Genomic DNA, 144,179 nt, shown 5'->3' with positions numbered 1-144,179 from the left:
CTGTTTTGCCCACCCCACCACCTCCCTCCCAGCATTGACTTGTCTGGAAGTTATTGGCAGGCTGCTGGCATGTGGCCTACACCACTCACCACTTGCAGCAGCAGCCTGGCGATACTGAATTCCTTGCCGCCTTTTACGACAGCCATAAAACATTCTGCGCTGCCAGAACATGAGTTTTGGCAATGCGGTAGCCCAATAGGATTAGGCCAGTGTTATTCAAACTGTGCTGCGCGGCTCGTTAGGGAGGCGCCAGGAACTCAAAGGGGAGGCACAGAATGTCCTCTCGCAGCGACACAGTCCCACCCCTGGGCAGAATACGAGCCCGTTTTCTGCCTGTCGTCTGTGCCTTTTTTTTTAAGCAGAAGAAATGGGAGTTGCTCAGCTGCAAGAGTGGCTGATGCCGACCCACCCTCTTCTCCCTCCACTCCGAGGCTGCCGCCTTCTGTGTTTGCTGCATGTTGTTTCCAAAGCTCTTCGACTCCAACCCCCATCTGGCAAGTACCGAGCATGCTCAGCTTGCGGTCCTTAACCCTCGCTGATCCTTGTCTGGTTGGTTCCTAGTTCCCAGCCTGGAATCGCTTCTCATCAAAGTGAAATCTCTCTTTTCAACCCCCTCCCTCTTCCACTCCCCCCTTTCGATCTCCAAACCTTCCTGCTTTCCTCCCCCTCCCCAAATAAAACGCTTCCCATTTTACCAGTCACCAGGGGTCTTAAAGTTGTTTCCATGCAGTTGGCAAAGGGGGGAGGGGGGAGAGAAGCACACACTTTACTTTGCCAGGAAAAGGGTACTGTTTTTAAAGTGATTTATTAATCTTGTTGTTTGACTGAAGAGGAAAGGCTGTATTTTTAAAGTGATGAATCTTGCTATTTGAAGGGAATATTTATCAGCCATTGATGAAGTGATTGCCAGCCCAGTCCTAGCCACACTTTCCTGGGAGTAAGCCCCATTGACTCTAATGGGACTTACTTCTGAGTAGAAATGCATAGGCTTGAGCTGTGCATCTCCTAGTATAAGAGACAAATCAGCTTCCTAACCAAACCCTTATCAGCTCTGATATATTTTCTTGGTCTATTTTTGTTTTCTCCACCAGCTGCTGGAAAAATTTGATTTCATTCAATTAATAAAGGGTTCAATCCTATCCAAGGAGAATGGGAGAAATGACTAGTTGGCTTGGGGTCCACAGGGGTGTGTGTATGTAATGTTGGTCAGACTGGTTGTTCACAAAGTTCATTTGATACAACAATTCTATTGGTATGCTTACAAAGTTTAAAAAAATGAGTCCTCCTGGACCAGACAAAATCTACCTACTCCAGCATCCTGTCTCCAACAGTGATCAGCAGCTGATCATTTATAAAGCATATATATTGCTGTGTATTAATAATATATTTTTAAGATCTGCATTTAATTAATGATATTATTAATATAATTAATATTAATATAGTTAATATATATTTAATATTTAATATTATATTATAATAAATATAATATAACATTATATTTAATATATTTAATATAGTTAATATTTCTGGCCACTTCCTGTTTAATGATGTCACTTCCAACCCTCAGGAACATGATGGGGAGTAATGGCCAACAGCCACGGGGGTCAAGGGAGCCACTGGCCGGAAAAGTTTGAGTACCACTGGATTAGACCATCAATCTCTTGGCCATTATAAGATAGCTATATGCATAAAACAGCATAGCCAAATTTAAATTTAAACCTGGTAATGGACTGCTAAAAATCATTTAGCAACAGAATAAGAGCCACAATGTAACCAAGGGAATGAAGTCAAATAATTACAGTTAATCATTAAATTTAATGCTCTTATAATGGCTCTTCCTTCCCATGAGTGTATTTTTTTTCTCTCAGCTGAGTACTCAACTTTGAGTACTGAAGCTTATAAGGAGAAAAGAGATGGGGGTGGGGAGGCAGGTTATGGGAAGGTATAGAAACCCCATCTGTGCATGCTTTTTGCTCTAAAATTGAATTCCCAATGATAGAAGTGATTGTAAACGGGCAGATCTGGTTTTGAACACATAGCTTCTATGTTGTCATATATCTAGCTTGACCCTCATAGAAACGATGAATCTGTGGCAACCTTATACACCGCCATCAACAGATTGACATGACGGACAGTTTTATATGCATGGCTAAAAACAGATGGACACTGTTGAAGAGCTGTAAATCCAACTCCCTTTATAGCCTCATAAATGTATTTTCTCTGTAAGAGAAGAACACAGGACATACTGACAAATTGTGGATATCTCTGTAAGTCGGTTACAGGAGACAGTGAACATTCACGAATTTATAGGGGAGAGCAACACTGTATGTCAACAAACCACTCAATGAAAGAGCAGAACCGTGTGAAGCTAGGAGGGTTCTGTGAATGAAAAAGAGCGTCATTCACTCTCCTTGGCAGTGAGATCATTGACTTCTAAATTTACTAGCTTTAATTTGAAGCTGGATTTAGTTCATGAGTTGGGATGCCGGGGACTAAGGCCGCCCGGGTTGGGTTTCAGTAAAGAGGACTTGGAAGGCTCTTGGGTATCCTCCTGTCAATGATTAGGCTGATGATACAGCACGTCTCCAAGAAAAGAACACTTGGGGAACAGGAAGTTCTTAACATCCAGACTCATGACAGTCTGCTGAGGGAAATGCCAAGTGCACTCGACTCCAGGCTAAAAGTCTGCCGAAGGGCGGAAGGGCTTGGAATCTTTCTTTCACAACCCCCATGATATTTAAAATGATTGCTGGTCTGGGACTAGCCCTTCTTTGTAAGACCCTCTGCAACCACCACCAAAAATACCCTCAGAGATGGCCAGAGATATTCGTGGACTTCTGAGCTAAGATTTAGGGACCTGTCCCAGAATGCAAATCATGCTTTTGCCATAGGCTGCAATTCGACCCACACTTACCTGGCATTAAACCCATTGACTAGAATGGGACTTACATCTGAGTAGACATGCATAGGATTGAGCTATTAGCCGCTCTTCCTTATCCTCCTTGAATTTATTTAGCTATGATGACATAGAACAGGGGTGCCCAAACCCCGGCCCTGGGGCCACTTGCGGTCCTCAAGGCCTCTCAATGTGGCCCTAAGGGAGCCCCCAGTCTCCAATGAGCCTCTGGCCCTCCGGAGATTTGTTGGAGCCCACACTGGCCCAACGCAACTGCTCTCAGGGTGAGGGTGACTGTTTGACCTCTTGCGTGAGCTGTGGGATGAGGGCTCCCTCCAATGCTTGTTGTTTCATGTCTGTGATGCAGTAGCGGCAGCAAAGGAAAGGCCAGTCTTGTTTTGTACAAGGCCTTTTATAGGCCTTGAGCTATTGCAAGACCTTCATTCATTCATATAAGTTCATCTTTAATATATTCATTTAAGTAAACTTATGTAAATTTATTCAAATTTTAAATGTAAATTAATTCTTTCCCCCCCCGGCCCCCGACACAGTGTCAGAGAGATGTTGTGGCCCTCCTGCCAAAAACTTTGGACACCCCTGACATAGAACATCCATCTCACACTTCCACCATAGGAGTGTTCTTTGATGGGGTAGTAGGGCAACATGATGGCCCCCGCTATGCCCCTGTGAGTTCCACTAAATGATATCACTGGGGTATGGGAACCAAGGCCCAAAGATACTGGTCCCCAAAGCAAGTGTTAGATCCATTCACAGTTGTATTCATGCTGTGAAGCCGAAGCAGCAGAAGCAGTGAAAGAAGGGCTCCGCTGGATGGGCTCAAGCATTCATCCATCCAGTTTGCAAGAATAGCCAGCTCAACCTTATTCTTCTAGAAGTCCACAAGCAGGGTCTGAAGGCAACTGTTCTTGCACATTGCTTGCCCAGGCCCCAGCTGGCTTCCAGCATGTGGAAAAGGAAAGCAGATGTTTCAATGTAAAAGGACACAAGCTTCTCATGATCTCCGTTCTTCCACAGAGAGTGCTTGATCTATACATGGAAATGGAATTCTAGGGGGAAGAAAACATGAGTATAAACAGGCGACAAAAGTCATTTTTTCTATGAGGCCATCAGACCCCCTGGGGCTTGCAAGGAGGACAGGCTGCAGCATTTCAGTCATAAGCATGTTTTGTTTGGGGCATCCATGACGCCAGCCATCACACCAAACCAAACCAATGAGCGTGTTGTTTATTTTCAACCGTACGTTGACTCAGCACGATACAGCGCAAATATTTTTCTTGGCGAGCTGAATGTACAATTAAGCAGTTGATTCAAAACAATCTTGCTTTTTGAGCCAAACCAGGCTGATGAGCCTGACAGTTTACTTGTCTGAAAGCAATATTTCAAGTGTTTTGGATAAAATATTAAGTATTCTGGAGAGTTTGGAGAGACCAGGATATTTCCAAAACGAAGGCAAGAGCAGATAGAGCAAATGACTATTCAGTAAAGGTTGATGATTTCTGAGGCAGTGGTAGGAGTTTGTGGAAACAACTTTCTGGGCTGTCATATTTCAGATTGCAAAAGCCAGCCAGTCTAATTTCCATGTCCATGCAAATCAGTTGCTAATTATGCCAATTGCATGGTGGAGGGAGGTCTTAAGCATCATTGATATATTTCTATATGAAATTGCCCCCTCTCATTGCTGCTTGGCAGCAAGTCAATGCTCCATCAGGCTTTTCTAGCACACTCTTGCAACTAAACAAGTATCTAAATACATGTTTAACAGATATATTTATCTATTATCAGACTTCTACCCTGCCTTTGGCCTTAAAATGCCTCCCAAGTGGGTCAGAAGGGGTGGATCTTGGCAGCAAAGCACATGCCAGGTCCTGTTGTTCCAACCTGCACTACCCCTTACTCTCCTCAGACTTATGCCAGCTGTTAACTGGTGTAGGTTTGAGAAAACCCACAGGCCATCAGGGGACTTACATGGAGTTCTCTTGCCTCAAGGAGGCCTCTTGATTCCCCCCCCCCATTTGATGGAGCATGTACCTCCATGGTGCAACTGCATCGCACCATGGTGGAGGATAGGATTGGGGCATTCTCACCATTGAATTTAATGGGAATTACTTCTGAGTAGCCATGCACAGGACTGTGTTCAAGACAACCTTCAATTTACTGTATAGGCTGCAGTATCCTTTGTAAACTGTTCTCTTCTTCTTTGCCAAAGCAATTTCTTACTATATTATTATTATTATTATTATTATTATTATTATTATTATTATTATTATTATTATTATTATTATTAACAGTATTTATATACCACTTTTCAACTAAAAGTTCAGAAAGCGGTTTACAGTGATGTAGGCAGTTTGGTGCATACACTTTCTGGTGGCACTTATATCTCTGATTCTATTATACTCAACACCATTTCACATATCATAAAATCCGAATTGAAAGGGACCTACAAGATCATTAAGTCAAACCAGCTGCCAATTCATACCTATCTACCTCTATCCAGCTCTCTTCCCTGCCTGGTGCAAATACACCCCAGTCCTCGTAAGAGCACAGCATGCCGCATGCACACATGTTGGAGGCAAGAGATGAGAACGTAACACAATCTCTTTGTTTTTAGACACTGCACCTATGTTAAGTTGGATGAACATATGGATTTGGGTCAGACCTGGTTCATCCACCACAGTGGTTCTCCAACTATTTAGCACCAAGGCCCAATTTTTGAATGACAGTCTGTCGAGACTCACCAGAAGTGATGTCATTAACCTGGAAGTGATGTCATGGCAGGAAGTGACATCATCAATTCAGGCTTCAAACCTAAGCCGCAAACAGCGAAAGGTCCCATTACACAGCATGCTTGTGCTGTTATTTTGCACATTCAAACATTCCAGCTTGGAGGTCAAAACAAAATTCAAACTTGGATCCTTCTCCAAACACAGAGCCCTCACCCCTTTCTAGCATCCCATCCTCCCACCTATTCAGTGCATCTGAGACTCTCTCCCACCAGGAGCCCACCGTGCCCAGCAGCTCTGGATCCTGCATTTTCAGCTCTGTATGTTCAACGGAGGTTGAGTTGGGTGCTACACAAACCACCCGAAATTGGCTCATGACCCGTAGTTTGAGAAATGCTGATCCAGCTCATTATCATCTTCACAAATGAACAGAATTTCAAGAATTTCCAGCAAGGGTCCTTCCCAGCCCTTCCTCAAGCTGCCAAAGGCTAAAATAGGAACCATCAGCATGCAAAGCACGGATGCCAGAACAGCTTGCTAATGAAGCTGGGTGAAGCAAAGGAGAAAGCCCTGGTCCAAAGCAATTCAGAGAGCTACATGGCTGAACACAGATTTGAAACCTGACATTCTGTACAATGCAGCGATCTGACTTTCAGTCTCAGATAATCTCCAGTGCTTTTCCATTCCACAAGTGTATATGTTAGCATTCAGCCTGGGGATGACCCAAATCCTCTCCTCCAATATAAAATCAGAGCCAGTAATCCATGCCACTGGCTTTCTGACTTCTCCTGGGAGCAAGTTCTTTGCTCCGTGATTCATCCACAGATGGCTGTTTGAATGGGAAGGCAGTTTGGCTTTCAACCAGAGTATAGCTAATCCTCACGCAACTAGGCCCTCAAAGGAGCTGATGCTCCAACACCTACGCCATCCTCTACTTAATGCCCACTTTATTTCTAGAATAAAGTGTTTTTTAAATCTTTATTCCTGAATGATTTCTTATGATTGGGTATTGATTTCAGAAAGACTTCTGGCTTCCTTTGTTTGTTTATCTTTTATTCTGGACCAGATCCAAAGCTGTTATGAATCTTTCCAGAGACTTCAATCAAATCTAAAGGGGTATTTAACTGAAATCTATTTGGAGTCAGACCACTGGATTAGTCTAGAACAGGGGGTGTCCAAAGTTTTTAGCAGGTGGGCCACATCATCTCTCTGTCACTGTGTTGGGTGCAGGGGAAAAAAAAAAAAGAATTAATTTACATTTCAAATTTGAATCAATTTACATAAATGACTATATTAGAGATGGAACTTATATGAATGAATGAAAGTCTTGCAAGAGCTCAAGGCCTATAAAAGGTCTTGCACAAAGCAAGGCTGGCCTTTCCTTTGCTGCATCACACACAAACAGCAAACAGTGGAGGGAGCCCTCAGCCCACAGCTCATGCAAGAGGTCGAACAGTCACCCTCACACTGAGAGCAGTTGTGTTGGGCCAGTGTAGGCTGCAGTGTGGGCTGCAGAGGCTCACTGGAGACTGGGGGCTCCCGGTGGACTGGAATCCACAAGGGTCGCAAGTGGGCAGGGGTTTGGGCACCCCTGGTCTAGAATAAATGACCACACCAATGTGATTAGGCTTATTGATTTGCAATCCCAGGAATCTCTCCTCGTAACTGTGTTTATTTCTTACATCTTTATCCCACCTTTTTGCCAAGGAACTCAGGATGATGTTCTCATCCCCAATTTTATCCTGACAACAACTCCGTGAGGTTGGATAGGTTGAGAGATAGTAACTGGTCCAAGATCATCTAATGAGCTTCACGGTTGGAGATTTGACCCTGGTTCTAATCTGATACTCCAACCACAATACTACGCTCTCTGTGTGTGTGTTTAGATATGCAGCTGATTCAAGAGGCAAGGCAGACACACTCTTCCTATCTATTCCCTTCCCCAGGTCTTTCACCCATTCCCATGCTTCTACCTGCTTTGCATGACCTATAGCCCAATCCTATCTGGGTCTTATGGTGGTGGATCTCATTTATGACCCACTACCATAAGTCCTAGGCTGGTGGAAGGAAAGCTGTTCTGCTGTTTGGTGGGCTGCAGCCACCAATGCAAATGGCCAAAGGCTGAACGTGGGTGACGGGCACCCACAAAACCTCCACTGTCTTCCACTTGCAATCCTGGCCCATGTACCGTCCAAGGCCAGGACTGCAGAATGCCACATCCCAAGAAGACTGCCATTTCCCCTACTTTCTGAATAGTCTGGAGCAAGGGTCTCCAAAATCCAGCCCGGGGGCTAGATGTGGCCCGCAGTGAGCCTCTATGCGGCCTGTGGCCAGCCTCTTGTCTCCTGAAAGCCTCTGGCCCACTCAAATGAACATGACCAGAACTGTGCTCTGGTTGCATCTGGAGGGTGTTCTGAGGACCAGAGAGGTTGTGCAGGGGATGGACAGAGTGGATAGGGAGATGCTCTTTACACTCTCACATAATACCAGAACCAGGGGACATCCACTAAAATTGAGTGTTGGGAGAGTTAGGACAGACAAAAGAAAATATTTCTCTACTCAGCGCGTGGTCGGTCTGTGGAACTCCTTGCCACAGGATGTGGTGCTGGCGTCTAGCCTAGACGCCTTTAAAAGGGGATTGGACGAGTTTCTGGAGGAAAAATCCATTATGGGGTACAAGCCATGATGTGTATGCGCAACCTCCTGATTTTAGGAATGGGTTAAGTCAGAATGCCAGATGTAGGGGAGGGCACCAGGATGAGGTCTCTTGTTATCTGGTGTGCTCCCTGGGGCATTTGGTGGGCCGCTGTGAGATACAGGAAGCTGGACTAGATGGGCCTATGGCCTGATCCAGTGGGGCTGTTCTTATGTTCTTATGAATGAGCCCACTCATTCTTTTATTCAGTCTTCTAAGTTCCATCTCTAACTTATTTATTAAAACTTCATATTTAAACTTTGTTTCCGGCCCTCAACACCACACCAGATATTTGAAGCAGCCCTCTAGCCAAAAAGTTTGGTGACCCCTGGTCTGGAGCATTGTGCCACATCCTCTGGTCCTCTGAAAGTCTTCTGAGGCCTCCAGAGGGCCTTTTAAGCATTACTTCTGGTTTTGTCAGAAAACTGGAAGTAATGTTTAACAGTCCTCTGGAGACCTCAAAAGGCTTTCAGAGGGCCAGAGGACACTATGTGAGGTCTCCCTGGACTTCAGAAGGGCTCTGGAGGGCAGATGGAAGTGCTGCGACAGTGGGGGGCATGGATGATGGTGCTGCCCCACAGATCTCACAGGAATTGTGCCCTGGGGGATGTGCCCACCTGACCCCCCCCCCCAGGAATGCCAGTGTTGTCTTCTGCTGTCACTGGTAAGTCAGTGGCAAGGACAGTTTGGAGGAGGATTGTGGGCACATTGGGTTGGAAAGTGGACTGGGCTGTGGATGGTTTGGGGCAGGAGGGGGAGAATCTCAGTGGCAAACTTCACTGTTTGTTTCCCTTTGTTTTGACTAAGCATACTTTGGCTAACCTACCTGTAACATCTGCTGTATGTCCCATGTTGGAAATAGTTCTGTGACACTATGCGATTATCTATGTGCCTTAAAGGGCCAAGTTTTAACAAATAGCTTCACCCTAATGGTTCTCCATTGCATTACTGGCTTCATGGTAAGTAGAAATGGTATAACATGGAATTTTTTTTTTCCAATTCCCACTGGGGACTCCAAATTGAGGCTTTTATAACATCAGCGGTTCTGCAAGATTAAGATTTATGGCTCCAAAGGCAAGGTGAGAGAGGAGCTCTTCCTGTGCACTTGCAGGCTGTTAACATAGATTTATGAATTGTTTCATGCTCTTGCTAAAGTTACATAAATGTGGCCTGTGGCTGACCTTCCTTGGCAGTTTTCCGGGTTTGTGACACGGGATCCGTTCATTACAAAAGTGTGTTGGGATCCAAACCATTTGACTGATTCTAGACACTCGTTTTCAGCAAGCTGGATATGAAAACACCCTGAAGCTCTTCTATGTAGAATGTCACCCCTTCAGAGGCACATAATTTCACTGGCAGATGTGTGGAAGAGTCATGCACAGTGAATTAATTGTGTACTGTCCCCTTTAAACTCTTTCTCTCTCTCCCCCCCCCCTCTCTCTCTCTCTCTGCCACTAGGACTCCTTCCCCATCACTGGTTTGCAGCAATTATAACAAAACATGACATACTTACAGGGACTATTGGGGTGGGGCGGTACAGGGGGTACATTTTAACTGGGTCCGGGGTCAAAAAGGGGATCTGGGAGCCAGAGGAAAGGAACTGGAAATTTCCTGGGATCTCAGAAAATGTTTGCATATATTGTGTGAAGACAAGCAGGCCCATTTGGTATAAGCCTACATAGTTTTATATACAGTATCATAATTCATATACATTATGATCTAATGGAGCAGGGCCCAAAAAAACTTTGTATCCCAAAAGGGACCCAAACAAGATGTCATATCCCCTGATAAAATACGTCTCAGAGGCCCTGCACTCAGCTCCCATTGAGAAAAGAAGTAATATTTCAATTTATAGTCAACAGTCAACAAAACCTTTATTAGGCATAAACATTTGATAGGTGAGGACTCTGTACTATTTCAATTTATAGAGCACTTATAGTAACTACTAACATGATACCCATGCTTCTACTATGGTACTGCTTTAAGTGTATTTTAACTCCAATAAACTTTCCTTTGAATGCAATGAACAACTGAAATTTAGTACACCTATCCCATGTCAGGCATCACCCTGTAATTACTGAAAGTCATGGTTCCATTGAAATTTTTTGTTTAATAAAATGTTATTTTTTTGTATTTTGAATTAGTTTTGTGCTATAAAAGCATAGTACCTGTGCTTCACACAGGTATTCAGAAAAGTAAAGGAAAACAAATTAAGAAAAAGCATATGTAGTTTGAATAAAGCAAAGCGTGTTGATGCAGAAAAATGATGTAGCGAAATTCAAAATATAACATTTGGTCAAGAAATAACAAAGAGGTTATAGAGAAAAAGAATATTGCTAAAAATACCTACAACTTTTGGTTCTCTACTTAAGGACCTCTCTGTAAACCTCACTGCTGGTTCTCCCCACAGGTGCTAGGATCACCAGACCGCTGGGTGTGCTCACTCTGGAGCAGGCCACATAGAACTGCCCACTTAAGAAGCACTCCTCCCTCAAGTCAATCCCTTTCACCTTCAGCGCCTGCCCCTGGGACTTGCTGATGGTCATAGAAAAGCAGACCTTGAGGGGCAACTGCAGCTTCGTGAACTCAAAGGGGTACTCTGATGATATGCGTGGTATGAACACTGACTCCCCCTGAGCACAGCCAGTGAACACTGTGGCCTCAATGACATTCCTGTGGAGGGCCTTCACTTGCAGCCTGGTTTGGAGAGTTTGGATGGGTTGAGGTTCCAAAGCAACATTACTGGAGCCCCTACTTTGAGGAGAAGCTTGTGGAGTGGGAAGCCAGGAGGGATGAGGGTGTTGAGGAACTTCACAGCATAATGGATCAGATCATTAGTTCACAACACAAAGTCCACAGAAGTTTCAAGCAGGAAAATTTTTTTAACAGCCCCATATGACAAAATCAAATTAAGTAAATTAAAAATTTACAATAGGTTAAAAAATATTTAAAATAAAGAGGAACCCTCCTAACCCTCCCAAGCAGTTGCTGATCTGTTTAAAAAAAATTTCCCCAACATCCCAAAGGCTGCAATCCTATCCACACTTACCCAGGAGTAAGCCCCACTGACTATCATTGTTAAATGCTTATACATAATAGCCTGTTAAAAGTACAGATCTATAATATTTCCCCAAATGCAGTCACATTTGGTAGCATCATGTCTAATTTATTAAAAATAAAATACACGTTGAAATGAATGGCGACCCATGTGAAATGCTCACAATCCACCTAGTGGGTCCTAACCCACAGTTTAAGATACAACAAGAAACAATCTAGGTCAGAGATTCAGTTTCAGGCATCTGCAGGTAGGGCTGAGAAAGATCCCTTTATGAATTCCTGGATTGCTGATGCAGGTCAGTGTTGAGAATAGACCAAGCTCAGTAGGCAGCATCTTATAAAAAAAGAGGCAGTTATGCTCTTGTTTTCAAAATCCTTTCCACATACTGAACTTCTGAAAACTTTTTCATGGTGTCAGTTGACAAAAAATTTTTTTTTTTTAAATTAAGAACAGCTCCCTTGGCTGGAGACTGACAGCAGCACCTCAGGGTGGGATGACCTCATATTGAGACCAAATGATTTCCAAGAAAAAGCAATAATTTATAGTTCTTTTCTATAGAAAAGAAACATTCCACACAGCTTATCCACTATTATTATTTCTTGCTTGCATACTTTCCAGGAGTTTCTAAATGGAGTTTTGCAGTTTAAAGATGACCAGAGTTCAAAAGAGCTCCATCAGAAGTAGGCACTCAGTGATCCTCGCCCAGCTTTTTGGACCACACACAAGCTTATTTTATTGCAGTTGGCCAAGAAGCAATTGAGACACAAACTTCTTTGTTTTTTTGTACCATTTTTAAACTTTTTACCTCATCATCAGCCCACCAAATGACTATGCAGTATCTTTGGTTTCTGGATCCTGACACCTCTTTCAAGTCAAATGAGAAATGCTTGATTTGCTGGCAAATGACAGTAGATGTTTTGGGGCAGGGAAATGAAGCTGCCATGTTGGAGTCTACTGGAGGCTTTCATCTCTTGCTCTTAACAGAGACTTGGGTTACCTAAGTCACCATAAAAAGTTGACACTGTTCTTGTATGAGATATTACACTGATAGGAAACCAGCTTGCCAGGTTATGTCAGGTTATGAGTTTTCTCAGGAAGGGCCTCCCTGTCCTCTCCCTTTCCTGTGCCAATGAGCATTCTGGGTCTGCTTTCAGCCTCTCATTTGGTATTGGGGTACTTAGCTGCTTTATTGTTTCACTGCTTAATACAGTGACTCTCAAACTTTTAGCACTGGGACCTACTTTTTACAAGTGAGAATCTGGCGGGACCCACCAGAAGTGATGTCATGACTGAAAATGACATCATCAAGCAGGAAAATTTTTAGGAATCCTAGGCTGCAATCCTACCCACATTTACCCATGAGTAAGTCCCATTGACAGTCATTGGTAAAAGCATCTACATAGTAGCCTGTTAAAAGTAAGGATCTGCCACATTTCCCCAAATGCAGTCGCATACCATGGTACCATCAAGTCTAATATATAAAAAATTAAATATTGAAATGAATGGGGACCCACCTGAAATTCGTTCACGACCCACCTAGTGGGTCCCAACCCACAGTTTCAGAAACAGGGGCTTAATAGACTGCTTTTGAGTGACTCAATTGTTTTAGCTGCAATTTGTTCGTTAGAGCAGGGGTGCCCAAACCCTGGCCCTGGGGTCACTTGTGGCCTCGAGGACTCCCAATCCGGCTCACAGAGAGCCCCCAGTCTCCAATGAGCTCTGGCCCTCCAGAGACTTGCTGGAGCCTGCGTTGACCTGACGCAGCAATGGCAGCAAAGGAAAGGCCGGCCTTGCTTTGTGCAAGGCCTTTTATAGGCCACAAGCTATTGCAAGACCTTCATTCATTCATATAAGTTCCATCTTTAATGTATTCATTTATGTAAATTTATTCAAATTTGAAATGTAAATTAACTCTTCTTTTCCCAGCCCCCGACACAGAGAGGTGATGTTGCCCTTCTGCCAAAAAGTTTGGATGACCCTGCGTTAGAGTCAAACCGAACACACACACAATTTTGCTTTTTGTGGAAAACATCAGGCTCTGTGGGGACACGATTCTGATTAGAACCAAGGTGCAGAAGGAAGGGGAGGTTCACGCTTTTGTCCCTTGCGCATTTCCCCACCAAAAATTGGTTCCTGAAATGGCAATTTTCCTCTGAAGTAGTGCTTCAAAATAAACATAAGTATCTTTATCAACATGTAAATAGAGGATAAAGTGTGTTTATTTCAATTCACTGGGTGGGCTTGGCATTCTTGGGTGAAAACCATGCCCCCAAATACCAGTAAGTGTCCCTGAGGTAACAGAGGTGCCCAGTGGGACTGGTGGCTGTGGCAACCGAACTTGCCGGCAAATGATCCAGATAAATGGTGCTTGACCTGCTACAACCCCTCTTCAAAATGCCCCTCCTAAAAAACTAGTTGCTGACCAGGGAGCAGGATACCTTCAGTTTCTACATACAGGATTTGGGCCTCTATCCTTTAATCTCATGTTGTAAAACAGATACTTCCTGCCAGACAATGAGTGTTGCTAACCAACCAAGAAAAAAAAAAAATTTGTCCATGTTTTTTTAACCTCTTGGCCAGATGCCAGAATTCCAAAAATTTGCCAATTGTCAGAGTGCTTTCAGCAGCGTTGGGAACGTTCTGATGAAACACTGTTCTTTTCACTTTGCACACATGCTTAAATGGTGTAGCCTATGCATGAGCAGTAGAATGTCAGCTAGGGGTAGTCTATCACACCATTTTGCATGCTGCCATGTGGGAAATGTTTAGGGTTGTTTCATAGTGTGGGGACATCCTGTGCAATCTGTCCCTTCCACATGATTCCATAGCCAAAGCAAGGTGAAATCAAGTAATTGCCATGCTATCCTAGTAACTTATGTTCAAGGTCTAAGTGAGCCGAAGAAGAAACTAACCAAACTGGGCAACAGGCAATGCTGAGATCCTGTCATAAGAATATAGCTCTCTTCTCATATTAGCAGTGTATGAGTTAACTTTTCTCCTCTAAAGCTCCTTTAATTTTCCTCCTTTAATTCCTCTGACACAGTGGAGTAAATCAGTGTTTGATGAGTGTGTTTTCTCACAGTTTACTAGCTTACTGTCAGGAATGGATCACATGAAAGAGCAAGGCACAGATACTAAGAAATGAACCCTAGAATGTTTAAAACAAGACATTGTACAGCCAGCATGATGACATATTGGAAATAATGCGTCATTTAGTCCTGAGAGTTGAGACAGTGAGCCACGGAACGTTCAGGCACTATGTAATGACACCATGATGTGCTGATGTCTTGGCTGACTCTGGATATCTCATACTTTTTATTTGCCTCTTAGTTTTCTCAGGAAGGGTCTCCCTGTCCTCTCCCTTTCTTGCGCCAATGAGTATTGCAGCCCTGAATTGTAATAGCCCACATGTATCCTACATTCAATGCTCTAGAACAGGGGTGCCCAAACCCCAGCCCTGGGGCCACTTGCAACCCTCAAGGCCTCTCAATGTGGCCCTCAGGGAGCCCCCAGTCTCCAATGAACCTCTGGCCCTCTGGAGATTTGTGGGAGCCCACACTGGCCTGACGCAACCGCTTTCAGTGTGAGGGTGACTGTTTGACCTCTCGCACGAGCTGTGGGATGAGGGCTCCCTCCACTGCTTGTTGTTTCACATCTGTGATGCAGCAGTGGCAGCAAAGGAAAGGCCAGCCTTGCTTTGTGCAAAGCCTTTTACAGGCCTTGAGCTATTGCAAGACCTTCATTCGTTCATATAAGTTCATCGTTAATATATTCATTTATGTAAACATGTAAATTTATTCAAATTTTAAATGTAAATTAATTCCTTTCTTCTCTGGCCCCCCACACAATGAGAGACGATGTGGCCCTCCTGCCAAAAACTTTGGACACCCCTGCTTTAGAATAAGGGAGAGCAACATCTTTTTTCTTGTAATTATTTAGGGCATATTCCCAAATTAATAAATATAGGCGTGTGCCACTTAACAACTGTTCACTTGATGATGGACCGCATATACGATGGTGGTCAAAGCACAACAAAGAAGCTCTTAATGAGGTAATCATGTCTCCCATAGCCTGCAGCAGTGTCGGTTTACACAACAAAGAGGCGCTTAATGCAAAGAAGAGGCCATTTATCTCCAGTAGCCTGTGTAGTCACCTAGTGTCTGGCAGGGAGTGTCTGTTTACACAACAAAGGCACTAGATTGGGCTGAATGTTCACTTAATGACCGAATCACATAACAACAGGGATAGGAGAACGTATCCCTGTCGTTAAGTGGCACACACCTGTACGTTTGTCCTGAACATATGGCAGGGCAATAGATTGCATGCCTTCGGATGCGCGTATTAGATTGTATCCTCATTACATACACACAGTGCATCAGATGTACTGTGGAGATGAAGTGTGTCTGAAGGCAGAGGTGGGGCAGCTTAGGGCAAGCCCATTACTCTCCATGTGTTTCGTACAAACACATTCATGAATGTGGAAAAAGCCTCTAGTTCTAAGAAATGATCATATTTCAAAGGATACACAAGAGGGATGAATTCTGATGTGTGATGTTCGCAGTCAACTGGTTTTTTCATCTTGACATTTGATAAAACCATTTGTTGAAGGTCCGCTACACTTGGCCTTTCTATTTCAGCCCAACCCATCAGATTGTTTATTTCTTCAGGGGTCATGCTGGGTGAAAGATCAAAGAATAGCTTTGGAATCTGCACTTCTGCTACTGAGAGAGGAGTCAAATTAAGAGCTGTGCCTTGGGTGGGCCTTCTCCTGGGATGGCCCTCCTCAGACGTGCTTGGGTCAACAACACTACCTGCATGCTGAGGTGTGGGCCTGCCTTGGGGAACGGAGTTTTGAAAATCTCCAAGCCACTCATGCTTGCCTAGCAAAACATAAGCACTGAACATAGGCACAAACACTGACAAACAAGGAACATGGTTCACATTCTTTACAGTTGCCCAACCTGTGCTGTATAATGAGCAAGTGACCAGGCTAGCAAATGTGGCTGCAGACAGCTGCAGATGACCGAGAATCCAGCAGCTCATAGGACAGAAGGCAAAGAAAAGCAGGTGCAGAGTGACACATGCAAGTGTGACCATCAACCATCCAAACAGTTGTCGTGCACTTGGGAAGACTGACTGCTAAGCCATGAGCTCTGTGAATATCATGGACATGTAGGTGAAAAGGAGAATGAGAAAGAGAAACATCTGTAATGGAATATCAGAAGATCATCAGGTGGATGACGTGGTGTTGACGGCGATTTCATCTTTTGACAGCTGTTTGACAGTTCTGGGAAGGGCAGGGCTGGCTCCACTGCTGTAATCAATCAAGGCCAAAGGAGACCTGGATGGACACCTGAGCTTCATTTGACCTTGATGGGACTTTGAATGAGCTAATGAGGTAGCTCACAGCTGAGCTGCATTTGAACTTAACAATGGGACATACAAGGATAAAAGCCAGCTTCAGAAGGAGCAAGGCTACCTGATGAGAGGGAACCTGACTCAGAGCTACCCTGACCCTGAGAGAGATGCTACCTGACCAAGAGGCTACCTGACCCCAGACCTACAGGACAGACACACGGGACAAGGGGACTGCCAGGACTCTGCTGGAGGACACAGAAGAGAGGACTGCCAAGACACTGCTGGAGAGGAGGGACTCTGCTGCAGAAGACTGGATTGGAAAGACTGGACTGTGCTTTGGAGATTAGACCGGATTGGCCTTGGACTGGAGGCTTCAGACCTTTACTCACTGAGTTAAGTGGAGTTTTGGGGAGGGAAAGCCTCTAGACAAGAGGACTTGCAGGGAGTGTATGTGTTTATAGCAATAAATTTTGTTAATTGCACAAACTGATAAGGAGTTCTGTTCATTTCTTTGCACACCACAGCTGTTGTTCTTGGAAAAGGAGGGTGTTAATTAGCCAAAAAGTGGGCGAAGGGAGTTGGAATATTTGGACGGGACAAATTGGCGTAGTTGGCAGGATAGGGAAAATTGGGATAGGACAGCATCCCACTGTAATATTCTCTTGGATTTAATATGGAACTAGTAGTTTGAATAAATGGGTGTTTTTACATAGATTAAAAAAACTGATCTTTATAAAACTGCTCCTCAAAAATCAGTTCTGTGCCCCTCTGAGGTCTGCACTCTAGGCAGCTGCCTAGTTGACCTAATGATAGCACTGGCCCTGGGTGCATCTGTGCACATCCTTCCTCAGTTGTGATGGGTGCAGTTCGTTTGTAGTGATTTTCAACCTGTTTCATCTCACAGCACATTGACAAAAGTAGTTGTCAAGGCACACCATCAGTTTTTTGACAACTGATAAGGCATACTGCACTACGGTGGGGGCTCACATCCCCAATGGCCCTAGTAATAAATGCCCCTTTCCCAAACTCACATGGCACCCTGTGGACCATTTGTGGCACATCAATGTGCCATGGCACACAGGTTGAAAATGGCTTAACTAGAGAGTCCCTGACAAGGGACAAGGAAGCAAAGAAGAGAAGGACACTCTGCAATCCACGGCTTTTGTCAGAGTGAAAGCCACCCTAGTCCCTTCTCCTGCGTTGCCAGTCTTTGTCAGGCAGACTTTCTAACTCTGTAGGAATCCTAGGCGGAAGCTTCCCCTGAGGCTTTGCCTCTCTGAGGACCGGAAACTTACTGGTGTGCCCATTTATGATTCCCAACTCCAACTTTCAATGTTCTTCCCCATGTCTGCACTTCTGATCTTCAACCAAGGAAGTGGGTTCCTCCAACACAAAACACTTTTTGATAGGATGTACTTCCCCAACCCTGATTTCGTGCAAGAATATTTTCCAAGAATTAAGTGAAGTGAGGTCTCACTGCTGCTAACCACTGACCAAATCAATCACTGTGCACAATATATCAGACAGCACTCAATACGTGCCTCTGCTTTTCTCCCTATTTCTGAAGTTTTAGAGGAGTGTAAGACAAACACGGGGTGAGTGGTAGGTGGGTGAGATCTTCGTTGGTGGACTAGAGGGGGGAGAAGAACCTCTTCTTCTGCTACAAGCTTCAGGGCAGGCTATAATACACTACACAATAACAACCCAATCTCTACTGGGCTTTAATGCCAGCAGAACAAGCAAACATTCCTTTACTTTAAGGAGGCCTCCATGACTGCCTCTCCATATAGTGTACACCCTGTTGACTTGGCTGCATCAACACCGGAAAGTTAGTTAGGACTGGGCTGTAATTCATGTCACTTCTCTCCGTCCCTGAGGAATCTGCAGTTTTGTGATGATGAATGAGAAAAAATTTCCCTTGAGCAAAAATAATGTTTTAGGGATGATGGCATTCATAGATATGCTACTGGCACAAGAATTTTAAACAAAATTAAGTGCTGCTTGCTAACATTTAGCAGTTGCTCAATTCATTCTTGCTAATCGCTAGGAATGAGAAGCAGCTCTAGTTTTGAATAGATAAAATCCAGTCTGCCTCCCCCTACGCATGTGTTTGTAGGTGAGCATAATCTCTGGAATCACAGGCTTCTTAAAATTCCAGAAAAAACTTATTCTGCTAGTGATCAGCTGACCTTTACCCACTCCTGCTGAGTATCCTATCGATTCTACCAACCCCCTTTACAACAGCTGGAGGAACTGAAAAGCAGGCCCTTGTCTTAAGCAACTTGTAGCACAACCCTAAGCAGGGTTACACAGAATTTAACCCCATTAGCTTAAATGTATCTTCTTCCCTAGTTACTGTGCCTTGGGACTGTAAACTAGCTTAGCGTCTATTAAAATTTGACAGACATAGAGCAAGGCCAGTCACTGGAGCACAAAAAGAAATAAAAAAAACTGATTGAAGAACAGAACCATTGTCTACATTCACCTCTGGTGAAGCAACTGGATAAAGAGATGGTTTGGGTTAAACTGGCAACCCGAGCTCCTAATAAAATGAAAGGCACTTAACATAACACAAAACGCACCGGTCTGGAAAAAAAGTTTTCAGTCTGGGAACATCAGTCCTCTTTAGTAAAAATATATTGTGGCCTGTGGAAGGTTTGGAAAAAGTGAGCACTTCCATCAGGGGCAGAATGAAGGAAAGGGTTAATACCTAATCTCCCCCCCCCCCCAGCCTGGGGAACTGTTTGTTCTCTAGAGCTAGGGCTATTCCCCTCCTTTTTAAATGGAGAAGCTCTCAAGTCTTTCAGAGCTAATGAAAGCCAGAAATCCCTTCCAGAAGGAATTTAAATTAGGGAATTTAAATTAGGTTAACTCTTTCTTTCCCTGATGCACACTGGAGTCTCTACAGCTTTTGGAAAAAGGAAAAGGTATTGAGATTCCAGCTGTGAAGCGCCTAACATCAGGTCTTGTCTGGCTCAGGGCTATTAATAAAAAAAGGCCCTAATCCAAATTTCACCTCCATGAACTCAGCAGGTGTTTTTGTTGTTGTTTTGGTTTTGTTTTTTCAAGCCTCAGCCACCTCCCCCCAATCTGCAACATGAGGATAAGAATACCAACATATCTCAGTGGAATTATATCATATATTATAACGTTAGAATTATAATGCTCATGAAGCACATTTGAAAATGTTTCAAATGTAACATTTGAAAATGTGAACTATGTTTATGCTAAGGGCACCATGCAGGCCAGTCGAGTGAGAGCTGGGATGGTGCAGTTTGGGAGTTGAGCCTGGGAAGATCCAGGTTCAAATCCCCTCTCAGCCATGAAACTTCCTGGTGACCTTGAGCCAGTCGCTATCTCTCAGCCTCACCTACCTCACAGGGTTGTTGTGAGGACAAAGGGAGGGGAGGAACTATGTACACCACCCTGAGTGGTATAAAAAATGTGAAATAAATAAAATAGTGACCCTAGTGACCCCAGCTAGCTACAGAGCCACTTTCTTAGGGCTGCTGGGATACACCTGCCTTTCAGATGTGAAGCACTATACTCAAAAGCATTTGCCTTTGAAGTGTTTTGCCTCAGTTCTACCACATGTGGTAAATTATATAGAATAGATATCAATATAAGATTAACCAGATGTTTATTGGGATTCTAAAATGGGTAGAAGTCTGTAACTTGCCTAGAATGAACCTCGGGTTCATTCTCCAAATCCCTGCTTGCTTTTGCAGTGCAGAGCTCAACAGCACACACTCAAATCTCACTGAAAATGTTGTTTGTTCACTGTTAATAGAGAACAGCTGAACGTCCACAGCAAATGGCTAGGCAGACTTTAACAAAACCTAGGAAGTATTCAAAGGGCCAGCAGAAGGCATTCTGCTGCCTGAAACAAAGGGTATGATAGCTTCCCCAATATAACAAAGTTAAGTAACAAAATATCAAACCACAAGCTTTTTAGTGCTGCAGAACTCAGACAGGCAAGATGGTAAGTAAAAGGGAAGGGGAGGAGAGCATTTAGTAGGAGAACCAGCAGCCTGCAATGTGTAAAATCAAAATGGAATTTAGGGGTTTTCTTGCAGACTTGGGTAAGCTTCTGAAAAATACTAGATAGTTGTGGCTGGTCTTATGACCGTAATAAAGATTTACTACTACTACTACTACTACTACTAGATAGTTTCAGTAACCACACTGGGCTGCTTAGGGAAAGGAAAGGAGCAAAAACTAGTTCACCCCCACCATGTTCCAGGAAAACAAAGCCTGTAAGTTAACTCAATTCAATCTCCAGTGCTAACTTGCAACACATGCAAGAAAGAGATCAGAAGAAAGGGTGGAGTTAATATTCTCAAAACCGGCAACAAACTTAAGGAGACAGACACATCACATTTCTGATTTAAAAGTGCAATCAACCAGTTCTGCTCCCCAGGTCTTCCTCTCCAATAGCAATCAGTCAATCCTGTCCTCCACCCCATACAAAGAATACACAGGCACTTGTCACATTTCTGTGTTACCAAATCATATCTCTACAGTTCCATCTCCCCACCCCATAACAATCAACCTAGGACATATTTTCCAAATAGCCTTAACATTTTCATTTCTATTTCTCTCCCCTTCAGAGATTTCCTCTAGTAGTCATACAACCAGCCCCTTACTCAGGGGAGGGAGAAAATAAAAATCCCACCCACTCATCCACAAAAAGCACAATCTCTTTGGTAGGCAACGCTGTTGCCTGTTGGCATCCCATCCTAGTCCTGGTAAGCTGGCACCATGCTGGGAGACTTCAGTCTGGCAAAAACACTGGGGCTGGGCCACTGGCTTGTGAAACACAGGGGTCACTCAACGGGGGAAGGGGATGAAGGAGAGGAAACAGGGCCAGAGAGAAAGAAGGATGCTGCTGAATGTGATGTAGAGCAGGGTCTCATCTTACTACCCACATCATCCCCGTGTGGGAGAAAGGGAACTCTCAGAGCCCAAGATACTTGTTTGGCCTGTCATCTAGGGAGAAGAGGAAGAGATGAAGCTGGCCAAAACTGAGAGTGCTCAGTAGCAAGATGGAGGGGCTACTCTCCTGTGCGGCCACAAGTGAGCTGGCTTTGGAAATATGGACAGAACTGCACATAAGAACATAAGAACAGCCCCACTGGATCAGGCCATAGGCCCATCTAGTCCAGCTTCCTGTATCTCACAGCGGCCCACCAAATGCCCCAGGGAGCTCACCAGATAACAAGAGACCTCATCCTGGTACCCTCCCCTACACCTGGCATTCTGACTTAACCCATTTCTAAAATCAGGAGGTTGCGCATACACATCATGGCTTGTACCCCATAATGGATTTTTCCTCCAGAAACTTGTCTAATCCCCTTTTAAAGGCGTCTAGGCTAGACACCAGCACCACATCCTGTGGCAAGGAGTTCCACAGACCGACCACACGCTGAGTAAAGAAATATTTTCTTTTGTCTGTCCTAACCCGCCCAACACTCAATTTTAGTGGATGTCCCCTGGTTTTGGTGTTATGTGAGAGTGTAAAGAGCATCTCTCTATCCACTTTATCCTTCCCATGCATAATTTTGTGTGTCTCAATCATGTCCCCCCTCAGGCGCCTCTTTTCTAGGCTGAAGAGGCCCAAACGCCGTAGCCTTTCCTCATAAGGAAGGTGCCCCTGCCCCGTAATCATCTTAGTCGCTCTCATTTGCACCTTTTCCATTTCCACTATGTCGCTGTCTGCGGCGACCAGAACTGGACACAATACTCCAGGTGTGGCCTAACCATAGATTTGTACAACGGCATTATAATACTAGCCATTTTGTTCTCAATACCCTTCCTAATGATCCCAAGCATAGAATTGGCCTTCTTCACTGCCGCCGCACATTGGGTCGACACTTTCATCGACCTGTCCACCACCACCCCAAGATCTCTCTCCTGATCTGTCACAGACAGCTCAGAACCCATCAGCCTATATCTAAAGTTTTGATTTTTTGCCCCAATGTGCATGACTTTACACTTACTGACACTGAAGCGCATCTGCCATTTTGCTGCCCATTCTGCCAGTCTGGAGAGATCCTTCTGGAGCTCCTCACAATCACTTCTGGTCTTTACCACTCGGAAAAGTTTGGTGTCGTCTGCAAACTTAGCCACCTCACTGCTCAACCCTGTCTCCAGGTCATTTATGAAGAGGTTGAAAAGCACCGGTCCCAGGACAGATCCTTGGGGCACACCGCTTTTCACCTCTCTCCACTGTGAAAATTGCCCACTGACACCCACTCTCTGCTTCCTGGCCTCCAACCAGTTCTCAATCCACGAGAGGACCTGTCCTCTAATTCCCTGACTGTGGAGTTTTTTCAGTAGCCTTTGGTGAGGGACCGTGTCAAATGCCTTCTGAAAGTCCAGATATATAATGTCCACGGGTTCTCCCACATCCACATGCCTGTTGACCTTTTCAAAGAATTCTATAAGGTTAGTGAGGCAAGACTTACCCTTACAGAAGCCATGCTGACTCTCCCTCAGCAAGGCCTGTTCGTCTATGTGTTTTGAGATCCTATCTGTGATGAGGCATTCCACCATCTTACCCGGTATGGATGTTAGGCTGACCGGCCTATAGTTTCCCGGGTCCCCCCTCTTTCCCTTTTTAAAAATAGGCGTGACATTTGCTATCCTCCAATCTTCTGACACCGTGGCCGTTTTGAGGGACAAGTTGCATACCTTAGTCAAGAGATCTGCAACTTCATTCTTCAATTCCTTAATAACCCTTGGGTGGATGCCATCAGGGCCCGGTGACTTATTGATCTTTAATTTATCAATGAGGTCTGAAACATCTTCTCTTTTAACCTCTATCTGACTTAACTCCTCGGTCAGGAGGGGCCGTTCGGGCAGCGGTATCTGCCCGAGGTCTTCTGCCGTGAAGACAGATGCAAAGAACTCATTTAATTTCTCTGCCATCTCTAAGTCTCCTTTTATCTCCCCTTTCCCTCCCTCACCATCCAGAGGGCCAACCACTTCTCTGGCGGGTTTCCTGCTTCTAACATATTTGAAGAAGCTTTTATTATTCCCCTTAATGTTGCCGGCCATGCGTTCCTCATAGTCTCGCTTGGCCTCCAGTATCACCTTCTTATATTTCTTTTGCCACAGTTTATGTTCCTTTTTATTCTCCTCATTAGAGCAAGACTTCCATTTACGGAAGGAAGCTTCCTTGCCCTTCACAGCCTCTCTAACTTGGCTGGTTAGCCATGTGGGCACCCTCCTGGATTTAGTGGAACCCTTCTTTCTTTGCGGTATACACCTCTGCTGGGCCTCTATTACTGTTGTTTTAAGCAGCCTCCATGCACTCTGGAGAGATTGGACTCTTTTTACCCTCCCTTTCAACCTCCTTCTAACCAGCCTCCTCATTTGTGGGAAGTCCGCCCGTTGGAAGTCAAGGGTTTTTGTTAGAGATTTGCCTGGTATTCTTCCCCCAAAGTGCACGTCAAAATGGATCGCAGCATGATCACTGTTCCCCAATGGCTCAGTAACGTTTACATCTCTAACCAGGTCCTGTGTACCGCACAAAATTAAATCCAGAGTCACCTGTCCTCTGGTGGGCTCCGTGACTAGCTGATCTAAGCCACAGTCATTTAGCACGTCAAGAAATCCGGTTTCCTTATCGTGACCAGAACACAAATTGACCCAGTCAATATGAGGATAATTGAAGTCCCCCATGATTACAACCCTGTCCCTCCTTGTCACCTCCCTGATCTGTTTCCTCATTTCAAGGTCCCACATCCGACCACATGTGCAGCAAGCTCTGAAACTTTGGAAAGTGGGAGCAGGACCGCATCAGAGATTTACTATTGCTCTTAACCAGCTGCTGCGCTATGAGTAGTAGAACTGAGTGATGGATTTTGCAAAATCCACTAGTTTAGTGTTTCCAAAACATTTTAGCACCAGGATCCACTTTTTAAAACGACACTATTGGGACCCACCTGGCGTTATGAGATTTAAAAAAGAAGAAAAGTTTCACTTTACCAGCGCTCAAGCCTGTTTTTATCCTTTTTTACTATGGTAGTGGTAGGGGCCCACCTTCTGGAGCATATGTTGAGCTCCACGTTCATCACATGTTCCCCTTCATCTGGCCTTCAATAAGAGCCAAGGCAATCACCTACTTGTGAGTAAATACATATGCGGATCATTTTTTATTTCCACTGGGCTCAATACAGTTTTCTTGTCAACTTGGAGGGAAGGACTTCCTTCTTGAGAGTTTCTTGGGCCTGTATTCATCAGGAGGACCATTCTTACAGTGTTATGTTCATCTCAGCTTGCCCTTTAAAGTCAATTGAGGTACGTTTGCCTCCTTGTGAGTATACATGACCTGCTGTTCCACTTCAGTTTCCATAGTGCTCAATACATTTTCCTTGCAGACTATTGGATTGTAAGTTTCACAACCTAAAAACTGGGTCGCAACCCACAGTTTGGGAACCACTGCACTAGTTTGAACCAAGCACTTCATCCTGCCTCATCATAGGGCTCACTTCCTTGAGGAAGTACAGTACAGTAATTGTGCATTTTGGCTTCTTATATTCTAAGTCAAGGCAAATTAACCTTATGATGCAATTTTGATTCTACATTTGGCACATCTTGGTTTAGAAATGTGTTAATGTTAACCTAGAAAGCATGTGCTCATTATTTTTTTAAAGGTGTATCCACAAAAAACTAGAAATGATTATATACAACTTTTTCTTTGTTTTGGGAGGAGATTATAGTGGTGCAAACGGATCACCACCGCAAGAGGTAAACATAAAACACAGCTCGGCTATGTGGTACTCAGTGGTGACATCACTAAGCAGCCCAGAGAGATGTGGCGGCAGGTGCTTTGCTACCGTAGGTGGGGACCTGAGAGTGGGTGGGGTTTGGAGGGGCAGGGAGGGATCTGAAAGTGAAAGAGGGAGCTCTGTCAGCCCTTCCAACCCAGAAGTACTTGCAGTGACATGATGACATCACTGAAATTACTTCCAGATTGCTGCAGAAGCAGCAGGCAGGACTTCCTACTCCCCACTGCCCTTGCAGCTATACCCATCATGGTTGCTGGGAAAGAGGCCAGCCAGCTGGCTTCCTTCCCCCTGCGAGTGTGCTGAGAATGACGGATGGTCCTACTGCCTGGCACCCCTGCAGTGATTCTTGGTGCGATTGCTGGAAGTCAGCTGGCTTTACTTCCGGTGGGTGCACTGGGAATGCCACCCTCCCATGGGGATACATAGAGTGCCACCTGGTACCACGTAGTACCAGTGGAGTTGCTAGGAGGGTGCGGGGGGTGCGGGCCATACCGGGTGACGTGCAAGGGGGGGGTGATGCGCCAAAATTGCTGTTTTAGGAGCAACCCTGTCAAGCCATATACCGTTGGATGTGGAATTCCCAGCGGAATGCAATGCAAAAACCAGAGTGAAATAGCTCCTTTCCTTCAAAAGTTATGACCAAAAAACGGAAACAAAAAAAATGCATGAAGCCCTATGGAAAGTGAAACCGAGCCTTATCTCGCGTTTACTCGTGTGTAGGTGGACATGCCTTAGTGTGTCGGAAAGGGTACACTGAGAGGAATCCAACGACACCAGAGTGGTCCCTATCCAATGAATGCAGCCCAAAAATTCCCCAAGAAGTCCCTCCCTCCCAGCTGCGAGTGTATTGAGCCCTATGGAAAGCGAAACTAAGCCACATGGCCGTGTTTACTTGTGAGTAGGCGGACTTGTCTTAGTCTGTTGGAAAGGGCAGGCTGAGAGGAATTCAACAACATCAGAATGGTCCTGATCCAATGAATGCAGCCCCCCCAAAACTTCCAAGAAGGCCCTCCCTCCCAGCTGCGAATGTATTGAGCCCTACGGAAAGCTAAACTAAGCCACACGGTTGCGTTTACTTGCAAGTAGGCAGACATGCCTTGGCTTGTGATCAGGCCAGGCAAAGGGGAATGTGAGGACACCAGAATGGTCTCGATTCGATGGAACTGGAGTGCAACAAATGCTCTAGAAGGCAGCCTCCCCCCCCCTAAAAAGGACAAAAAAAAAAAGAGGCTTGAACTGGTAAGGGGAATATTTTCTATTTTGCACTTGTAAAGCCAGGAGGGTCTTTTTCTTGATATGTTTGAAATAGAAGAACTTTAAACTGGGCACTGGGGAGGGCTGAAAATCTCACTCTTTTTGGGGTGGAGGTGTTATTGCAGGCAGACTACAGAGAAAATTCACTTGGTGGAACAGGGCTGTCTCCCCCTTATTTAACTATTTCATTTATTTTAATTTAATTGTTTATAATTATTTATTTTAATTTGCTTGATGATGTCACTTCTGGCCATGACATCACTTCCAATGGGTCTTGGACAGATTGTCATTCTAAAAAGTGAGTCCCGGTGCAAAACATTTGAGAACTGCTGCAATAAGGTGTGTGTTAGTTGACATGGGGTGTGTGTGTGAGACTCTACAAGTTTTCAAAATCACTAAAATCAGAGTTTGGAGGAATATTACCATCATGTTATATCTCAATCAATGTGTAATTTCATGCAGAATGCAATGAAACAAACCATATTGAAATATCTGTGTTCTATCTAAAGGTACAGCCAAAAAACCAGTGGGGGCGGGGCAGTGGTACATCACTATGCCCACCACCTGGGGTGTTGCCCCACCCACTGCATTGGGTGAGGCGCAGGCCTCCCGCACCGGGTGATCCGAATCCTAGTGACGCCACTGCGTAGTACCATTCAGCCTGCCTCAACTATGGCACTTTTATGTGGGAAGCACATGGAGAGTAAGAAGGGTGGAGAGTAAGAAGGGAGGGGACCTAGGGTGGGTGACAACATCAGAAAGAGATGGGTTAGGGTTAGATGAGAAACAAGAACAAAGGGGGAGAGAGATGAATGGGACCCTGGGGCAGAAAGTAGAAACCAGTGCAGAATAGAAACACAAGGAGGGGGCTGAGGGGGAAGAAGAAAGTGTAAGGTGACAAGAGATTCAGAAGGGACCAGGCTGAACCTTGAGGACAGGATGAAGAAGAAGGGGACCAAATTAATGGGGGGGATAGACCCATGCCAAGGAAGGTAAGGGAAAGAGTAGATGGGTCAAGGAGGGGATTACATCAACTCCAGGGCAGCAGTGGCAATCAGTGTGCCTGCTCAGTAGTAAAACAAAGACTGAGGATACTCTCCATATGAGGGGCATTCCAGAGAGCCAGTAATGTGTGGGTGGCAAGGTACTCTGTATATGAATCTGCAAGAAACAGTAAACCCTTAATTGACTCATATCCAGATGTGTTGGTGATATTCTGGAAAACTCTGTGTGTGTGTGTGTGTGTGTGAGGATGTCCTTTTTGGATCCCTATAATGCTGACTTACCTTCCTGGGACGAAGTAGAGTGGGGTAGAGTGATGACAGGGACATTTTGAAGGTATCAGAAAGATAATTTCTTAGTTCAGTGTTCCCAACATTATACAGTACATACTAACAAATTTCAAACATGCCCCATTTTGAATTGTAAATGCAGTAGGATATAGAAGTGGGATAGTTCTGAAATGATAGCATGGTGGACACATTTTACACTGAGTATACAATGAATTTCTTGCTTGGGTGGGGCCTTAAGGCAATCTAACCACACTTTCCTGAGAGTAAGCCTCATTGAACAAACTAGGACTTACTTCTGAGTAGACCTGGTTAGGATTGTGCCCAGAGTGACTTTAAACATTACATTTTCATATGCAAATTGTTTAGTCATGCAACCAAATTCATCCTAAAAACGCTGTTCTGTGCTTCCAATACAGTGAAATGTATTACTGACACACAGACATGCAAATTAGAGGCGGGGTGATTGGAGGTGGTACACATTTATTGCATCTGGAATTGAACAATTTGCTACTTTAACACTTGGAGTTTTATGGAAGTTTTTTTTTTGGGGGGGGGGAGTTTAGTAAGAAACTTGTAGTGAAAGAAAACTAGAAATTTTCAGTTTATTACAGTAAGGAGACTGTAATAGAGACAGGTGTGCTGACTAGGAATTCAACTGAGGTCTCCACTTGTTTAACACCCTCACATTTTAAAGAACCATAAATAAGACTATTGCTTATTCTTGGACAAAATGTGACTGCACCAATGAGCCTAGAAAGTGAAGAATGAGATGTTTTCATTTAGCAAGCTCTGGAAATGCCAATAAGTATAGTGAAAGCAGAATGTCAAGTCAGTCAAGATATAGGAAGTCTACCCAATTTCTGCAGTGGAAACCTCCTACAGAATGTCACAGATCTACTAAAATCAGACAGGCATATGTACGCTAAATGTTATATACTCACTGAGAAAACTTTATTAGTGGCTTAGCATGTAGGCTATTTTGTAAAGTTCTAACAGTCCGGCTTCTGTTTTCATTAGGCAAATTACATAGGTAAAGAACAATGGGTCCATTTCTTTTCATTTCTGTAAGGAATTCTTATAATATCTGTCATCATATCAACTCCTAAGTGGTATGTGATCTACAGAGAACTTCTGGTAGGATTAGCCATGCTTTTCTTTTACTTTCATTTAGCACTTTGAATATAACCAAATATTCTGTCCTTATACATACTCTTTACCTTTTTGATATTTCTACACATGGTTCTTAGAAATCTACACACTGTACCCATACAAACATGGTACTATCTCAACTCTTGTTACCATCGTTCCAGAGCATTAGAATGATGGATGGATTTTGAAGAAGTGTTCTTTTCCAGGCAGATAATCAGGAGAGGAGGGGAAGACTATTCCTAATTTGTTGTTGATGTGGCATGCTACATAATTACTATTATGGTCCCAAGTTCCTCGGTACAGAGGTCTTTATATTTAATGTCAATCAGGAAAGAGTTTAGAGTTACAAAGATGAAGGCTTTACTTTAAAGCCACTTTTCTTCAAGTTAGATCTATTTGTAGGAATAGTATACAAACAAATATATTTTAAGTCTGAAAATTGTTTACCTGCTTGTCTAGAAAAAACAGAAATTGTACCTTGGGTCAAGGAAGTAGACGGATACTACTGAAATGAAGGGTGAGAAATTAAAAAGAAAAATCTCCCACTCAGTGCAAAACAGCTGAGAAAAATTCCTTCTTAAAAAAAAATTAAAATGTTTTACTTTTAAAAAGTACACTTTTCCAAAAAGTAAAATTCCTTTGCATTCCACAATTCATTACAATACTCTTCACAACAAACACATTATTCTGCTTCACCTCAACCAATCTGAAGGCATCTCTCTTGGAATATATATGCAAGAGAAACTTGGGACTTTCTGCATAGATTAGTTTACTTCATTCTTTACTAAAGGATGTTTAATATCCAGGGCAATGAAGCCAAAGTTAAGCATTTTTAAATTCCACTGATTCAAATGTGAGAGTTAAGCACATCTGCATAAACACAACAGGCATGCTTCCAAATCTAAACACAGTCATTTTTCACCAATATCTTGCCATCTGCACTGTGAAAAAAAAAGGTTTTCCCCCCATTGTTATTCGTAGTGTAAATAAAAATGATGGCTCAGCACAGTTCCTCTTCTTGTCCAAAAAATGTCCATCATGAAACATGCTGATGGGGATAATTATTAAATGAAATGCATTTTAAAAAGAAGTCAAATGTCTAAATGATAAGGCAATAAAGCAGTCATTACGCTTAATTAATTGGAGGTGATTTCCATTAGGACCATCAAAAAAGTGTCATCTGAAGTGTAGTTAAAGTAGCTTAAAATGGTTTTTCCCAAAGGTATGTGAGCTTCCCAGTGTGAGCAGCTTACTTCCTACTTTTATCAAACTGAAGAAAAAAAGAGGGACAGCTGGAACAGTTTTGTGGACTGGGTATTGGTGAATAAGTACTGCCATCCATTAGTCATTAAGAAGAGCTTGTAAGTTTGTTATTTTCTCCTCTGGAAAGACGGGCAACAATGTTGTCAATAGTTTCATAACCAGATTTTCACCCAGCACTAAAAATTCTCCTGGTTGGACTTAAAAATAAAACCAAACCCTCCTTCAGTTCCTTTTTCAAACCACAGAATGATCTTTACTGTGTACTCCAGCCAAGATGGTGTGATTGAGCGACGAGGCAGACCGGTCAGATCCTTCTGTCGGGCCATTGGCACTGTCACTGCGCTGACAGCAAAGAATTTGTTTGAAGGTGGCACTCATTTCCTTGTCCCGGTAAGAATAGATGATGGGGTTCATGGCAGAGTTGAATTCGGCAAGTAACAAGAAGAATTTTTCATAGGCTAGGACGTTACACTGTGGGCAGCAAACATCAAGGAGCAGTAAGACTAATCCTGGGGTCCAACAGATGATAAAAGCACCTAAAAAGATGGAAAGAGAATACATATTTACTTGATTTTTCTATCACATTTGGATCCTGCCCTTCTTCCAAGAAGTTCAGGGTAGTACACGTATGTTCCCAATATCTATTTTATCCTTACAACAACTGCATGAGTAGGCTAGGCTGAGAGATTAATAATGTCACATTAACTTCATGACTAATTGAGGATTTGACCCCAGGCTTCCCTGGTCAAAGTTCAGTAAAGAATCACTGCAGCACTGCAATAAAATAGCAGCACTGACGAACATGAAACATAGATAAAATCTAGCATGGACAACTAGTTGCCTCTAAAAGCTCTTGGAATTAGGAAAAAAAAAGTTTGCCATCCTTCTAAAGTCCATGAATGAACAGACCTGGTGAGTGGTGCTAGGCAAGAAATTTCAAAGTGGGCACCAGCACTGAAAAGATCCTGCTCCTTGCACTTGCTAGCCTCACCTTTGTATGTATAACCCAAATAGTGCCACATAATATTAATCTAAGTGCTTTGGAAGAATCTTATAAAGAAAAGTGCAATTTCCTACCAAGCCACCTAGATTAATATTAATATGGCATAGCTCTGACTCAGGTGATAAATGTTCTACTGAATGTAAAGCCCCCAGCAAAATGTAAAGCCCCCAGGGGGAAGGAGTATAGTATATCAAAAAGAAGGAAAAAAGCAGAAGCTAAACTATATATCATACATTTTCCCTAAACGTGTGACTGGTTGTTTTCACTGCAACAGCAATACTAGCTTGGAGGAGCTTTTCCCATTTTCATTAGAAATATGAATCACTCTGTTTACTGAACCATCAGATGCAATATCTCTTTCCCGCCCTTCTCTCATACTTAAATAATGAACAGTGCAATGTTTACTCAGAAATAAGTCTCACTGTACAACTAGACTTATTCCAGTACAGAGGAATTCAGCTAAGAGCAGAACACTTCAGGCAAATGGTTTGTTTAGGTTTCACTAATTGATTTCAGGTCAATTTCCATTGTTTAAAAGAAAAGTACCAGTCATAGTTGTTAATGCACTAAACGCATTTCAGATTCTGCATTTCATTGTTCAAAGTCCTATTCAGTAGAAACTTGAGTCATTGAGGGTTGAGAACTGGAGTCACGTGACTAGAGTTCAAGTCGCACTGACCCGTGTACACTCAAGTCACCTGTGTCAATGACTCCAGCACTGACTTGAGTATGAAGCCAAACTCAGTACTTGGTCCCCACACATGCAGACTTAATCTGTCCGTGTCTGGTGTGCTTGTTTACTTTTTTTGTGGCATGAAAGACCTCATGGGGCCATTACTCAGACTGGGCAAGCAGCAGGGAAGTTCTAGCCAGGAGGCAGGGATGGAGGTTCTTATTTTAGAATTGGCTGGAGAAGCCCACGGAGGGGAGAAAGGAGGCAGAGAAGTTGGAGGGGGGGAGGTTCATAGCAATCATGCTTTCCAGCCTCATGGCTCCTTTGGGCTCAGTTGTTACTTGGGAGGAGGCAGGACTCATTGAATGACCAGTACAAATGGGACTACTTCTGAGTACAGCTGCAAAGGATTGGGTTATACTGGTAAGCCTCACAGCTGTTGCACCATTTTGACTCAAATCGCAGGGAACAGAGACTTGGGCCTCAATTCAAGTCAAGATGAGGTGGACTCGTCCATCCCTGCTTATGGTGTACTTTGCCCTTTCTGTGCCCCTCCCTGCTGCTTTTTTTTTTCTGGTGCTGCTACCAGGCCTAATTTGAATGTGAAGCCAGACATGTAAGAAAAATATATCTTTGTGGCATTCCTTGTGGTCAGTCTCTCATTTAAACCTCATCAATGTTGCATCATCAGTGGACAGAGTTTGCACACAGCATTATTTTTGGCCCGGGTGGGTGCTGCAGTGTCATACTAACTCTGCATACATAGTATCTCTGCTGAGGGCTCTGTCTAAACACAAAGCCAACAATGAGGCACATAACATAGATACATTTTTCTTACAACACACACAGTCACTTTTAAGTCAATCCTGAGACTAGAACACATCTCAGAAAATTCTACTAAGTGCATGGATTCCATAGCAGACATCAGAGGTTCTTTTGAAGAAAATGGATATGAAAAGATTCCCTAAGAATGGAAAGTTTGATATCTGGTGCCTGAGAGCATTATAACAATTGTGCTTTTAAACCTATCTATCAGTGGTATATTCTCATTTTATATTACCAGAGTATATAGAAGTCTGGCTGAAAAGTTCTCTAGTGAACAGATGCATTTCTCAAGCAGGACCTCTTTTTCCTTCAGCTTACTGGGAAATATGTGGTGGAAGAGGAATGCACTTGCCTCTTTCATATCACACACCACTGGAAGCCACTACCCTAAAGCTTTCCATGCTCCAAAATATTTCCTACCTTCCTCCTGAATATGAAAAGAAGGATCAACAACTTTTAGGAATAAGGGGAAAATGTCTGCTTCACTTGGACACAGAATCAGTGGGGTTAAGGAATGAACTGGAGATGCCAAGGTAATAAAAATTCCAAAAGCTGAGCATGGCAGAAGGTAAAGGAAGTTATTTCAGGGCTTTGATAGGAAGTGAAGCATTTGAAATGGGTAAGTTATTCCTGCATACTTTATATGCCCTGGCTTTTAGGTTTGCATTATCCTTGTAATCCAACGTCTCTTGTGTTCGTCATCCCAATACTCAGGTACATAAACAATAGAGAATAAGGGCCATGGCAAGTGCGTTTTTGTGCAACACACGTTGTAGGCTGAGTGGTTTCAGCACTGCAGCGAATCCCTGGTGAAGCAACATGGTGTGGTGGGGAAAGATGGAACTTTAGCTACATGCAGGCTCAAATCCCCAGTTAGCCATAAAGCTCACTGTGTGGTCTTGGCAAAGGCATTAATCCATCACTCAGTTTTGTTGTAAGGATAAAGTGGGATAACCTCATGCAAGTAATTCTGAGCTCCTTGGGGGAAGGGTGGGCTATGAATGTGATTTATAAATACAACTGAAGTATGTTCTCTGACTACTTTACCCCATGCTCAGATTGCCCGTCAACTGGCTATAGATGACAGCTGGCGAGTGGGTTATGAGATATAAGGAGATGTGATTTTAATCACTTTGTTTGGACCTGCATGTTTTTTTGTTCTTGTTTTTTTTTTACTAAGAAAACAGCCATGGAGAGGAAAAGATATGGATTGGATTCATGATGTGAGGGACCATGATCCCAATGGCATCATCTTGGAAAAAACAACTGGGGGAGGGGCACGGACAGATCAGGATTGTGACACAGTGAGGCCAGATAAAATTTACTCCTTAGCTTGCACCTCAGTCCTTATCCTTATCAAGCCCTTCCTCCACCCCACCCCCCCAAGTGCTTTCTGCAGAAAACAAACATGTACACTGGGTCAAAGGATATATTTCATGACTAATCTGGCTGACCACAGGGCATAGGGTGAAGCAATCTTCAGAGAAGTGCTTCTTCATATACTTAACTGCAATTTGGGTAGGGTTTGACTCACATCTCAGTGCAAAGTCGTTTGAACTGACCCTAATTGCTCATTCAACAGGGAAGAAACATAATTAAAGTTTTTAGTTCTTCCAGGAATTCCATTTGGAGTTTCTGTATATTAGAAACCACATTTATTTCTCTCATTCTTTTGCCACTGGAACAAGTAAATGAACTTACACTCTCTCAGCATGTTTAATCGAAAAGAGTCATTCAGTACTCATCAGTAAGGAACACAGCAATCATTTGGATGAAGAGGGAGGTCATACTACCAAGCGTGCTTCATTTAAAGTAGCCTTGTTCCTACCATGTTCTGAAAAGCTTACTGTTTTCAACTAATAAGCTGAATTGCTTAGACAAGCAGAGAACGTTAAAGATGACAGAAAGTCTTTAAATGAGGCTGGCCAGGATTTTCAGTGACTCTAAAAGCAGAAAGATATGTGAAGCTAATGTTATGAATGAGACCAGCTGTTGTCAAGACAATTTGGAATATTTATCCCCTACAAAAGATATATGGCAGTCAGTATGGAACTGCATTCTTTCCAAACATAAACAGGAAGTGTCTTTGTCTTTATCATCTTGTATCAGTTATAATGACTCCATGCAAAGAGTGTTTTTTAAAAAAATCAGAGATACAGAATTGCATCATAAGAGACATTTGGCTAACATTGGTGCCTAAAACTGAGCTGGAAAAAATTACTCAGAATATTACACAATTGATGCAATATGATGCTTTAGGATAGCATACTGGGGATCAGAAACTGGGAATGATTTTGTTTTCCCTTCCAATCAAGCTATGACTGCCTTGTTCAAATACTCCAAAATGGGCGGTACAGAGTTATATAAGGAAGGAAAACAGCAGTAGTATTACTGTACTGGGTTAGAAGGGAAAGGAGCAAGTTTTACAAATGTTTTTATATCTGACAATATTTTTATATTTGAAAATATAAAATTCCACCCCTACAGGTTATGGTTCCTAAGAAGTGAGGGAGGAATACACTGGCCCACTGGCAAAGCAACTAGGTGAATGCTTCCTGACTTCCCATGCTGGGAATCCTAGGCAATCCTAAGGGCTGCAGTCCTAAGCAAAACTTCTGGGAGTAAGCCTTGAACACAGTGAGACTTACTTCTGAGTAGTCATGCATAAGATTGTGCTGTAGGTGCATCAGCAGTGGGCCAGTACATCTCTCCCTCACAAAAACATTCCCCCCCTCTTTTTCCTTTTGGGTTAACACTGAGGGCAAACAAAGCCCTGGCACTGCCCTCACTCTGCAGAGCAGAGAGGGGAAAACACAATCTTTCTTCCCTTCTCTATTCAGAGTGAAGACAATGGAAGGTTTTCTACGTTCAGTGATGTCACCATGAAATGAAACCTGACTGGCTATTTGTGCTATGTCATTGTCATATTAGCAAAGTAATATCTGATCAGCTGAGATCATATCATGAAGAAAAATGGTATCTGGAGCAACAAAGAGGGGGAACACAGTGCCTAGAGGCATGGAAAAAAAACCTTTCAGATTAAATCCCAGCTCCCAACAAACTCAGTGGTATTACCTCTGAATAATTATACTGTGACTGCTGTAAGCAGAGTTTTAATCTAGTGTCTCATCTATGGCCCTGTAGGAGGGAATAATTGATTGCCATTCCTTCCAAACCTCAATTCCTTTATCCCCTGATAAATTGTTCTTGGGTAAATGGAGAATGGTGCAGACCAGGGAAGACTGATGATTCTAGGGTTTATTATTCAAGGAAAGATATTGTAAGTCTTTTCTACCCATATGCAACATGGATAAAATCTGTAAACCTGTGGGCTGGGCAGAAATGGGTTAACCACATGTTCATGTTTTACTAACTATATTCCTTGCCCTACAAGCGTCCTACTTGGTCACTTGCTGACTTTAACAACATCTGGGTATGTGACTGTCACCTGGATCCAGCCCAGGCAGCTGGGAGCTCCCCAGGAACAGGGGTCTCCTCTGGGGTAGAGGCCTACTCGGGAGTAAAACCAGAGTAATCGCACGACTGGGGTCGCATACAGAGCACTTACCTGGGAGGAGGAATAAGGACCAGCTGGGAACACCAGGCAGGCACGTGGTTAGGAGGGGTGGGGCCGGCCCAAGAGGGAAGAGGCCTCATAAGGAGCCTGGAGAGGGAAGAGGGAAGTTGCTCCTCTTCAGAGGGGAGTAAGGCCCGAGGAAAGCAAGAGGGAAAGCAGCATCCCTGCCTAAGGGAAAGGAGAGAGGCAGGCCGGGGCCGGGGCCGGGGCCGGGGCCGGGGCCGGGGATCTGCCCTGGAAAGAGGAGGCTGGGGGAAGACTTCCCAGACCCAGGACCTTCCGGGACCCAGAGGGTGACCCCTAGAGAGATGGGGCATTGAAGCCCACTATACCCCGTGGGGGCCAGCTGGCTGGGGAACCAGCACAGAGACAACAGGGACCCTCCCAAGGCCAGGCAGCCTGACCCCGACCAGCAGGGGTATATCCTCCAAGCGCACAGACCTCGGGCCAAGGGATGCGGAGCTGAAGGCTGGTGCTGAGAATGCCCAGAAACGGGGAGGGTCAGGTCCAGAGACCATCCGACGTCGGCGCCACAAGTCGGCATGATGCATGTAGGTCTGTGAAGTAACAGTCCTCATGAATGTGAAACGGCTGACACTATTAAACCGCCTGTGTCAAACAGCTGTACCTGCCTCCCGTCTGTTAATCTGTCGCTGACCATCCTTTAAGGAATGGGTAAGCCCCTCGCGCTTGCCTACAACCCCAGGGAAGGGGCCATCTCCCGCTATGGATGTTACAGTGACAAATCTTACTGTTCTTAGATGCGACCACTTGAAGAATTCAGTTGATGAAAGGCTAAAAATAAGCAGATCTTTGCAGCATTTTCTGCCACTAGCATGAATCAAACACCATATTTCCCTTGGGAGTAGCTATATTAATGTGTTGCAGCAACTTGGCGTGGCATCCTTATAAGGGCACAATCCTACCCTGCACTGGAACAGGTAAGCCAAGAGGTTTGCACTGTATCCTCAGTTGGCAGATTGTGCCCTAACAAATGTATCTTAGCATAAGCTTTAGTGGGCTAAAGTCCACTTCATCTGTTGCATTAAATATTATGCTCAGCTGGCAGGTATTTTTTCTATTTTTTCTACAGTACACCCATGTATATTTATCTGCCTACTGAGGATAATAAGTTCATGCATGTGATGAAGTGGACTGTAGTCAACAATAACCTTTTTTTTTTTAATCTTTCAGGTGCTAGAAGACACTGTTGTGTTTTTCAAACAACATGCTGTCACTCAGCAGGCAGGCAGAATAAAGTCAGGATAATTAAAGGATTCAGATTAAAGCAGGGCTGGCTGGGAACAGGAGAATAAATTTAGGGGCCATTCATCCAAGCTCAAGATTTCAGGGTTGAATTGGGCTCATTAATTTAGCAATAGCTGAATAAAAACTGGCTGATCCCAGCTCCCAACTGGCTGATTTCTGATGTCTCCCACACTCTGAGCATTGTTTTGGAAAGCACGGAGTTTCTGAAAGAGCACAACATTGAAAAACATGGCCAATGAAGGCAGCTCCTTAACATGTTGACAGAGCTGAGATTTTCCCACAGCAAACAATGACACTCAAAAGGGGCTTTTTAGTTTCAGAAAACCATCATTTGAAAACATGTCCTTCATCATCGCTAGACAGAATACACAAATGTAGGCAAGTCCAATCGATTTGACACCTGTCGAGATCCTTCCCAATTATAACTAAACCAAAAGCACTTGCCAAGTTTGTTTTTAAAGTATTAAATTACAGACTACTTCTGAATGCCTAGAAAATGGGGCCACACTGTTGAAATATTCATTTGGGCAAAAACCTTTGCCTGGAAAGAACCCTGATAATTTTTCCTGGCAAGCCACAAAGCAGCAAGGCAATTCACATAGTTGTAATCTCTCTGTCTCACCACAAGAGGTCACCTGAAGTATGACATAACCAGCAGGCAGGCATGCACTGAAGTCCAGTAATCAGCTCACAAAACAAATAGTCATGAAGACTAATTTTTCAGGGAATGCTTAATGAATTTATGAGCTTTAGGGCACAATCCTGAACAAGTCTACTCAGAAGTAAGTCCTATTATGTTCAGGAACCTCCCAGGAAAGTGAGATTAGGATTGCAGCCTTAGAATGTTTCTAGTGATCATGGCACTATTTTTGCTTAGAAAAATGCTTAGAAAAATCATGCCCTCTAATTTTGCTACACTTTATTTGTGTACAACATGAAGTTCAGCAATATTACTGGGGTTATTTTTTGTTTTTCACAAATTCCTTATTTGCACTGCTTATGATCTTAGATGCCCAAGGGCACAGGCCACCAAGAAGACACTTGTGTAAGCTCCATGGAAATGAATGGGATGCTCTTGTGCAAACCCCATTCATTTCAAGTGGTGTGTGGGCACACACACACACACACACAGACAAGAACCTTCTAGTGGATTCTTTCTCCAGTGACAAATCACAAAGGCAGCTAGTGCTCTGGAACAAATTTAAGCCATTTTCTCGCTTTATGCTTTTAAAAATATAGTTTCACATGTTGTTAAAATATTGTATTCCACCAATGATTTATTTACACTTTCTCCTAAGGCATATACTGACTTATGCTTACAGGCAGCTCTGTCTCAGTTTTACCATTAGGAACCATTAAAACTGAACTATATTACCAGACACAGGCTCCAATTCTATTGACTGCTGGCTGTCCTCTTCTACCACCACCCCAACACTGGATGCAGTGAGGCTGCATTGGCGCCAATGGTAGGCAGACAAAATGCTACACAAGAACTAAGGCAGCACAGTGATTAAAAGAAATTAACTATAAACCATGGAGTTCCATTAAAACCTTATCTCAGCTGTAAATCACGGGGCGATTTTGTCAAGCCACCTCAGCATTAAGAATTAGCATTAAGGGCCCAATCCAGCATTATTGGGCCCTTAATGCTCAACATGAATGCTTAATGTGCCTCAGCATTAAGGGCCCAATCCAGACCCGTGTGCACCAGCTCACTGCCAGTGTGCACTGTTGCAAACGTGCCGTAAGACATGTTTGAGAGCCCTTACTGTGGGCCCGGCACCACAGCTAGCACAGCACGAGCCCGCAGTGGGCCCATGTTCTGCTACCAGGTGGTCTCCTCGACCGCCTGGTGACGGAAAGGTGAGCAGAGGGTGTGGGGGAAGCAGGGAGGTGTTGTTCCGGGGCAGTGGGAGGTGGGCAGAGGGTAGGAGGCGGTGTGGTGGAAGAGGGAAAGGGTAGAAGGAGGGCAGGACCTTTGGAGAACTCTATATTTTTTAAAATGTATTCATAGTAGCTTGACAAATAACTCTTTACGGGACATTTATCGACCCAGCCCTATTCTTCTCACCTGTAATGCTGATGCTTCTTTCCCCACATCTCTTTCTTTGCCCTATTCTGTTCAATAGGGAGGAAAAGCTTAGGCCACAGCTGCCAGTGGTTCAGTGTTGCACAGTTCAGACATAGTATACGGAATTAGCCTCAACTCTGCACATGCTTGACAAACAGGCAGCCCAATCCTAATTTGCACTGGAACAGGCAGGACAAGTGGCCTGCACTGTATTCAGGGCAAGGTAAGTATTCGTTGTAGCGCAACTTGGGGTAAGGGGATATTTTTCATGTCTCAGTCACCCCTATGGTGCTAAGATGTGCACCAGTGAAATCGCTGGCACAAATCCAAGCAGCCTGGTGTAGTGCCAGGTTGGCTGAGAGGGGGATTAGGATTTCACCTGCAGTGCTGTGGCTGGTCCCACCATCTCCCAAGCCCAGTCTACCCAGCATCCCACCCTTCCCTGCCCAAAAATATCCCTTCTCCACCCCCAGAACATTTCCCAGCACCCTCTTCCACCCCCTGCTCTGCCTGGCACTAACTCACCTTCTCCAGCCAGCACAAGGTCTGGATGCAGCTTTGCCAAGCCAGCATGAGCCTCCATTCTGGCCTAGCCTATTAGTGCAAATGTGCTTGCTGGCAACACCCAGGAGCTGGTGCAGGGGGCCTAAGGTGACTCAAGTCATCTTTAGGACTGGGTTGTTACTTTTTTTCTCTCCTTGCTCCTCTTGCCTTAAATTTACGGATTAAATGCTAGGACTGGGATGCTGGTCAAATATTATCTATGTCAACTGTCAGTGAAACTGACAGCATATGACTTCACCATTCAAATATGAAATCAAGTATGCCCTTTTATAGTTGGTGGCCTGTCTTATCGTACTATATGAGAGCAAAGCAGAATGATTTTATTTTTTTTCATGGACACTTGAGAATATTTCTACATAAACTCCAAATGAGGATGCTTGGTTTGATTCAATTCCCACCCCTCCCCTCCTTCAATGCTTCTGCAAGGATGAAAGATATACAGCCCAGTTCCATCCCCCATCATTCCAGCTGTGGCGAAAGAATATGCAATGGTCACTGCTAGAATGGCGTCCCACGCAAATCAAGTAGGGCAGAGTTACATTTGTTCTACTGGCATGCACCACTCTTTTAATTTCACTTCTCTTTTCAATTCATGACATTTGCTTCACCCCTCTTTGTCCTCAAACAAGCTTAGACTATTTCCCTTTGCACAGGCTTCCTGGTTCAATGACTGTACAGTATATGCAGTGTGTTTTTTGAATTTTATTTTAGAAGGGCTAGGTTTCTATGATTGCACATGTTCAAATAGCTCAGTGGCTTTCAAATTATGTTCACAGGAACTCAGAGTTCCTCAGAAGTTTGGTAGAGGTTTTTCAATCAGATGTTTAGCTGGCATTGCAAAAAACAAACAAAAAAGCTGTTCCACAGAAATTGCATCTGAGGTACTAATCTTTTGCACTACATCACGGGAGTGTTGAGTACATTCCAGAGCAGATCTAAAGAAGCCACCCCAAAACTTTTAAAATACTACTCCTAGTGAGCACCCTTTATCCAGAATTCCGAAATACAGAATATTCTGATATATGGAATTTTTTTGAGCATCAAAATGACTTTTTAAAATTTTTGTCCAAAGAAATAAAATCACACACTGTTTCGTGTACAAACCGTGTTTCACACACAGAATTATTAAAAATACTATATAAAATTCTCTTTGGGCTGTGAAGGGGTATATAAAACATAAATGAATTTTGTGTTTAGGCTTGGGCCCTAACCTCAAGATCTCTCATTATGTATATGCAAGTATTCAGAAATATGGAAAAATTAAAAGCACTTCTGGACCAAACACTTCAGATAAGGGATGCCCAACCTGTACTACTACTACCTCTACGACCACCACCATGGTACTCCATACACTACATTGCGGTAGCACCATGAGAATCAAGCTGCTCCCTTGGCCCTTAAGGATGTGGTGCCAGATATCATGGGAAGCAGATCAACTTTTGTGGTCTTTTGAAACTGGGCAAAACACTTTTCCTGCCATAAAGGAGTGGTGTTTACCTGCCACAGAGCCTGGATCCAACATCCAGCACAGGTGCAAAGAAATGAGGAGGTAAAGACACACTGCAGACTCAAATGCTATTTGAATGATTGTAATAAACAATATTCAGTGGAATGGGATTCAGAAGTAAGCAGTGCTCTCCTTTATTAAATGATACCTGACTAAATAAATTGGAGTATTCAAAAATATCCCTTGTGCCTGTAAGTTTTCTCCTGAACAGCTTTAGTGGCATGTGTGGAAGATGTTGTGTTACAAAGCTATGGAAGACAAGGCAAAAGTTGGTGTTTGAAAACCTGCAACCCTTACTGTGGGACAGAAATCTTGAGTTCCCCTTTCTTCTAGGCTCTGCACATGAGAAATAGCACTGCCTTCCTGTTTTTAGAAAACCACCAATGCCTGTGTGACAACAACAGCTCTTACAACAATCCCCATCCTTATCTCAAAACTATTTGCATGCTGAACAACCAACATATCTCACACTAAGGGTAAAATATCATATGACATTCAGTATGCCAGTGTAGTAGTAATGGCACCAGATTGTTGGGGGCAATGGGAAAAAGCAACACACTTGGGCTTCCAACTGCCTCTTTATGGGCACTACCATAGGTTCAGATATTGGCCCAGGCAGGGCAGTTCTCAGATGGGCATAGGCTCCTGGCTGATGCATGACCTGGCTGACCCCTGATGCCACCCACTGAAAACAGTTTCAGTTTTGCCATGCAACCCACTATGTAACTTTAGGAAAATCATTCCCTCTCAGTCTCAGCTACAGTACGAAGGTAATAATATACCATATAGGATTATTGTAATGACTACATCAAAATAATGCATGTGAGGCACTTTACATGTGTACTATAAAAAATTATTATGGGAATTTCAGTCCAGATCAAGACTAAAATGGGCAGAGAAAGGGTTAAGCCCCCCCTTTACACACCACAAGTCCAATCTGAATTGGGATTCACTGCAGCTAGTATTTAAAAAAAAAAAAAAAAGCCCACTTAAAATTGGAGTTACACTGTCATTTCTAATGTCATGTGCAGTTTGATTTTAATGAAAAAAAGCAAAGACTGCTGTGCTTAACAGGCTTGGAACCAAAAGATAAATGAAAATAAGGATGCAGAGGTGAGCAGGAGCCTGCACAACTGGCAGGGCCTCCAAGAGGAATTATATCAGGGGGCACAATGTTTCTTTTGAGATCTTTCCCAAATGTGGGGTGAAACAGAGTGGGGGGGGGAGCGTGGCAACAGCCAGAAAGGTCTTTGGAACCCAGGTCTACCAGGTGTCCCGATGCAGAGCCCAGGTCTACCCACTTGTGTAACACTGGCTGCTAGATACAGTATTATGGAAAACAAACACACTCTAAGCCTCTCTAAAATCTTTTAAATATAGAAAATTATTGCAGAAAATTAGCAGCATTGTATTTAGGCTCACTCTAGAATGGAAAGCGTCCTGTGTGTACCAAAACTCACTTCTGCAGCAGCTGTAGTCCCATAGCTGTGTCCCTAAGCTCTTATACACTTCTTATGATAAGCAGATGCACAAGCCGAAGAGCTACTGTTGCAGACCAGTTTTCTCCCAGATTTGACACTTTGTTAAGAAGTGTCATTTATGTATTCCTCAACCCAGTGCATATGGCTTATGTCAGCAGCCACGTGCCCACTGGAGCACCCCCAACATCTCATGTGGGTAGAAAGTTTGGATGATATAAGAAAATGTAAGATCCCAGGAAATTTCTGGGCCCCCTCCTTTAGCTCTTGGGTCTAATTTTGGGCCCTTGGCCTGAGTAAAAATTACCCCCTGAACCCTGCTCTCATGGGCCCTGACAACCAGGCCAATGTCAACATTTGCTGGACATTTTGCTAAGTTTTTTTAAAGGTCTGACCCGGCAGCAATTAAGAAATATATTGAAGCTGTACACAAATCTTTTTTTTATTTAATAATGGTAGGAAAAATGACTATTTAAGACATTATCAGCACCAGGGCACTTCTGCTGCATTTTATTTCAGTTTTTCCATCCATTAGTGGTGCTAAGTTTTATGTACATTCTTCAGATAGTTGTTCTAATATAATGCTGAATGTATGCAGTTATACTTACGCGTCTCTGTGCATACTGACTACTACTTAATGAAAGAAATGTATGGGATGGGACACTTTCAGGATGGATGATAGAGGCTGTGCAAGGTTAGAAGAAACCTCCTACCACGTCTTCCCCCCCTCCCCCAAAATCTTCACTGGACAAAAGAGTAGTGTCAAGGATGATTTTGTGTTGCCTGATATCCCTGAAAACTGAGGTAGCAATTGGAAGGATTTGTGTAGTTGTATAAAACCAGATTTAAAAGAACTGAAAGAAGGGGGAAGCTATGCAGCAGTACAAAAGCCAGGAAAATAAAACTGTGGTAAGGTTTGTTCCTTTAGAATGAGGTAGGAGAGATCACAGGATAAAGTGTCAACTGCACTCATTTCTTGAATCATTTTCAATGACAGTCTGTGTGAAAATGAGCTAATGGAGATATCCAAAGATTACTGTACTGCTTCCTTTGGCTCTTTGTTTTTATTTTGTCACCACATTTTCTTTTTCTCCTTTTAATGACAGTTGACCCTGCATGGCCTTCATCACCCCAGCAGGATGGCTTCCCTCCTGTGCTGAGATTAGCATTCAGTTTTATCACTGTTTTTAATGCTGACAAAGCATCGTCCTATCAGGAAACATAATGCATGATCCCCCTCAAACATGGACTTTAACAATCTTTCTGGGACATGCTAGGTTGTGTGTGTTAAAACACAAGAGAGGGAGAGACAGAGAGAGCGAGTGTGCTGCAAAACATTGCTGAGGGCAAGAAAAACCAAGCAGGAATTGAGCCGGTTTTGTTGGTGTCTCCTACGACGGTGTGTTAGCTCTGAAAAATCTAAGTGGCAGGAAAAAGTTAATTGTGGAGAAAGTGCCACACACGAAGGAGTGAGAAAGAGGAGGGGAGGGGTTTTGATAAACCTATGCTAACAAGACACTCTTTTACTTAGGTTTTGACACTAAAGAGATGCCCAAATTGGAGGCAGGCAAAAGAGGGTAGTGAACAAGGCAAACGGATGACAGGCACAAGAAAATGATATTTCTTGAGAGGAGAAAAATTTACAAGTCTAATTTTTTTTTAAAATTACAATCATAAGCAGGTTTTAGTGTAAAAACCTAGGAGGAGGCAGGAGGTCTGGTCTAGAGGGTAGAGCCTCCGTCTGCCTGAAGATAACATCCACAAGGTCGCCAGTTCGAGGCCACCGGCACCGTGCGACCTTGACGCAGCTGACAAGCTGAGCCGAGCTATTTCCATTTGCTCTGAGCGTGGGAGGATGGAGGCCAGGATGGAGGCCAGATCAAAATGAAACAACTGAATTGTTGTGGCTCTTGAGAAATAGAGCCTTCTTTCAATTGTAAAAATCCCTACGGGGATTTAAATTAGCCTGCCTATGTAAACCACCTTGAATGAAGTCTTGAATAAAGACCAAGAAAGGCGGTATATAAATACCTGTTATTATTATTATTAAAAATTCCTCTCCACTACAATGCAAGAAAAAACTAGAACTTTTAGGTATTTAAATCAAAACAATATGTTTAGGGTTAAACTGGGCTTTGATGTGTATTTGATCTGTGTGGGGGAGCGAAATGAAGGAAAGTTGCATGTTACCTACAAGATCTTTTTTCCGTAAGAATTCAATGTGCAGACCAGTTAGTTACACAATTATGTGGCACTTTCTCCCCCAGCATTTTAAAATAATGTATGCTTAGTCTAGATGAAGCCAAGTACTGTCTGGATGATTTACTAATTTCAAATCACAGTAGGTATTCTAGAGACAATTACTCACTTGGGAGAGTTTTTCACAACTAAACTGAATTTATGACTGGGTTAAATTAGATTTGCCAGTTGTCCTTGCAATGCTCCACAATGCTACCCTGACTTCTACAGTGTAATCAGATTCTACCCAAGAACAATGATATCAGTTCAGTCTATTCTGTCTGACACAAGAAATATATATTTATTCTTTGGCAAAAACAATGCTATACATGTTTTTGTTTTCCAAGCAAAAAGCATGCACATGCACACACACAATGGTAAAGAGCTTTCGAATATTCTCTTTTTCATGATATTTATTCAGAGGGGAGCCCTTTCAGGGTGGTAAAGATAATTTACTGCAGCTTTAAACAATTCTAAACTAATTGCTGACCACTTAACCATTTATAGAGATAATTTATAATTGGCTGAACATCAAAAGGGAGTAAAGGAAGGAAGGCCAAGAGTGGGGGCTACAATTCAAAGAAAGGCACCGAAGCCAGTCACTATCAGCCCAATGCTATTCCTCACCATGATGTAGCATGCAAGCATGCCATAGACATGAGTGCTGCATGCTGTGGCGGAGGGGGGTGGATCAGGAGGCCAGCAAGAGCTAACTCTGCAGAGGCTCCTTGATGACCTATGCATCTTCTCAGACTTTCACCAGCTATATAGCTGTTTAAGTCCAAGAACGTCAGGGAGCAGGACAGGCAGAAAAATAGAGGATAGGTTCTGACAGGTGCAACAGCTCCCAGATCCATCCTCTCCCTTCCCCAACACACCCTCTCCCCGGTTCCTTCCACAAAATGTTCTGTTACTTCTTCCTCTCTGCCCACTACGCAATATACCTCCTCCAGCAGAGTCTGAGTGCTCTGATGTTGCGCACTTGGGTCACTGACCATTCATGCTTGTAGTCCCATCTGTTCTGCAGGCCAACAGAGAGGGCCTTCTCCTGACAGAACGTTAGTTCCATCAGTGGAATGCGCCCATAGGATTGGGTTGTTACATTACATGGTTGGAGTAGGTGTGTGTTGAGTTGGTGTGTGCAATCCTCTCCTAAATGCTTAATGTTTCTTACAACAAATAGACTGCCCAACATTTCCAGACCTGAATCTGTACTCTAAATTTGCATTGGACTCAAGATAGGAATGTTGTTAATGTGGGGGAAAGGGTTTTTATTTTCATTTTTAAAAGATAGCAATACACCACTGCTAGCAATTACAAAAACTATACCACTTTAGTCTAGATATGTAGACTTGGAATAGCATAAGAAAAGGGCTTCTATTGCTTTTCCACATGCATGGCTACTGGTACATTTAAATTCCTCTCTTTAGTGGAAAAAATGCTAACTTCCTGAATCCTAAAGGGAGTAATTAGCCTGTATTTAGGACACATAAAAATAAAATGTTAAAAACCTGTTCTACATTCAGTCCCCCCAAAGCTTCTTATGAACCTAAGAACGTAAGAAGAGCCCTGCTGGATCAGGCCCAGATCCAGCTTCCTGCATCTCACAGTGGCCCACCAGCTGCCTCAGGGAGCACACACAAGATACTTGCATCTTGCTGCCACTTCCCTACATCTAGCATTCTATTTATGCTCACACCCCAGCAAACATACCAGATTGCAGTTGGGTTGAGTTCATTAAACAGTGACCAGTTTTTAATGCCTGAAACCTACAAAATATACCTTCCTTCCCTCACCAGTCTGGTGTAGGCAAAAAAACCTGCCATCCATGGCCAATTTGGATGACAGAAAAACACTCCCACCCGGCCTTCATAATGAGCAACCAGCTAATCTCAGACTGTACATACCCACCATGGCTTGTAACCTGTGATGGAGTTTTCCTCCAGAAATCTGTTCAATCCCCTTTTAAAGCATCTAGGCTGGATGAAACCAGAACCTTTTTTGTTAGGAATACTGGATGATTCGATTCAGAAAGACTGTGCAATTATGTTTTTACATATGACAACTGCTGCAAGACTATTGTATGCTGAATACTAGAAGGTTCCAAAGATACCTTTAGTGGAAGAATAGTGGTTAAAGATACCTTGCAGAAATGGATAAACTTACAATTCTTCTTAAAGACAAGTCAGCACAAACCTTTATGTACATTTGGAAACCTCTCATGAACTTCCTGCACGCGAAAGGGAAAATGGGTCAAATGAATTATGGATTTGATGAGTAGACAATCGTTATGTAACTTTTTTCTCTTTTCTTGTTATTGAAAATGTACTTGAGAATAACTATAAGACTGTTTAAGAGGTGAAACCCAATATGTTATATGATTTTGTAGAAGAACAAAGAAACGTAGATTGAGAACTCCACATCTGGTACACAACTTTTAATCTCTTTTTTCCTTTTTAAATTTTTATTTGCACCTACTTCTAATTTACTGAGTTTCTTTACTTCTAATTTACTTCTACTTCTAATTTACTGAGTTTTAATCTTTGATCTTTCAAAATAAACAATAACTTAAAAAAAAAGTCCAAATCGTTAGGATCATCACATTCCATGACTAAATGTTCAGTTGTAGTATACATTAGCTCAAATAAGGGCTGCCCAAACTCCAGCCCATGGGCCATTTGCAGCCCCCGGGGGCCCCCAATCTAGCCCCCCATCTCCAATGGGCATTCGGCCCGCTGGAGACCTGCCGGAGCCCTCTCTGGCCCAACGCAACTGCTCATCACAGCAGCAGCGAGTGGATGGCTGGCTCTGCAGAGCTCTTACACTCTTCCTGAGAATTCTGAGGAAGCCCCGCCCATCTGGCAAGCAGGAGGAGTTTGGGGAGACCACAGCTGAGGACACATGTTGGATGGGGGTGAGAAAGCGCAGGTCCATTTGAACGTACTGCTTGAGTTTGCATGGGGGCGGAGGGCGCTGAGAGACAGATGTTTGAATGTGCTGCTTTGATGTTTGTGAATTGGGAGAAATGTGCGCTGGGCAAGTGAGTGAGGGTGCACGTGTGTACGTGAGAGAGGAAGAGGGATGGGTTGGGGAAGCGGAGTTGTATGGGAGAAATATTGGGACCTCCTCTGTGGTGTGTCTTCCCTTTCAGATTTTTTTTCCCCTACCCACACCTGCCCTGGTCTGAGACTTTGCAGGTTTCTTTGCTACCTGCAACCTCCTTCACCCAGGTGCTGTTTCTCCCCATGTGCATCACTGCCTTTTCCTGCTGTTATTTCCTCCCATTCCTGGCTTGGTTCTGTTTCTGTTTAAAAAGTGGTGCCTTGTGCCTCCCATTTCATTGCTTGGTGCTGCTCATTTCATCCCAGATGTGTCTGCTTTCACTTTTTTAAAATTCTGCTCTCTCTGGTGTGGTGGCAGTTTTGGCACCATGGCTTCTTTCTGGGTCTCCCTTTTCTGTTTGGAAAATACTAGAAATCCTTGGTGTTTTCCCACTTCATCCCTCAAATATATCTTTTTTTTTTAAATGTTTCCATGTTTTTCTTTGCCTCTGATAGTTATGTCTCAGTCTACCGTACTTTATATTAAGGGGGGAAGAGTGTGGCCATCAGATCCATGGGCTAAGTTTGCCCAATCACATTCCCAATATAGCCACACCCCTTGGCATTTATAAATCAGGCAGCAACCTCTAGGGCCTCTAAAAAGTTTAAGAACCACTGCTGTAAGGTAATTAAATACCATTATCCCCATATTGCAGACTTGCTTATGGAGAGAGAGCGACTTGCTTAAGACCACCTAGCAAGATCATAGGAGAGGCCAGATTCAAAGCAGAAAAATCAAGTCACTGCTCTGTCTCTTGGCCACTGAGCTATAGCAGCTTTCTGGGGGGAAAAAATGCAACAGAAATTACCAGTAACAGTAATAAGAGGTGACTGATTTAGACAGTTTAAGAGCAGTAACTAATCTTTATTTGCTTAAAACCCTCGGCCTATAGATTTTAAACATATACTTATCTCAAAAACACCTGAAGACTGACATACTACTTCTCTTGTCTCAGAACTGAAAGCCATTGATGTAATGACTCTTGCTGCCAATGCCGATGCCCGAGTTTGTAGCCTTGATTTTTTTCTATCCTGAATCAATATACAAACATCATTACTGTTACTCAGGAGTCCAGTAGGGTTGGCAAAAAAGGAATAGGCTCCCATACTTGACACTGCTGTAGTGCTTTCCAGTCTGTAACACTACTCCTTGAACTGCACCACTCAGCTTTTCAAAGCAATTTCATGAACAGCTTTCCATGATCTCCAAGAGCGACAGCCTCTTATCATTAACTGAAGTAGTACATATTGTCTGCTTTCCTCTTATGTCATTAATTTTCACTTAAGCTCTGAGAACGAAACATTTGCTCCCAAAAAGTCAACAGAAAATGACAATAAAATCTGTTTTCTTCACACTAACATCAATCTGCATGGAAAAGGCAAAGAGTAGAAAACCATGGGTGGGGGGAAGGATAGTGTGCAAATGGTATCATTTCCAGTGAAGCTCTTTATTCAGATAACCCATAATTGATGTTTGCCTCTCCCAGTCATGAGATCATTAAAAAATAAAGCTTTCTGTTGGCAAGTCTGCCAAAGTTTGAGAAAAGTACAACCGGGTTTTACCTACACTTATGACAGCAAGACACTCATGATCTGGTGAAACCTACTGTAATTGTTAGGAATATGGTTCATGTGCTGACTATGGGCCAGTGAAGAAGTTTTAAAAGCTTTGAGCTGGAAAAGGTAATAATAATAGTGATCATAAAACCAAGGAATATAAAATGAATGTCTAGACAAGGATACAAGTTGCAATTAGAGGATTTTAGCATACGCTAAAGCTATTGCACAGAAATCGGCCTTCCCTCTCTTCACACCATTGCAAACTCCTTGGATTTACTCATTTTAAGAGGCATTTGTTGTTACAGCTGTGCAAACAAACACTGGCCATCCAAAACCCTTAAAACCAACCTATCTTCCAAAATCTCTGGGCATACCAATATTGGTGTGCAAGGGCTCTTCTCAGGGTCCTTAAACACCCATTTAATGTGTTCTTGGCAGCTTCTTGGCATTTTCCTTTGTCTTTGTCAAAGCCTCTTGATTAGGCAGTTAATGATCACAGTGATGGTTTCAGGATGCCCCTCCCCCCCCACAGCTTGTGAGAACTGAGCTTATGTCACCACAGTAGCTGATACAAACAGGTCATAAAACATCATGACCTGGTATTAACACTGATGCTACCCCTGCTCACCTGGCAAAGAGGCCTCTTTTAAAGTGTTTGTCATCTTATATTTAGCTGGGGGGGGGGAGCAACTAGTGTCTTTTCTACTGGCTGTTTGCTGCAGTTTCTTTTGCATCCTTCATTAGATTGTGAACCGTATTGGGTCAGGGAACTATTTATTTATTCATAGCCCAATCCGATGTAACTCCCTGTGTGGCAATGCAGCTGTGCCAACAATACCACCTCGTTCCTGGCCCCAATCCACTCTCCTCCCCACCTTATCTAAAGAAATATAGTGGGCCCTTCGAATCAACAGGAGTTTGGTACCAGGGCCCCCTGCAGATGATAAAAACAAGGTTGCTCAGGTTCCCTTTAAAAAATAACATTTCCTACCTTGGGGTTGAGTACCACAGACCACGCCAGCTGCAGTGCTTTGAGGCAGTATCAGTTGCTATTGGAAGCTGCTCCTAGGCTGCGCCAAGGCCCGCAACCCACTCTGGTGCACACCCAAATGCATTGCAGAAGCCAATTCCAGGTTGTGCCGAGGCCCATGACCTGCTCTGTTGGCCCTGGCATGCCCCCAAATGCACAGCAGAAGCATTTCACATAGTTTGTGACTGATTAGAGGAACTTGTGCTTCGAATGTTCCTTAGACTGCAGTCCCACGTATACTTTCATGAAGCCAACTGTTTTGTGCCCATGACATTCCTGCAATGGCTCTGTTCTACAGCACACTTCAAATACAAAACTCTCATATTATCATTTGCGTCACTGCCCGACCAGGGTCCATTTTCATGCCTATGTATGCCAAATAAATCAATTCAGTGTAAGCCACAGAGCAAAAAGACATGCTATAGAGAAAGAGTTTTATGTTCTCTCTGACTTTAGATATTTCAAAAGCAGCTTTGTTAGAAGAGAAAAGGGCTCAAACTATGAAATCATTTCCTTCTGTTTAAAATATTTTACGGGGGGGGGGGGGAGGAAACAAAAGACCATGAAAAGATGGAGAACATCTCTTCTGTTTTGACTCTGCCCTAATATTCAAAATTTCAGCAATTCTGTGGGATGATGCAGAGTGCCAGCTCCCGACTGCTCCAGCCAGAGGTTCAAGTCATAAGTCAAAACAATGAACCCTCTTGTGAAATTCAAGTGGATCCACATCACTCATGCCATTAGAAAGAGATTTTCCCCCCTCTGGAGAATGGGTGGCCATCCTATTGGAGCAAAGCAAGGCTGTTAGAGATGGCAGGCACAATGTCAGGCATTTATGAAGCAGAAAAACAAGATTCTCCTGTTTGGTCGTTGCACAAGTGTAGAGGAGATGGATGAAAACACTTTTCTGTTAGCTGGAAATATTTTTCCCCTGATTACACTTGTAATGAGAAAGAGGGTTTAAAGGGATTCAAACCATTTTTAAAACGATGCCGCTATGCTAACTTAAACACATTGCTTAGAAGTAGGTCTCCATGACTTCAGTGGTGTTTATTTTTAAACATTTAATGCTTTTTGGAGGGATTATCCAGAGTCACCATATTCTAGTAAATGCAGTTTTCATTCTCCGAGTATAGGCATGTCCCAGACTGCTGATGAAACTCCTCCTTGCTGCCAATCCAAGCACTGTTGGACAATGTGATAGGAAATCTCCTACGACAAAGGCTCACAATAGCATTTTAGGATTAAGTTCCTGGCTGTATTGAAGGGAGAACTGCCGCACAATTTCATTCTGTCACATGTGTGACAGGGCTTGCTCTCTTCTGATCCTGACCAGCTGTTCCAAAGGCATTACATGATCATAGCTTAAAAAATGTCTTGCTCAGAATTTTCTAGTAATCAGAGCATCTGAGATCCACGTAAATGAAATTTCAGGTTTCTATCTGCTTTGCAAATATTTCAATTTTTCTATCCCCTCTCAGCCAATGAGTCAGCAAATGAAGCTTGAGCTTCTTAAATATATGATTTCGATTCCCCTCGGTTCCACCAGATGTCATGTGCCACAGCAGCCATGACAAAAAGAGCACATCAAATGCTGCTGCTGAGCAAACTGCAGGGACTCTTCCTTTAAAAGAACACAAATATTTTCTTTTCCCCTTCCCTCTCTCACAGCGTGACACTTCATTTTGTCTAAGACGCAATAACCTAGTGCTAGGCCACTAGAGAAGCCTGTATGCTTTTTCTCTATGCAGCACTGTATACAAGTTTTACTGATGCAGAAAGCCAAAAGTTTATTTGGAAAAATCCATGCAACATGTGGATAAACATTCAGTAATCTTTTCCACACACATGTCTGAGAGCATATATTAGGCCTGTTTAGCTTCTCCCAGCCCAGGAAATACAGTCTTGGCAGAGACAGATTGCTAAAATAGCCATTCATGCCATAGAAAAAGAAATGCCTGAGGTAGAATGCTGAATTTTCCATTCATTTGATGCTTTAATGATGGCAACCTTCTAATATGAAGAATTGGGAAGTTAACCTTCTATTTGGGAAACCCTATTAAATAGCTCAGTTTGGAAGAAACTCAGTATCTGCTACTCAAGCTGTAACAGAGCTGCCCATATGAAGGTTTACATTTGAAAATCAAATCAGGAACTATTGCTAAGGTCACAATCTTATAAGGAGCTGCAGAAGCTGACGGAACATACCAAGATCCAGGTCTACAGAGCTTGCATCCTGAGTACACTTCTGTACTGCAGTGAGTCATGGACTCTTCGCTCACAACAGGAGAGGAAACTGAACGCTTTCCACATGCTCTGCCTCCGACACATTCTCGGCATCACCTGGCAGGACAAAGTTCCAAACAACACAGTCCTGGAACGTGCTGGAATCCCTAGCATGTATGCACTGCTGAAACAGAGACGCCTGTGTTGGCTCGGTCATGTCGTGAGAATGGATGATGGCCGGATCCCAAAGGATCTCCTCTATGGAGAACTCGTGCAAGGAAAGCGCCCTACAGGTAGACCACAGCTGTGATACAAGGACATCTGCAAGAGGGATCTGAAGGCCTTAGGAGTGGACCTCAACAGGTGGGAAACCCTGGCCTCTGAGCGGCCAGCTTGGAGGCAGGCTGTGCAGCATGGTCTTTCCCAGTTTGAAGAGACACTTGGCCAACAGTCTGAGGCAAAGAGGCAAAGAAGGAAGGCCCATAGCCAGGGAGACAGACCAGGGACAGACTGCACTTGCTCCCAGTGTGGAAGGGATTGTCACTCCCGAATTGGCCTTTTCAGCCACACTAGACGCTGTTCCAGAACCACCATTCAGAGCGCGATACCATAGTCTTTCGAAACTGAAGGTTGCAAACAATGAGGAGTAAGTCCCATTACTAGAGGTGTTATTTTGGTCCTTGGAGGTACTAATGATCTTCCTGTTATAATGCATGATCCTCAGTACCTCCAAAGGTGAAAATGAGATTGGCAGCGCAATCCTGTGCATGTCTACTCAGAAGTAAAGCCCATTGAGTGTAATGGGTAGAGGTGTTTGAAAATGGTGTTATTTACCTTACTCAGAAGTAAGTCCTTTGTGTTCAGTAAGACTTGGGTTGTAACCCTATCCTACTCACCTGAAACACTCTACTTATAATGTAATCAAACCTTAACAACATTAAAAAAGTGAGTTCTAAATATCACTTGGCAATGTTTCTTCCTTTTATCCTGTACAGAAACAGAAATGTTATAAAGAAGAAAGAAGAAAAACTGGTAATGAGTTAAAATGGCAGTGTTTTCTAAAGGAAATTTCTGCATAAATATTCTTGTACATCAAGGACAGAGTCTACACAATGAGAACTGGTATTGGCAAGAGCTATGAATGCATTTAAATATTTAGAAACACAACGTATTTCAATAGCTATAGTTATAGTCGCCCAAATTACTATCAATACAACCTATAAGTTTGCAAGGGAGGGCACCAGGATGCAGATCTCTTGTTGTCTTGTGTGCTCCCTGAGACATTTGGTGGGCCACTGTGAAATAAAGGAAGATGGACTAGATGGGCCTATGGCCTGATCCAGATGGGTCTTCTTATGTTCTTATATTTAAGTCATAGCTGCTTCTTAGGGAGGAACTCAACATTAATACTAGCCAACATGTTAAGTCCTTTTGCTCCATTTTCAGTAATATGCTGAAACAGAGTTTTTAACTGTCACAATATGTATCCGAAGTTCAGACTGCAGTCTTCTTATCGAACCACCAGGATAAGATAGAAGAGTGTTGAGTAATAGCTAGCAAATTATTCGTTGCACAGACCTTCTCAATAACAAACAGCAGACAATTATTAAGCAAAGTTGTTCCTGGCTGCATGAAAACAAAGCCCTGATACCAGCTATCGTGTTCTCTGTTGTGAACTGAATCCAGAGGAGATGCCTCCAATGGAAAAAGCTCATCTGGATCCAACTCCATACATATGTAACTGTGGCTGTCCTATGTCTAGGACAGCCCAAACATGACCTTAGCAGTGAAAAAGTCTCTGAACGGTGTCTCCTTTCCATGCTACTTCAATAGGATCAGAATCCTGAAGTAATAAAAGGACAAGTCCCTGGCATGCATTTGCTAACCCAGTAGCACTGACATGAGAACATGCATTTCAGACTTGTTCCACAGTATGTCAGATTTAGGTGGAGTGGGAAGTTCTATGAAATGCTGAATAGTGTTGCATTAGAATGGTTATAAGAAAAATTATTCTCCCATAGATACTCACCAAGTACAATGACCACAGTCTTCAGAAGGCTCATCATGGTGTCCCGATTCCTACGTGGTCCAGAACTATGCCTAGACATCCTCATAGTCCTCTGGCGGACATAACCAAAGATATGAGCATATAAGACCACCATGACCACAAAGGTGACCAGGTTGAAAATAGCCCAGAAGACCAAGTAAGAGTCACTATAGAGTGGTGCCATGTTGGAACAGTGAGTGATGTCACAGATACAATTCCAGCCCACACTTGGTATAGCACCCATAACAATGGCCATAGTCCATATGACAACAATTACCACCACAACTCGCCGGTTACTCATCCGAGTATGTAGCTGCATGCGGAACACTGTAATATGCCTCTCAATGGCAATGGCCAACAAGTTGGCGACAGAAGCTGTCAGACTAGTGTCAATGAGACCCTGGCGGAGGAGCCAAGTACTAACAGTCAATCTTCTAGTGTTGGGTCCTGTGTTAAACATAAGGTAAAAGTATGCCAGTCCTGCAAAGAAGTCTGCAGCAGCTAAATTAGCCATTAGGTAATAAATAGGAAAGTGGAAACGCCGGTTGACGTAGATAGCCACCATAACCAAGAGGTTGGCTAGCATGATGAAGACACATACTGTAATCCCAAGGCCCATGACAAGCTTGCTCACAGTGTTCCATTCAGTGGCTAGGTATTTCCCACTTCGATTATAAAAGAAGGCAATGGTTTCATTGTAGTAGCACTGCAGTTCGCCCATGGCTGTGGACTGGAAGAGAAGGAAACAAAGTGTAACTACAAGTCAGAACTTAAAAGTATTGCAGCATCTGAGATAATGATTCTAAAAAGAGGCAAGCAAAGCCAAATTCAAAACAACAATAAAGGAGGGGGGAACCCTCAGAACTCCTTCATTGTAATTACATCCTAGACCAGCATTAAAAGTATGGTTAAAAAAAGCCTTGGAAAATGACAATACAGTCCCTTCTGTGCCAAACATGTTGGTGGAAGCTTAGGTTGCCCAATATAACAGGTAGAAAAAAAATGTCAAAGACATTGCTATCCACTACAAAATTTTCAACCTCATTCTACAGAACTGACTTTCCATAATATATATGCATAGTGAATGCACAGTATCAAGACAAAAGGCAACAGGTGGTAACTGTGCAAAGAGTAAAATTAAGATATAAAATATTAAAAGGCAACAGACAGTAACTGTGCAGAGAATAAAATTAAGATATAAAAACTCCTTTGAATGTAAAACATTTTTCTGCTGTTCAACTCAAGCAGCAGCCAAACCAATTTTACATGTATTACAAAGAACAGGGAGAAAATTTCGCAAACAGGGGCTTTAAGTCAATATTGCCTTCTCTGTCTCGGGCTAACTCACTCCACTCTCCCAGGTCACACATCTATTAAACTGCTATTGGTGTTATTCTGGTTTAATGGTTGTAGCTTCTTCCGAAGAATCCTAGGAACTGTAATTTGATGAAGTTGCTTAGAATGATTTGTTAGAAATCCCTAGCCGCTCCCACCCCCAGCACTACAGCTCCTAAGGTTGTGGAGGAGAGAGAACAGCTGTTAAACTGGTTTATGCCTGTAGCATAGCTATGTTCTCCGATGCCAAGACATGTTGCCATGTGCTGTTAATTATTTAGAGATGCTACATTATAAAGGGCATTTCCTAGCAGACATAAGTTGTGAATGCCTGTGGATTTCAATTTCTAACTGAAGGGACTAAAAAATATGAAAGCTAATAAGTGTACACTGAAAATTTGGCAGAAGCAGCAGTGATGGTAGGAACATCCACACGGTCCGGCAACTCCTGTTAATTCATTCAACTACAACTTGTCTTACAGACAGTCAATAGCTGGAGAGTCAACAGGTAGATTCAGGAATTTGCAATCCATCACTTCTCTTCTTTAAGAGACAAGAGATATAGTTGGAGTTTTTCAAATAAAGTAAATTACAGCACACAAATACAGCCCACTTCTTAAAAGTTAATCACAAGTAACAAGCCTTATTTAAGAACATGCTCCAAGCTGATAAACCCCATGCTCCAAGTCAATTACAGAATGTTATTCACAGAATTTTCAATCAATGATCCTATGTGTTATTTATGGATGACCTTATAGATCAGGGGTGCTCAAACTTTCAACTTTAGGGATGCTGGACCTTTAACAAGTGTATAGAAGAGAGAATTTCAGCAGGTGCAGCTTGTCATCTGTGGGACACCTGCTGCAATTCTCTCTTCTATACACTTGTTAAAGGTCCAGCATCCCCAAAGTTGAAAGTTTGAGTACCCCTGTTATAGATAATCAGGAAACCTATTACTTCCTGCTGAAGATTCCTAAATCTGATGAACCTGATGTTTAACAAGATCAATGATAGTAGTATACCTCATGCTGAATGGCTTGTGGGCCTCAATCATAAATTTTTTTATAAAATCCACTCTGTCCTCTTTTCATATCTTAATATGGCCTTGACTGCCCTCTGCATGAACTGTCCATTTCCATAAACAAATTCTTATTTATTTTATTCACTCCAAGTGAATATTCAGATATTAGATAAAAGCAAGCCATTTTCAATCACTCTTGCTGCTCTTATACTCTTGTTTCTGGCTTGGCAAGGGCACAGAACAAGAGGAGGGCCCATGATCAGACTTGCATGCTATGAGCTTGGAGCCAAAAGCTGCTGTCCTTGGCATAACTATACACAGCTGCATACTCCATGTCATTGGTTTAGTTCAAGTACTGATAAAGGGTGCAATCCTATCCTGTGCTGGAAAAGGCAAGCCAAGAGGCTTGCGCCGTATCCAGCACAGGATAGGGGCCATAAGCGGCTCAGCCAGAGGCAAGGGGAAACATTTCCCCTTATCTGGAGGTAAGATCCGCTGACCCCTATGGGTCTCCTCGGACACGCGCCACCTCTTGAGGTGGTACAAGTCTGAGGAGAACAGAGCGGCTTCAAGTCGCTCCGCTCTCCCCAGGAATGGGGGTTGGGCTCTGGCATAAATGTTTCCCCTTGCCTCTGGCTGGGCAGCTTATGGCCCCTATCCTGTGCTGGATACAGCGCAAGCCTCTTGGCTTGCCTATTCCAGCACAGGATAGGATTGCACCCTTAGTATGCTATGCATTAGTATTTTAATACTCTGCTATTTATAAAAATGCATTCTAAATCTCTACACTCTTGGTGTGTCATAAAACTCACTTTCCCCATGTGAAAGAGATTTTTATAAACATGGAAAGAGGCGACAAAAGGAAAAAAATAAGATTTCAGACTTAAGCCTGGACAGGTAACAGCGCATTTGTTTAAAGCTTTGGGAAAAGCTTCTCTTTTGCTTATCTTACACTTGATGTTTGCACCTGATTATTTCTTCCCACTTCCCAAGAGCCTTATACAAATATTTCTTTATTTAAATTGTGTGATGTAAAGCAGAAATGTTTGCCGTAAGCATACAAGACCCCAGAAAAATAGTGGAAGTTACTAGGTGGAAGTTAAATAGTTTTGACTAAATTGCCTTGGGGGGGGGGGTAATCTTTTTAAACAAGAAGAGTCCCACAACAAAATCTTATAGTTTGCACATCTTCCTTTGAAGAACTCCCAATCTTCTCAATGGGGCTTACTTCAGAGTAAGTTTGTCCTGTTTGGCTGCAGGGATTGAAGCTTAGTATCCAACACTGAATATCTCTCTTGTGCTCTGCTTTCAATCTTACCCCCACATGTTTCTCTTTTACTCTCTTTCATAGGGTAAATTATGAAGCACAGTTCCAAATCATGTTGTAAGAATGAAGGAAATAAACCAAAAGTCCTTTCCTATCCATCCTGCAAGATGTTGCAAGAAACAGCAATGTCTGTTTGGGAATCCAGACGTTCTCTCATAAATCCTTAGCTACCTTGGATGCAATGTATTTTTGGTCTTTTTTGGACCCTTTGGTTGTCTTTTTGAACAAAGTTTCACATTTCTGCAAAGCTCTGGAATTTAGTGAGTACTCCGAAACGTCCACATTCTTTGTGGGTAGTTCCATTTTGACTACACTCCTCTCAGCATGGAGGCAGAAACTTCAGAAAAAGAGAAATTTCTTGATTTATTCATTTGTTTGTTTTTTGTAAACTAATTAAAAGAGATGTTTGAGACCCTGAAAGCTTAACTTAATAATGATCTTGACTCATGCACAGGCATATTACATTAATTCTTGTAGAAAAGTCTCACTTATGAAGCATGAGACAAACTACAGGTCCAGAATGATTATCCACAGATTTGGGACCCATAGTTTTACCCACACCGTTCAAAGGGTGGGGGAAGGAGACAAAACAAAAGAGTACACAGGCCTGGAAAAATGTAAATATCCAGCTCAGTCCTGCAGTTTTAAAAGCTTGTGGAGAAATGAGCCTGCAGACACAGGTGGCAAAATCCAGGGCTGTCCCATTAAAAGCTTGGAGGAGAAAGAGAAACCTATACCCTAACAGGAAGACTTATAACTAGAGATGTTTGAAAACTGTTATTTTACTCAGAAGCAGGCCAATTGTGTTGAGTAAGACTTAGCCTGTAATCCTATCTTACTCACCTGTACTTACAACGTATAACAGGACGCTCCCCTGTACCTCCAAGGGCCAAAATAAAAATACAAGAGAATCCCACTACTTGCTTTTCCCCATTTGCATTTCATTCGGAAGCCTGAGTATGTAACATGCTGCAACTGTCAAAGGCAACTGAACCAGACAGTATGTATGGCAAGAGATTCTGAAAAATGTGGGTTACCAAAAAAGCTTCGGTCACTGGGAGGCTGTGGAAACAACTGTATGTCAGGAAGGTCAGAGGCCTTGCTGGAAGCTATGATTACAAACAGCCAGGAACCACGTTGGAAACTATGATTACAAACCTCCACAGACTGTTGGTAAAAAACCAAGGAGGGTGTTGACCTTCCTTACTATTTATTCATTGCAAAATTACTACAAAGAAAAAACAAAATGAAAAAATAGCTTTCATGGAGGCAAAATATAGAATGCACATAAAAAGTCATGTTTTCCTTAGCTCTCAAGTGGATATTCTTAAGGAACTAATGAATAGCCTAAATTCAAGTACCAAGTTCCCCAAAGAATATTTGTCACTCTAGTTATATACATTACAAAACTTGGTCTTTCAACAGAGTTGACATGGTGTTAAATTGACTCCAAAGAGAGCGTCCAAAAATCAGTGGTTAGCAACATAGATATGACCCATGACACGCACCAAAACATTTATGCGATCCCAGCAAAATCTCTATTGTGGGTTCCTCTTCCTCTCTTTTCCTTATACTACATCTTTTCTTTTTTGCTGTGATACTACCTCCTAAGCATTAGTTCCAACTCTTTTAAAGATGATTCTGGTTGTAGGACAGTCCCACGCTTCATTTCCATGCACATTAGGAATCTCTGATTTCCAGGTGTCTTAATTGTGTTCAGCATGTAAAGTTTTTATGAGATAAAACGAAATGGAAGGGCATTAGTTGCCCATATCAATTAAAATTTCAAGGGGTTGAAATAATCTAATTTGTCTAAAAACGTAGATACAAATATTTAAAAATACTGAGCAACATTTAAAATACCATGCTCCACCACCTTGAACTGTGTTGAGGGGGGCTATTCCTAATTTCAGAGCCTGGAAATTGAGAGGTATGTATTTCATTCTAATATTCATTTCTGCTGTTTTATTAGGTACTGTAAGTGCATTTTTCAATGTTGAATAGTTTTTATGCACACACACACTTCACTTTGTTCAGGATGAAATTCTATAAAGTTGAGACAGTAATGTGGCAGCAGTAAGCAAAATGTTGATTCAGACCCCCATTAGTGTAGTGTAGGCCATTTCACTTTAGACTGGGAACAAAACATTTTAATGGAAATTGCAAAACTTTTACTTTATTCAATATTTACTTTTAGGAAAAAAATTAAATTCCTGGCAATACTGGAGTTTAACAAACACAGACAGCATTGATCTAAGGTTTATCTTGCTTTGATAGGCCTTTCCAGGAAAAAAATGTAAACAGAATATACCACTACATAAACAGAATTCCGAAGCCCTGAAACAATGGACTTTCTATCAGTGATCCACTGAGATCAGGTCAGGCAAGGCCATAAAACCAATTCCATTCTGTCTCAGAGCACATAATGCACATCTTGAACACTAACTATTCCATGTGTTGTCACGACAAGAAAATAAAGATGCCTGGAACTCTACAAATGCTAGTTGTTAGGAAGCTTTCCTGCTGGTGATGATTTGTTTGCTTCTCACTAGGTTGACCATTAAGGATCTGAAATCTTATCATAAGCCACTAAAATTCACATTCAGGCAACTAATCTGTTTAATTATCTTGGGGGTGGTGACAAATAAAATATGCACTTACTCTGTTGACTTTTGTGAAATGTGAAATCTGAAAACAATGCCATCACAGAGGCCAACAAAAAATGACTAAGGGCTCAGTCCTAACCCACATTCCAACACCGACATAAGGGCAATGCAGTTCTGAGGTAAGGGAACAAACAACTCCTTACTTTGAGGAGGCCTCAATGATTCCCACCCAACAGCAGGATGCAACACAGGCACCACTATGCCAGTGGTGGAAAGTTGGTTAGGATTTGGACTTAAGAATGGTCTCTTCAGCATTGTTGCTCCACACATGCAGTATTTTGTGAATCTGCAGAGAAGAACGTGGCTATCTGAAACGGCCACATGAAAGTTTGCCAGAGCCATAGAAACAAGCCAGAAACTGGGAGGACAATATCTGTGGTGAGATGACAGGCCCAGCCTGCCAGTCACCCCTCCAGTTCCCTTTCCTGGTTTGGATAGGGCAGGTCATCCTGGTTGACCTTAACAGTCCAGTCCTATTTTGGATTGGGCTGCTGGATGGAGTGCTTTGTGACAGTGGAACTAAGCTTCTCTGATGCAAAATGGCTGCCAACAGTACACGGAGTGCTCCGTTGGAGACCATTTTGTGAGCGCTACTGCAGGAGGCAGCAGTGCTCCCCAGGTGTTTATTACTGACCACATTGCGCTCGCCAGAGTAGATAAGGCAGTGGCAGGAGTGAGGAGGAAGCAAAATTGGGCAGGGAGGCTGCGTGAGGGGTTGGATCTGGCAGTGATGGCGCTCACCGGATCCTATCACTTATGTCAATAGACTCCCTTCCGCCTTTCTCTCCTCAGACTTACACCAGCTAAACAGATGGTGCAGCCCAAGGAGACCTATTGTGGAGCAAGAGGCTTTCAGAGTGGTACATCTCCTTTCCCCTGCCAAAGCCTCCTGATTCACTACCACCCCCACTGGATACAGATGGCTCTTTTTTGGTGCAGCTGCACCAGTGGGGGGAGGGGGATAGGATTGGGCTGTTAATCAGTTGGCTTGGGGAGAACCCTATCTTCTTGGTCAATGAGCAGACCGTGGGAAAAGATCTTCCCTGTTAAAATTGGACTGGCCAACTGCATACTATGTCTGTGGCTAGTGCATCTGTTAGACAGATTTACCAAACTAAAGCTGGGCAGTAGTAGTAATTTTCCACCCACGGACACACTGGTTACTGGGAAGAACATTACATTTCTGGGTGCTAATATTTTATTTATGTAAATGTTCAAACTAGAGCATCTTAAGGCACTGCTTTTCATGCAAAACACTTGTTTTTGTCAAAGAGACAGAACATGCAGCTTTTCCCAACTTTCCTCTTTTTCCTGTGTTCCCCATTCCTGGTTGAAAAATGGCTTCAGCCCTGGTGGGTCCCCAAAATCTTAAGCAATTTCTGCATATACACAACAGGGATCAGAAGTGTACACCTGTGGGCTGGGCAGAAATTGGTTAAGTATGGGGAAAGACAAGGGGCATGCTTGGCTGGGAACCATTTAGTTAAGCTGAACTGTACATTTGCCACAGCCAATTATTATCTAGCCATGTTGCCAATGGCTTGCTCTCCTGATAGGTCTCACCAGGTTATCCTGGGTGGCCAGCAATCAACTGGTAGGTACTGCTCATCAATTTAAGGGGAACTTTCTGGCATGGGCTATGTCAGAACGCCAATGCAAGGGAGAGCACCAGGATGCAGGTCTCTTGTTATCTGGTGTGCTCCCTGGGGCATTTGATAGGCCGCTGTGAGATACAGGAAGCTGGACTAGATGGGCCTATGGGCTGATACAGTTGGGCTGTTCTTATGTTCCTGTTTACAAATTTTTGAAAAGGTATTCCCTCTGAGGGGAACTCACTTTTTGGTTAAAGAATAGAACTGAATAACAACGGGGAAAAGTTCCCTGTGGAAGCTAGACCAGTGAATCACATGATATGCCTGAAACAGGAAGTTTTCTGCCCTCAGAGGAAAACTCCTGCCTATTTTTACAGGCAAGTGTTGCCAGGTTATGTGCAGACACAGGCAGAGGATGAATGACAATACTGGAGGAGGGACTGGCACAGCTTTTGCTGTGAAGAAACCCTGAATATGGGTGAATGTGTGGTTGCAGGTCCCAGGTGGGTTGACATTCACAGATGCATTTTCCCCATGGAACAATGCATATCTGGGGGGGCCTCAATCATTTTCTCCTTCCACTCATTCTTTAGATCAGCAGGTGCCAAACCTGGGCCTGTGGTCTGGCACCTGTGCAAACCCCTCCCTCGCATGAACAGAACTTATCGTTCTCTGGGGGGAGGCTGCTATTGTCGCCTCTGATCTCCCCCAAAGTTTGCAGTCTCTTCTGCATTCTGTTGACCCAGCAGGTTCTGCACCTAGAGTTCCAAGCATATGCAGCTGGGTGGCATGAAATTTGGTGGAGATCAGAGGCGAAAACAGCAGGCTCTCCAATGGAATGATAAGCTCCAATCATGCTGTGGAGCATTTTTCTGGTGCGCAGTAGTACCGACTTTGGAGACTGCTATTTTAGATCCAAGTCACTGTGTCCACTCACTTAAATATTTCATTAGCAGCACAAGTGTATGCATGTTTACTCAGAAGCAAATCTCACTGAATTCAATGGTACCTATTTCCAGGAAAGTGTGTACAGGACTGCAGCTGGGCAGTCCAATCCTACCTAAATCCTTACACCAATAGTTCTCAAACTGGGACATCACAACGCCCCAACCTGAGGGCCTTGGACTCTGCCCCCTTAAGGGGCAAGGGGAAGATAGCAAAGCGATCCTGGGGATCACATCACTGCCTTCCCCGCTCCCCAGCAAGAACTTACAGTGGTTCTTGAACTCCCTGGGAGTTTGAGACTGCTGCCCTACATCCATAACAACAGAGAATATGCTGCATCCATGGGAGGGCAGTTGGATAGGTTTCCTTGGGGTAAGTGAACTATCGTAAATGTGAAAAAGGCATTTCACAGAGTTTTGTCTCATTTGTTAGTTTCTAATTCACAAGACTCTAATCACTGCACTACACATGCTAATGTGCTTCCATAAGATTTCTAGAAAGAATTTTCACCAACTGCATAGCAAAACTGGACATGGTTCCTGTCTGTACTGCATACACCTGATAGAACTTTCACAGATGTATACAACTCCTAAAAGCTACTATTATGTTAACCCTTTGCCCAAAACACATCTGACCTTTCATGTAGGGAGAGAGGGAAAGAGGAGAGTTAAAAGATCTTCGTTATTTAGCAAACATTATCTGCATTTGTTGGGTTTCGCTTGGACTAACCCAGTGTTTCTCAAACTGTGGGTCGGGACCCACTAGGTGGGTTGCGAGCCAATTTCAGGTGAGTCACCATTCATTTCAATATTTTATTTTTGATGCAACTGTGGTATGTGACTGCTTTTGGGGAAATGTTACAGATCTGTACTTTTAACAAGCTATTATGTATATATTTTTTTTAACAATGATAGTAAATGGGACTTACTCCTGGGTAAGAGTGGGTAGGATTGCAGCCTAGGATTGTTAAAAATTTTCCTGCTTGATGATGTCACTTCCAGTCATGACATCACTTCTGGTGGGTCCTGACAGATTCTTATTCTAAAAAGTGGGTCCTGGTGCTAAATGTGTGAGAACCGCTGGACTAACCTACTTGTCTATTTTGCCCATCTAGCATGAATCTCTAAGTACAAGAGCTCAGACATCTACACCTGACAGATATACACTGTGAAGTTTTATTAAGTTTTACCATTCAAACCATTTTTCGTACTGTTTCTACTTACCTCAATTAACTCTGGTTCTGTCATCATAGAAAAGGGTACCTCTTCTGTCATTACGGAAAAGGTACTGTGATTACACAACAGGGTTAGTGGCCTTTCAGACCCCTTTCTATGTTTCACACTTGAGATTCTGGGTCAGTTTTCATTCATGCTGACATCTGGGCCTAGAAGGAAGAGAAATGCTTTAGAATTTCAGGAAAAAATAAAATAAAATGCAATTCCCAAATTGACTAAAAGCCAGACTGAATATCTAGTAAACATTATTTAACTCAACCCATCTGTGTGGGCAGTCATTTACAAAAAACAAAAGTGAATGAAACAAGCTCTAAGCACAATTTCTGAACAACAAGTAATAAAAGAGAGTCTATAGCTCAGTATTAGAGCTCATGCTTTGCACATGGAAAGTCTGGGTTCAATCCCAAGATGGAAAAGTTGCTTGTCTCAACCACAGAGAGTCACTGTCAGTTAGTATAGACAACATGGAGCTGGGTGGATCAATGGACTGGCTCCATATAAAGTAGGTTTGTGTGTTCCTAAAGCTTAGCATTGAAAACAAATGCTCTTCCAAATGTCTTCCACAAGCAGAAAATATTCTGTCACGTGTTAAAATCAACATTTTAGACATGCTTAAGTGCTTTAAGAATAGAGATATATGAACTTCTACACTTGTATCACATTTTCCATAATTGGACAAAAGGGTATTAGTATCAGTTTTAGGTTACCAGTTATCGCTTCATGTTACTGTTGCAGCTAAAGTGTCCCACAGGTCATCAGCTCTGATTAGGCACAGTTGTGACCCTTTGAACAAAATCCTGTAACCCTTGAATCAGGCTTTAAATCTGCGAGTCTTGAATCTATGCTTTAGATTCAAACCCTTGAATTTAAGGATTTGCTTCAGTTTAAAGACAATTTGAAAATCTCAGTGCTTTTTCAATGGTTCTGCCACACTAAAGATACCACTTTTAGTTTCAGAGCAGCAAAACTATCTTTGCTGCTGCATGAAATATGCTGTTTAGAATCTGCCTACCTAGCACTACTATATTGTGAAAACTGTATCTATGTATCTCATACAATTTATATTATATTGTAGCTTCATCCAATCATGCACATAGTTTATTTTTTTCCAGACTTCACCATATAAAATTCACCTAATTCTATCCAGAAATTATAATTAAAAATTACATTCAACTCTAACTACAACATTACTGAAGGAAAGACTGCAAAACAGCTTCATTTATTGTCTGCAAAACGTGTATAGACACCAAAGCATGGAATTCTATCCCATGACAGCTGATGAATTCCATAGCCCAGAATGGAATACCATTAGAACCTGAAACCACCTTTGTTCATGAATATGCAGCAGCAACTGCACAGATCTCATGTTAGTCTTCTCATGACCGAACTCAGTTTAAAAGCAAAGTATTATTTAAAAGAATGTAATGAACTACTTTATGTCGGAGACCATCTTCAGAAAAACCCTACCGTGGAACAAGCAGCGTATGTTTTCTGGAAAACTCAAAGTCAGAACATTTTCTGAGACACTAAATTGAGTGGGATCTGATTTAGCTAGTGTGGCAGAACTAACAACCTAATCCTAACCTGCACTGGAACAGGCACCTCAAATGGCCTGCGCTGTATCCAGTGCAGGTTAGGAGATGGCTGGACATCATTTCAGGGTAAGGGGAATTCCTTTCCCTCACTATTTTCCTTTTATAGCTATCACATCAGTGCTTTTTTGAGTCAGATATCTTTTCTTTTTTAAAGAACCTTAAACTTTACGTGTCATGGTGGAAACTACTCCTTTCTCTTAAACACAGTTGTTACAAAATGTTTGCTTCATCATCCTACACACTTCCAAACATCTCTTCCATGATGTATTTATTACTTATTGTTGTTTACCACACACTGAAGTCATGATGAGCTTTTTTTCCCTTTCAGTTAAGAGAGGTGGGGTAAAAATATGCATGCTCCACCAGCATGTCGCTTTTTTTTTTTTTTGAGGCAGTGAAGTACAAAAGGAGATAACAGCATATTCTGAAGCAATGACCTTTCATTCCTGACCACAGCTTACTAATTATATGCTCTTTCCTCCACCCTGCTACCTCTCCCTTATTCTAGTACAGCTAGAGGATTATATTAGGCTGCTATCCAAAGGGTTTTATCTACCCTACTGGATAATTGCTATAATTCTTGGCTTATGCTCATAATGTTCACTGACTACCAGTTATTCTGACTGTCCACCAGGATCCCGATAAATCTCCTGCTTTTCTTGTCTTGCAGGCCCAAGAAGGGGGCTCTGGATCTCAAGGACAACACTGCCACCAAGAACTGCCCCCACTTGGCCCAATCCCTAACCTGATCAACTCCTGCTGCCACCTACCCTGAGCAAATAGCTGGTCTGCTATTTCATATACCCTGCAGCTTATACATGATTTCATGATTTCATATACCCTGATATACATGATTTCATATACCCTGCAGCTTCAAGCACAAAGCTTATCAGTTGGTAGTGAGCTGCAGACTGCCAAAGCAGTTGCAATAATGCTAGCCCACAAGATCCACAACAGTATCATACTGATATGAAATCAAACTTACAGTTTAATCCTATCTTCTACAATTCTAAATCATTATCTCTCTTGCAGAGCAGAGATTCCCCCATTGTGCCACTGAGGATCAAAATAATCCCCATTTCTACTATTTGTGCATAAGCAAGGAAACAGGAATCGACAAATTCTTATGAGAATAGAAGCAAAATGTAGATTACTGATGGTCCACTGCATTCTATTAACTTGCAATGACAATTTTCAGCTACTGACAAAAACAGGAAAATTAACAGCCCTGCGCTTAATTTAACAGAATTAAATTACAAAATTAACAGAATCCTGCGCTTCTGTGGCACACGGCTGTGATGGCACCAAAAACGGCTGCCGCTGCATCCAGCACATCCACGGCAGCCGTGGGCGGCACCTAGGGAGAAGGGGACTTTCGTCCCCTTCTCCCAGGTAAGGGAAGTAGCCCCGCAATGGGGCTGCTCGATTCACTGCCAACCAAAAAATAGGCAGTGAGGGAACAGCATTTGTGTAGGGTGCCAAGCCCAACATGAATGCTCTGGACCACCGGACCCACCTCCCTCCCTCCCTGCTCCCTCTCCCCAGCACGCCTCTCACCCACCCTCTCCCTGCCTCCCCGGAATGCCTCCTCCCCACCTCCCCCCCCACCCCTGCTTACCTTACCGCAGCTCAGCAGTCCGTGCAACTGCCAAGCAATGGAGGCCAGGTGCCTGCGGCACGTTTGCACCGGCAATAAGGGTTGAACTCAGGACTGGGCTCTCAATCAGTAAGGACGGTAAACTGAAATATGTTTAAATTTTATCTCTATAGCTTCAGATGGTATTTGTTGGGTGTGGATGGTTTAAAGACTGTAAATTTCAAGCTGCAAAAACATTTCCAGATTTGTGTTCCCTTTCCTTTCCCAACACTGTAAAAAGAAGTTGCATTTATGTATTTCAGAAGGTGGTGCAGAAAATACACCTTTGTGATTCAGCTAGAATAACTCCTATACAATTACCAGAGTTCCACAAATGTAGTCTCCATAACTCCACTGGTATTTAGAAACTGTGAATTACTTCCTGGTGACTGCTCAGACTCAGCAAGATGAAAAGATCCATCTTCAAAGTTCTCTACTCAGCACAAGAGAACATGGAAGGGAACGGGGGTTTGTCACTTTATGCCACATGGGAAGTACAGATCTTACCATTCCCCTGAGTCTCTAACGTTCACAGGCAAGCCAGGTTTCATTCTAACTCTTCATGTCAGGCTTTATATACGCTCTGAGCAACTCTTGCTGCTTCCAAGTATCTTCAAGCACTGTGCCAAGTGAGTGAATCACTTTATTCTGTTTTTGGAGATGCTCAAAACCACCACCAATTCCACCCCCCCAGCCCAATTCGCTCACTCTACCCCTGTCACCCTGCCCCATTCTATCCCCTCCCCCACTCGACATTTTTTAAAGGTTATATATATATATATTTTTAACTTGCCAATTACCTTACAATCTTTATTGTGTTTTCTTTCCTGTTGATCCAGTAAATACGATAACCTGGCACCAGTTTGACAAACCGGGTCCCTAAGGTGCCAAGTTATCAGAAGTGTACTATACTGCACTCCTATACAAGTGTTCATTACCCAAAGAAAGTGAATAAAATTGATCAGTTTAAACTGGGCATTGACAAGCTTTTCATATTGTTAGCCATTTTCAAAAGAGCTTTCTTCATCTGGGAAAGGGAGATGTTAGAAACGTGGCCTAAACTTACTGGTCAAAACCCCCCAATAAAAAAATAAAATCTGCTATATGTTTTGAAATATTGTTTTCAGGGACTGGTATGAAACAACCCAAAACTAAAATGTAGTGCTCTAACCTGTTCTATAACTTAGCTTGGAATAAATTATATATCAAAAAAAATCACAAATTACTCATCTTGATTTACATTTGGAAATTTTATCTGAAATCCCAAACATAAGCCAAAATGACAGATAACGTTTTCCTTTTCCTAAGGACAGCATAAGCTCATTAATTGAAGATCAAACAATAAATACGATGACGTTTCTCGAAATAATTTCAGCTAAGTAAAAGGGTTGGCTAATACTGCTCTTAGCAAAGGACCAGTTAAATAACTTTTCTGAACAAAAACTCTTCTGAAGCTACTGTAGGTGTTTTTTGCGTAAACATAAACCATTCTTGCGTTCAACTTTAGTTAAAGTCTCATATGCTGGGAAATGAGTGGGAGAATGGATGAGAATGGAGCTGGTTACAAAAAAGACATTATACTCACTCTTAGAAGATAATTAGCTTTTATGCAGAGTGGAAATTTAATAAGTAATAAGCAGAGAGCTCTCTAGTCAAAGAACATGTTTTCTGGCTATTAACGACCTTCAGAGAAACAATTAAATGAATGGTAGCTATTACTACAGTGTTTGCTAGGAGCATTTGACAGTTACATTTGCAGGCATCACCTTACCTACTTCCTTCCTTCCATTCTAAAAGTCCAATATGCCAAGTCAACATCACTGCAGTCAGATAAAACAGTATTTACAGGCAACAGATACTCATTGTTCATTGTAACTTTTGCAGAACATTTGCAAGAGTTCAACATGAAAAATGTAGCTTCTGTGCTTCTAGGGGTCTTGGAAAAGCCATTTTTTTCTCAGCCCAATCAATTTCTTTAAATTGTTTTGAAGATAAAATTTGATGAGGACTTATTGTCTGAAAAGTAAAGTGTAAACACATAATTACTGCAACGCTCTTGAAAACCTTGTTGAAGGGTAGTAAAGAAACTAAAAGAGTAATTGCTTCACATTTATTCAAGTACACGTTATTCCCAGATTTTCAAAGTTATACTCCTGTATTCAGAAGGCTGTTAGAGGAAACATTTCTTGGCAGCACAATCCTATGCATGTCTGCTCAGAAGTAGATCCCATTGTGTTCAATGGGGCTTACTCCCAAGAAAGTGTGCATAGGATTGCAGGCTATAAAATCAAGAAACTACTGTTGTGGTTAGAAACAAAGGGTAAGCAATAAGTAAATAAATAATCACGAACATTCCCACCAAGACTGTGAAACTTACAGCCTAATACAATAAAAACCCTCCTCTGACATTGCAGCAACACCACCAGAGCATGCACTGCATTCAGTTGGGAAGGGGAGGAATGGGGAAGAGATCAGGGCAGGGAGGAGGGTGGATTGAGGCTGGGAAGGGAGCAGTATCACTGGCAGTGCCACCACCAGTATCCTATCCCCCTTCTGAGCCTTGATTCACCTTCCCAGGTCCACTCAGACAGGACCAAACAGATCCAACAGAGCAGCAAGATCTTACCTTCCAGACAAGGGAACAAATGTTCCTTTACATGGAGGAGACCTCTGGGACTGACACCCTACAGGATGCATTGCTCGCGCTGGTGGCACAGCTGAAGTGGTTGGGGGGGGATTTAGTTAAGACTCTGTTGTAATACAAATGATCATGCTACCACATGAGAAGTGCGGGGAAGTTTCTTCTGGTAATGGACTAATGAATGTGTAGTAGTAAAAATTTGCATTTGTAGAATACAAATGACCAAGCAATGATGTGGTAGAACACCCTATCATATGATAAGGTGATAATCTGTATTGGCTGTCTGTCTCTATCTACCCAAAAGGTGCAGCCATATTTTTGTTGGTAAACCCCTCCCAAATTTGGCATTGGACGTCACAAGGCAGGGCATCCCTTGATGCAGGCTCAAATGTTTATCGGTATTAACACATCAAAGCAAAATGCCGCAGACACTCGCCTGTAAGTCGATCTTACAGATAAGTCAAGGGCAGGTTTTGAGACAAAAATCCTGGAATTTTCTATGACCCTCAGATAAGTCGGGGGTTAAACTTAGGGGGTTGTCTGACTATAGTTTTGTCTGATTTTACCCCAGGCCAGATCCTAAAAATAACCTACCGGTAATTGTTACCTATTGTTAGCTGAAATGTCTGCGTGACTTCCTCTTTGCCGACGATGCAGCTATCACTACCCACTCTGCCAAAGATCTCCAGCAGCTCATGGATCGTTTTAGCAAGGCCTGCCAAGATTTTGGACTGACAATCAGCCTGAAGAAAACACAGGTCATGGTTCAGGATGTGGACTCACCTCCCTGCATTACAATCTCTGAGCATGAACTGGAGGTTGTCCATGACTTTGTGTACCTTGGCTCAACGATCTCTGACACTCTTTCTCTCGATACCGAGCTAAACAAGCGCATCGGTAAAGCAGCTACCACGTTTTCCAGACTCACAAAGAGAGTCTGGTCCAACAAGAAGCTGACGGAACATACCAAGATCCAGGTCTACAAAGCTTGCGTCCTGAGTACACTTCTGTACTGCAGCGAGTCATGGACTCTTCGCTCACAACAGGAGAGGAAACCGAGCGCTTTCCACATGCGCTGCCTCCGACGCATCCTCGGCATCACCTGGCAGGACAAAGTTCCAAACAACACAGTCCTGGAACGTGCTGGAATCCCTAGCATGTATTCACTGCTGAAACAGAGACGCCTGCGTTGGCTCGGTCATGTCGTGAGAATGGATGATGGCCGGATCCCAAAGGATCTCCTCTATGGAGAACTCGTGCAAGGAAAGCGCCCTACAGGTAGACCACAGTTGCGATACAAGGACATCTGCAAGAGGGATCTGAAGGCCTTAGGGATGGACCTCAACAAGTGGGAAACCCTGGCCTCTGAGCGGCCCGCTTAGAGGCAGGCTGTGCAGCATGGCCTTTCCCAGTTTGAAGAGACACTTTGCCAACAGTCTGAGGCTAAGAGGCAAAGAAGGAAGGCCCATAGCCAGGGAGACAGACCAGGGACAGACTGCACTTGCTGCCGGTGTGGAAGGGATTGTCACTCCCGGATTGGCCTTTTCAGCCACACTAGACGCTGTGCCAGAACCACCTTTCAGAGCGCGATACCATAGTCTTTCGAGACTGAAGGTTGCCAATACAAAATTGTTACCTAAGAACTGTACAGTCTCTAATTTCTTAAAAACATAGTAAAAGATCATAAAATGCATCTTTATTCTTTAGCTTTTTTAATTCTGGTCTTCACAACCTTTTTGTAAACACTATCACAGTAAGTGCACTGTAAACAACATACCAGTGGAACAGTGGTTGTCACCCTGGGGTACATGTACTCCCAGGGGTACTCAACAGGACCTTTAAGGGTACTTGAAAAAGAACTGAATAATGGCAGAAAAAGTAATGGTGCACTGAATTGTAGTTTAGGACTTGGTTTCAAATGGAAATGAGGATTACATCCTGAAATTTAAAAAACAGACCTCTGCCAAGCATTTGCAAAATGGAATGAGGCTGCAGCATTGTCTGCTAAAGAGGCTTGCCTGATTTAAATGGAAACCTTGCTTTTTTTCCCCCCTCAGGAGGAGAATAAAAGGTGAACTTTGGCTGCAGCTTGCCAGGGGTTGCCATGGAGATTAACAGTCCTCTAATTATCTCTGCATTGCTTCTGCCAGTGCAGTGACTTGCTTGAAAAGTCTTGACCCCTGCATGACCTTGCAGATAAGGCGATCTAAGCTTGATGACCATCTAAGCTTGATTTCTTGGCAGAAATTTCTCACCCTATAGGCAAGTATATATGGTAGGTATTATAAACATATTGAAGTTCAATTGATTCCTTTTTATTAAATAAGTCACAGATGAGGGGGCATTCAGTGTTTTTGAAATTAACTAATATCCCTGCAAAAATGTGTTCTGTGGGATTGCACACATCTCATTCTGCACCTAAAATTTTTTATAAAACTGCCTAGGAAAGAGAAAATAAGTCAAATCCTTCACTACTCTAATTTAGACGCAATTCTGTCCCCAAAGTCCTCACCACCACCTGGAGGTCTTACCTAGCTCTGGGCGGCAACCAGCGCAGGGCTTAGCACTGACTGGCGCTGGACTGGTGCCAGCACTGACTCAGTGCAGGGTGTCATGGGTGTGCCTTACAGCATATCTGCAACACCCAGTGTCAGAGGTCAGCACCAGCATTGGACTGGGTCATTGGCAGCTGAGAGAACTAAAGTCTCTATAGAACATCACACTATGATTCTAGCACAGTGCTACATTAGTTTAAACCAGTGGTTCTCACGCATTTAGCACCAGGACCCACTTTTTAGAATGAGAATCTGTCAGGACCCACCAGAAGTGATGTCATGACTGGAAGTGACATCAACAAATAGGAAAATTTTTAACAATCCTAGGCTGCAATTCTACCCATACTTACCCAGGAGTAAGTCCCATTTACTATCATTATTAAAAGAATATACATAGTAGCTTGTTCAAAGTACAGGTCTGTAACATTTCCCCAAGTGCAGTCACATACCATGGTAGCATAAAGTTTAATATATTAAAAATAAAATATTGAAATGAATGGGGACCCACCTGAAAATGCTTGCAACCCACCTAGTGGGTCCCGACCCATAGTTTGAGAAACACTGGTTTAAACCTTCTCTTCAGTACTTTTAATGATGTTTACAAAACAGTTATAGGTATTTCCTTCTCCTTAGGGCACTAAAACTGATTTCTATCTGTAAGAAGTCTATTTCCTCAATAGCAAAACCTGGAACTTAGAAAGCACATTTCCTGAAGCATCACATATGCAAAAACAAACAATGATTAAGCTACTGCATTTTTTGGGTGACTGAACAGAGCTGTGATTAAAAGGTACCTTCTGCAATTCAGCTGAAGACCAAGATATTCTGATCTCAGAATAGGTACTGAAGAAACTGTAACTCTACAACATTAAGTTCACTGTGGCCATTAAAATTGGCATAGTAATTTCATTTTAAAATGCATTTATATATCTCCTCAATTGCTTATTTGCCAGTCGGCATGAAGAGACCCAGATCCTAAACCCATTTACATGGAAACCACTAATTTAAAGGCAACTTACTCACAAATACCTTTGCTTAGGATCACAGCTTTCATTTACATTATTGTGAACTGCTAAAAACTAGAACCAGATGAACCTAAAAATGGGATCCAATTATGACTATTGACCATGTACTCACTGCTATTAAGAAAAATGTTCCACAGACCAGTTTTCTGATTTTCTGAGACAATTTGAAAACCCAAATTCATTTCATGTCTACTAATACAAATTCAGTGTTTATGAGCCAAAAAAGATGGTGAAAGTAAATTACTTACAGCATGAAACAGTTTCTGGCATTTTTATGGTAAAATTTTAATGCCCAACTACAAGCTCACCTGAATTACTGGAACAATGCTAATTCAACTTCTTATGCCTACTTATGAGTTGCAACTGCCAAATATAGGAAAAACACAAATCAAAAATTTCTGTGGAAGTTAAGTCAACTTCAAACACTGGCCGTAACTCCAGTTTGCACAGGCCTAACAATACGCTACATGCAAACGTATGTAAACTAATCTCACCAACCCTCCCTACTCTTGAAATAGCTGCTTCGAAAGGGACACGGAGCAAGGAAACAGCAATCCAAAGGAGATGCTTAACCTCCTGTGCCACTCAGCTCAAGCACTACCCTATGTCTGGAACCCCATGAGAGGAAAGCATCTGGGAGAGGACTACTTAGTGTGAATAAGCAACAGGTAAAGAAAAAAAGGCATATCAAAAAAGACATAGTGGAAATGTTAAAGGTGCAAAAGAGAGCAACTAAGATGATTACTGGGCTGGGACACCTTCCTTATGAGGAAAGGCTACGGTGTTTGGGCCTCTTCAGCCTAGAAAAGAGGCGCCTGAGGGGGGACATGATTGAGACATACAAAATTATGCAGGGGATGGACATAGTGGATAGAGAGATGCTCTTTACACTCTCACATAACACCAGAACCAGGGGACATCCACTAAAATTGAGTTAGGACAGACAAAATATTTCTTTACTCAGCGTGTGGTTGGTCTGTGGAACTCCTTGCCACAGGATGTGGTGATGGCGTCTGGCCTGGATGCCTTTAAAAGGGGATTGGACAAGTTTCTGGAGGAAAAATCCATTACGGGTTACAAGCCATGATGTGCATGTACAACCTCCTGATTTTAGAACTGAGCTATGTCAGAATGCCAGATGCAAGGGAGGGCGCCAGAATGAGATCTCTTGTTATCTGGTGTGCTCCCTGGGGCATTTGGTGGGCTGCTGTGAGATACAGGAAGCTGGACGAGATGGGCCTATGGCCTGATCCAGTTGGGCTGTTCTTATGTTCTTATAAAGAGTAAAGCATTTGTCTTCCTTCCCCCATCCTTACTCTGCTGTTTCTCTGTTCCAAATCAATCCAATCAGGTATATTTTCAGAAGGCTGCTAGGATTTGGCAACATATTAGCATGTATTAATGTACTAAGCATGTACTTAGGGCCCTAAGGTTTGCCTTTTTTATTTTGGAGGGTGTGCGTGTTATTTATTTTTGGGTGCTATAGTGGCTAAAACTGAAAACTAATAGACTACTAACATTGATCGTATTTTTTTCCTGTGAAAAACTGAACCATAAAAATGAAAGCAAGCTAGCTGTATAATGATCACACTAAAGAAGAATTATGAAAACTTCCCTTTAATCCCTATGAACACACACACACACACACACACACACACACACACACACACACTCTCTCTGTATGGTTTGAGAACCTATAGGAAGAACACAGATGTAACATTGGTAATGGCAGTCACAGCAGATTCTTGACCAGTGATGGGAATCTAGCTTTGCCATTTGTGTGACAAACATATCAGCAAATGGAATGCAGACACAGCTAGTTGCTCCCATGCCAGGGAAACTGGGTTACCTCAGTTGCAAGGAATGGCACCAGAATGACAGTCTCTTGTTGTCTTGTGTGCTCCCTGAGGTATTTGGTGGGCCACTGTGAGATACAGGAAGCTGGTCTAGATGGGTCTATGACCTGATCCAGCAGGGCTGTTCTTATGACATGTCAGCCCTCCATCTGCCTCAACAGGTTGTCTGCTGCTTTCTTTTCAAGTACAGATGTGAGTTATAAGTACATAAGTTCCAGAATACCATTTCTCAAGGATATCTTAAAATACAGATCCAACTCTGCTGTGGTGACAGAGAGGAAAGAAGAGATGTGTTCACAGTCATCTTGAAACTGAACTATGCTGAAAATCTGCAGAACCAAATTTTTTAGAGTCTCCTGGCGCAAAAAAAAATTGTGCATACTTAAAGAGCAGCAACAACGCTACCAAATCATCTCCTCCACTCCTAAATGTTACTTTTGTTTTGACCCAAAGATCATCTTTCTTGAACACATCTTCCAGCCCTGCCTTATGCAAGACAATTCACATCCAATATGCTACAAACCAAACTCAGGTGGGAGTAAGATAAAACAATGACACAGGTGAGGCAAGACAAACATTTCATATATTTTTTTTAAAATGAAACAGCTGTTGGTGCATGCACAGGGACCCACCACAGTTTCAGATTTTCTTCATCATTTTAAGATCTTTAGGCTGGGATCCAGTTTATTACTTTCTTTTTAGATGATTTCATTCAGTGATGAATTACAGTTCCTTAGATCCCAGATTGTGAACAGATTAAAATATAATAACCTAGACCACAGAGCCCATAAAACATCATTTTGCTCACAATGCAAGGAAGGCAATTTAATCCTCAGTTCAGATCTACATTGCACTTAGCTGATTCTGGTCTCTCAATGAGAACAGCAGAAATTTCAGGAAAAGGTATGATAAAACCACAGATTGTGAATTAGAGTCCTTGGGATGTTTCAAAACCCTTTCTTATGCAAGTGCTAACTCCTGTTCAAACAAGAGGGCACATTATTTTTAACAATACCCCCTTCCCACTCTAGCCCCTATGCAACATACCATCTTATTTTGAGGGGCCCTCAATCCTCAAGAGCATGGGGAGGGTGCGAGGGGTTGGAGAGAGAAGAGAAATTGCTGTAATTCACACCTCCGTCCCTCTTGCATGAGCACAAGACAGCACTCATGCAAGTAAGGGTTTGGATACAATCCCTACTTAGCTCCTAGTCTTTATGCCAAATTATATATGGACCTGTAATTGAGATGCAGTCATCCAACTTACTATGCTTTAATAAATTGTTATACAAACCTAACCATTGATGCAAATCCAAAACAGGCGTACATTCCCCCTTCATTAACTCCCTTGTATCTGCCTTTTAGATTTTAAAAATTCCCTTTGTGTAAAGCATTGCATTAAAGCTGGCACTGATAAATCACCTTAACCGGCCAAGCAAAGTCTTCGCTTTTACTTGGCTTTTGAGTTTTTTGTAGCATGATTAACTTAATAATGAAGGAGAGCTCGAACATTCTGTACACCATTCCAAGCTTGAATGCTTTGAAGGAGGCTAGAAAAAGTGCTAGAACACACTGCAATGCATTTTCTTTCTTGAAGGTTAAAGTACAGTATTGGAACAAAGTTGGGGTTCACATCAAGAACTCCTTTCTACATTTCAGATGCACTCTTACATCTATATCTGCTACATGTAGATATACTCTTACACCAGTTTTGGGGAGGAGACATGCAAAAGAAAATCAAATAATCAAATCTTAAGCAAAGCTTTACAAATAATACTTTTTATAATTGATTGAGCAAAGTGAAGACTTGAGCTTAATTAAGACATTTGACATTTTGTTTACACAGTTTGAGTAACTCATTAACTCTGCTGAACACCGGAATCAAAGTTAGCATGCACATTATTATTAAGAATATTAAGAATACCTGTACTGCAGTGGTTCTCAAACTTTTAGCACCAGGACCCACTTTTTAGAATAAGAATCTGTCAGGACCCACTGGAAGTGATGTCATGACTGGAAGCGACATCATCAAGCAGGAAAATTTTTAACAATCCTAGGCTGCAATCCTACCCACACTTACTCAGGAGTAAGTCCTATTTACTATCATTGTTAAAAGCATATACACAGTAGCCTATTAGAAGTACAGATGTGTAACATTTCCCCAAATGCAGTCAGATACCATGGCAGCATCAAGTCTAATATATTAAAAATAAAATATTGAAATGAATGGGGATGCACCTGAAATTGGTTTGCAACCCACCTAGTGGGTACCGCCCCACAGTTTGAGAAGCACTGCTGTACTGTTTTTCAACAATTCAGAGCACTCAGGACACAATTCTACATTTAAAGTTCAAACCCCAGCTCATCCTTCACAGCTCATTCTAAAGGAGACTGAGCAAGATGTAACCCACCACTGTGCAATACATCACTTTAAGATTGAGAGATCACAAAGCAATGGTATGGACATTTATGGCACTGAGGGCCCAATCCTATCCAACTTTCCAGCAGCAATGCAGTCGCAATACAGCCCTGAGATAAAGGAACAAAACATTTCCTTACCATGAGGAGGCCTCCATGTCTGCCTCCCCCCACAGGATGCAGCACACAACCTGTTGGCACGGCTGCATCAGTGCTGGAAAGCTGGACAGGATTGGGCCCTTAGTTTGAAATCAAAATATGAGCATGACTCGTGCACTGGTTTGATGCAGGAGATTCGAATTACAAATGGTATGTGAAGTAAGGTTTCAAAACACTGTGCAGGCACCTTAACTTGGCAAATCCAGGCACCTTAACTTGGCAAATCATCAGGAATCCAGCTGCTGACCCTTGGTGGAATAGAGACTGAGAGTTTTGTTGGAAATACGAGCATGGGCCTCGTAGCAAGGGCCTCATGCTATTTCCCTCTGTATATGCCCCCATCTGTCATCCAAAATTGTTATAACCTAATAATTAGGTATAATACTATTAAGAAAAGCAGGCAATACTCTGGCACAAAGGTTAAAACAGGCCAGGAAGCCTAACTGACATTTACATCCTGCCTTAGTGTTTCATTACCGCATCAAAGCAACATTCTTTCATTCAGCACAGCTTCCCCCCACAACTATTATACATAACTGTAAAACAACCACACCTAACTATTCCAATAAATTAATCGATCAATAAATCCACCTACTTATCATCTATTTATCTTCCTACCTATCTACCTAGCTATGGCAATGGTTCTGAAATTCCGGATAATTATGGAATTTCAAAAGACAGCAACAGTTTAGGGACATTATGTCTATCGTTCTGCCTAATTAACTTCTCATTTACACTTTCACCACACTTTCAGAGAACCTCACTGCTGCTTACTTGTTTATCACAGAGGGTCTCAGCCCTTGGCACTACTTATGCCACAAACACAGCATAGAATGATGGCGGCACAGAATGTGGCTTTTACACACCACACTTTTATAACCAGCCATCAGGAGCAGGACCACAGACAGGGGAGGATACAATCAATCTGGAATGCTTCATCTCTGCTATAAACTCACTAGGACAGTGTTTCTCAAAATGTGGGTTGGGACCCACTAGGTGGGTCACAAGCTAATCTCTGGTGGGTCCCCATTTATTTCAATATTTTATTTTTCAATAAAATTCTAGTATCGATATTAGACTTGATACTACCAAAGTGTGTGACTGCATTTGGGGAAATGTTACAGACCTGTACTTTTAACAAGCTACTATGTATATTCTTTTAACAATGATACTTACTTCTGCGAAAGTGTGGGTAGGATTGCAGCCTAAGATTGTTAAATGTTCCTGCTTGATGATGTCACTTCCAGTCATGACATCACTTCCAGTGGGTCCTGACATATTCTCATTCTAAAAAGTGGGTCCTGGTGCTAAATGTGTGAGAACCACTGCACTAGCAGGTTTTAGGCAAGTCACATCATCTCCGCTCCTCAGCTACAATATGGGGATACTTACACATGTGAAGAGCTTTAAACACTCAGAAAGTATTATACAAATACTAAATATTATTTGGGGTTTTCTAATCAACAGCAGCCAGATCATCCCCCCCATACACACACATATACACAGTGGATCAGGACCATGGTAGGGAGTGGTGGTCTTTAACACCACCCTGCCACAACCCCAATGTGCAGGTCCTTTCCCTCCATTTGGCCACTGACCCTGGGGAAAATGTTCCCACTGGTAGGGTTAAAGTCCTCCTGTGGCCCTGATCCAGCTGCTATTGACTGAAGAAATTCATCCCATCAGGGTGAAGATCACTTGCAACTTTGTGGCCAAGATAACATTTTAACCAGGTTTCCTGGCTCATTCTTTGAACTACTACACTAATTCCATTTTTACCTTTTACGCTCCAGTTCAGACAGAAGAACAGCAGTAATAAATTCATTGTATATAGTGGCTTAGCATAATTCTTTTTAGCCAAATCAGGGCCAAGCATTTGTACTCAAAAGTTATCTTTCTTTAAGCAGCTGCCTTCTTTAACATGAGGATAAGGAAGAATGAAAAACTGCAAACAGAGCAGATGGTTTTCATACTTTATCTTCAGTTTTTAAAAAACCTATGACCTATTTCCAATGCACGCATTTGTTTGTTTTCACATGGTGCTGAAACAGTGTGAATGAACCGACTATACTTCATTTCTTTTCAAGTAGTTATGCCATAAAGATAAACCAAGAAAAACAAAACCGAAATCCTTAGAAATGTAAACAGAAAGAACAGCAGTTCTTTTTCAAGAGGTACTGTTTTGTTCACAACCACAGAAAATACTGGGCTTGATCCAAGCTTCCCTAAGGTGCAGTAGAAAGTTCATCAAATCACAGAACCTCAGAAGTTCTACCCGAAAGCAAGATTCTTCTGTATTAATTCCATGACATTGAGCTAACAGCACGACACAAAGTGTCAAACTGCACAATTCCACAAGTGTCCGATGTTGTGTACTGTCTCTTTAAGGAGCACACCCAGAAGACTTCAGAATTAGACCAGCCACATGAAAGAACTGGAGGAAAGAATTTCACTTCTGCAGCAGCAGTCTATGGGAATAGTTTATTTAGCCTGTATGATCTCCTCAGGGGCCTAAACAAGCCCAGATGGATTAGTAATTAGATACGGTTCTCAGGTAAGTTATACTTGTTATTTCACCAGTCTAAATTTTTATGCCCTGGGCCTTTCAAGTGAATTGTAAGCAATAAATAGTTGACTAATTAGAAGTCTGATATGTGTTGCTTTTGTCACATATTCAGTACCTTCAGGCAAGGAATCAACAATTAGCTTACGAGTGGGTCGATCCACACTACAGCATAATGTGAACACACACTACCACCCCACCATGTTCTTTAGCCATTCTAAACAGAGACTTTTCTTTTTTTCAGCTGGGAAATAATTTTCTATAAAGTGACAGTTAAACATGAAACAGAAACCCACTCACCAAGAGCCAGGTCCATAATTAAAGTTTACTGGCCATGAAGGGGAAGTTCACTCTGACAATATGAACTTTTGGGATGGGAAAGCCTTCTGACCAGAATGTGCCACTGCTGAGAAAATTCAAGCAATTTACATAAATATCCCTACAGATGAGAAATCTATTAAATTCTTTGGTAAGCATTTACCTTTACAAGACTCCCCACACCCACAAAATTGTTTTGTTCAGATGATTGAATAAACCAAGGTTCGTTAGTCTCAGCGTGTGCCATCCTGGTTTTATAGTCTGGTGTGTATGTCACAGCTAAACCACAGTTCCTGGGTTTGGATGACACCCAGACCCAGAAATGAAAGTTTAAAAACCTCCCTTGCAGCCACGTGAGTAAGGTGAAAAGGAAAGATAAGCACCTGCATCGAGGATTTCCGAACCAGGAGAGCCTCTGTCTTATCCGGATTTAATTTCAGCTTGTTAGCCCCCATCCAGATCCTCACCGCCTCCAGACAGCGCTCCAGGTCCTCAACCGCCACCCTGGAGTCTGGAGGAAAGGAGAGATAGAGCTGGGTGTCATCAGCATATTGATGGCACCCCACTCCAAACCCCCGGATGACCTCTCCCAGCGGTTTCATGTAGATGTTAAACAGCATGGGGGACAGAATTGAGCCCTGTGGCACCCCGCATCTCAAGGGCCAGGGTGTCGAACAGGCATCCCCCAGCACCACCATCTGGGACCGACCCTCCAAGTAGGAGCGGAACCACCGCAAAACAGTGCCTCCAGCTCCCAACTCGGCCAATCGGCCCAGAAGGATACCATGGTTGATGGTATCGAAAGCCGCTGAGAGGTCCAGCAGGACCAACAGGGACGCACTCCCCCTGTCCAGTCCCCGGCGTAGGTCATCCACCAAGGCGACCAAGGCGGTTTCCGTCCCAAAGCCCGGCCTGAAGCCAGATTGAAAAGGATCCAGATAATCCGCTTCATCCAAGACCCTCTGGAGTTGGGACGTCACCACCCGCTCAATTACCTTACCCAGAAACGGGATGTTGGAGACTGGCCGGTAGTTATCCAACACAGTGGAATCCAGGGAGGGCTTCTTCAGGAGGGGGCGAACCACCGCCCGTTTCAAAGCGAGTGGTAACGTCCCCTCCATCAAGGAAGTGTTGACCACCCTCCTGTCCACTCAGCCAGCCCACCCCGGGCAGCTCTTATCAACCAAGCTGGGCAAGGGTCGAGCAGGCAGGCAGATGGCCTCACACTCCAAAGGAGTCTGTCCACATCCTCAGGCTGTACAAGCTGAAAAGAATCCCACAACACAGGACAAGCAGTTGCCAAGGGGACATCATCAGACACTGTCAATGTGACATCCAAGTTGTGACAAATACGATCGATTTTATCTGCAAAATGTTGCGCAAACACGTCACAGCGGCTGACCGTATATTCCTCCTGGTCTATTGGGGGGGCCTGATGGAGGAGGCCCCGCACCACACGGAACAGCTCTGCCGGACGGTTGTCAGCAGACGCAATGGTAGCAGAGAAGAACGATCTCTTCGCTGCTACCACCGCCACGGAATAGGCTCTGTAATGGGCTCTACTCCGTGTCCGATCGGATTCATCCCGAGTTTTCTGCCACCGTCGCTCTAGACGCCTGCCCTGCCCTTCATCCTTCGCAGCTCTTCAGTGAACCAAGGAGCCGCTCCAAGTCTGCGACGTGGCAGAGGTCGCTCCGGAGCAAACTCATCCACTGCCCTGGTCATTTCCCCATTCCAGAGGTCAACCAGGGCCTCAGATGAGACGCCAGTCTTGGCAGTGGGGAAATCCCCCAGAGCCCTCAGGAAACCTTCAGGATCCATTAGCCTCCGGGGGCGGACCATAGAAAACGGTCCCCCGCCTCTGCAGAGGTAGGAAGTCGCAACAAGCCTAAACCTTACCAGGAAGTGATCTGTCCATGACAACGGAGTGATCTTGATCTCCTCTACGTCCAGATCACTGCCCCCGTGCCCAGCTGTAAACACCAGGTCCAGCACGTGTCCTGCAGTATGTGTTGGGGCCAAGATCTTCTGGGACAGGCCCAGAAAATTGTTACCATTTTCCTGGTCCAACAAATCATAGTTTATTGAATTTTCTGAACCAGGTTATCATGAAACATAAATGCAGTTGTATGAAATGCTTACACTAAAAACTGACATTTTTTATTTTAAATATTTATTCCACAATATTAAGATGATTTATATGAACATGCCCTGTGTTATTCCAGAAGCCAAGGACAAATTCAGCACAAACGAAAGAAACTGCTATGCCCTCACTCAGATCAGGATCGGATCCTGCTGCTAACAGTAGATGTTGCACATTAGCAACTATTATGCATCAGTTGGCTGAAACTTGGATTTCTCTATTGATGAGAGCACATCACTTGACCATCTTCAACTCAGTAACTAGTGAAAGTTTTTGGAACCCATATCACAGTGCTAACTCTTTGACACTGGCAAGTTCCATCAAATTGAGAAAAGTGTCCCCTCCAGGAGTCCACTGTAAACTTTCCCAACAATTACATGATCGTGTCACTATTAACTATGTCTCACAGGTGAATTGGAAATTCAAAACTATTAGAATATGAGGCTATTTAGCAAATGTCATTCAAAAGTGGCATAAATACTTCCAGAATTATAAGCATACATTACAGGCATACACATTTACTTGGAAGTACTGTAAATGCTACCAGTTATGCTGGATTTGCAAGTACATATACAGAACTTCAGTGGAACTCCTTCAAATTACTCTCATAAGTATCTTGTACTTTCAGATCACTGGGCACGCCTAAGGTGGTTGCTGTACTTTAACCTATCAAAGTTTTATCTCAAAGTTATTCCTGGATCACACAGTACCTCCTTCCCTCTATTTACTTTCTTCAGACAAGGAATGCTGAACAGTTTCTGTTTTAACTTAAGTCAATCACCAACGTCTTAATAGTAAGCAGAGTAGATTAAAAAGACCACATTTTGGATTGGAATAAAGACAGTTCACAGTAGTATATTAGATCATAATAATAATTACATAACTATGATTGGAAGTCAGCAACTGGGAAACCCCTGGGCCAAATCTGCCTTGAACTGGTACCAGCTACCCCCCCCAACTGCAAACTCCAGATACTAAAGTGGGTGTGGGCGAGTCACATCTGTGACAACAGGATCTGACAACAGGCCACTGGGGAGCACAGGCGCTTGGCCCTCCAACCTATACTCGCTTGTGAAATTGGCCCTTTGGGAAAAGTTAGATGCTTTAGGGATCAGTGATTCTCAAATTTTTTGGACTCTGGAGCCCTTTACATTCTTCAACATAATCTCAGGGTGCCCTGCCAAGTTCATCTGCAGAGTTTCAGGGAACTCCAAAGTGCTGGCACGTGTGGAGCAGTGCAATGGCAGACCAACTGGCTGCCACTTATGGTGCGTGCATGGAGCCCCTGAAGGGGTCTTAAGGAACCTGGGGCTCCTAGAAGCACGCTTTGAGAAACCCTGCTCTAGAAGTATGCTGAAAAGATGCTGCTAAACTATGTAGACAAATCTCACTCAGTTAAAGTGTCCCATTTAGAAAAGGCATGAGTTCATCCTTAACATTTCTGCCCAACATTGATACATGTAACAGGGACCAAAAGTGTACACCTGTGGGCAGGGCAAAAATGGGTTAATACCAGCTAAACTCAATTGGCTTATTCACTGCACTTATGCATGTCTACTCAGAAGTTTCACTAAATTCAATGTAACTTACTCTCAAGTAAGTGTGTACAGGATTGCAGCCTCGTAAGACAAGCTGCCCAATCATATCCTCTATGCGACAGGGTGGCACTCTCACAAGCCCCCATTCTCTCCTGTCATAATACATGGTGGGCAGCTAACTGGAGAAGAGGCACTTTTTCAAGTGGGTGCTCCTCTTTTATTTAGCAGAGGGAGAGTAACTGGCCCTCGTCACCCCAGCAGTGTCTTTTCTAGTGGCTATCTGCTGGTATTCTTTTGCATCTTTTTAGACTGTGAGCCCTTTGGGGACAGGGAGCCATTAGTTATTGGATTTTTCTCTGTAAACCGCTTTGTGAACTTTTCATTGAAAAGTGGTATATAAATACTGTTAATAATAATAATAATAGGTCCTAATTTTATAGCCTCCTAGCCAGATGTGCTTGTTTGAGATGACTAAAGTTGTTGAATGCCAAATAAAGGACTCTAAGTCTATTTCTGTGACTGGGTAAAAGAGAGCAGCTTTGTGGAGTAGCTGTCTGGGTTCTAGAGATGCCAACCTCCCTGATTGGTTGTAGTGATTGGCTCTTTGGAGATGACACATGGATATCATATACATGGAGGGCACACCAATGACACAATGTCATCATGGGAATGACACATGTATGTCACAGCAACAATGCCATGCTGGTGTCAGATTGATAATATGTCAGCATCAGGATGTTCCACTATCAATAAATGTCAGCTAGGTTGGTGTTTCTATGGATGGTGTTCACTGGGGGTATTAGTGGGGAGAGATGCACTAGCATTGCTTTGCCAAGACAGGCTTGACATATACTGTAGTCCTTTTTATGCTGGTATTGGTGGGACATCAGCATGGCATTAGAGGTGCAGCATCCAAATAAGACTGGGTCATTAGACTACCAGATAATTGATTATCTTTTGGTCATCTTGGAAGGAGTTTTGAAAGGTGAGGTAGTAACTAAAGACAAGACAGATTCCATAGGGGGAATATAACTATTAGTTATTTGAAGATGTTGCCTATGTAACAGAGGGCACAAGCCTAACCAGGTCTACTCAGAAGTAAGTCCTATTTTGTTAAATGGGGCTTACTCTCAGGAAAGTGTGGTTAGGATTGCAGCCAGAATTTCTTCAACTATCACCCCACAAGAACTCCCAGTGGATTTTCAACATGTTTCCAGCTACATAAAAATTTAATATAGAATTATAGTTCTGGTTGTTCTAAGACTTTAGGATAGATGATAGATGAAGAAACTTTTGGATTTTGTCTGACTGGGATCTGAAAACTCCTACCCACTGTCAAACTGAGTACCAAGCCATAACACCACAACAATCTCTAAACCTTTTGAGCAGGCAGGGGTGTCCAAACATTTTGGCAGGAGGGCCACATCATCTCTCTGACACTGTGTCAGGGGCTGGGGAAAAAATTAATTAATTTACATTTAAAATTTGAATAAATTTACATAAATGAATTTATTAGAGATGGAACATATAAATGAATGAAGGTCTTGCAATAGCTCATGGCCTATAAAAGGCCTTGCACAAAGCAAGGCTAGCCTTTCCTTCATTGCCACTGCTGCATCACAGACATGAAACAGCAAGTAGTGGAGGGACCCCTTGTCCCACAGCTCAGGTGAGAGGTCAAACAGTCGTCCTCATGCTGAGAGAAGTTGCATTGGGACAGCAGGAGCTCCAGCAAGTCTCCGGAGGGCCAGAGGCTCATTGGAGCCTGGGAGCTCCCTGAGGGCCAGATTGGGCGCCTCCGAGAGCCACAAGTGGCCCCGGGGCCAGGGTTTGGGCACCCCTGCTTTTGAGGATAAACATGAGTCAGAGATCCAGAAACCTGCACTGAATAAGACTCAGTTATTCCAACTTTTAAGTCCTTCAAAATGATACAGGCAAGTCTGTAGGAGCTTAAGAGAATACAGCGGGCTCTCAGTCTCTGCAGGGGATCCATTCCTGGACTCCCCCAGCAGATACTGATTTCCCAGGATAATTAATCCACAGAAAGGCCTGGCCCAAAAAACTGGAAGTGCCTTTCAGAAGGCTCCTGCAGCCTTTCTGAGGTGCAGGGAGGCCATGTGCAATTTCCCCACACCTCAAAAAGACTGCCTGAGCCTTCTGAAAGATACTTCCGGTGCCTCAGAACAACGGAAGTCACTTCTGGTCACATCAGGGAGGTCACATGAGGCCCTCCAATGTTGAATCAAATCCATGGGTCCTGAACCCATGGATAAAGATAGCCCACTGTATTAAGCCAAAATTATACCTCCACAGCTCTGCAAAAGCAGCCATAACTCTGATTCCAGGATCCAAAGCCCCAAATGCTAAAAACGGTTATTTTTCCTGCATGATAAGATTGCAAGAATTTGGGCCTGTAATAGCAGATTTTAGAGCCTGCAATTTTCACTGCCAAATAGAAAGTAGATTCCCTAACTCGAAAAAAATGACTCATTTCACAGCAAAAGACACAATGCAGCAAAAAATAAAAAATACCCTGGAACTAGTGGATGATCCTTTCTAAAGATGATTTCTTTCTATGTTCCAGTAACTTTCAGAAGCTAACAGCATGTCTATTTAGGAGCACCCCTTTTAAGTGGGCAAAGAGGCACCTTTTAAAGAGACATCCTTTTATATTTAGCAAGGGGAGTGCAACTGTTCCACTTCATCCCAACGTGACATCTTTTCCAATGGCTGTTGTTGGGTGTCTCTTTTGCATCATTTTTTAGACTGTGAATCTTTGTGAACAGGGAAACATTACTTCTTCATTTAGCTATGTAAACGGATTTATGAACTACTTGTAGTTGAAAGTGGTATATAAATATTCTTATTAATAATAATAAGTAAATCCGATTGTGTTCAGTAGGACTTACTTCCAGGAAAGTGTGTACAGAATTGCAGCCTAAGAAAGGAGCACCCAGGACCTCTGTAAACGAAGAAAAAGCTAACTACAGGCATGCCCTGGTATCTACGAGGGTTCCATCCCAGAACCCCCCATGGTTAACTGAAACCATGGATATCAGGGAACACCCCCCCACCCTCTGGAGGCAAGGAGAGCAGAGCTCCTCTTGCCTCCAGAGGAGTTTGGTGGGGCAGCACATGCAGGGGGTCCATGGACCCAATCCACGGATAAGGCAACCCTAAACTTTGTCCTCCAAAGTTCGAGTTTATTGCCTTTAAGGAAAGGGCCTGCATATCATACAGTATGTAGAACTGCTGGCAGGTAGAACTGCTTCTTTTTCTTTGTGATACTTAAGACCAAATCCTGCTGAGCCATTGTGCCTTTGGTACAAATGTTCCAGCAGCACAGTGTGTTTTACAGCAGTTGCAAAGTGCAATTTGCCATTCTGAACAGCCAGGCCACTGTCGCAAACAGTGAATGGTGATGACCAGGTGACAAAGACCTCTCTAGAGTGCCAGGCACCAGTAAGGCAGGTAGGGGGAGAGACTGGGAGAACACGTGCACTTTTTCGTGGGGAGGGGGAGGAACTGGGGTTGGAGAAAAGGCAGGATGGTGGATCTGGCAGCAGTGGTGCATACCAGGTCTTATTCTCTCTTTTTAAAACCTCCCCACCCTTTTTCTCTCCTCTGAAATATGTCACCAAAATAGGTGGTGTATGTCCGAGGGGACCCACTGGTGATTGGGCAGTCTGCTGGGGGTAAGAGCAAAGTGTTTTTACATTCCTTGCAGGCTGCCTGATCACACACACACAGATGCAGTGTGAACATTATTGGTGCAGTGCATTGGTGCTAGTTGCAAGAGATAAGATTGGGCTGTTAGTGTGTTCCATTTGTATCCCACCATTTACAGGTGCACAGGGAGGGTAACAAAATTTAATATGGGGAGGAAAGAGAACACTAACTTTGATAATGAAAACAAAATGGTTTTATGCATATTTAACCTTGTCTGTTTAATACCAGTGAATATGGAAAGTCTTACAGCATTTGAAAATGTATTTAGACTTAAATTCTAGAGACTCTAGATCAGGGGTGTCCAAAGTTTTTGTCAGGAGGGCCACATCATCTCTCTGACAGTGTCGTGGGCCAGGGAAAAAAAGAATTAATTTACATATAATATTTGAATAAATTTACATAAGTTTACATGAATGAGTATATTAAAGATGAACTTATATGAATGACTGAAGGTCTTGCAATAGCTCAAGGCCTATAAAAGGCCTTGCACAAAGCAAGGCTGGCCTTTCCTTTGCTGCCGTTACTGCATCACAGACATGAAACAAGAAGCAATGGAGGGAGCCCTCATCCCACAGCTCACGCGAGAGGTCAAACAGTCGCCCTCACGCTGAGAGCAGCTGTGACGGGCCAGTGTGGGCTCCAACAAATCTCCAGAGGCTCATTGGAGACTGGGGGCTCCCTGAGGGCTGCATTGAGAGGCCTCGAGGGCCGCATGCGGCCCCAGGGCCAGGGTTTGGGCACCCCTGCTCTAGATCAAGTTAAATATGCCAAATTCTGGCATGGGTGTCATAGTTTGCAGGAGTTTGGAACACTCTTATACAGGAGCAGAAAGACACAATGGTTTTGCACTGGCACACAATCAAGTTCTTAGTTCTGCCTTCCTATCCAGTGCAGCATTGCTGCCTGCTCTCTGCCTCAGTAGACTAGCACCCAATGCTGGATTTACAGTGGTGGATCTCCTGGGTCAGTGGTGTGGCAGCTGCTCTGCCAGTGGGACATGGCTGCAAGTACAAATACCTGGAAGCCACGTGAGAGAAACCACAGCCTGCAGAATCTTTTCACCAATTCACCTTCACCAATTCAAGTAATTCAGCAGTGGGAACAGTTTGGAAGGAAATCTTGGGCAGATCAGGGCAGGGAGTAAGCCGGGCCGGGGTGGGAGGGAGGAATCTGGGCAGCAGCAAACACACCCAGATCCTATTACCACCTCCTAGCCCAGGCCTGTCCCCAGGAGACTCTTCTTAGTTATGCCAGCAAAAGAGCTGGTGTAGGTTCAAGGAGACTCACTGGAGATCAGACATTCTAAAGAGAAGTACAAAATTGTTTACCTCTCCTGGGCTGTGTGGTGTCCCCACACCCATAGCATGCAGTGCACTTTACATCAACAACAATGAACACTCTAGGATGGCAGGGGAGATGATTGGGTCCTAAATCAGACCTTGACAAGTTGTGACCCACTAAGGGCCCAATCCTGAGCTAGGCCAGTGCCAGAGCTGATCTCCAGCACCAACACTGGGTACTGCAAATGTGCCATGTGCAGCACCCTGCACCAAGCCAGCACTGGCCCAACGCTAATTGGCACCGAGTCCAGTGCCAGCTGGATGCCGCTCAGAGTTAGGCAGGACCTGCTCCAGGTGGCAGTGAGGGCTTCAGGGGTGGCATTCCAGGGCAGGGTGGAGTGGGGATGAACCAGGACAGGCCCACTGGAGCTCTGCTCGATCCTGAATCAGGCCCAACAAGGAATCTCTCAGGTCTGTGTCAGCAAAATAGCCAATGTAGACTGAGAAGCCCTACTGCAGGGTTTGGGGCTTTCCCTTTGAGAAGGGGATGAAAGTCCCCTTCCCTCAAGGAGACTCCAGTGGCTGCTGCAGTCCCATAGGATGCAGTGGTCATTGCTTTGACACCACTGCACCCAGCAGTGCCACTGCTTTTAGGATTGGGCTATAAGCTGAGCACAGCCTGTCAGTCATATATTGTGGTCTGCCAGGTAACTGACAGTCCTCCTGATTTTGCAGTTATGGAAAAGCAACAAAAATGGGGGCTTTATTGAGCTTTTTGTAGGCAACCATATTTGGCTGGTGGACTATATTTGGCTTTGTGGACCACAAAGTATGCCAGTCTAGAGTTTTTAAAAAAAAAATCACTTCAAACACAAAAGCTGTGCATACATTGTAGTTCATATAATTGTCATCATCTCCATATATATTCCACCTTCTTGCCTTTCTATTCAAGATAATTTACAATTTCAAAGTATAAAAACTAAACATTACAGAAGCAGACTCTTGTGCTTTGAATCTAATTTGTGGTGTACTTGGCAAGAAAAAAAGGCCACCTGATACACTCAACAGAAGCTCCCACCCCTGTTCTGTTCTCCCCCGCCCTCCCCCACCAAGGAACCCCTGCTCCTGCCCTCCCGCCACCCTCTCCACGCCCCCACACTGTCGGGTGCTTACCTTTGCTCCACTGGCGGTCAGGAGTTCCTCATCGGCGCCAATGGGCCAACACAGACCTCCACGCCGGCGCCATTTACTTGGAGGGTGGCACAAGATGGGGCCCTTAGACTGCAATCCTACATATGGCTATACTTGCTGAGCCTCCTCAGTGCGCTAAGGCAGATGAAACTGGACAGAGGACTGCAGCTGCTTTTTAAATGCTTTTAAAGAACTTATTTCATTGAGTTTCTCTGGTTTGTCCATTGACATTTTTCATTTCACTAAATAAAGTTGTTAGCTTACTGTAAGCTGAATAAGCTCATGTGTAACTGATAAAATGAGAAGGGGGAGTTGAAAAGAATGTAAAGTTGTATGAAAGAACTAAAGTCAGTCTAGAAAAGCAAACCATGTTGCTTCCATAATTCAACCAATTAAAACGGTGTTAAACAAAGTGTTACTGTTCTTTACAAAACTTATGGATAGCCATACTCCATTATCTACCCACCCTAAATTCCACCAAATTTAATAGAACAAAAGTCAGCACCTGAAAAATAAGCATAGGGGTTCTTTTATGATTCAACAGTTTAATGAACTAAACACATGCACTTTTACTTTTTTCTCACTTTTACTTGAGAATAAAGCCCACTGCACTACACAGATTTACTTCTGAGTATATATGCACAGAACTGGATTGTAAGGTTTATCAGGACTGGAAAAGAGATCAGCCTTATTTAATGCAGAATAACTACCATACCACTATGAACACAGAACAGAATACACCCACTGGGGTGTATTAAGGGGAGGAAAGGGATCAACCATTTTGAGAATGTTTAGCCATTCTGGTTACAAGTACAGCTAAGGTGCTCACCAAGCCTACTCAGAAGAAGTAAGTCCCATTGAGCTCAGTTTGGCTTACTCCCTGGAAAATGTGCATGGTATTCCCAAAGTATGCTATCCAGGGAAGATGACAGTTAAAGGGTTAATCATGGAGCACTAGAGTCTTTCACATATCCAACACCTCAGCTTAGGATGGAAGCAATCAGACTAGGGTGCCTTCAGTCTTTAAACATCAAAAGACCATATGGCTTCAAGAGAAAAACACACACTTACATTGTAGGCCATTGGAAACATTTTTGCAGAAGAACAAATACTCAAGAATCCAAGATGAGATCTTAAACCAAAATTCCAAACCCTGTATTTTTTTTTCTTGGCAGTGGGGAGTTAAAACTACAATTACAGAACCACTTGTTTACTAGGCAGCAAATTTTCCCTTACGATTTCAACAAGGCCACCCGAAAAAAAGAAGAGTCTTAGTCTTGAACTAAAAAAAACCTCAGCTGCCTCTACAAATGCCACCCTCCAGAAGCGCTCTGCATTTCTTTTCCATGAGCATCACTAACAGCCCAATTCTATGCGTGTCTACTCAGAACTAAATCTATTATAGTCAATGGGGCTTACTCCATTGACTGTAATGTGAATGGAATTGCAGCCCTAGAGCACAATCCTATGCATGCCAACTCAGAACTCCCATTAAAGTCAATGGGACTTATTCCCAGGTAAGTGTGGATAGGATTGCAGCCCTTGTGTCCAATCCTATGCATGTCTACTCACAACTAAGTTCCATTATAGTCAAACTCCCAGATAAATGTGGATCGGATTGCAGCCTAAGAAAACAAAAATGCCAGAAATCCCACCGATTTAAAAGCCGGAGAAGAGTCTAACCCCCGCCCCCCCCCCCAACACGGCTCCAAACACGTCCCTTTCTGCAGCCTTCAAACGAAATGCCCAAACAGCAAGTTCAGAGGGGAAGGAAGATCTGCTTTAAAGGACGGAAGAAATTCCAGTGACCATAAGGAACAGGGGAAAAAATATATAGGCACGTCCTGCGGTCCGCGGGAGAAAAGAGATCGCCTTTTACCTTCAGAAACTTCTCCAGGAGGGGGAGGGTAGTGAGTGGCCATTTAGCAGGGAGCTGGACCTTCTTTGCTAGCGACTGCGAGCACAATCCTAGGCACGCCTACTCAGACGTAAGTCCCATTATAGTCAGTGGGGCTTCCTCCCAGGAAAGTGCGGATAGGATCGCAGCCTGAGAGCCCAATCCTAGGCATGTCTACTCAGAACGAAGTCCCCTTAGAGCTCCCTCCCAGAAAGTGTGGACAGCCTGCCAAAGCAATCCTACTCAGGGAACGCGCTGGCCAAGAGGAGCGAATGAATCCAGCAGCAGCAGAGCCTGGACAGCTGCCCCCTCCCCACGTCCTCAGCCCCATTACCTGGGCCAGGCGAAGTCCCCGGGCTGCGGCTGCTGCTCCCGCGGAGTTGCTCGTCTTGCGGCCAGCCAGACGGACCCAGAGGGGTCTTCCCGCCCTCGCCGCCGCCGCCACCGCCGCCTCCTCCAGCCAGCCGCCCGCCGGTGCCTCTTCCCAAGTTGGCGGACGCTCCGAAGTCGGTCACTTGGCTGTGGAGCAGCCACGGCGGGGGGGCGGCGGCACCATCCTCTGCCTCCGCGGGCGGGGCACAAGTGGGGGCACCGCTGCCTGGGGGGAGGCAGGAGGCGGTGCGGCTGCTCGCACAGGCGCTCGCGGAAGGGGAAAGTCGCCGGGCGCCTCCTGTGGAAGCAGCCGCAGCCGCTGGCCTGGCGCTCGGAGTGCGGGCCGGCGGGCGGGCGAGCGCGCGGGTGGGTGGGGTGCTGCTTCCAGCTCCCTCCTCCCGCCCACAGGCAGCTCCAGTCGCGGCTGGCCCTTGGCGCCCTTTTCTCACCTGCCTGCCGCACGCGCCCTCCAGCTCGGCTGCCCAGGCTCGCCCGCCACCCTCGTGCCAGGAGCAGTCCCTGCGCTGGCACGCAGCGCACCGCCCGCATGGGACGCCTTCCCGCCCACCCCAGTCTCGGGCTGGCCCCGCACAGCAGACCCACAAGCGTCGACAAGGGGCAGAGGGGCTGGCACCCTGCCAGGGTGACCACACGGCCTCCTTTTCCTGGCCATGTCCTCTTGCTCAGGCTCCTGTCCTGGAAAAGAACTTCCATGCCCTCCTGTGCCCCGTGGGCCGGCAGCACAGAGCCTTCTTGCAATTCATCCATTCTTCTTTGGCATTTATCCCCTATGGTGGTGGGGTTCGCCACTTTGGATCAGAGTCGCCATTTCTCTCCGTCACGGGCTTGGTCTGGGTGTAGGCGGGTGATTTTCATGTCGCCATGCAGCGCATGAAGCCAGTGCTGCTTTGACCTCCAACTGAAGGCCCTTCTGCGCCAGCGTATCACTGTTGGCACACAGAACGTGCCCGTACCATTGAAGCTGGGCTTCTCTCAACTTGTTGGCGATTAGAGCGACATCGCACTGCTGCCTGAATTAATATGCAATATAGTATGTAACTATATTATATTGCTACATAACTATATATTTATAGAGAAAGTTGTGTAACAATTTATTACATATAAAGAGTTACATAACAATATAATATATTTATATATTATAAAATGTGTATATATATATAAATGTATATATTATATATTATATAATATAGTTTTATTTATTATTATTATTAACAGTATTTATATACCGCTTTTCAACTAAAAGTTCACAAAGCGGTTTACAGAGAAAAATCAAATAACTAAATAAATATATATAGTATGTAACTACATGTAATATAGTTATAAATTTAATAGTAATATAGTGTTTAAACTAATCATGTTAAATCAATATACAAGTGTTTTTAGCTTTTATTTTGTCATGTCCTACATTTTTCTTGACTGTACTACATTTTGCAATGCCTTGTCCTCTTTTGCAGTTATGACATCCGGTTACCCGGACCCCGCCTCTCCCCCTTTGACCAGAATTCCTTTGGTAATTCAGTGAAATGACACTTTTCACATAGCCAGAATGCTTTTTCAAAATTATTATAAGTTGATAGCGTCTGTGTATAGATAGATGCAGATATAGCAATGGATATCAATAAATAAAAGGCATTTAGGAAGGTCAAAGGGGTGCACCCCAAGCAAAGGTGACAGACATTGAAAGTAACCATATCATTTGTCCCACCACACTAATTCATCCGTGTAGTTCCTAAATATCTAGATTGTCATCTAGGGTCCCAATCCTACCCTGTCTCTTCCCCACCAATGCGGCCATGCCACCACAGCATGTGCTGCATCCTACTCTGGGTCAGTCCTGGAGGTCTCCTCTGGGTAAGGGAACATTTGCTGGAATGGGTCTACTTGGACCTAAGCCAGTGATTTCGCTGGGACAACTCCAAATGGACCTGGGAAGGTGAACTGAAGCCCAGGAGGGAGATTGGATAGCAGTGGTGCTACTGCCATAGATACTGCCCCTTCCAACCCTTGTTCCACCCCCTGTTCTGCCTGTCTCTTCTTTGATGGATCTGCTGGTGAGTCACCGCAGCCACGCTGTTTGCAGCAGTGGCTCAGCTGCTTGCACAGGCATGTCACATTTGCAACCACCGTGAAGTGCTGTATGCTACCAGAACATTCATTTTGCCAGTGGAAGGGTTGGGTTGCCTTAGGATTGGGCTATGCGTCAGCAGCCTTTACAGGAGGATCATTTTGAGAAAGGAATGGAAGATGGAAGGCCATTCCAACCCCTAGTTCCCCAAATGAGCAGCTATTGTTACAACCACCACCAATCTCTCTGACTTATATCTCTCTTGCCATGGAGGAGACTATGGGGAAGTTGGTATTTCTTAGAGCATCCATTTTCAATCAGTGTGCCATGGCATACTGGGGTGCTGCGGGAGTTTGGGGGAGGGTCATTTATTAGTAGGGCCATTGGGGGATGTGAGCTCTGCTGGCAGTGTGGGGTGCCTTGCTAACAATTTTTTAAAAACTAGTGGTGTTCCCTGAAAATTTTATTATCTTCTCAGTGTGCTGTAAGATGAAAAAGGTTGAAAATTGCTGTCTTAGGGGGACAAATTTGACCTTTGGACCTCCACTTGCTGATCCCTAGTCTAAACATTATCAGAGTGATATGGAAAGTGGCTCCTAGATTGCAGGAAAGTGGCTCCTCAGTCACTGCTGCAGTGTAACTGAACCTTAACCTTATAGGTTTGTTCTTTTTCTGTCATCATTTACATGCTCAAAGCACTGTGATTTTGGCAGCCCTATGCAACTATATTTTGCTTCCTAAGTAAAAGTTGTGCATCATTATTGCCTAAAATAACCTCATTATATACATATCTGTTTAGTTTAATGATTCTTTACATCCCTTTTCATTGTTAATGTGTCCTTATTTCTTTCTCAGGCATCAAAATATGATTGTTCTCAGTTTTTAAAAAGATAAAAAGGAACTGAGAGCTCTCATGTGAAGAGCACAAATCTCAGTGTGTATTGTTTATGAAATAGCTTACAGAAGGATTCCAATGAGCTTTTTAATGATATCTATTTGACTTATTGATGATATATATGCAGCAGTGAATGGCAGCCCAATCCTATGCATGTCTACTCAGAAGTAAGTTAATTTATAGTCAATGGGACTTACTCCCAGGTAAGTGTAGATTGCAGCCTTAAGCATTACTTGCTTGCACAAAAGTTTGATCATAGTGCTTTATCAATCAATGTTCTCTCTACAACAATGACAAAAATGCCATATCTCTTGATTGCCCATTAGATATACCAAGCATATGATAACTGTCCTGTATCAACACTTGAAGGAGGCTTGATTGTCTACATACAGTAAATAGCCCCAGATTACTCACAATAGAATATCTAAGCTCATAAGCTCACACTGAGTCTGTCCACAAGATAACTCATGTTTGCTTAAAGGAAATGAAACATACCCTTTCCCTTTTATTTATATCTTTTGAAGCTGAAGAGGCAATTCTGACTGAAGAATTACCAAATAATCCTTTCCTCCATCCATATTAAGTTCACTGCACTTTCTAATGTGGAGATAAGGGAATTTAATAAAATGCCTCCATTTCCCCCCAGACTTCTATTTTCAAGACTATTGCTGTTGAGTAGCCTCAACTGAAACATCAGTTTGTTTTTTTAAAAGCTAATTTCAGGTTCACTTTTTTTAGAAAAAGATGCTGTGGTACATACATGCTGGTGTGCTACATGGCCATGCCCTCCACTGAGAGAATCAATTCCTGAGATCTGTACTTGCCTCTGCTGACCAGTGCTTAATATGTAGGGGAAAATGTGTTGTGAGACCTCAAAGTGCACTGCTACCAGGGTGTGGAGCTAGCTGGTGCACTCCCATTCCCCCCTCAACATACTACAAAAGGGCTGATATCTCCGGAAAAGTGACCTGTTGCGTGATTCTGCTCAAAAACGTGATTCAGCGACTTCAATGGAATTTATTTTCTCCATAGAAAATGTGCACAAGGTGGTAGCCTTGAGTTTAAATGCACACATGCCTAGTGTTCATGATTAAAGTGATCAGATTGCCAGTTGTCCCCAATATCTCTCTCCATCCTTTGAAAGACCCTTTGAACAAGACATTGGACACTAACTTCTTTCATGCAGTGTGGCATTTCACTTTAGGCAGGCATGCTTCTGTATTTCTCCAGAGCCAACTTTCCATCCAGATTTTAGAGTTCCTAATAAACTGGTTCCGTTTCCAAAGTGGAACTGTTGCATTAGGAATCTCTTGCTGTGCTTTCTCTGAATTTCCAGATTTTATACATAGCACTGTGCATGTGCATGTGCATTTGGCCACAACGTTCTGTACCTCTACTACATTTGTGACTCCTTCCTCTACTGCTACATTACAGATGCTCACATGCACAATGATAGCATACTGCAAAAAGCAATCTCAATTCTATAATTAGTTGTATCAAAATATTTTTTGTGAGATTTTTTTTAACAATGAGCACGTACACACAGCACACAAAAAGAATCTTAATGCAAACATACATACAATCACTGTGATGGCTTTTTTTTGCAGTGTATTATCAATGTACACATGTGTACATTGGTAATGGACAGGTGCAAATGACATGAATGATTTGTAGCAAGCCAAATACTCTCAATACCTGAATTAATTTTAGGTCTTGGGCTGGCTCTAGTATGTTCAGTATCTCACAGTGTGAAAAGCTTTCCACTGGCTTCAGTTCTGTGATGTCATGGAGGTGTGAGAAGCCTACAGCATAAAGGAGCTACCAGTAAGAAATAAGAGGACGTGGAAGACCTTCACGTTTGAATTCAGAGATATACAATAAATTTATATTTTATTGAACCAAATGACTATTGCCTGCATGTCACGAGCCATCAGAAAGTATCTTTTTGAGACAGATGGAGTTATTTTGGAGCCTTGCAGTGAAAGCAAAACAGGCCTGGTCAAAGCTTGAGCATTGCCTGAGATGTCTCAATTGCACAGCCCCACTGTGCTCTTTGTGGGTGTGCTGATGCACATACACCCCTATCACTATCACCACAGCCACCAGCCTCTCCTTATGTCCTCCCCTGCTGGCACACCTTCCAAAGATTCACCCCATGCTGGCCTGTTTTAAAGATGTGCTGAGGGGACAGGAGGCAAGGAAGGAGTAAGCTTTCTTATGACTCTCCTTCCAAGACAGCCATTAGGAACCAGACTGAAGCAGCTGCTACCTTCCGCATTTCCTTGTCAGCAGTACTGGAGGACGTTTTTTAAAAAAAAGATACAATGAACTCTATCAGAAACATATAGTTCTAAGACATTAAGAAATGAAGAATCTTTATGTAATTGGATATAAATGAATATTTTATGTTTAATTCTGGAAGCTATTCTTGATACATCCATGTTGGCAACCTTCAGTCTCGAAAGACTATGGTATCGCGCTCTGAATGGTGGTTCTGGAACAGCATCTAGTGTGGCTGAAAAGGCCAATTCGGGAGTGACAATCCCTTCCACACTGGGAGCAAGTGCAGTCTGTCCCTGGTCTGTCTCCCTGGCTATGGGCCTTCCTTCTTTGCCTCAGACTGTTGGCCAGGTGTCTCTTCAAACTGGGAAAGACCATGCTGCACAGCCTGCCTCCAAGCGGGCCGCTCAGAGGCCAGGGTTTCCCACCTGTTGAGGTCCACTCCTAAGGCCTTCAGATCCCTCTTGCAGATGTCCTTGTATCGCAGCTGTGGTCTACCTGTAGGGTGCTTTCCTTGCACGAGTTCTCCACAGAGGAGATCCTTTGGAATCCGGCCATCATCCATTCTCATGACATGACCAAGCCAACGCAGGCATCTGTTTCAGCAGTGCATGCATGCTAGGGATTCCAGCACGTTCCAGGACTGTGTTGTTTGGAACTTTGTCCTGCCAGGTGATGCCGAGAATGCATCAGAGGCAGCGCATGTGGAAAGCGTTCAGTTTCCTCTCCTGTTGTGAGCGAGGAGTCCATGACTCACTGCAGTACAGAAGTGTACTCAGGACGCAAGCTCTGTAGACCTGGATCTTGGTATGTTCCGTCAGCTTCTTGTTGGACCAGACTCTCTTTGTGAGTCTGGAAAACATGGTAGCTGCTTTACCGATGCGTTTGTTTAGCTCGGTATCAAGAGAAAGAGTGTTGGAAATCGTTGAGCCAAGGTACACAAAGTCATGGACAACCTCCAGTTCATGCGTAGAGATTGTAATGCAGGGAGGTGAGTCCACATCCTGAACCATGACCTGTGTTTTCTTCAGGCTGATCGTCAGTCCAAAATCTTGCCAGGCCTTGCTAAAACGATCCATGAGCTGCTGGAGATCTTTGGCAGAGTAGGTAGTGACAGCTGCATCGTTGGCAAAGAAAAAGTCACGCAGACATTTCAGCTGGACTTTGGACTTTGCTCTCAGTCTGGAGAGGTTGAAGAGCTTTCCGTCTGATCTGGTCCAGAGATAGATGCCTTCTGTTGCAGTTCCAAAGGCATGCTTCAGCAGGACAGCGAAGAAAATCCCAAACAAGGTTGGTGCAAGAACACAGCCCTGCTTCACTCCGCTTCGGATGTCACAGTTTATAAAACAGGGGGAAGGAAAGAGATTCCAAATGAGTATTTTAAAACTGGTTTGGAGTAAAGATCTATTTTTATACAAATATGTGTGCTTTAAACAAACCCAAAATATTGCCCACAAATATGGAAACTTGTTAAAGTAATACCTTTCCTACAGATATTTATTACAATTCTGTTCCACATTAAGGTTTCAAAAAGACCCTGTTTGAGTGTCTGATTTATGCTCACAAAATCCAGGAAGTTCAAAATGATGATGAAAAGTCTGCTTTCTGCCCACTAAGTTGATGTCTGTATAATATTACAAGACTCTTTTAACTATGATTTTTAGTCATGATTTGAGACTAAAACCTTGAGGCACAATAAATTTAATTACAGATACAGCTTTAGCTTTTAAATAGATTCAGCTTCAGTGCTGTAGACACCTAAAAGGAAGCACCATTAAACTAAATGGGGCTTGTCCATGAGTAGACATGCATAGGCTTGCTATTATATATGGTCAGAAAGCCAAAAAACATCCTCAAAATGTGTCTGAGATAAGCATAGTTGCTGTCCATGTTAAACTTTTATTATTTACCAGAAGTGTATAGATCAGTGGTTCTCAAACTTCAGCATTGGGACCCACTTTTTAAAATGACAATCTGTCAGGACTCACTGGAAATGATGGCACTTCTCCCCTTCTTTCCCCAACAATGGCCCTATTTCTGCCCTGCAGCACTGCTGGACCCCACCACCAGGGTACCTCACCTGTTCAACTTGCAAGAAGTCCTCCTTCCTCCTCCCACTTACCAGCTGCTCCTCCCACCACTACAGCAGCACCTTAGTCCTCAGCAGGTCTTGGACATGGCAGCTACACACCAGTCTCCAAAGTCAAAGTGTGAAGCCTTCAGTCCATCCACAGTTCCATTGGCTCCTCAGTCTGTTAATCCAGTCTCCTTCTAAGACCCACACACCCTTCCTGTATCAGGTGCTCCTTATATCCCTAGAGACTTCATTGCCTCTAGTGGCTGCAGCTGTGCAGCACACTCTCTGCTGAAAGCCCAGGCCTTAACCCTTAAAGGGGCCACTGCTGACACCACATCCTATCTCCTCAAAGAATCTTGTGCATTTCCATTACAACATCATCAAGAAGGAACATTTTTAACAATCCTAGGCTGCAATCCTATCCACACTTGCCCAGGAGTAAGCCACATTGACTATCATTGTTAAAAGCATAGCCTGTTAAAAGTAGAGATCTGTAACATTCCCCCAAATGCAGTCACATATCATGTTAGCATCAAGTCTAAGATATCAAAAATAAAATATTGAAATGAACAGGGACTCACCTGAAATTGGCTCACAACCCACCTAATGGGTCCCGACCCACAATTTGAGAACACTGGTATAGATGGTTCTGAGAATGAAATTACTCTGAGCACATTTTAATGAATTTTGTTTACCATCATTACCACATGTTACATACAATGATAATTTTCAGCAAGTATGAGTCACACAGCATTTCAGTAAATGTTTTTTTCTGAGGGTGAAACTGGATCTATCATTTATTGTTGGAAATTACTTAAACGTTCGCAGAGAAAGCTTGGGTTGATTCTGAGCAGATCTAAGAAAAGAATAATTAGCAGGAGTGAGAACTTGTTGCAAAACTTAGGAGTTAGCTAGACAGGAAAGAGAGGCTAAAAGCTATCAGTGAAAGGAAATATCCTAGCCTTTGGGCCAAACTACACATTACTTGGAATCTCCCATTATTATAATTCCCAACTATTTTTAGATTTAAAAGCATCCACTCAGGAGAGGGGAGCATACTAGACCAGAGCTGTGTTGTAGGGATTTGTGTTAATTTTTCCCCTCTTTCTAAACTATTTTTCTGATTTACATCTTCTCCGAAACGGCTAAGAATTGCCACAGGAAAAAAAGACATGTACTGCTATCATACCTGACTTTTCCTACTGTGTAGCTAATTGCAGCTATTCTGGGAAAAGTTACAGGAGTAAGTGTTAAGTGACTACTTCTTCTGATGGTAGTTGTTGTTGCTACTCTGCTGGCACTGTGTGGGTCCCAGTCTGGGAAATTCTGTATGTATGTAAGAAAGAGAACAACAAGAGAAGTGTGTTGCTCTGCACTGCAATTATTTCATTCAACTATCAGATCTTCACTGGTGAAAATCTTCTACCAAGCTGGGGGTTAAAGAAAGTGTTGGCAACACTCTCTTCCTGCATTGGAAAGACAAGGCAGAAGGGTCTAAAGTTGCATGAACTATGAACAACATTGTCTGGGAATTCTGTGGGGTAACCCAGTTGGCTGAAGAGGCATTGATTCATCATAAGCTCTTGGCATCCTCCACCAGCAAGGAAGGTCATCACCAACTGTAAAGTTTTTTTTTTTTCCCTGTAAGGATTTTGGCAGGCAAAAGGAGGAGCTATTTGTCATTTCCTGCATCCTGTGTAATTACTCTGCCTCATCTGTAGGATAGATCTTTTTTGAAATATTTTACCTTGACACAAAATGATTGGCTTATGCTATATGATGCGTTTCCCCAGTTATTCATACCTGAACTGATTGGCTTCAGTCAGACTAAGAGCGCAATCCTATCCTGCGCTGGAACAGGCAAGCCAAGAGGCTTGCGCTGTATCCAGTGCAGCATAGTGCACCTCTGGAGGTGGCACAAGTCAGAGGAGAGTGAAGCGGCTTGAAGCCGCTCCATTCTCCCTGGGAATGGGGGTTGGGATCAGGCTTAACTGCCGGAACCCAGCCCTGCCTCCCTCTCCCCACCCACCTGCCCCCGGGGCCACCCACCACCTGCCCTCCCCCACCCAGGAATGCCACCCTCCTTCCTCCTCCCTGCCTCCCCCCCAGTCTACCTTTTCCGCTTGCGTTGGCCCAGCCAGGCTGACACAAGCATCCAAGGGGAAGCCATTGTGGAGGCTTATGTCAGCCCCCGCAGGCCAGCGCTTCTTGGAGCACCGGCCTGGCTTCCTCTCGAGGAGGCACAAACATGCTTTACGGCACGTTTGCGACCCTCCCAGCCTGGCACAAGTTACTCGCGCTGGCCAACGTCCATTCTAGGATTGCGTCCCAAGGCCCTATCTTCTGTGGAACTTAAGGCCCTGTCCTATGAGCATAAATGAAAGAAGAGTAGCAAGGTCTTTGTGCTTCACGTAATGGGAGACAGAATGCCTTAGGATCTAGTGTGAGTATCACCACTATGGCCAAGCAGGCCTAGGAAATGCAATCATACCAAGCTGTTGTCCATAGCCACATCTGCAACATCAGATATGGGTGTGGACTACATATGAAACAGTCCATACTACCCTGCATCTGATGCACAATTGCCTTTTGCAAAACCAAAGCTACAACTCTAAGTGAGCATAAGCGTGTACAACATGACAATATTAAAATAAGCAAACATACAAGAGACGGTATGCAAATTAGGAACAGAGTATACAGAGTAATATGGCTACCACCCATGTTTCCATACATAAAGTTACCAGATACAAAATGGACAGAATGCCTATACCTTTAACCACTGTATAGAAGAGGAAATTTTGACAGATGAAGCTCAACATGGAAGGAATTAAAAAGCTGCACCTGCCAAAATCTCTCTTCTATGCAGTGGTTAAAGGTATAGGCACTCTGTCCCACTTTGTATCTGGTAACCCTGTCCATACACTGAAGAGGAATTTTGAACTGAAAAAATATCCAGGGGTCTCTAACTCTGCTATAGACTTTATGTTAACTGAAAACAGGGAGAGGGAGAGCTAGAGTATGTTCAGTGGATGCGTAGAGATAATGTCTGCATGTGACTCCAGTGTCCACTAAATGCATGAAACATACCTTTACTGTCCTCTGTTTGTAGACAACATGAATTATGGTTCTGGGTGCTGATTTTATTGAAGTTTTGCCGCAGCATTTGTGATCTTTCTGAATCTGGCAAAAGTAGCTCTCAGTGCTCCTAGAGATTAGCATGATGCTCAAATGGAAGAAAAGGCTTAGTATGTCTTCTGTCATCTACTAGGATAAGGCTAAGAGGAACGTTAAGGAGCATGTGGCCAACTGTTTAAAAATACATCGCATTATGCTGTGGATATATTAGTTTCATTCTGTACCTATGGACGTCTTTCCAGCTTCAGCTGAAGGAAAACTCAACTTGATGTTCTGATCAGTTTTAAATTAGCTATAGACATGCATATGTAAACCAGGGGGGGGATGACAGATGACTGAAACCAGAAAGGTCTGACATGTATGTTAAAACTCAGCACATGCTGGTTGCTTTGTTCTAATTTCACTCATTAACAAGTCATAAGGGAATCACCAAGTGAGCAATTTCAAGATGTGTGAGAAACAGGTCAGATGACTAGGAAAGTGAGATTAGTGTTTCATATGTGTGGTCGCATTGATTTCCACCCATCCATTTTCATGGTTGTTGTTTTCTCCAGAGTGGGACTTGCTATCTTAGAAAACAGGGACTTGCCTCAGTTTCCCACCCTGAATGAATAAATTATCATCTCATTCTCTTCTAAATTTTTAGTCCTTGATCCTGAAACTGCAGGATACCTTTTGATGAGGTGCTCTTAATGTCCTCAAATGGTTACAGTAGCCCTGAAAATGTTTAGAACGTCAGAGGGCTGGGAAGCCTCAAACATTACCTAGCTAAAAATAGTGGAAGGGTGTAGGGTGTGGAGGACTGTAATATTAGACAACTACAAAGTATTTTGATCTATTTAGTTAATGAAAACCCTTGCTTGGAGGTAAGAGTGGGTCACTTATGCCTGCACAATAACAACCGCGACAAGGAACATATGAATGCCAGATGCTTGGAACTGTTCCATTAACAAACTGATGTTTTCATTGTTTTGATTTGATTTGGTAGCTCCCCTCCCTTTTTTGCTTACAATGTATTGTACAGTGTTGCAGTATTTAAAACCTTTGATAATCTCCCCTATAAATTATAGCACGATCTGAACCCAGTTTTCCATTGGCCTTATCAATGCATGTGAAACTCAAGATCGACTGACACTGTTAACAGTCACGGCAATGCCTATATGCAATTCAGGCTGCCATCCTAAACTACTTTCTTGGGAATAAGTCCCATTGAACACAATGGGGCTTACTTCTGACTAGACGGGCATAGGATTGTACTGTCAGAGTTTCTAGTAGGACTAGGAATGAAATGCCTTGGGCCTCTTCTTGGTTTTGCTACTGACCTATGAGTGTGACCTTGGAGTGTGGACTAATATAAAAATATAACATTTCAATATAAAAATATAAAAAATAAAGTTTCTCTTGTATACTTTTGTGTGTCATTTGGGAGGAAAATCTTGAGAAGTAAAAAGTTCTGGAAACAAGCACTGGCTTGGTGGCCATTATATGGCACTGAGTAAGTGAGAACAGCAGTTCACTCTTCTATTTATTGCTTAAAATCACTTAAAAAGCCCAACATAACAAAATCTATGTTAGAAAACCAAACACAGTTTATCTGTGGACTGTCTTTAGTTTCTTAATCATCTGTGCTTAGGACTGTTTATGTGCAAAATGATGTATGGCCTGGTACCTATATAGAAATCTATTGTTTAAAAGTATATTAGATGATGTGGACTTCATTGCTTAAAATTGTCCAACGAAACCCTAATCCTATTGTTTCTCCCCTCCCACTGATGCAGCGGTGCCAAAATTGCTACCACTGAATTCTGTGGTTGGGGTGGGGGCAGTCCAGGAGGTCTCCTCTGGGTAAGGGAACAATCATTCCCTTACTAAAGGGTCAGCATCTGCAGTATTGGAGATCTACTTGGACCTGCACTAGCGAAATAAGGTGTTAGGATGTGGCAGCTCTGCTGCCACTGAACCCACTCCCTTCCCAGACCCAATTCATCCTTTCCCCATTCTGCCACCCTCCGACCCACCCTGCCTCCCCTGCCAACTTACCTCCATCGTCTTTGCACTAATCCACAGCATGCTGGAAGGCTCTGGCCTTACTGCTGGCGCTCCAACGGTGTGCGGTTTTTTTGTGCTCCCAGAGTGCCTTTTATGATTGATGCAGACTACTTTATGGCAGTCCATGCCAGCAGAAGAGGAGTGGTGCCAGCAGCCAGTGTGTATAGGATTAGGCCGAAAATTCTGGAGGGACAAGAGATTCAGTAATTGACCCCAATTACTCACTGTTTTTCTTTTTCATCTTTGGGGGAAATTGGTTTCACTTTTTATTTAGTCTGTTTTAGCTGCCTTCTTGAAATATTTGTCTGTATTCATCTTGATTTGAATCACCTGGGCTTTCAGTGAACCTCAGTCACACCATCATGTATATGATGTAATGGCATCAGGTCGGCATGGTCCCAGCATTCCGTGTGATGTGCTGCATTGCCCCACATGATTTATTCAGTGATGCTCTGTGACACTAGCACCTCATGCATCACTCAACAGCATCCCATTTTTAGTATGCTACCCTATTGACTGCACTGAATGACCACACATGGTTGGTTGTGGTGGAATTAGTCATGGTGAAAGTTGCAACCTATACACACTTACCTGGGAGTAAGTTTATTTGACTCAGGGCATGATCCTAACCCCTTATGTCAGTGCTTTCCAGCACTGGCATAGCGGTGCCAATGAGACGTGTGCTGCATCCTGCAGTTGGGTGTCACTTACGGAGTCCTCCTCAAAGTAAGGGAATGTTTGTTCCCTTACCTCAGAGCTGCATTGCCCTTATGTCAGTGCTAGAAAGCACTGACATAAGGGGTTAGGATTGCGCCCTCAGTGGGGCTTCCTTATGAGTAGATATACAGTACTTAGACTGCAGTATAAGAAGCAGCAGCAATAGCAGCAGATGCGGCAGAAGTGGTAGCTCAAAAAATGTGTGGCAGTCATTTTGGGAACAGCCTCCCCTTTTTTGTTAAGCATTTTGCTTCATTTTAGTGAAAACTCAGCTACTTCGAAAGGTCAATTTGTGATTTGAAATGCAAATGTCAGAAAAATTCAGTACACCACTGAAGCAAGGCCAGCTTATTTACCCAACCCCCCCCCACACACACACATGCAGACTGACATGCATATGCACACGCACACTTGAGCTAGTCACAATGTGCTGACTCGCAGCTGGGAAACTTGAAACTCTGATTGTAGAGTTTTTCAATGAGCAAACAATTCAGCGACAATTTTTGTCATGGCTTTCAAAAAAATAAGAGCACCAAATTGCTTTCATGTACTACCTTTACTGTACCCCTTACTGAATAGCACTTTTGTCCAACACAAAATTGGCCCAGAATCACCATGAGGTGGTTCCCATGGTAACAGGACAGGCAAATGGTGAAAGCATTACGGTGGTTTAGTGCCATGTTGAGATTTTCTTTTCCCCTCCCAAATTCTCTCTCTCTCCTGCATACAGGAAAAGAAAAATTAAAACGGAAAACATTTAATTCATAGAAGATATGGAACTGTGTGATCCTCAGAGATTTTGCCCGTCTTATTGGCTTCTTTTGAAATTGCTTGAGTGTTTTGCTTGAGGATGAACTTCTCAGTTTTGCTTTGAATTTCCCTTTAGCTGAAGTTCTAGTGGGAGCAACAGGATACTTGGCTCCTAAAACTGATCCCATCAGTGGTACCTGACTCCCAGGTGGTCTTCAAAAAGGTGATGAACATCACAGAGGAAAACAGTGAAGAAATCTGCAGCTCTTCAGGTTTCTTTGATGTTTCCATTCACTTCTCAGTTCAACACTCAACCTCAAAAGCTCTTTGACGCTTCCACTGCACAAGTGGCATTGCGGTTTGAAGACTGTAGAGGGCTGGTTTCTCAATCATCAGAAGAACATATGAAATAATTAAAACCCTAGACTATGCTGGCTTTCTTTCCGTTGCCATCCATGTATACAATTTTATTTGGTGTAATATATTACAGAATTGTGTTAATTTTATTTGAGGCCTATGTCAAAATCGACACTTTGACACTTTGCATTTAGAATGGCTCTGAAGTTGTTGGTTCCAGATGTGGAAAATGAAAACCACTAGTTCCCAAAATATTGTTTTGTGCTTGTCATGTTTGTAATTAATGCAAAATGAAGATAATTTCATATGGTTACTTAACAAACAAATGAAAAAAAGGAATGTGATACTCAGAGATGTCACATTTGGCAGGAATAAAAGAAATGCTTTTATGGCAAAAATAAAACAAAAATCAGAAGATGATTAAAGAAATTCAAAATGCTGTCCTTGCATTTTGTTAAGCTTTTTATATGGGATGCGTGTACTGTGTCTCTCAGTACATTCCTTATCAAATGTACTAATATAATGGGGAATTCCTTCATATGGGGAATCTTTTCATATGAAGTTACTTTGTTGCACATGAGTAGCTCTGTCTATTCATGCATCATTCTCCATATATTTCATTCAAATGGAGTGCTAATTCCTAGCTGCTTCCTTTGAGGACCACTTTGAATAGAGGAGGGTGTGTGTGTCGTGAATGTCCTGTTTCCTTTCCCTATTTTTTGACTCTTCTTGTTTGTTTCTGGACACTTTTAATTCTCCAGAAACTCCTGTGCAAACAGCCTAAAATGCTGGGGTTCAGTGCTCTCTTGGGAGAGGTTTTTCTTCCAGAGAGGGCTTATCCCAGAGCGAGCGAACAAATGTTTCCTTACCTCGAGGAGGCCTTTGCAGCCTGAAACTCCCATATAGGATAAAGCTTGCACCCCATGGGCTCAGCTGCATTACTGTGTCTCCAGAATGTGCATTCCGGTGGTGCAACACTTTACAGCCATTGCAAAATATGATGTGCCATGGGGTGCAGCTGGGCTGCCACCACACAAGGCAAGCATTCACACCCACATGACAGCAGCCACCATGGGAGCCACAGCAGCAGTAAGTTGGCCTGGGTGGGAAGGAAATGGGCGGGAGGTGGGTGGAATGAAGTGGAGATCAGGGCTGGGCAGGTGCTGATCCTATCAGGCCTCGATTAGTGTCCCTGGTCCACTCGGGCTTGCACCAGCAAAACTGCTGACACCGGCTCAAGGAAGCCATCTAGGCTTACTCCAGGGCAAAGGAACAAATTTTCCTTTACTTGGAAAAGACCTCCATGACTGTCCCACCACAGGATGCAGCGCATGCTCTGATGGCACAGCTGCATCAGTCGGGAGGTTAGTTAGGATTGGACTGTTAATCTATGAATGATTCAGGGCTTTACGACAGATCTTGATTTAAGAATATCTGAGGTGTTACTTTATGTATTGTCCCCTATCAGACAGCCAAGGAAACCCTTTTTTGGGCCCTATGGAGCTGCTGTTGGAATGCTGCCTGAGGGAATTTTGAGGAGGCTGAAGAAGGCAAAGAATAAGAGGAAGCAGGTGCTAAAGAAAAAAGGGGTGAGGAAGAGAGCAAACTGGCAACCTGAAAGACTGAGCAATTGTGGAGCAGCAGCTTCTGTTTGGACTCACCACCTAAATCAGCTTCCATGTCAGCACCAGCAGTAGTAAGGGAGACTAACAGCTCACTTATATGCATGTCTGTGCAGAAGTGAGTCCCATTGACTTCAATGGTGCTTACTTCCAGGATTGCAGCCTTAAGCCTGTAGTCTTATCCCAACCTTGGAACGAAGCGCTGCAGTTAGGTATAAAAAACCTTAACAACCAATTTTTTTGTTATTGTTGTTCAGTCGTTAGGTAGTGCTGCACTCTTTGTGTCCCCATTGACCACAGCACGCCAGGCCCCCTTGTCTACCACTAATTTCTGGAGTTTGTCCAAATTCATGTTCATTGCCTCCATGACACTGTATAACCATCTCATCCTCTGCCATCCCCTTCTTCTTTTGCCTTCAATTTTTCCCAGCATCAGGACACCTGGGGGCTCAAAAGCTGGAGGCTCTGTCCATTCACTGGGGCCCTAGCAGGATTTCCTCCCTCATTCAATCCTCGACAGTCTCAGGAATTGCAGGTCCCACAGTTTCTACCCCCACCATGAGAGCTGGGGGGAGTAGAGTTACAGAAGTATTTTTAATTGTGATAAATATGACCGTGGGCACAATCTTAACCAAATTCCCAGCACCAGGGCAAGGACATTGCAGCTCTGAGGTAAGGGAACAAACACTCCCTTACTTGAGGAGGCTTCCATGACTGCCAACCAACTGCAGGATGCAGCACCTGCCCCGTTGGCACAGCTATGACAGTGCTGGAAAGTTGGTCAGGATTTGGGCCTTTATGTTTCAACCCATGAGACTTGTTGTATGTTGAATTTTTTTTAACCAGTTTTTCTTTGGTATCTAAAATGTGCCATACCAGGACAGAACCAATAGTAATCTCTGACTGCGATCCTATTCTTTAAAATACAGGTGGAGCCTGTTTATCCATAGAATTTTCATCCACGGATCTGGCTCAACGTGGGTCCTCATCTGGACCCGAATGGAGCCAGACTTGGCCCCACCTGGGCCCTCTGGAGGCTCTTCTGAGGCCCATGGAGGCTGCTCCACAGGACTCAGAACAGCTCTGGTTGCATTTTGAGCTCAGTGGACCCCAAAATCCACATGATTCAGTATCCATTAGGGGCCCAGTAATGGAACCCTTGTGGATAAAGAAAGTCCACCTGTACATACATGATAGGTGATATTCCAGACTGTTCTAGATGGTGCCTAACTACAGCCTTACCAAAGCTGCAGTCCTAGATTGCTTGAATATCTGGTGGTGTGATTTGGAAGCCCCCTAAAACTGTCACAATCTGGTTTGTTTTGTTTTAGGAAAACATATTATTTTGCCACTGTGAAAGTCTTGTTTTGTATCTATAACTGAAGCATAGACTGAAGATATATTAGGCATGCTAATTAAATAACAAAATATGTCTTACAGTTAATGATTGTAGACTGAGAATGCTTCCTATGAAACTGGATGCTTCCTAGCAGATAACAAATTAAGTAGGAAGTGGGGCATTATCTCAATAGGAGGCATCTTGAATCCATCTATCCTGTGTCCAGTTTCCCTTTACCATTAACTATAACATTTCATGCTAACTTAACCAGAAGAAAAGCTTTACAAAGGAAGCAGGAAATTGTTTTCTTTATTGTCTGTCTCAAATGAAGCGACTGGTCTTAGGGCGCAATCCTAACCCACTTTCCAGCACCAACATAAGGGTAATGCAACTTCAAAGTAAGGGAACAAACATTGCCATACCTTGAGGAGGCCTCCATGACTGCTCCCCAATTGCAGGATGCAGCACATGCCCCACTGGAGCAGCTATGCCAGTGCTGGAGAGTGGGTAAGGATTGCACCCTTATTTATCAAGCAAGCAGCCTTTTATTGGTATAGTTCTTAAGGCATTGGATCTTGAAATAATGATGGGCCAGACTTATCCTGGCCTTGCACTGATGGAGCTTGTACTGATGGTGTCAGTACAAGGTCTGAACTGCTGGTGCAGCAGCCGCTATGATGGTGTGCAGGCCAGAGCCAACAGTGCAAATGTCTGGCAGCCCCTCACTCACGCCGACTGAGTGCTGAGCCTCTGCTGGAGCAGGTAGGTCGACAGAAGGGACATTCCAGGGAAGGATCAGATTGTGGGTGGGGCATGGCCAAGGGCACATTGAGGGCTGGGGATGGATATTGGCAGCAGTGACGGCACTCCTATGTTCCTGGCCTGGACTTGACACATCCTCTTGGACCTACTCGGATTTATGCCAGTCAAAGAGATTTTGCAGATCCAAGTAGGCCAATTTGGGATCAGGCAGTGGCGGAGTAAGTAAGTAAAAATTTTTTAAATTTACCTCTTCATTGCTGCCAGGTTCCTGGCCAGCCCATAGCATGCAGTGGAGGCTGTGCCAGTGTCATTACATGCTACCAGCCAGCACAGGATACAATTCCTGCAGTGTGGGTCCATGGCCCATCACAAAACTAACAGGGCAAATTAGGCTCTGCGCATCGAAGGTTAAACAAGCTGCTACTTGGGGAGAGCACTGATGCCCAATCACCATTATAGCCACAGAGGCTTGAGTGATTGGTAAAGTGAAACTTTTTTCGGTGGCTCCTGATGCTAAAAAATTTTGGGAACCACTAGACTAGGCTGTTACTTTCCTTTCCAACACAGCTTCAATGAATCAACATCACACAAAAAGCATCTTAATACATCAGTACACACAAAATCAAATTGAGCTTTATTTTTTTTAAGTGTTTACCAGTGCCCATGTACACATTGGTGATGCAGAAGCAAGAAGGCAAAGAATGAGGGGAACTGAAAGCTGTGGCCAACGCCATAGCACTGGCTCAAAATTTAGAAATAAAAAAATGGAAGTTTTTTTAATGTTTCCATTTCAGTTTGGAAACAAGACCAAGTAATTAAGAACTCCAAGATGCAGGGAAAAATTCAGAGAGAGAGAGAGAGAGAGAGAGAGAGAGAGAGAGAGAGAGAGAGAGAATTTCAGAAGCATTCTTTTTATTTTTGATGGGAGTTTCACCCATGTGCAAACAGTCTTTTTTTGGTCCTTGTTTTGTGGATGAAACAATCTTGTTTTCATCAGATCTGTTTTATTATATATAAACAACAGTGAGGCACACACATCACAGGGAAGCAATAGCTGAGCTAAACGTTTAAATAAGAAAGCCTTTCCCATACTATGCGGTCTATCAACTTTGCCCCATCATTTTGTTGTTTAAAGGAAATAAGGTTCTTGCCATCTGAGTGAACAAATTGATTACCAAGGGAGTATGTAAATCCCTTTCCCTGCAAACACTTCCTGTCCATCAGGAAGGATGGGTGTTTTTTACAGGAACTCCGTGGAAGAGTTCATAGCTAGAGATAACATGAAGGACATAGAAACAGGCCCAGGGCCCAATCCTATTCAACTTTCCAGCACTGATGCAGCTGCAATGCAGCCCTAAGCTAAGGAGACAGTCTCTTACCTTGAGGAGGCCTCAGAGACTGCTCCCCCCCCCAGGGCAATGGTTTGCCCTGTTGGCATGGCTGCATCAGCACTGGAACATTGGATAGGTTTGGGCCCTCAGTCACATTCATTTTCTTTGTCTCATTTTCCAGTTGCTCATCTAACAGACGGAGATGAAACTTTCCCCCTAAGATTGTTCTCCAGTGGGCTCCAGGCTCATATACTCCCTACCTCACTCCCCTCATCAAGGGAAATGTCTGAATGAATGATCATTCGTATTTGGATAACCTGGGATCTTCCCAGTTAATGTGCTCACTTCACCTAGTGGTGAGGGAAGCAAGGGAAGGGCGTGGGAGGGAAATCATGATTTTGAGATCTGCTGTGAAAATGTTCCAAGACATCTTGGGGGCAAAGCATCACCTGAACAAACTCAAATAACTGACCTTAGCGTTAGTGGCATTAACGTATTTTTGCTTCTGAAAAGAAGTTATTTCATTCAACTTGTTACCTACTTTTCTGTAAAAAGAACTGTCATTTTCTTTAATCAAGGGAAGTTGGGACAATACCACAGATACAGTATGTGCCTGCAGGGACAAACACTTCCCAGGGTGACATTCTTCCCATGATGGAGAACACTTAACACATTGTATCCTCTAACATGGGTAAGATCTCTCCCTAGGTACAGCATTTGTCACTGCAGACAGATACTAAAGTCATGGTTGAAGGGTTCAAAACCCCAACAGCGGGAGGAGAGATGGGGTTGCTAGTGCCTTTCAGTGCACCCTGCCCTCAAACATGTGTTTATCTGTGCAGATGAAGAACGCTTGCGCAGGGCTTATGTGAACTACAAAGCATTGTCGATGCACATACAGAAGGAGCCTGTGTGGGATGTGTTCTTGGATCCCTCGGGGATGCTGAAATTTGCGGATAATGAAATCTGCGATTGGCCCCACCTGAGCCCTCCAAGGACTGGAGGGCTTTCTGAAGCTTCTGCAGGCTTCAAAATGGCCTTTTCAACCAAAAAAATGTGACTTCCTGAGGGACACTGGAAGTGATTTTTTATGCCACATAAGGCATTCTGAGACTGGGGAAAGCCCGTGGGTTCCAAATCCAGAAATAATTAATCTGTATGTAGATAGAGGAGACAGCAGCAGCAGCAACAACAGTGCCTGATGTTTTCCAGTTCTTTACCTTGCACTTCATCTCTCTCTCCCATTTCCTCTGCTCCTGGGCTAAATAAAAGGGCTTGGAAACCAAATTCCTTCATTTATTCAGGGAAAGGATCAGCTCTGAATACACCATTTTCAACGAAGGGAAAAATATTGGAGTACAAATCTATATCATCAAATTGGAGTTCTTTTTCTAACATGCAGTCTGCTGAGCTTTGAAATCTTCATGTTGGAAACATTTGACTGAAACTCCACCCCTCTGCTCTACAAAGGCCGAGTGGAGTTTCAGAAACGGCATGCTGCAAAACTGTAAAAAGGCCAGGAAACCATAAAATAAGCACAGCTGTAATCCATAAAGTCTCCCCAGTGCTGAGGCCGCTGTTAGACTGGTTTAATGTCGAAAACGTTTTAGAACGTCTTTCAAGGTGAAGCATCATGAGTGAAGCAGTAATATCTAAAGAGAGGAAGAAAAAAATCTCTCTCTCTCTCTCTCAAACTAATTCTGCTAATATAATTTTAAGGGCATTCTGCCAGCCATTTATGGGCAATCACTAAAGTCAGTGGGTTAGGGCCTGTGTGAGCCTTTAATGTTCCCCATAAGAAATTGAACAATTTGGCAAAATATCTTTTGGAGCCAGGAGTTGCCCATCCATTAGGTGAGGTGATGTGGGCTGCATCAGCAGCAGATGGGAGGGGGGGAAGGGTGATGGATCCAGGGTCCCCTTCACCCCATGTTTGCTGCCACCACTGACTTCCTCCAGCCTGTCATGGATACAACTTGAACTGAGAACCTGCTGAGCCATTCCGTATTGTTTGGGGCCTGATCCATCAGGTCCCTCAGGGGAATGAGGAGGAACGTTGCATTTCTGACTGAAGCAAATTTGCTAGGAACTTTGCAGGTAAAACTGCTTGCATCAGCCCTACTGAAGGTATCTATTGATATTGCCACAACACCTATTGGTCCTGTTGTTTGGATCATTTTCAGATTGCATGACCTAAGCACATACACAGGATACTTTGCAGCGTGAGGCCGTCCGCATGCCCACTTGACACTTGCCTGGCTTGTCTTATTAGGGGCAGTTGGCTGGGGGGGTGGTAGCAAATCCATCTCTGGAAATAAGACTGCAATCCTAAACACAATTACCTGGGAGTAAGTCCCACTGAATTCAATAGGAGCTACTTCTGAGTAGACATACATAGGACTGAGCTATAAGGTACTTATTTGCAAAGAGACAAGTTATGAATTAATAGCTGTACATTAATGTTGTGTCAGTATTACACATTAGTAGAGATCTAGAAGAAATAATTTTAATAAATTTCTATTCTGTGTGATTGCAACCAACTGTTTATACATTCACTGGAGTCAAGTAGTATACATTCATTCATTCATTCATTCATTCCACCTTTATTGGCATAAACAATCCATCAAGAAAACAAAATTGAAACATTCAATGTAGCCACCAATCATTGATCAGGCAAAGAAATACAGAGGAATTTACGCCTCGACAGTGCCTTAAATAAAGATTTTGCAACATTTGATAGCGGCACTCATTTCTCCCGTCCAACAAGTACCGGATCAAGTCTATATCTGAACCATGAAAGTTTTCCAGGAATGGATATAGAAATTGATGGCATAAATCAATATAGTGGGTACAATACAAAAGTTCTTTGGTTAAAAACTCTTTTGAGGTCAGGTCGCAAGAACATGACTGGGGACTCCCCAATGGTCTATTAAATCTTGTTCTCAGTACATGTTGTAGGTAAGATATTAAACCAACCCAGCATAAAGGCTCTGCAAATCTGAGGTGAACACATGAACGATAGATAGTTTGAACCCAAATCAGAGGGCCATGAAAGACCAATATATAGAGGCGAACAAGACTTACAGGCTGCAGCTTGCAAATCCTGTTTCTCTATATCGAATAGTCGGGTCCGAATAAGACTGTAAGCTGTAGACATGGGTAATCCTCCTATCAGATCAGGTGATAAACCTAGGAGCTGGAGTCTTTTGTGAAATAAAGTTAGACCAGGGGAAAAAGAAACATCAGCAAGAATATTGGAGAACATGATGATCTGATTTGCCTCAAAACCGACCCTTAGCCAAAATCTCAAGAATCTCAGCCAGGCCAGTGTTTCAATTTTATGCAGACCAGCTTTGAGGCACAATGCTGCATAAGGGACGCAGTGAGGTACCGCAAAGATCTTATAGAGGAATCTGGATTGAACACATTCTACTAGAGTGGAAATGGCTGAAATCCAGATGGGGTACCAAACAGCAATCGTCTCAGAACCCTGCACTGCTGATCTGCACTGCTGCTGGGATATAAGAATTGCCCCAGGTGTAAAAAAACCTGCAAAGTAGCTTGAACTAATAAATTGCTTGAGTTAACAGCAGCCTGGCGATGAGGTGACCAAGTATGCCTTTTGTATTGTATTGGCAACCTTCAGTCTCGAAAGACTATGGTATCGCGCTCTGAAAGGTGGTTCTGGCACAGCGCGTCTAGTGTGACTGAAAAGGCCAATCCGGGAGTGACAATCCCTTCCACACCGGGAGCAAGTGCAGTCTGTCCTTGGTATGTCTCCCTGGCTATGGGCCTTCCTTCTTTGCCTCTTTGCCTCAGACTGTTGGCAAAGTGTCTCTTCAAACTGGGAAAGGCCATGCTGCACAGCCTGCCTCCAAGCAGGCCGCTCAGAGGCCAGGGTTTCCCACTTGTTGAGGTCCATCCCTAAGGCCTTCAGATCCCTCTTGCAGATGTCCTTGTATCGCAGCTGTGGTCTACCTGTAGGGCGCTTTCCTTGCACGAGTTCTCCATAGAGGAGATCCTTTGGGATCCGGCCATCATCCATTCTCACGACATGACTGAGCCAACGCAGGCGTCTCTGTTTCAGCAGTGCATGTATGCCTATGATGAAACAGAATTCCCAGGTACTTGAAAATGTTAACCTGTTCGATTACCTTCCCACCAAAGGATCTGGGAGAAGGGTTTCTCTTTCTAGATGCAGAGAATTCTGATAAACATCACAAAGTGGTTGGGAATACTCAAAAAGAGCTGCTTTAAGATCAGCTAGACAATCAATTATTTTTTCCTTCCTTCCTGAGGCAAGTCCTTTATAGTTTGTATAGCCTTTCGATCAATCACAGGTCCATCCAATTCCAGTTGATCCAATAACGCACTAATGTGTGATGCAACATTATTACATGTCTCTGCAGTAGTTGCCGTAGGATCTCCTTCTAACATAGCAACAGGTGTAGGGTGGGGAAGATGTAGGTCAGGAGGTTCCTTCACATTGTGCCTGTTTGATTGAAATAGATTCATAAGGACTGGAGAATCCATCATGGACAGTTGGGCTTCAGGTAGAAGCTCCTGAGAACAGGCGGTTTCTTTGAACTGTCCTTCTTCTTCCAACCTCCTCTCTTCAGAATTCTTGAGTAATTCTTCTCTTACCTTCTCCAACATGTTAATGACCCTCTGTTGTTGGGGGTAAGGAAGTTGTTTTGTAGCTAGCACTGCTCCATTGATGATGTCCTCCTCCTCAGGATCAAGACTTAGCAAAAAGGCTTCAATAGTGCCCTTGGAAGCTGGTCCCTCGGTTGGAGGCATTCCCTCACTACTATTTTGTCTGTAGTCCCCTTGTCTAATCAAGGATGGAGTGCAGGGAAGTGGCATAACTGCCTCTTCGAGATGGATTCCATGAGCTACATCTACCACAGTCTCCTCTAGCTCTACCATCTCTACAGAAGGAACTCTTATCAGCAGATCGTTAGCAGGAGGCATTCTCACACTGGTTTTGTGTCTTTTGTTTACTGGAGGGCCAGGTGAGAGATGGAGGCACAACTGCCTTTTCAGGTAGGGTAGTGTAGGATGCAGCGGCCGATGTCTCCTCTGTCTCTTATCATCTTCACTTATGAAGCCCTTTTCAAAGATTCAGCACCAGTCCTAAGTTTAGCAAGGGATCTCTCTAGATGGTGAGTTATTTCCTCCAGCTCGTCAGTGGCTGCTTTAATTGAGCTCTCAGAGATAGATCTTGTCAGCTGCTCTTCCTGAGAATTAATATTACATTTCTCCTCATCTTGTCTGATCTTGGAAGCTAAGCAGGGTCAGGCCTGGTTAGTACTTGGATGGGAGACTGCATGGGAATACCGGGTGCTGTAGGCTTATACCATAGTCTTTTGAGACTGAAGGTTGCCAACCATTTTCTCCAAAAGTTTATCAGTTGCCTGAGTCCTTGGTTGGATGCTAGCGTGTACTAGCCTTGGTATCCTTACTTTAACATGTGGGGATGTTAATTTCCCATTTCCAGATAAAGGTGATGCCTGGCCTGTGTCTGTAAAAACTCTCTTAGCCACTATATCAAATGTGCTCAAAACGTTCCTCAGCATCAAGGGAATAGTTGGAGTTGTAAATTTCATCAACAGCCTGGTTTTAGAGGGAGGTCCTGATAGTTTTTCAATACATCCCAAATCAATTTGATTAAATTCCAGCCTCAGCAGCCTGGCTAAGGAGTCCAAAATTTGTCGTCTGGTGGACCATCGATTAGAATTCCAGAAACTGTGCCGTATCTCCAAGATTACTTGTTTAGTTAATAGGCGGCGAGTAGTTGTTTCCCCTTCCCCACATTCCAAGGCAGTAAACTTAGCAGATCTATGCTCGAGTTTAGGCGATTCCCTCCCGTTTCTCGCAAGCAGCTGGTCTTCGACGCAATCCTCAGTCTGTAGAACTTGAACGGCAATAAAAACAGCAGAACCTTCATAAGGAATCCTTGTTGAAAAAGGATGTAAAAAGTGTGGAGACTCATGTCCTAACAATTGTAAACTGGGGGAGAATTAAGACACTTTTCTATTGTGGAAATGTTAGCTGGCAGCCATCTTCCTCCAGAGCCTTGGATGCGAAATCATGAGGGGAACTCTGGAGACAGTTACTGACTGTCTTGGGAGCCTTGTCCGAGACTGGGAACGGTGGCACAAGCCCCTAGGCTAAGAGCTACGGGCAAAGAGCCCTTTGGCTCTTGCCCTTTGGCTTGCGCCAAAGGCTCACACCTCTGGCAAGCCCTGCGGTGAAATAGTATACCTGCCAACAAGGAGGAGGAGAATCAGTCAATTGAATCAATTGGTCTCCCAGCAGGTCAGCCGGCTTGCAGGCTCCACCCCCAGCAGGTCAGTCCCTCAACTGAGCTTAAAGGGCCCTTCCAGACACTGACTCTACAGTAGTATACATTTTCCTGGACTACAGTACATCAAGCTGATTAAGAGCCCAATCCTGAGTTTGCGCCACTCGGCAGTGAGTGTTGCAAACATCATGTAAAGGACGTTTGAGACCCTTGCGCCAGACCAGCACCGGTGCTAGGCCGTCACTGGGCTAGTGCCAGTGGATCGGCGGTTGCGCGGACTGCCAGGCAGCAGAGAGGTAGGTGGGGGTGTGGGGGAGGTGGGGAGGAGGTGTTTCAGGGTGTGGGGAGGCAGGTGAAGGGTAGGGAGAGGGCAGAGAGGAGGCGTGCCAGGGGAGGGAGCAAGGCGGGAGGGAGGCAGGACCGGAGGAGCCCAACACACAGGTCCCATGCAGAGGCTCTTGATTCTATAGCGATCCAATGGTTGCAGTAGAATCTGAGTAGCCCCATTGCGTGGCTACTTGCCTTACCCGGGGAAGGGAACGAAAGTCCTCTTCCTCCAAGGAGCCAGTGGCGGCTGCCAAATAGCGTACAGGATGCTGTGACAGCCATTTCGGAACTGCGGCAGTCCTGGCGCAACAGGCAGCTCAGGTTTGGGCTGTAAGGCTGCAATCCTATACACGCTCACCTGGGAGTAAGTCCCACTGAACTCAATGGGTCTTAATTCTAAGTAGACATGCATAGGATTGCACTGTATATTAGTCCTACATTGATTTTTCACCTGCAACTTTTTTTTAGGGCAAAAAGGACCTTTGTAGAATGTAATGAAATCAGAGCACCATGTGACCAATTGGGTTTGACTATGTGGCCAACATCAGTGAGGACTAACAAATGTCCTCACTACCTTCTCATTGCCCTCATTCTTAAAGGGGAAAGAGGGAGTGGTTATCAGGGCAACCAGGGCAATGTCTTTAAATGTCAATGCCAGATGTTGTCATCGGTCAGGGTTGGGTCCCTGGGTTGGTTGTTCTTTAGTCTGACTTTCTCCAGAGTAGGGTTTGGAGGGATGTTAAAGCCCCTGGGAAGACTGAGAGGGTAAGACATAAGTTTAACTGCACTTAGTGGTTCAATTAGCTGGGTTCATTTCTCACCCAAAGATAGTGCACACTCAGCCTGTTCTTTTTAGGGGCGATGGTGTTCATTTGTCTGTTTTAAATACTAACTTGTTTCTCAGGGTCTGCAGTGAGCATTGCACAACTTTATAATCATAAAGTGGGGCAGTGGGAGCTAAGCCTTAGCTGGCCTACCAGTGTGGAAAATATTCTGCAGGTATGGGGTTAAGAACAGGGATTGGTGTGAGGTTGGTTGATTCTTTAAAGAGGGCACATGGAAGTCTTCACAGCTTGGAACACTGGATGGATTACAGAGTAAGACCCAAAGATTGCGGCTTGGGGATATACTTGCAATTCGTATCTTCTTTGACACCTCCACACCCCCAATGTTTGTCATGGGGCATAGACAGTGAAACTCTGGGGATTGTTGTTTGGCAATCCTTGGCTTTGAGTCAGGGTGAATGCCCTAAAGCAGCGTTTCTCAAACTGTGGGTCAGAACCCACTAGGTGGGTCGCAAGGTGCTACCATGGTATGTGACTGCATTTGGGAAAATGTTACACATGTGTACTTTTAGCAGGCTACTACAGTGGTTTGCACCTCCAAGAGAGTTTGCACCTCTGTAAGTTCTTGCGGGGGTGGGGGGGAGGCAGCGGGCGGAAGTCAGTGATGTGATCACACCGCTCAGGAGGGCTGCAGGGACTGGGATGCACTCACCAGTCCCTGTAGCAGCCTGTTGGAGGTATGGGGAGCCCTGCAGGGCTTCCCACCTCATTAGAAGTGAAAGTGGAGCAATTGCACTCCACTTCCGCAAAACCGATCCTGGGGATTGCGTCATTGCCTCCTCCCTGCCCCCACCCCTTAAGGGGAAAGAGGCCAGGGCCTTCAGGCTGGGGTGTCGCGACACTCTGGTCTGAAAATCACCGGGCTACTATGTATATGCTTTCAACAATGATAGTAAATGGGACTTACTCCTGGGTGAGAGTGGATAGGATTGCAACCTAGGATTCCTAAAATCCTAGAGCTCCTGGAGTTTGCAAAATAGCTGCTGATTGCTCTGCAAAGAGCTCAGCTACTGCAGTTTGCAAAATAGCTGCTGAGCTCTTTTGCAGGGCAATTAGCAGCTATTTTGCAAACTCCAGGAGCCGAGCTGTTTGCAGGTAATACAGATACCTGATTTTTTGAATAGCCTCCGGGCAATCTGATCTTGCCATCATCTGAGTTTCCATTGGAGTCTCTGCTCAACGCTTTGGGACCCACCAAAAATTGCAACTTACTGTTAAGAAAATGCGGGTCTAGATTGTTTTCTTTTATTAAAAGCCACTATAGGGCAATGGCGGCCCTGCCATTTACTGAAAGGGGCAAATGCCCCAAGTGTAGAGCCTCTCATGTGTCTAGGACTCAGTGGAAGCCTCTCTGAAGTTTCCAACGCAGTTGGAAACTCTGCTTCCAGTTTGCTGGATGCACAGTCTACGGGCCTAAGGAAGCTTCAGTAGGCTTTGTTGTTGCGTCCTGGAATTGCACTCAGGTAAGTGTTTGTGTGTGTGTGGAGGGGTGGATTTGTGTGTGGGAGCAGCGGCATCCCACAGAGGGCGCCATCACATAACTTTGCTCTGGGGTGCAGGGCTAGGGAGGTCCACCACTGCTGTAGGGCAGGGGTGGATTTGGGTTGAGGTTGTGGCAGATGAGGAGCAGGTTTAACCATTTTCCCCTGCAGTGTTTCCCCGAGTTAAATTGTTCCTTCTATGGAAGGGGGAAAAGGCACAATACAGCTAGCTGTACTTCTGTAGGTCTAATAGCAGATTTGGTGGAGGGATGTGTGATTTAAGTCAGGGAACTAGAATTAGGAGAAAGGGTTAACCATCACCACCACCCTTGAACCACAGATCCAGATCAAAGTGGGCTTCTGCATGTCTCGTACTTTAAACAAAAGAAAAAGATATTAGGAGATCACTTTGGTGCCTAGAAAATAGAGCTAGCCATTCTCAGTGGAATCTACCTCTGTTTCTGCCAGTTACTTTGCTTGACATGTCCTGATTGGAAGCTGTGACTCATGTCATGATGTGGAGGGGAGCCTCCAATTCTGCTATATCTAACTTTCTAAGGGTGCAATCCTATCCTGCACTGGAACAGGCAAGCCAAGTGACTTGAGCTATATCCAGCACAGGATAGGGGCCTAAGGTGGCTCAGCGAGAGGCAAGGGGAAACTTGTCCCCTTACCTATGGGTAAGGTGCCTTTGGCCCAATGGATCCTTAGGTGGCACAACTCCTAGGAGAGTGGAGTGGCTTGAAGCTGCTCTGTTCTCCCCAGGAACGGGGGATGGGATCTGGCATAAATCCCATCCTCCCCCGTCCTCCCCCCGCCCAGGAAAGCCTCCCACCCACCTCCCTCCCGCTTACCCCAGAGTCTTGCCTGGGCCAACACAAGCCTTGTGGAAGAAGCCAGCCTGGAGGCTTGCATCAGCCTCCTGGGCCGGCACAAGGGACTTGCGCCGGCCCAAGTGAAGGGTTGGATTGTGCCCTAATAGGAAGAATTGAATGATTCAGTCACACCAATGCAAAATGAACAGCCCACAACAAGGGCTAAGGAAGGAAAGCCAGAGCAGTCATACAGAGATGCAGTGGCTAGCCTCCTATGTGGATGGGCTCTTTGAGCCCCGGTGGCTTTTAATTGTGTGATTTATCTGTTTCTAATGGAATATTTACAGCTCTCTTATGGCACAAAGAGTGGCTTATAAGGTGACATAGGCAAACATGATATCCACCCACACAGCTCATTTTTTCAACAGCCCTGTTTCTCCAATATAGTCACTGATCTCCTTATAACACCCCCCCCCCCAAATGCTTAAATCTGCAGGGAATGCATAGACACAGGGAGTGAGTATGCCAGCCAAGCTTGATAAACATCTCCTTCCTATTAAATTTTGGCTGGAAGTTGGGTTTTCTCTTTATTCTCCGGAATAGACCCCCTCCTCGCGGCTTTGAAAGGTGAGCAAAGCAGCCAGTCCCAAATCTGGCAGACAACAAACACCACCAAATGCAGATGGAAAATCCATTATTCCTCTCAAAACAAATAAACAAAAAAGGAACAAGCCAAAGCCTTATTTAATGGTCTTTGGGGCTGGGTTGCACCGAACGTTAGGTGCAATTGACGCTTCTCGGCCATATTGTTTGTTCTTCTGAAACAGGCTTTGGATCCTGCCAGCTCTGTGCAGTGGCCTGGCTTCATGCTCACGTGGCTCACAGCTGCTTCAATGCAGCTGTACTAATAGTGAACATGGCAGGCTGATGTTTGGTTCTCTGTTTCAAGCAAAGGAAGGTGGAGGTCATTTTTATAGCTTATGCTTGAATAGCCCAGATGAGATGTTAAAGCAATGAGTAAAGTGGCCCAGTCCTTGGTAACCTGTGATTGTTCTGATTTCCTAAGGAAATCAGAACCGGTTTGCTGGGCTTGTGAAATGTTTCTTCCAGATTCCAGTAAACAAGCTTTTTTTTTTTAAAATCCCTGATGCTGCTGCACCCAGCAATCATGCCCCAACATTAACCTGTTAAATGTTAGGGCAGTGGTTCACAAACAGTGGTTAGGGCACAGGGACCCACTTTTTAGATTGCTAATCTGTCAGGACCCACCAGAAGTGATGTGATTACCAGAAGTAACATCATTAAGCAGGAAAATTTTGAAAATCCTATGCTGCAATCCTACCCACACTTACCCAGGAGTAAGTCCCATTTACTATCATTGTTAAAAGCATATACATAGTATCCTGTTAAAAGTGCAGATGTGTAACATTTCCCCAAATGTAGTCACATACCATTGTAGCATCAAGTCTAAGATATTAAAAACAAAATGTTGAAATGAATGGGGAACCACCTGAAATTGGGTCACAACCCACCTAGTGCGTCCCAACCCACAGTTTGAGTAACACTGTGTTAGGGGTTCTATGTGTGTACAACTGTATGTATGAGAGCTCTACCATTCAGTCAGGAACCTTGATCAAAGGGATACCAACTACATGGAAGAGCCTTCTGTGTATATACTCATGTTAAACGTCTGGATGCTTGTTGGGTTGGGTGTTGGATGGGGGCTGGTGGATGCAGTCCTGCTTCCCCCTTGCACATTCACTGAAGGACAGGAGAACAAATGAATGACCTGGTGTTTTAAGGTCCTAATCCATACCGCTCAATCAGTGGTGTAGCTAATGATCATGTAACCTGGTGCCAAGCTTCAAATGTTGCCTCAGAAGTGATGTCACAACTGGAAGTGACGTCGCATCTGGGCTTTTTCAAAAGTGAAAAGGCATCTATCTGCTATCTGGGGTCAAAGATGATTTGTAGTCCCCCCCAGACAAAATCAAATTAATTAAGGAAATAAATAAAAAATGTGTGCCTGATAGGTTCGAGACACTGTATTGGGGTGAAGAGAGATGGTTATTCTTCTCTTGCTAAATATAAGAGGGGTACCTCTTGAACAACTATCAGTCTCATAGGTCAGTTTTGAGTTAAGAAAATGAGTTAAGAACTTTTTGTTCTATAAGGCAATTGTGTTTTCATTTTCTGGTTAATTAGCCATAACTTTTGATAGAATACAGATATTCCAATGGGGTTTGTTTCACTGCATTCTATATTAAATTACCTTTCCAATGATATATAACATGATGATATTAATCCTATATACCAAGATTTTAACAATTTTGGTCACTAATGTCAAGCTCAGCTTGTTGCCCCCCTAAAGCTTGATGCCCGGTGCAACTGCTACCCCCTGCACCCCGTTAGCTATGCCACTGCTCTCAATTTATTGACCTGATTGGTCATCACGTTCCTTAAACTCACGTATCTGACCGCTCCCAGCATGCAGTATGAATAGTCCCTTGTGACTCTCTGCAGATATCCTTGGCCACAGTTTGAGAATCACTGCTGCATTTTATTTTGTGATATTAATGAAAATATACACTGTGTTAATTGCTAACTAATATGCCCAGTGCTGCTTCCTTTGAACACTCCAAAACTCCATTATGAATGTCACTCATTTGGCAGTGGAAAGCAGATGTCCTTGTGTTTTAAAAATCCCGCAGATCTGGTATTGTGCATGCTTGTTGGCACATATGTCGTTTGCCTACAGTGGTCACACAGCAGCATGGGATTTGTAATGCTTAGAAACATTAATTCTTATTCTTATGCATCTTGATTGAACCTGCATCAGACTTGCCAGGGGTGGGCAAACATTTTGGCAAGAGGGCCAAATCATCTCTCTGACACTGTGTTGGGGGCCTGGAAAAAAAGAATTCATTTACAATTAAAATTTGAATAAATTTACATATATTTACATAAATGAATACATTAGAGATGGAACTTATATGTATGAATAAATTTTACTGAGCTTATTTATAATACATATGAGAACTATAAGACAGGCATGTAGAAGCACATGAGAACTATGAACTGTTTGCCACACACCTCTTGCACAGTGAACTCATACAGACCAAGCCAGAAACACATGGAGACATAAGTTGTTCAGAGGCAATGGAGGGGGGGGGTTAAAATAGTGCCCAGGAAAATGCAGAAAACACATGGAGACTATAAAAGACCTTGCTCTAACTCGGCCCCCAGCTCAGCAGTCATGGGCCAGCATGGGCTCCAATGGTTTCTTACAGGCCATAGGCTCATTGGAGACTGGGGGCTCCCTGTGTGCTGGATTGAGGGTCCCCAAGGGCCGCAAATGGCTTGCGGGTCAGGGTTTGCCCACCCCTGGACTTTGTAAAAGTGCAGATAAGGTGAGAGTGCCTTTCTACTGTATATGTGGTGGGTTCAACAAAAGCCTGATGGATTTTTGTAAGGCTGAACTTGTGGGACCTCAAGATGCAATCCAAATTTCACTTCAATTGGTTTTAAACAGTGATGGTACTGGGGAGGGTCAGGGGACAAAAGCCCCAGGTGCTATAGCTGTGGCTCCTGTGGGGCAGCCACACCTGCTGCTGCTTCCACTGCTGCCTCCGCCTGCCCTCTGGAGCTGTCCCTGGGGCAGGCAAAGCCCCATGCTGCATCCGCAAGCACTCTGAAAGCCTTCTGAGGCCTCCGAAGTGTCCTTAAACAGTATGTCCTATTATCATTGGACCAGAAGTACTATTTAACGGTGCTCTGGAAGCTTCAGAATGCTTTTGGAGTGCCCAGGAATGTCGTGCAAGGCTCAAGCTCAAAGTCAAGCTCAATTTCAAGCAGACCTTTATTGGCATACAAAACAGACACGACCACAGTAAATATGGACCTATAGTAAATAATACAAAGGAACAAATGACAACCAGATAAATAGTTACCCCACGTAAATCATATTAACAGTTAATATCATCTCTTGATTCTACTTGCCACCATTTGCTGCAGATAAACCATCACTCTCTCGGTTATAACAAGGGAAACGTCATTCTGTAGATACTATATTTTAACAGTGTCAGGATATTCCGGAAGATTGGAAAAACTCATTGGAGCAAGGCTCTGTACAGAGCTGGGTAAATATCACTGGGGGGGGGGGTGGCCTACAGTGGTCACACTGTGTCGTTTGCCTACAGTGGTCACACAGCAGCATGTTTCGGTCCTGTGCCCTAGGGTGGCACAGGGACCAGGTCTGCAACTGATTTCAAATACACCCCCCCACCCCCATCCACACAACTGTTTCCCAAGCGTTTTCATTTTATATAAACTAATGCCAATTAGGCTGCAATTCTATGCACCTTTACTTGGGAGCAAGTCCCTTCTAAGTATGCATGGCTAGAACTGAGCTGAACCAGTTCTGCAGTGAACAGCATATTGCAACTGACTGAGCACCTACATGTTGAAACTCTTCCGTGTACATGAGATCCTTTTCCTAAACAGACCAGATATCATTGCCCCGTTCTAATTCTTCCACTCTTGCATTCTAAACTGGAATAATAAATATCAGTGCGCAGCCTGCACACAATGAGGCGGCCAAATCCCTTGGAAACCAATGGGGTTGGAGGGTTGCAGACAGATAAAATATAATTACTTAGATAGCAGGCAGAATCCAAGATGTGAAGCCTCCACTTAAAACCAGCGGAGCTGCCTATGACCCAATAAAGCCTGTCATTGCACTGTTGATTCTATGGAGACCATATAGTGCCATTGTTTGCTGAAGGGAAAAATACACTATCCCTGATGACTACTGCACTCATGAAAGCAAATTATTACATACTTTGGAGATTGGAGCCATACTTGGCGTCAAGCCAGCACGCATCCCCCAAACACTATTACAGGCAAAAATGTACATAATTCATGCACCTGACAATGCCTTCCCCAAATTCTTTCAAGTCCTCCTGATCCTCTCAGCAGCTTTTGATACCATCAGTCATGTTCTGAGTTGCCTGGCTAGGATGGGATTGTTTGGCAATGATTCCCATGTGAGATAGCTCCAGGTTGGAGGAGATGCTCTTGTGGGACCCCCTCTTCTTGCCTTGACAGTGGTTGTAGCAGCAGACATGGGTTGCTTTTGGGCCAGCATCAACAGCAATGGATCTCCATCTGACAGCCCCTGACTACTGTCTGCCATGTTTCCCCATCACCAAAAGTCCACATGTATTATTACATGATACCATGTGAGGCATTATGAGGGGAAAAATATGGCAGACAGCAAGAATCCTGCTGTTATTGGTGGTGATGAGGAAAAAAATTAACCCACTTTCACCAGCACACTCACCATCATGGTAAAGTGAGAGAGATCATTCAGCCACCAGCTGCTGGTCATTGGCTGAGCCCAATCCTGCTGGAAGAGCAGAGATCAGTGGTGAATGCTACTAAGGCTCTTGGGCCCTGCCAGTGGCCCGAGGGTGCCATGCGTGAATGCCGTTTATTATTGATTATATATGGATTTTCTTTATGTTATTACCAGATCTGGAAAGGGGGAATATACATATTTTAAATAGACAGATAAGAAAAACAACTCAGGGTCAAATGGCACTCCAGAAAAAATCCACCGAGCCTGCCAAAATGCACACTTGGACATTAAAGCAAAATGGGAAAGCTGCACTCTCTTGCACTGGCCTTGTCAGGTGGTGCATGTTTAATTCTGGCATGTATTTTTTTTGCTGCAGGGTTCTCCTTGGATTTGGATAGTGTGGGGGACTCTGAGTGGAGGTGACCATGGCCAAATGTCCAGGGATTTGGTCTGTGTGCTCTGTCGACCAAGGCTTTGAGGGTGCAGCCCTGCTTCATGCCCCTCAGGTGACCTCAGAACTTCCAAGGGGGTTGCTGGGAGCACATGAGTTGAGATACTTGTGTGCCTATTGCAGACGGCTGCCATCTTTCAAGGGAGCTATCTTTCTGCCCTTCCTCTAATTTGGTCACAAAGATATTCCTTGGATATGTGTATTTGTGTATATGGGGTAAGGGGACTTGAACCCTGCCTGCAAGGGTTCTTAGCAGGACTTTGCTTTTGCCCCTGCTTTGCTAATACTAGTACAGCCCCCATACAAGGTGGGAGTGATGTGGCATCCTTGTGTCACATTGTGTGTGTTTTTGTGTGGTGTCCTTGGGGCACTTCCACTTCATGATTAGCGGAGATGCCTGTTGCTGTGCTGCTCATTCCAGCGGCTGGCAGGGTGGTACCCTCCAGTATTGGCCGCTCACTGGCACTGCACCTGCCCTCACCCCCTGCTCCATCCACTCTAGCAATGTCTCTCTGGTTGCTGGAGTTGGAGCTGTGTGGATGCATTGATTGGCTCCTTGGACATCACAATGATGACACACAACTATAACACCAATGACATGTGGGCATAACATTGCTGATGCATGGACAAAGCACTGACATTGCACAGGCATAACATCAAATGTTTTGCCAATGATACACCAATACCAAGACACTCCTCTGTTGGTGATGAGTTGCATCTGGGTTCCCATGAGTGATCTCAGCATTTCTGGGAAGGGCTGTGCCAGTGTAACTGGGAAGACCACATAACGAGCCATTACTGGGAGAGCTGAGCTGGTGTGTCATTGCCTGGAGGGACTTAGGAAACGACAGACATTGTACCGTGTCCATGTGACAGCACAGCATCCAAATAGGCTTGGGCTATAAATAGGATTTCAGATTTTGCTTACTCCACACTCTTCCTTCAGCTACCTAGCCTTTGAAGTCCCTGTCTCTCAGCTGCCCTGATCCCTGTCTACAATTTTCAGCTTCCCCCCCCCCAAAAAAAAACCCCTACTTTTGTCCTTGGTCCTGTATAAGAATTCTGTTCCAGGCAGACTGATGTTTTTGCCTTTCCTCACAGAACATGGACTGCAAAAATGCTTATAGTTTTTCCCCCCTCAACAAGAAGGCTTGTGATAGTCTGACGCATTGCACCAGCTCCGCAAATTAGTATCAAGAGGTTTCATTGCCACAAGCATAATACAATACAGATCATACAACTGGAACCATATACCCACTGTCTGTCACATAAAGCAAGACTGGTACCAATTAATCTCTGGTTGAGTTCTGATACGTATTAGCGCAGACCGGATTGCAAAACTATCCAAGACCTGTGGCAGCACACAAGACTCTGCTCTGAGAGGGGCAGCAGTAGGAAAGAAAACAATGAAGTGCAGGAGCTGCACCATTAATAACTGCTAAAACATTAGAGCTCTGGAACCCCCCAAAGGAGGGATCCTTTTGCATGTACTGTAGTTTGGAATGGCCAGTCTTTTTTCACACGCTTATTTTTGGCATGGACTTTTATGTCATGTAACGTTTGGGTTCACCAGAGATACCCTTTGTTCTCCTCCTCTTACTGAATGTGGAATACCACATTTCAAAGCAGCAGTTCTGTGAACCCTGAGTTCCCTGTGGTATGTCCTTTCTTTTAACTCGTCTATTATAGATCACCCTGTCTTACAACGATGACTCAGCAACACTGGAGATGGCTTTCATTCACAGTTTGCAGCTGTTTGATTCCTGGCCAAAATGAGTTTCCTGGAGCCTTGTATATTGTGGAGTGCTAAGGTTGGCCACTGTTTCCAGTGGAGCTCCCTAAAGGGCAGGGTAGGAAACCATGTGGGTGGACATATTACTTGTTATTACTGGCATGAAAGGTGTTTGGGGTGTGTTGGAAGCTTTCAGAGTGCGTTGCTGAGATGGGCTGACATTTCACCTAAGGGTACTGAGCCTGCAGGGCTTCTGCTGTTAACCGGATAACCAGCGTTATAGCATGGACTCTAACGTTCTAGAGAATGTTATGAAACCACTTTATTGTAGCACTCTGGGGGGCTGGCCTCACGGATACGCTTCTGAGAACTGGTGTAACTTCCTACCCTGAGAGCTACCGTGAATCAGAAAATCACCACTTCAAATCTCTTTGCAGCCAAGAACTTGGGTAGGGAGTAGCTGCACACCAAGTCAGGCCCTCTTGAAGGCTGCAGTCCTGAACACACCTATTTATTGATTTAAAAGATTTATTTCCCTCCCAATATTTGGGATGCTCAAGGCAGCTTACATGGCAAACAATGTTAAAACAATAAAAGATCATGCACAAGACAAAAAAGAGCACCATAAAACAATACAGCAGCCATAGTGATTAAACACTATCAACAATAAATAAATAAATGAATGAATGAATGAATCCTAGAAGCAAAGCAAAACTATGAACAGAAAGCCAGACGAAAAAGAAAAGTTTTTAGCCTTCCCAGAAAGCTAACAGGAAAGGTACAGTTTTTAATTCTAGTCAGTGGGAGTTTCAGAAAAATGGCATCACCATGGAGAAGGCCCTACTCCTTGTCACCACCAACTCAGCCTCCGCCAGGGACAGCATGCATAACAGGGTCTTCTTGAATACATTGGGATTTACATCTGAGTAAATGTGTATAATAGTGCTGGAGTGCACACAGCTTTAGGAAAACTTCAATTGACCCAGCCTGCAGTCTGCAAGATGGGACCAATAAACAACCTATCCCCACTCATAATATTTAGATAAAATAAACAACTAGCATGCCAGGGCTATTGAGGCAATTAAAGTTTGGCCCTTACAGCCCAATCTTAATGTGACCCCCGTGATGCGATACAGCCGCCACTGTATTCCTTGTGGGCAGGGAGGCAGCTGGGGTTTGCTTCAAGGTAAAGGAGCATTTGTTCTCAGCAGGGTCTACTTGGTTCCACAACCTGGTAACCCCGTGTAGGACTTTTATGCCCAGAATGGGGGACAGGATCCAGCGGCATCCCCTGTTGCCATCCCTGACCCCTCCTGGGCCTGAACTGCCCTCCTTCCCACCCTATGCTGGCCCAGCTTTACCCTCTCCCTGCCTTCCCTCTGCCCTGGATGTCTCCACACCACTCAGTGGCAAACTCACTGCAGATGGCTCCCGGGCCCCTCCAACCAGTGCAAAGGCCAAGTGCCCATCCACAGTGGTCTCTGTGCCTGTGACTCCCTCCTTCTGGCTGCCCCAAAGTACTCTAAGGCACTTTTGCAACAGCCATCTCTCTGGCAGCAGTGTGCAAGACCAGCACTGTGGGAGTATAGGATGGGGCCCTTAGTTTTGATTGGGAGTGAGGAACAGGAGTTAAGCCAAAGGCTTTATGGAAAAGGTGAGTTTTGCAGAGGATTTTGACAGAGAGAGGTGGCACCACTCCTTAGCGAATTAGGACTTGTTATAATGAGGGAAGGGGCGGCTTCATTCTTCTTGATGAAAGAAGGAAAAAGCCATTCAAAAGAAGCTGTGGAAAGGTTAGGATTCATTTTCTGCCTTCGTTTTTGTAGACTTGGAAGACTAGCTGAGTTTGAAAGGAAAAAAAAAAGCGCCCCCAGACATTTGGTAGTTTGTTCAAATCCAAACGGTAAGCCAGACGGTATTGATTGTTCCCAGCTGTGGGTAAGATGATGTTTCTGTCATGCAAAGCCTGATGCAGTCACCTGTAGACTGTTACGGTGTTTCCCACATTGAAATGTACATCAGGGCACATTAAGGAGCATGAAAAGAGTTCGCTGAGGCCTAATTTGCTACAGTTCTTACCTCTTGACCTACGCGCAATGTGGTGTTTCAGGCATGAAACCCATAGACTCTGTTTCTTTTTCTAATACCCTCACACAAATTTTGCTCTTGTATAGCCTTGAAAAGTGAATTTTCCTCTTGAAAAGTGAATTACGAAAATAGTAAACAGGAGGAGTCAGGGAGTTTTTGAAACTAGAAAATATTCACTGGTAGAGTTCCTTTATGCTGCCACTTCATAACATTTCCTAAAGCCGATCCCCTCACTAGGTCCTGAAGTGAGGCCAAGGGGCATAGGGCAGCCAGAAGACCACCTGGCAGGTCAAGGGGTAGAGAAAGGGATCGATCCTATCTGACTTTATAGCACCAAAGCAGCCCTGAGATAAGGGAACAAGCATTGGCATATCTTGAGGAGACCTCCATAACTGTCCACCCCCCACCCCTTGCAGGTAGCACTGCAGGATTTTGGCACAGCTGGAAGTTGGATAGGATTGGAACCTCAGTACTGAATTTGTTTGTAATGGGTGGAGTTTGGCTGAACCTGGCAGAATGTTCACCAGCTTTATAAATTTCATTTCTGGGCACTTGACAGAACATGGGTCAAACCTGGTTGGCAGCTAAAACTGAAAGGGTTCTATCCTCTGCCCATTTGCACTTACTTTGTTTGGAGCCAGGTTTGACTGATCTTTAACACCTCCTTTCGATCTCTGATGTGATTTTCATAGAAAAAGTATCTTCATTCTATCGTTCATAGCTAAGAATTCGTCCTGAATTCAAGTCAATGATTTTCTCTCAGTGACTGATAGGAGAATAGAAGACAGTCATCCTCTAGACCAGTGTTTCCCAAACTGTGGGCCGGGACCCACTACGTGGGTCGCTAGCCAATTTCAAGTGGGTCCCCATTCATTTCAATATTTTATTTTAATATATTAGACTTGATGCTACCATGGTATGTGACTGCATTTGGGGAACTGTTACAGACCTGTACATTGAACAGGCTACTCTGTATATGCTTTTAACAATGATGGTAAATGGAACTTACTCCTGGGTAAGTGTGGGCAGGATCACAGCCTAGGATTGTGAAAAATTTTCCTGCTTGATGATGTCACTTTCGGTCATGACATCACTTCCGGTGGGTCCTGTCAGATTCTCATTCTAAAAAAGTGGGTCCCATTGCTAAACATCTGAGAACCACTGCTCTAGACTTTCTCTTCTTTCTTGTTTCCTTTGTGTATCTCTGCATGTTAAAGCCTCTGAAAATCTGTCATGTCAGATGGTGATATATTGTCTGTGGCTTGGAACTGAAAGTAGAGACTCATGATTCTTTCAGCTACCCATCGTTCTGAACATATTCTGGTGACAAAAGCTCAAAAGGCAAACCAATGAGAATCATCAATGAGAATCAGCAGCAGCATAGTTATTAAGTAATACTATAGCTATTAAAGCTTAAGAAACATTATTTTTTTAAAGAAATTGGGAGTACCATATCTAGCTGTGTTTGTGCTGGTTAATCAGCATCCTGTAGCACTAAAGATTCCAAGACTTGACCATAGAAGTAAGTTACTGGGTTCAATGGAAATAACTTCCTAGTAAATATACTTAAGATTGCAGTCTGTGTGGACTGGGCTTTTTCTTGGACATCGCTGTATGCAGAGGACATGATCTAACTCTTATGCATGTTTACTCAGAAGTAAGTTCCATTGTTTTGAATGATGTGTGCATAAAATGGCAGCATCAAGGGCCAAAATGCAGTCAATAGAATTGTACTTGGCTTTAACTTACTACCCAGTCTCGGCCCCAGCCCATTTGCCCCTTGAAGCAGTTGCTTCATCTCACATCAAGAGTGAGCTGGCACCTGGATTCAAATGTCATCTGCCCTGGATCCCATCTCAGTTCTTCATCCCTAAAATGTGACCTGCAAAGTTGAGTTGAGGATAAATTGAATATTTTGCTGCTGGAGGTATCTGAAATTATTATAATCTGTTACTGTAATCTTTTGGTTTCAGATTCACTGTCAAAGTTGCTCCCAAAGAATCTTGGGAATTGTAGTTTCGTGGGAGCTGAGAGTTCTCAAAACTATCACTCACTCTCTCTATCCCCCCCCCCCACTAGTATTAGGGTGTAAACTGAAATAATTATATTCCTTTTGTGGCAACTTCTGGTGTTTTTTCTTTACGCTCGAATTTAGATAATCACAGGTTCGTGTGATATCACAGATCTGTATGAGATTTACACAATAATCTCAGCTTTTGTGAATAAGTGTTCACAGGAAAGGAAACATTTGGCTCACCCTCTTAAGTTATTGCAATAATAGCAAAAATGAAGCCAAGAAAGAAAGGAAGAAAGAAGCAAGTTCCACAGAAATATTCAGGAGGCAATCTTACTGTTTCTGATTTCTCAGATTCCCTGCATTGAATGAGGGCATGATGCTGTCACAAGTTACACCAAATCCTTTTTTTTTTTTTTACTTCAAGTGGAATGAGGTGTTGGCATTGCTGGGAGCAAAATGTATGGGAGCACCGTGGCAGCAAAATGTAGAAAAAGCCAGGAGAAGAAGGAAAATCTATTCGCTCAGCATGTTAGGGAGTGCCAGGAAGTTGAACGCTACAATGCTAATACTGGGACAGGCCAGCCATATGGAATAGATCCTCTGGGATCAAAGGAGAGAACATTTCACGTGACTCACCCATTGTTTAATGCTTGCGAACATTCTTTTTTTCCTCAAATGCCCTTTAAAGTGAGTTCTTATGATTTCTGGAAAAATGGGTTCTGGCTTTCATGGGGTGATTCACTGACCACTCACATCGGTGCAGTCACGTGAAGATGAATGAGGTCAACTGAAGTCAGTGTGCTTTTACCAGTGACTACAGGCAGGGTCGCAAAGTGCTCTTCTTCTTAAGAACTTGTGGAAAGGGCACCTTCTGGAGGCAGAGCAGCCTCCCTTTTCCTCTTATAGAAAATGAAACCAAACATCTCTATTTTCAGTTTTACCTTTTTGGAACTTTGGAAGAAGGAGAATGTGAGCCTTAAGTGTGGAACAATTCAGTAGATGGTCTGACCATTCCATTTATTTAATTGTATGGGAAGCACCAGGATGCCCTATAATTGCTGAAGCTAGAAATGTGGTCAAGATAAAAATTCTGAATATTTGGGATGCTTCTTTGAAAAGTGGTGGTAGAACAATGATCTTAATATCCATTAATGTTTCAATTAAGATTGCCCTGCCCACATCGTTTTCTTTTAGAGATCTTGTCTATAGAGCCCTTCTGATCACAGCTAAGAACCTAACAGACTGTGACAGAGGTGGAAATAGAACAGCAGGACACTCTACTCCTTCTGACCTATCTGTAGACTAATTATTATGGCACCTGATGGGGAAGATTGAACCATAAGTTACAGCACTGTGCACAATTTTATTCTTTGGCATTATAGAGAATCACAGCCCAACCTAAAGGTGCCACCGCTGCTGGGTATATTGGTGCCAGAGCGACTACCACTGCGTCCTGTGGCACCATGGCAGCTTCCAGAAGTCCCCTTTCCCCTGGGAAAGCCCCACAATGGGGCTTCTCAACCCTGCTATTTTGCCAGCGCAGAGAGACTCTGTCAGGCCTTCCAACCTGACATGGAGTTCAGGATCCGATGGAGCAGAGCTCCGCCTGTCCCACACCCTCCTGCCACCAGCCCTGCAGGCCAGTCCAAGATAGGTTTGGGCTGTAAGTTCCATTGAATTCAATGGGACTTACTCCTAGGTAAGTGTGTTTAGGGTTGCAGTCCTACTCAGGCACACTTCATAGTGACTTCATGTAATTGTACCTCTTAACCACCACTTTTTGTATGGTGCCTTCAATTAACTTATGGTAATTCTTAAAATAGCCCTGTAAGGCAGCATTTCTCAAACTGTGAGTCATGACCCACTGGTGGCATATTAGCACATGTGATGGGTTGCAACCCCATGTGCATTGGACCCGACTGAATGCTCCTGGGAGTGCTGCAATGCCTTAATGGGAGGCCCTGGAGGCCTCTTCCAGGTCACACCAGGCTGGTGATCCAGTGTATTGGCCTCTACAGGCCTCAGAATAGTTCTCAGAAGTGACTGGAAGTGACCTTCAGTTTGTGGGAGAAGCTTCCAGTCACTTCTGCAGGCCATTCTGAAGACCCCGGAGGCCACTAGAGTGGGTTGGCAGCCTGGTGCAATCTGGAAGATGCCTCTTGGGTCTCCCATTAAGGCTTTGCAGCACTCTCAGGAGCATTACATTGCAACCCACTGTGGAGACTGTGGTGTGTTGCAGCACTGAAAAGTTTGGGAACCACTGCTGTAAGGCATTGTTATTCCTGTATTGCAGCTAAGGAGCCGAGACTGAGAACAAGTGACTTGCTTAAGGTTACCTGGGGAGTAGATGACAGAGGAGAGATTCTTTGAATCAAGGCAGTCCTGATTCATACCTCTGTCTCTTAGTCACGATGCTACACATCCTCTTGAGAAGTTAGAATATAGCTCAGGATGGAGACCAGCCTTTGTTAGAAAGGCTTGCGTTATGGTGACCAAAGACAAAGAAGATGACCTGTACCTTTAACAGCTCTAAACAAGTAACTTTTATGCAAGTTTGTGAAAGTTACTCCCAAGTAATTGCTTGGGATTGCATACTGGCCTTTCAACAGGTGTCATCTTTCTCGCCATGCTGCACCTGCCGAAACTTCCTCTTTGACAATGGATCAAAGATGCACAGGACTTCTGTCCCTCTTTGCCCATATTCACATCAAGGCATGCTTTGCACACAGTGACAGATGGCTGGGTCTCTAAAATCAACACTGTAAATCACGCAAGGTTGCAACCAAGTATACGTTTAGGCTTTCCATTTCAGTTAGTGCTCAAATACCCCAATGATAAGCATGTGGGCACCTTTCTAGATTGCTTGTCAGAGTGTAACTTTGTTATCTGTTGGGCTGTGCCTCCTGGTTGCACACAGTTTGATCCCTTTTCTTTTCTCGAGTTCCCCGTGCTTAATAGTGTGAGATTAACAGCACAACTCTATGCATGTTTACTCGGAAGAGAGTCCCACTGTGTTCAGTGGGGCTTACTCCCAGGAAAGTGTTATAGGATTGTAACCTTAGGAAGGTGTTGCTGCTCTGCATTTTGTCTCATCACATATTATAGCCTTGGATTAATATAAAACTAGTCTGACACTTGACCTCTCTGTTGATCTTTCCGGTAACAGTGTTTTAAGATAAATTTGCTTAGGGAACTGCACTATACAGTCAAAAGACAAGTACGCTCATCTATCTCTCACACACACGCACACGCACACACAAATATAACATACAATATATGTTATAACATACACACAAATATAACACACAAATATGTGGCGATGTAATTTAAACTGCACCAGATATCTCTTGGATGTGTTGAGTGATGTTCAAGACTGACAAAATACCTGGTGGCTTTATACAGAGTACAAACACAGCTTAAGTAAGCAGAGGTGGCACTTCTGGTTTCAAGTCTTCCTTCTCATTTTAATGTCACAAGCAGGTATGTCACAAAGATGCAAGCAGGTATCAAATTCATACTGTTTCACTGAAATATTATACTCTATTAAGGATTTATCAATTTGCTTATGATTAGAGGTATTTGAAAACAGTGTTCTTTATTTTACTCAGAAGTAAGCCCATGGTGTTCAGTAAGACTTGGGCTGTAATCATATCCTCCTCACTGGAAACAAACACTTCTATTTAAAATATGCTAGATGTTCAATCTGTTAATGTTTTATCTGAGGAGGGAGCTCCAGAAGCCATTTTAATGTTTTGTTTTATGCTAAATGTGATGAAAACTAGGAATTGATGGAACTACTCAGATAAAGGTAATGTCTCTTCTTTATAAATCCCCAGACTAAAGCCTGTGTACTACATCCAATCCACCAACACATCTTGACCAACCCACTGAGCCCAATGGAATTATAATTATGTGTAGCCCCTCTCCCATTTCTCCCTCTTCTCCTGCCTGCGCTGTCTGCGATGACTCTCCTTCTTCCTTCTATTGGATAAATTGGCTGTTGAGATGGGTCACTCTTGCTAAGAACTTAGCAGAAGAAGAGAGAAGGCAGGCAGCCCTGCAGCTCAAATATTTTTTCCTGTTTTGAACATTCTTGAAGTTATGTATGAAATGATATATTGGATTTTATAATCAACCTGTTCAGCTCCCCACAAGAACAAGAATGGGTGATATGACTCTGGAAGCTGAAACTTGGGACTTCTCAGTAGTAGTGGACCTCCCCAACCCCATACCCTGGGCAAAGGTTTGCGATGGAGCCCTCCCGCGTAAATCTGCCCCCCACTGACCTGGAGTGCATGAAGCCTTGTGTGACTCCATGACACATCGAGGAAGCCTCCTGAAGCTTCTTTCAGAAGCACAGTTTCCGACCATGTTGGGAGCCTCAGGGAGGGTTCCGTGCGATTCTAGAGGTGCATGAGGCTCTACACCCAGGACCTTTGCCAAGTTCATTTAATGGCAGGTCTGCCACTGCTTCTTTGAACTCTGGTCTTTTCAGAACTTCCTTGGTTTCTCTTTCTTCAGATGTTTCCCTGAGGAGAAATTTCCTATCAGCGAATTTGCATGAGCGACTAGAAAATTGCCTGTGAACAGAGCACATCCGCCAGATGCAACCCTTTCCAATAGCCAGCACGCCCCTTTGCTTCCAGCTAAAGAGCTGGTGCAAGTCCACGGAGACTTATAAGAGACAATGGTGTGGTGGAGTAGGGTAGACCCTTGACCTACATCCCCCTCCTGTCATGTCACCTCCCCCCAGAAAACAGCACAAGCCTCAGTTGGGTTCTTTAGAACTAGTTCTGGCCCATGATGTTTTGCTACTTGAAGCAGAGCACTGCACAGTGTGCTTTCCTTTCTCTTCTCTTTCTATTAAAAGTCACACCCCTCACTATGACTATGGAATCAGTTAGCATTCCTCAGAGGGCTGGATTTAGCCTTGGATCCTCCGGTGGTCAATTCCTACTTTAGAGTGAAAGTTGAAAGAATACTAAATTTCTGAAACAGCAATATAAAGTGTTGTTTAAAAAAAAAAAATATGAATTTTCTTGAGCAGATTTTAAGTTTTTACAGAGAGACAGAAGCACATATAACAGTAGCTGCCACTCTACTATTAGCTTAAATGTCCTCTGCCTGCTTTATTCCTTGCCCAGAAAAGATACCAGGGTGAGTGATATCCAATTGGCTTCTTTTCCTCTGTCCAAGAGCCAGGAAAGCTGCACTGATTTTCTAAACTAATTTAGATCATTTTGGTCTCTAAGCCAACAAATCACTATCCGTATCATCAGTTTACCAACACGAGAAAACAAAAATCTCTTTCATTTGCTGCACTGTTCATGCTACAGTTGTGCGATTACTGGGGGGGGGGGGGAGAATTACAGGCTGCCACGGCGCTTGGGAATAAAGACTGGCAATGTGTGAAACTAAACAAACAGAAGCTTTGTCCTTTGGTGACCTTGAAGGCTGGTGTCACAGTGATTATCTGCCCTTATGTCAATGTAACTTCAACAGGATCTCAGTGGCAATGAGGAGAAATGATGGAAGGGGAAAACCCTGCCAAGATGAGGAGCGAAAATGTTGTGAAAGGATTATGCCACTCTTGTTACTGGTCCAAGAGACACCCGTTGCCTCCTCTGTTTTCAAATAAACTTTGTCTGTAGTCAAAGGAATAGTCAATAGGTGCAATCTATTATACCGGAGGTTGAGCTGCTCTTTACACTCTCACATAATACCAGAACCAGGAGACATCCACTAAAATTGAGTGTTGGGTGGGTTAGGACAGACAAAAGAAAATATTTCTTTACTCAGTGTGTGGTTGGTCTATGGAACTCCTTGCCACAGGATGTGGTGCTGGCGTCTAGCCTAGACGCCTTTAAAAGGGGATTGGACAAGTTTCTGGAGGAAAAATCCATTATGGGATACAAGCCATGATGTGTATGCGCAACCTCCTGACTTTAGAAATGGGGTATGTCAGAATGCCAGATGCAAGGGAAGGCACCAGGATGAGGTCTCTTGTTATCTGGTGTGCTCCCTGGGGCATTTGGTGGGCCGCTGTGAGATACAGGAAGCTGGACTAGATGGGCCTATGGCCTGATCCAGTGGGTCTGTTCTTATGTTCTTATGTTCTTATGAGGCTGTGGTGGGAGAGTTTTCAAAAGATTCCTTTCAGTTGCTCCCAGCTTTCCTATTTCTTTTTGTCACGGTTTCGAGGTCATCATATCAGTAGTCCTTCTGATGTCCTACCATCCAGTAGCCATAAGTTTTGTTTGCCTAGGACAGGGACTCAATCTGATTGGCTCCAGAATAGTGCAATGTGATGACTGTATGGCATGGTAGAACCACACATGCTTGAGTGCCTGCAGGATCAGAGCTCCTAGATGTGAAAGAGGTGTGTAAAAGGGCAAGAGGGCTCAAAATGCACTACCAGGATCCAGAAGTCCAGCATAGCACTGCCATATACAGCATTATCTCACAAATTGGGAATCAAGTGATGCAAGATGGGTCTAACACCATGCTGCAGGTACTAACACTGTGATTAGACTCATGTTCATCACAAGGGCATGATTGGCTCTTCGCCTTCAATAATACCTTCAATAATAGTTGGCTCTTCTCCACAGCTCTTCAACTTGGCATCGAAACCTCTAAGCCAGTGGTTCTCAAACTGTGGGTTGGGACCCACCTGGTGGGTCGCGAACCAATTTCAGGTGGGTCCCCATTCATTTCAGTATTTTAATTTATTAGACTTGATGCTCCCATGGTATGTGACTGCATTTGGGGGAAATATTACAGATCTATACTTTTAATAGGCTACTCTGCATATGCTTTTATATGATAGTCAGTGGGGCTTACTCCAGGATATGTGTGGGTAGGATTGCAGCCTAGGATTGTTAAAAATTTTCTTGCTTGATGATGTCACTTCCTTTCATGACATCACTTCTGGTGGGTCCTGACAGATTCTGTTTCTAAAAAGTGGGTCCCGGTGCGAAAAGTGTGAAAACCACTGCTCTAAGCTGTGCAAATCATAGGTCAGGTTTCCATCTGATGTGTAGCATTCCCTGTGGTCTGTGCTAGAGTATACAGTATCTAAAGTGGTTGGAAGCAGCATTGCCCTGTACCAGTGTTGCATCACATTGTTCCTAATTTGTAACATCAGAGAATTACATCACAAACTTCCCTGCCTCATTGCATCTGTGGAAATGGACAATACCTTGTGGTCTCCACCTCATCACTGTAGAGTTGAAACAAACAAACAAACACCACCTGTATATTTTGAGGAAACCCTCCCAGAGATTAAAGTTACAGTTATCTGCAGGATAATTTTATATGCTTACAGTTCATAGCTGGTTATGTTGTCATACATGTTTCACTGTTAAATATGGTAGGCAGGCACGGCAGAAAGATGACACATCATATCCTGGAAGTAAAATGTGCCAGAAAGTAATGAAGATCATGCTCAGAGATGGCCAATTTCTGCAGCAGTGTGGGTCATCCTCTCTTCCAGACAAGGGTCTGTGAACCAGAAGCATGTCATCCCTCACTAGCTGACAGGTAATTGTTCTGGAAGGAAGGGTCATATAGATAGGAGGAAAATGGGAAAGGTAGTATGAGGAAAAATTGAAAGGGATGTAACAAGAGTGCTGGTTGGAATGCACAGTGTAGATTTTATGGCAGCACAATCACTTCCCAGTATTTTAGACATATAACTTCCAACCTTGTATGCAATAAATTAACATCAAAACCTGTTTGGACCTGTTCTTCTCTTCAGTACCTTGGAGCTCTCTGCTCATCAAAACCATACGCTTTTTCATCACCATCACCTCTGCATAAATATTTATAAAAACAAAATCTTGTGTTATGGCAATGGGGAAGGAATAGCAAGAAAGGGGAAAAGATAAATAGGATGGTGCCTTCCTGCTTTGAGGTTCTGGAATGTTCTTTTTTAAGAGTGTGGTTGCATAACCTTAAGACATTTGTAGTGAGAATGAAAAATTGGATCTGTAGGCAGGAGCGGGATGCGGGAATAGAGTTGCCAACTTTTTTCTTTCCTGGCCCCAAAGCCTTATCTCCTTATTTGGTAACTGTACAGCAAAGGGCCTCAGTTTGAGAATTCATATGCTAGCAACTCCTCCTGAGAAGGAACTAGAATCACTCCTTGGCCCAAAATGGTTTACTTTTGGCCCTATTCGAGGGCCCAATCCTATCCAACTTTCCAGTGCTGATGCAGCAGCAATGTAGCTCCAAGGTAAGGGAACAAATGTTCAGGCCTCCGAGACTGCCTCCCCATTGCAGGATGCAGCGCATATCCTGATGGCACAGGTGCATCAGCTCTGGAAAGTTAGACAGGATTAGGCCCTTACATCCCTTATCCAGCCCAATATGTTGACCACTCTCAAAGCCTACCTGCTTGATGGTTCTGTATGACAAAGGAAAGGATGAGTCCTTCACCAAAGGCTTATGGGTAAACGTGGCAGTGATAAGGATGGTTCCTCTTACAGTTTGGTAAGTAGTTAAAGAGCAGAAAACAGAACAGGAATACATCGACAATTTTCACAATGAATAGGCGTAAGGAGGACACTAGTTGATTCTGGTCATTGTTTAACAAGCTGGTAAACCAATGCCCCTACTGCAAGAAGTTGTACAAAAAACTGCATGGCAG

At 43.7% G+C, this 144,179-nt stretch overlaps 1 protein-coding gene across 1 annotated transcript; it reads right to left on the bottom strand.

The window, feature by feature from the left end:
- Positions 1-29,055: 29,055 nt before the first annotated feature.
- On the bottom strand, positions 29,056-94,748 carry LPAR1 (lysophosphatidic acid receptor 1). Its single transcript, XM_066616022.1, has 4 exons — positions 94,673-94,748; positions 65,783-65,943; positions 55,656-56,403; positions 29,056-31,040 (listed from the first exon to the last, which is right to left on the bottom strand). The coding sequence occupies exons 2-4, from the start codon at positions 65,831-65,833 to the stop codon at positions 30,739-30,741; spliced, it is 1,101 nt and encodes a 366-aa protein (XP_066472119.1). The 5' UTR covers positions 65,834-65,943; positions 94,673-94,748; the 3' UTR covers positions 29,056-30,738.
- Positions 94,749-144,179: the final 49,431 nt, after the last annotated feature.

Source organism: Tiliqua scincoides, chromosome 2, assembly GCF_035046505.1.
Source record: "Tiliqua scincoides isolate rTilSci1 chromosome 2, rTilSci1.hap2, whole genome shotgun sequence".
In the NCBI taxonomy this organism is placed as follows: Eukaryota; Metazoa; Chordata; class Lepidosauria; order Squamata; family Scincidae; genus Tiliqua; species Tiliqua scincoides.
The sequence above is the reverse complement of the archived record's forward strand: the minus strand, read 5'-3'. Positions and strand labels throughout refer to the sequence as shown.

Excerpts from the sequence above, each read along its gene's own strand:
- LPAR1 (XM_066616022.1), bottom strand. The coding sequence starts at position 65,833 with ATGACAGAAGAGGTACCCTTTTCTATGATGACAGAACCAGAGTTAATT. Across the intron at positions 56,404-65,782 it reads CAGAACCAGAGTTAATTGAG|TCCACAGCCATGGGCGAACT; the intron begins GTAAGTAGAAAC and ends CTTCTCTTCCAG. Across the intron at positions 31,041-55,655 it reads GACTGTGGTCATTGTACTTG|GTGCTTTTATCATCTGTTGG; the intron begins GTGAGTATCTAT and ends CCATCTTTTTAG.